The 138,070-nt window shown below is 50.5% G+C and overlaps 7 protein-coding genes across 8 annotated transcripts; 4 read left to right on the top strand and 3 right to left on the bottom strand.

The window, feature by feature from the left end:
• The first annotated feature begins 289 nt into the window (after positions 1 to 289).
• YWHAB (tyrosine 3-monooxygenase/tryptophan 5-monooxygenase activation protein beta) lies at positions 290 to 12,965 on the top strand. The gene is made up of 6 exons (XM_088523607.1): positions 290 to 406; positions 8,021 to 8,321; positions 9,085 to 9,208; positions 10,001 to 10,164; positions 10,453 to 10,548; positions 11,049 to 12,965. Exons 2-6 carry the CDS (start codon positions 8,028 to 8,030, stop codon positions 11,103 to 11,105), a joined length of 735 nt encoding a protein of 244 aa, XP_088379733.1. The 5' UTR covers positions 290 to 406; positions 8,021 to 8,027; the 3' UTR covers positions 11,106 to 12,965.
• Positions 12,966 to 16,106: 3,141 nt separating this feature from the next.
• On the top strand, positions 16,107 to 25,389 carry PABPC1L (poly(A) binding protein cytoplasmic 1 like). The gene is made up of 15 exons (XM_088523608.1): positions 16,107 to 16,326; positions 16,904 to 17,097; positions 17,325 to 17,440; positions 17,956 to 18,095; positions 18,857 to 18,951; positions 19,162 to 19,299; positions 19,812 to 19,907; positions 20,483 to 20,749; positions 21,031 to 21,121; positions 21,430 to 21,558; positions 22,490 to 22,629; positions 23,069 to 23,162; positions 24,111 to 24,241; positions 24,680 to 24,768; positions 25,327 to 25,389. Exons 1-14 carry the CDS (start codon positions 16,134 to 16,136, stop codon positions 24,761 to 24,763), a joined length of 1,908 nt encoding a protein of 635 aa, XP_088379734.1. The 5' UTR covers positions 16,107 to 16,133; the 3' UTR covers positions 24,764 to 24,768; positions 25,327 to 25,389.
• Positions 25,390 to 29,243: 3,854 nt separating this feature from the next.
• Positions 29,244 to 69,562, top strand: STK4 (serine/threonine kinase 4). 2 transcript variants are annotated; one of them, XM_088523609.1, is made up of 12 exons: positions 29,244 to 29,333; positions 31,682 to 31,762; positions 32,157 to 32,285; positions 33,840 to 33,954; positions 34,534 to 34,698; positions 35,161 to 35,328; positions 35,888 to 36,025; positions 37,074 to 37,202; positions 37,736 to 37,789; positions 39,581 to 39,767; positions 49,581 to 49,738; positions 68,490 to 69,562. In XM_088523609.1, exons 1-12 carry the CDS (start codon positions 29,302 to 29,304, stop codon positions 68,646 to 68,648), a joined length of 1,515 nt encoding a protein of 504 aa, XP_088379735.1. In that variant the 5' UTR covers positions 29,244 to 29,301; the 3' UTR covers positions 68,649 to 69,562. The 2 variants fall into 2 exon arrangements, with proteins under 2 accessions (XP_088379735.1, XP_088379737.1); XM_088523611.1 differs by lacking the exon at positions 37,736 to 37,789.
• A 7,637-nt stretch (positions 69,563 to 77,199) lies between these two features.
• On the bottom strand, positions 77,200 to 86,966 carry KCNS1 (potassium voltage-gated channel modifier subfamily S member 1). Its single transcript, XM_088523614.1, has 3 exons — positions 86,911 to 86,966; positions 82,575 to 83,567; positions 77,200 to 77,652 (listed from the first exon to the last, which is right to left on the bottom strand). The coding sequence occupies exons 2-3, from the start codon at positions 83,538 to 83,540 to the stop codon at positions 77,200 to 77,202; spliced, it is 1,419 nt and encodes a 472-aa protein (XP_088379740.1). The 5' UTR covers positions 83,541 to 83,567; positions 86,911 to 86,966.
• An 11,250-nt stretch (positions 86,967 to 98,216) lies between these two features.
• Positions 98,217 to 99,422, bottom strand: LOC104567600 (caltrin-like protein 2). Its single transcript, XM_010214440.2, has 3 exons — positions 99,322 to 99,422; positions 98,622 to 98,783; positions 98,217 to 98,494 (listed from the first exon to the last, which is right to left on the bottom strand). Exons 1-3 carry the CDS (start codon positions 99,383 to 99,385, stop codon positions 98,490 to 98,492), a joined length of 231 nt encoding a protein of 76 aa, XP_010212742.2. The 5' UTR covers positions 99,386 to 99,422; the 3' UTR covers positions 98,217 to 98,489.
• A 3,564-nt stretch (positions 99,423 to 102,986) lies between these two features.
• On the bottom strand, positions 102,987 to 120,301 carry MATN4 (matrilin 4). The gene is made up of 11 exons (XM_088523671.1): positions 120,242 to 120,301; positions 109,086 to 109,203; positions 107,759 to 108,328; positions 107,372 to 107,494; positions 106,698 to 106,820; positions 106,279 to 106,401; positions 105,767 to 105,889; positions 104,887 to 105,300; positions 104,524 to 104,676; positions 103,601 to 103,705; positions 102,987 to 103,177 (listed from the first exon to the last, which is right to left on the bottom strand). The coding sequence occupies exons 2-11, from the start codon at positions 109,156 to 109,158 to the stop codon at positions 103,119 to 103,121; spliced, it is 1,866 nt and encodes a 621-aa protein (XP_088379797.1). The 5' UTR covers positions 109,159 to 109,203; positions 120,242 to 120,301; the 3' UTR covers positions 102,987 to 103,118.
• Positions 112,608 to 129,640, top strand: RBPJL (recombination signal binding protein for immunoglobulin kappa J region like). Its single transcript, XM_088523670.1, has 12 exons — positions 112,608 to 112,629; positions 120,210 to 120,285; positions 123,538 to 123,663; positions 125,373 to 125,443; positions 125,578 to 125,693; positions 127,156 to 127,330; positions 127,720 to 127,857; positions 127,981 to 128,090; positions 128,189 to 128,329; positions 128,603 to 128,758; positions 128,866 to 128,969; positions 129,345 to 129,640. The coding sequence occupies exons 1-12, from the start codon at positions 112,608 to 112,610 to the stop codon at positions 129,616 to 129,618; spliced, it is 1,509 nt and encodes a 502-aa protein (XP_088379796.1). The 3' UTR covers positions 129,619 to 129,640.
• Positions 129,641 to 138,070: the final 8,430 nt, after the last annotated feature.

Below are 138,070 nucleotides of genomic sequence, written 5' to 3' on the forward strand. Positions count from 1 at the left end.
GCCGCTGCTCTCTGCCCAGCCTCGGGGAACCGGGAACCGCGGAGAGAGGGAGGACGGAGCCGCCGGGGCGGGAAGCGCCGCGCCGCGCCGCCCCTCAGAGCGCGGAGGCGGCTGCGCATGCGCGGGAGGGGCGCGCGCCGAGCAGCTGCGCACGCGCAGGGCGCCAACCCCCGCGGGGGGGGCGGAGCACCCGGCGTTGCTATGGCAGCGCCGCGCGCGCACGGCGCCCGCCGGCCCAATGGGGAAGACGGGAGGAGGGCGAGGGAGCGGCGGGCGCCGCGCCGGAAGGGGCGTGTCGGCGGCGCCGGAAGCGGAGCCGCAGCGCCGCAGGGTGTGCGCGCCGGGGGTGCCTGCGCGACGCGGCCGCGCGCTCCGAGTTGCCTCAGCCGCCGCGAGGCCGCGCCAGGTGAGCGGGGCCCGCGCCCGCCGCGCCGGGCCGCACAACAGCGCTCCCTGCGCCCGCCCGCGCGGGGCCCGGCCCGGCCCGGCCCTGCTTCCCCGCCCCGCTACCTTCCACCTCCTCCTCCGGGGCGCCTCAGGCAGTTGGGGGGGGGGCGAGCGGGAGGTGGCGGCCCCGTCCCCTGCGGGCACCGCGTTACCGGCCCGAGCGGCCGGGTCCCCCACCCCGTGCCCGCCTGGCCCCACCCAGCCTGAGTCACTCGGTGTCCGGGGCGCGGCCGCGCGCACCTGTGCGGGGCCCCGAGCGGGCGGAACCGACCCCCCGCCCCGCACCGTCGCTCTCCGAGTCCCCTCCCGCCCAGCCGTGACCCCCCACCCGCGGGGTGGGCACAGACGTGGGGGCCTCTCTCAGCTCTCGCAGAACCGGGAGCCCTCCCAGCGCTGAGGGGGAGCTGCTGTTTCCATGGCACTCGGCGCCTCCCTTCTCGTGCGGTGCCGTGAGCACGGAAGGGCCTTCAGCAGTCACCACGGGAGCAGCGTGGTTTTATCACTTATTTCACCCTAATTTTATCACTCGCTTTAAAATTCTGATTATTCATCCCCGTTTATTACTAGAGGTGAGTTTAGGCAAGGCAGCAGAGGGGAAGAAGGTCGCTTGAACTCAGTGCTAACGTATAAGAAGGCTGGGCAATAATCCAGGACTAACAGCTGTAGGTTTTACTTGAGGTATGTATCATCTGCAAATATTAATTGGGATGAGTGAAATACGAATGGCAGGTAATCGCTGCATTGGCAACAGAGAGCAAAAAATGCAGTGCAAAGATCACAGTATAAATTGGTTGTTTCCATTATATTTGTTCACTTAAAATAGCTTTTCTAGTGATTGGGAACATTGCATGTCGTGTAGGATTTTAGGAGCTGAATTGCTCTATACAAAAATCAGAGAGCTTAAAGATATTATAAGGCTTGTTGGAAACTTCTCACATTCTCTGCTGCAGGACACCAGTCTGAAAATTGGAGTTTCTCTTTATTAAACCTTGCTCTTAATTTTAAATGATTTGGTACTGTATATTAGCCCAAAAGTGAGAAAAGTTACAATGCTGATACCTTGTTCACTCTTGATACTAAATGGTTGCACATAATAAGATGGACTATGAGATGTGTTTATATTTTTAATATTTCCTTTATCAAAATGGTATCAATAAAGTGTTAGCACAGATGGGCTTAGTGCAGTTTTCTCAACCTAGTTATGTCAGTACTGCGTGTTGTGATCTTTGCTACTCTGATGACGAACCTTTCCTTAAAGGAGGCTTTGCCAGGTTGCAGCTTTTAGGGATGTATGTGAACAAACTCAGATGAGGATGAGTCAAGTAAATAATAATTTGAATAATTATGTAAAAAGCAAGTACTCTCATCCAGTATCCTAAGCCATCCCACTAAAACAAGCTATCACAGTAGTGTGCTTTTTATATGGTCACACTTTTTGCCCCTCCTTGCAATACGTTTGTTATTAACAAAAATGATTGACCTGTGATGTGAATAATTGGCTTAGCAAGAATTTTACACCTGGGGGAAGACTTTTTGGGATAACTCACTATTTCCACTTGGACTCTGGCCAAAACAACTATATAGTTGGAACAAGAAGGTGTAACCATGTAAGTATCCTGTACTTTGGAACCAAGCCCTTGTCTCCACCTGCCTGTCTCATGTGTGGAGCTCCATGGCTGTGCATAGTGCCCTCCTTGCTGGCCTGCACTGCCTCTTTGATGTAAAATTAAGAGGAACAATTCTCCAGTCACTAGATTCAAGCTGTTCCTGCAATATCTTTACACATATCAGTACCTCTGACAGAAAAAAATTAATTGTCTATAAAGCTTGAAAGTCCTTGAATGATATTTTAGAAAACCAACGTTGGCAGCTTTAAGTGGCCGCCAGTAATGATGGCTGAAGGGGGCTAGAGCAAGTGTAGGCAACCGTTTGTAGAATGATGGTTAATTTTATTTTAATGTTAGCATATAGATTTGGGCTGAAGACCAGGCTATCTGTTTTATCAGAAGATGCAGAGGAGGCTAAAGTAGTGTGATATTTGGGGAGAATATCACAAGTATGATGTCATTTTGCTTTTCCCTCATTAAATCTCCAGTAAATTTTACAGGTTTTGTTGTTACACCAGATTCTTGACAGTGATAGAGGAGCTATCCACCTTTTGTTGTTCAGATCTTCTTGGACACATTCATTTTCTGATAAGTTATTTAACAATATGTGGTAGCATTTAAGGGAATGTTCCACATTCACGTGCTTGAGATGATGGCGCAGGGTTTATTTGCAGTGAGAAAATGTATGAGAATGATGATGTCAGTGAGTAACCTATATGTAGTTTCTAGCATTCCCACACCATACCTGGGGCCTAAAATCGCAATAGTGAAATACAGCTAAGGGAGTGAAAAGTCTAATATTAATCTTAAGAGAAGGTTCCTTGCACTGCATTTAAAGAAGTTGATTCCTTCCTGAAAAGAATCACTGCTGGGAGCAGTGCCTGATGACACTGTCACCGACATCCTGCATGCTGCCAACACTGCAGCTCTTGTGTCAGCGTGTATGTACCTGAATTATGGGGGAATATTTTTCCGTTTGTTTTAGAAATAGCTTCTACCTATGCCAAGGCTCTTGCTCTTTGTAATTATAGAGCTGTGTTTTGAATTACCGCTTACCTCATGTGAATGTTTAATTTTGGAATGAGTTGCCCATGCAGAAATCAAATAAGGTATGTCCACATGTTGGTGATAGATTGAACTATAAATTCTGTTCCAGTCTGCTGCTTTTCCAGTCATAACTTACACAGACTCACAAAGTCTGTAAGGGAGAAAGAGTTGTGTCATGTTTGACCATATCTGGTTTTACACTCATTTCTCAGTGAGACATTAGCCTGTTAATCTGCATCTCGACCTGACCCGTTAATGACCTGTTTGTCAATCCAGTAATGGCACTGCTTTCTCCCCAGATTTTTATAAAGTGAAAGTGTTTGTCGGATAGCTTCTCATGATTGCTATAAAGAGAAAAACAATACAAGAAAAATCAATGACTTAATTAGCATCAGAGGAACAGGTCATTGAAAGCAGCAGACTTCAGGCCAACGTAGGCTTATTGGTATTGTCCTTCCAGTTCGATACATTATATAAGCCAGACTTTTTTTTTCAGTAACAGTTTTCATCTGATTTCTGCAGACTTTAACTGCAGTTACATCTGATCTGCTTTGACTTTGTTCTAAACAGCTCATAAAGACTGGAAATAAAGCTACCAAGCAGGTGTAGTCACTGCTGAGTAGTTCTCCTCAAGCTCTTGTGATCTTCTGAGGAGCAGCTGTCTACACGTTTTACTCCTCAACTGTCAGAGACCTAAGCCTCCAATTCTGTGTATTTGTTCTCTTTTGACAAGTCTATATTCATGCTCTGACTTTAGCTGCTGTTTCCAGGATGCTCACACCATCCCTGCCTTCTTTCACTGAAAGCAACAAGGTAGTTTTAATGTGTTCTGTAGCTTTGGACATCTGCCTCTGATGTGTTATCATATATTAGAACCTTGTCTACATAGTTAAAAAAGCTCTTGGGGGTGGGAAGTAAGCAGTTGTAACTTTTAGTATCAGTATGGATGCTATTCTACGCTTTAACTGAGGGTGAGAGAGTTTAGGCTGTATGGGGGAGAGATTTTTTTTCCTCTATGCTGAGTGTAGGAAGAAGGATGATTCCAGTTTCTGGCAGCTGAGTGATATTGGCTCCAACTGCTGGCTAGTGGTTGGCATTTCTTACTGTAAAGCTTCCAGCCCAGTTTCAGGACTACTAATCTGCAGTTTGATAGCTTCTTAAGCTAAGAAGGTAGAGAATTTGAAATGTGTACCAGTACATTTGAGACCTGTATTGAGAATGATGCAGTTAATACATCTGATATGGGAATCTTCTGCATAGGATGAGCAGTTTTCGGGACTCCTCTGTGGCTGCGATTTGCCCATCTCCACTCCTTCCATCTTCCCTCCTTCCCCTTGCCAGCGTGGCCTGGTTCATTAGTGCTAGAACAAACCCTTCCTTTTGGCCTCCTGTTCGTCACCTTTGTGTTTTGCTCCTAGCTGCAGGTAACCCCTGTTAGGTGCCTGCTGTTTGTGGCCTCGGACTATTTTCAGCTCTCAGCTTTGCTTGTTGCCACTGATCTGTTGTTAGAACGTGGCTTTCATCTCCCTCAGGGGAGAGCACAGTTATAACTGATAGTTGCTTCTTTGCCTTTTCAAACATCACTCCTTTCCTTGTATCTCTTTTTCCTTCTGGCAAACACTTCCCTCTTTTGGAGCTCAAGCCAGCATAGCTCTGCAAAGCTCTTCTCCGAGCTTCTAACAAGGTAAGCAATGGAGAATAAAATAAGGATTTTAACAGTGTTCCTTTATGCAGCACCCTGTGAATAGAATACTGGTAGGCTTGCTGTCAGGTGACAGACTTTTTGATGTGGAGCAATAACTTTTTCTTTAACTGCATGGAAGTTACATTGAATGCATTGTGCCAGAGGGCATTTTATGGTTTCATAGAAACCTGCTAATGGTGCAGATATTAAGATAAATTAACTAAATAAATCAGGCCCCATACACTGTTTTTTTTTTTTATATACATAGCAAAAGTAAATACTTCAAGTTCTGTAGAACTTAAATTTCAGTGTTCACTTTGAGTAAAATTTAAGATATACATAATTACTGAATTACTGAGGAAAGTTGTTTGAAGAAAAAGAGCATTTGGGTGCTTTGTGCTAGTGTTTGGGCTGTGTAGTCGATGTGCTAAACTGGTTTCTAGATTTCAGCTTTTACCCAATAGCTCTTTCTGCCTTTGCACTTCCCTCTGTGATTTCCTTAATTTATCCTTATATGAACTCATTGACTGCCAGGAACTGACTTATATTTAAAGATAAATATGTCAGTGAACTTGATAAAAGAAACTCCACGCCATTTCTAAACTAAACTCTATGCTGTTTGTAAACAGAATTCTACACAGATGACTTGTCTACAAGTTAGACCACTATTGGCAAAGTCCAGATCAAAGATAATACTGACCTTTCAATGGCAAAATGTAAACTATATTGGAGCTACGAGCCTCCGGACTTCAGCAAGCAGCCTCTTCTACAAAATAATTGCATTCCATAGGAGCAAGAGGAGATGATGATTGCGATAGAAATGCTTCAAGAAGCTATGGATGCAGTGAGGCAAAAAGAACTTTTTTTTTTTTTTTTGTTAGATGTCTTGTTATTCAAAATTGTTATTTAAAATGGGCTCTTGTTATTTAAAAAAAAGCATTATTTGAGTGTAGCTTGTTCATACTGAGATTATGGTGAGTGGATAAAGGGATGCAACCACAAAGTAGTCCCTAGCACATAATCTAACTGCTGAATGAAGGGTTTTGATAGACAATTTTGATAGACACAGTGATTAAAAATGTCTTCTGTCAATGGTAAATGATCTGGTGCTGATTTCCTTAGGCCTCTCATATGCTCTTGGTATGATAGGCTTCAAAATAGGAAAAAGACATTACATCACAAACTGCACTCCTCCCTTTCCATGCTCAGTAACTTGTCTTTTTGGTAGTGTGCAGCAGCCAGTGGTAACACGGCGTGTCCCTGTGGTAAAACCCTCCTGAGGAAAAGAAAGCCAAATTAATCATGCGTTGCCAGCTAACTTGTGATGCTGCTACCCACAGTCAGTCTGTCTTGTTGAGGGCTTCAATCTCCAAATCCGCATGTCACCTCTTAATAAGTGCCAGAATCTACGGAATTAAAAGAAGTGTTTGGAATGGAACTGATCTGCTGAATCACTGACAAGTCTGCCAAGGGCTCTCTGCTCCAGAAGGCTGGTTTTAGTTTTACCTTCCCCATTTGGGGGGTGCTCTGGGCTACCTCCACACAGGAGCTTAGGCTACAAGGAGGAGTGAGCCTGACTGGCACACATGTAGTAGGGGGGACGTTTGGTTGCTCGTTCTGCTTCAGCTTTCATGTGAAATGACATGGCTTGACTTTACATATTTGGTATTTTATTTGCTAATGCAGCTTAAGCTAGAGGGATTTAATATCCTCAAATAAGCTGGTAGCTGTGACTCTGGCCTTGGAAGCAGGAAACAGAGCTGCGGAGCCCTTCCCAAACAGATTCTGGTTGAAGATTTGGTGTACAACTTTTCCAGTATAGTAGGGTGGCAGGTGATACTGATCTTAGTCACATATTACTGGGCAATATGTGTGAGGCACTGGTGGTGAGGGCCTGTCAATCGTGTCCCTTGGAGAGCCATGAAAACCCTGGAGCAGTGGCTTTCGGTCTGCAGAGAGCCCCAGACCCTCGTGTGATGGACATAAGTCTATGATAAACTTACTGTTCTTGTTTACTTTTTTCTTCTTCTGTTAGGAGTTTTCTTTAGGCTGTTAGATCTCAGGTTGGAAACTTTGGATCCAGAAGCTGGGAATCATAATTGGGCTTTAGGGAAAACTGCTCAGTACTAATAAGAATGACATTTCTGGGCCTATGTAAAAACGGATGTTTACGTACTTGGAGAAATTTTACTGATAAATCTGGGGCGTCTGGGAGTTACGTAAGATATTGAGGTCCACTGTCTGTGATTAAAACAACTAAACTTCTTTTGTTTCTTCTGTCAACCTGGGCCTAGGTGACTATATAGACTTGCTTGCTCCATGTTGGCTCTGTCTGGTGGACGTAAGCAACGCTCAGCTTCCTCACTGCCACGTATTTTGCTAACTTACTTTTTCATTGCTTAAGTACTTCAGTCTACACTTAGCCAGGGGCTTTGTGGTGATGTGGGGTGTTTTTCTTGGCTTCAATTGCTAAACGTGCAGTATGAGAGATGATAAAACAAGTTGCTTCCATATAAGCAATTGGTTTAGTAGCAGTGACTATCATGTGGACAATCTCCCATGCAGTTTTTCTGAATGTCAGGGGCTGCAGGGGTTCCTGCTGCGTAGGACTGTCCCTTACATACATGTCAATGCATGTCTAAAGAAATAAATCTGGCAGAACAGTGTATGGTGTGTGGCTGCCACCAGTTACAGCTTTACAATGTGTGGTTTATTGGAACCCACAGAAAAACCTTTTGTAATGTTAAAGCTTCAGTGTCAGAAGATGCTGTCCAGTGAGTCGATGCTCTTAAACTGCTGCGGTTGTAGAATAATGTGAAGAGAGGGGGAACAAGAAAAACAACAGCTCTTGGGTGACACTGCAGTGTGTCCCAGGCTTACCCTTATGGGTGGTATAGAAATGGAGAGACATCTACATAGGGAACTTACTGACATGCTTAACCTAAGGTCAATATCAAGGACATATAAGGTCCATATCAAGGTCAATATCAATTTTGTTGTGTTTTAAAAATAACACTTACATGCTGATTGTGCATAACATCTATGTGCGAAGGATCACTTGCAAAAACAATTAAATATAAAGAAGTACAACAAACTAAATACAAAAAATAAATTATTTTACTAGAGTTGATAAACTCTAGTCACTTAGTAGTGACTTTGCTTCAAGCTTCAGCAGTCACTTCTGTGATGCAGGCAGTCAGGAGACGTTTTCTCTCTCCTTCCTCCCCAATTCCAGGGTAGCCATGGACAAAAGCGAGTTGGTGCAGAAGGCCAAACTGGCTGAGCAGGCCGAGCGTTACGATGACATGGCTGCTGCCATGAAGGCCGTCACCGAGCAGGGACACGAACTGTCCAACGAAGAAAGGAATCTGCTCTCGGTCGCCTACAAGAACGTCGTCGGCGCCCGTCGCTCCTCGTGGCGTGTGATTTCCAGCATCGAACAGAAAACAGAGAGGAATGAGAAGAAACAGCAGATGGGAAAAGAGTATCGTGAGAAAATTGAGGCTGAATTGCAGGATATCTGCAATGATGTTCTGGTAATAATCCAACAGCAAAAATAACAGTAGTTAGTACTGCAGTATCCTTAAGAGAGGCTTAAGGAATTCTAGCAGTAGACATTGCAGCAGCTTGCAGGGAAATAATTTTGTATAGCCACGTAAGTCCTGTTCGGGCTCCTAATTCACTTAGTTTTTCTTGTGTAATTTACTGGATTCTCACTTGTTACAAAGTTGCTTTTTTTTTTTTTTTTTCCTTCCCCATTTTAAATTGCCATGTGGAAGACCCCTAACTCCTGGCTAGTGATAATCATAAAAAGAAATTCAGAGCATGAGCCTCCTAAAAAGCCTGCCCCTTCCTTAAATCCTCTGGCATCCTGAGGCTTGCTTAGCATGCTTCTGGTATATAAGCTGTATGCTTCTTCTTCCAGATCAGATTCCTTGCTGCTTCCACTTAGAAGAGAGGTATCCTTTTTGTTGCTGTTCTATTTGTGAAAGATCTCGTTGAGAAAGAAGAGGTGCTGTTAGGATTCACAGCCTTTGTATTTTCTTCTTCTGAATGTACATGTGCTGACTTTGCTGCTACTCAGAGCTTTTCTTCTGGAGCTACAGATAAGATCATTGTGTTCTAGATAATTTCACTGTTCTTCACAGAACTTAAATCTGCGGGAGCAACGAGACTGGTGCTAATTTCATGCCTATGCCTAAGTCTTGGTTAATGGTTTAACAGTTCATATTTGCCATTGTAATCATGGCTGCTACAGACATCTTTCTGACTTAAGATATTTGGTGTTTGCTTTCTCAGGAACTCCTGGATAAATACCTTATTGTCAATGCCACGCAGCCAGAAAGCAAGGTCTTCTATTTGAAAATGAAAGGCGATTACTACAGATACCTTTCAGAGGTGGCATCTGGGGACAATAAGCAAAGTAGGTAGAAATCTCTCAATCTGCTGTGGCCTGAACAAAACAAAGTATAAAAATACTCACTTTTTTCCCTAGTTTGAAGTATGTTTCTTCTTTCACTACTGCTCTGTAGTATTAAAGACATGCACAGTGTCAGTCACTTGTAGAAAACTAGACTCTAGTGAAACTAACACAAGTGGTTGACAGAAGTTGATCAAATCAGGCAAATTCTTCTTGCAGCCTCCAGCATTGCAACTGTTTTTAGCATGTTTGAAAGTGTAACGTCTTTTTCTTGATGCAAGGAATAGGAGAATGAGTTTTTGTTTGTTTTCCTGGACACATGGGTTGCCTTATTGCTATGTCTCCCTGTTTGCTATTGTCTCCCATTTAGACTATGGTTTTAGCTCACAAGTCTTTGCTGTTTGCAAGCTTTCTGCATTCAAAAGTGGCATCTTGATTTACTAGAGTCTCAAATCATTAATCCTGAACTGTTAAAGCAATGTTGAACTGTGCCTGACTTCCCAGTAAGTGGCTAATGTGGTCTGCAGCTCACTGTTTTAGCTGGCCATTGCTCCAGAGCTTGTTGTCACACCACCCAAAGTCAAAGCTTTGTCCAAATAAAATAATTCTTCCTTAACACTCCATTCATTGGTAGCTTTTAAACTTAAAATCACCGGCAGAAGCTTCTGTGCATATGTAAGTGTATGAATATCTGGTCACAGGAATTGTTTCATAAATAGTGTAGACCAAGTATATAATAGCTTGACCATTAAAATATAATGATGAGCTGTGCCTTGATGTGATTGCTTCTTGCAGCAACCGTAGCAAACTCTCAGCAAGCTTACCAGGAGGCTTTTGAAATTAGCAAGAAGGAGATGCAACCAACGCACCCCATTCGACTCGGTTTGGCTCTCAATTTCTCTGTCTTCTATTACGAGATACTAAATTCTCCTGAAAAAGCCTGTAATCTGGCAAAGACGGTAAGAACATTCTTCGTCTGCCAGTCTTGTGGAAGCCAGGGAGATAACTACAATATTGTGTATACATACAGCTGTAGATACAATAGTATTTGAGGATGGATGTTCTTTCTTAAACTGAATTCCTTAAAAATGTTGGCATCTTTAGACTGTTGTGGCTTTGTTGATCTCTAGTGGAACATGCCTGATTTTCTGGCAGTGAATAGTAACACAGCAAACTTATAAGATCTACTTAAGATGACATGAATTGAGAGAATGGGAAGCCAAGTGCTTTGTCTTGCATGTTTTTAGGCATTTGATGAGGCGATAGCAGAGCTGGACACGCTGAATGAAGAGTCCTACAAAGACAGTACTCTCATCATGCAGCTGCTTAGGGACAACCTCACTGTAAGTATCAGAGCAAACTGCTGCACTGTGCTGTTAATTCTTGAGGCTACTGGACTCCACTAAGTGGAATTTGACATCTGAAGATTTATGTAGTTCTGCACAATTAAAAATGTCTTATTCTGAGTCACTGACTCTACTGTCTTAACTGCTTCTGTGAATTGCATTTTGTTAGACTTGCTTGTTTAAATTAGAAATCGCTTGTTAACCAGTTCAAACAAGCTCAGCTCTTCAGTAACTCAGAGTGCAGTTTGTGTTTCTCAGCAGCCTTTGAGAAACAGCAACTCTCAACAGCAGCTTGAACTTGCTTTTTACTCATAGTTGTCTACCCATTTTTGTTTTTAAAAAGCCAATGATATCCTTAAAAAGCTGTTTAACACCTTTCCTGTTAATTTAGGTGAGAAATTGGCACAGCTACTGCTAATCATGCTGTCTTTCCTTTCCTGGAAGTTGTAACTGCCTGTGTACTTTCAGCATAAACATGTGTTTCTGTTTTCTTACAGCTATGGACGTCGGAAAACCAGGGAGATGAAGGGGACGCCGGGGAGGGGGAGAACTAATGGCTGTCACGCTTCACTATATGTTCAATGTCACCCTGTATCCTACACATATATCCCTTTGTGCGACAAGCAAAAAGAATAGTACATCGACTTTCACAACCTCAGCGTAGCAGAAACTGTCTGTGGGGTAAAAACGGTTGGTTGGTGTTTTGTGTACTTATAATGGAGGTCGGTTATTAGAATGGCATTCTGAACTTTCCTATTATGAACATTTGCAGTTATGATTACCGTGTTTATATTTTTAACTGAACACTGTGATTATGGGTTTTGTGATTGCCATTGACTTTACAAAACTCTTATTGGTAGAAAAGTAGACATCAATTATGTAACTCTGGCAAGCTTAATTTGGCACTAAAACAGTCGAAGTACAATTCTGTTGTAAAGTTGTACAGAAAGTTATAGAGATTCTATTGTGACACTGGGGCATGGAAGGAAAACAATCCAATGTTTGGCATTCCAGTTAGGCACACTGCTATGAATGAGTTTACCAGGCACACTCTGTAGACATTTTTAACCACCTCTGAGACACCGCTTTCAGTCAAAAGCTCACTTTGTCAATCGTATCTTTTGGGGGATTGGGTTTATTTGGGGTAGAAGGGTAATGGGGGGAGTTAGCAGCTTGATTTCCAAACTCTTTATGCTGGCAGATAACTGGGATTTGAGTTTTAAAAATGATTTCATGCTCATACAATGTGCATGACTAAGCCCCTGCCCACAGCAATAAGTTACCTAATTATACCTTAAATGATCTTCAGTAGTAAGACTTCTTGGTTCACTACCATGGACTTTGCAATAGGAGAAGATTCAATTTTTTGAATGGCCTTATTAGTTCGGATGATACCATAAAATGATACGCCACCCTTGCATTACTTTCTTCTTAGATGAATTGAAATCTCCATGGTAATCCCATTTTGAATTTACTCTGAAAACCTCTCAATATTCCACTGAGCCATCTTTAAGATTGCTTTATAGATTTTTTTTCTCCCATTGAAGTGTTTATCCTCAACCCTGTCACCTGTTTAAACTTCATTAAAGCAACTTCAGACTCCCACATAATGCTTCATCTTTTTTCTCATTTCATTTTTGTTTTAATATGGCTGATGTCAGGATGGAGGAGGGGAGACCTGAGTCTGCTAGTGGACAGGTTTCTTCCTCGGATGTTTGAGAGCTGCCAGTGCTGTTGCAGCCTTGGGCTCTTTCTCTCTGCCACTTAGAGACAGTTCCCGAATCCAGCTCAAATATTCCGGATTTCCCATTTATTGTACTGGAATGCAGACCTTATACATTTGCAATGCTTGTAACTTGTAATATTTGAGCTCCAAGTATCCTCACCTGCTTACATTCTCAAACATGTCCCATTAAATACACCTAAGAAGAGTTGTGTGAACAAGGCAGTGAAAAAGATTAGGAATAGTCACCTGTCAGCCTCACGGTATCATCCCTGTACCTTAACATTCCACTTAGGATAGGATCCATCTGTTTGTCTGTCCATCTGTCTGCTGAAGAGAGAATTTCATGCACTGATTTTAAAGACTCCCCTCTACTAGCTGAACAAATTGTGCAGTTAATACTTGGCGCTTGATAAATGCAGTAGTGAATGTGGAACCGAGCCTGTCTGTATATCTGGTAGCTCTTTTCGCTTTGTTTTTACTGACCAGTATTCTGCCTAAAGTTTGCTTCTGTGATGGTTATATTGCCTAGCACACACGTGGTTGTGAGAATAGTATAGCAAAAAGAAATACCTGGTTATTGATGTACTAGATTTGTGTATGTCTTTTAAACAGTTCTAGTTTCACCTTACACAAAATAATCAGGAAAGTGTAAAAGAATTCAAAAGTGAATAAAAAAAATTTTATCATTTTTTGTGTCTGCTATGTTTGCCATATTTGTGGCAAAAAAGTGTGGTAGTAGAATCACCCCTTTTATTAAATGCTCAGATCTTGCATTGTTTGAATTGATTCATGGTTTCTAAAGGTACTAATAATTACTCATTCATCTTTCAAAGAATTTCTCACCCACCTTCCTGAATTTGTAGTAGAGAACACTGCTTCTCTCCTTTCCTGTGCTAGGGTCATGCTTATAAATATATTGTTGTTGCGGCAGTTGAAAGAAATACAACTATAAATATCTTCCTTCAAGTTGCTGTGAGCCATTGCCTCTGGGAGCGCACTGCACACGGACAGGGTCTGTTCCAGCACTTGCTGCTTTTGGCTATTGACACATAATGCTTTTTTTCCTCGGGGAAACCTTGGAACGCTGAGCTCTTCAGCCAGGTCTCTACCCTTTGCACACCCAGTTGCACTTGTGGATTGTAACCTGCACACACTGTAGCAAACCCCACTCTTGTCAGCTGCCCTAGAGAGCAGCCTGTGGGTGCAAAGGCACATTTAAATGCAGGTATTTTCCTGGAGAAACAGTGTTAGGAGGTGAAGAGCAGTAGTCAGAGTATTGATTTTGGCCTAAAATTGCCAAGCAGGTTCTCTGAGGCCAAAACACGTCCTTTTGTTCCGAGTGCCTCTTTCCCTCCTGCAGTGACGCTCCACAGACCTGTGCTTTGCAGATGCTCTTGCCTCCTGCAGAGACGTTACGCAGAAACCTGCCTAACTAGCTGCTGAGCAAGCCGAATCTGTCATTTCAAGCCATGGTAAAGAATTGTCTCCATTTCTATCTGTAGTTATTGGTGCTTTATCACTGCCTACCTTAATAAACATATCTGCTCCCAAATAATTTTAGTGTACGCTAACTCCCAATCTTTCTCTGTTAATGACATAGCTCCAAAAAGAGTGACCCCCAGGGATTGCCAGCTGGTCCTGTGCAGCAGAGCACTTGCCCTGCCTCAGGTCTTCCAGATACCATCTTCCATCCTCACTTTCCCCCTTGAGGGGAGAGGGAAAGGCGAGAGCTGTGGGGAGGTGAAAGGGGGCAAAGAAGCCAAAGAGGAAGTGATCTTAATTCTTCAAGTGACCACTGCATCCATCCCCTTGGGAAAGGGCGCTCCTACGCTGCAGACGTGGTAGAGGAGGATGTGGTGTGCGCATGGGTGTAACCTGTAACGGATCCAGGTTGGTGCTGCCGCTCACCGGAGCTCCGCGTGGGCCAGGTCAGCGCGGAAGCACCGGGAGCCGTTTGCCAAGGTGAGTTTTCTCCTGGTTTGCTCCTCAGCTGGCCCGGCGGGTCTCCAGGGCGCACGTGGGGATGAGGTGGAGCAGGGCGAGCAGGGCTGGCTGAGGGCTCGAGGAGCAGAGGCTCCTCTGAACCGCTTTGCAGCTCCAGTGCAGGAGCTGCCGTTTTAATGACAGCCAGCAGGTCTCAGGTGACCGCAGACGTGTGACATCCCCCCTTGCTTCCCTCTCCCCCTTCCAAGTGCAGAAGCAGAGGCTACAAGGACAGGGTCTGGCCGCAACACGGAGCCAGGCACCTTCAAGGCCCGGCAGCCCCCAAACGCTGCTCCGTGCTCAGGGGCTCCCAAGGCCGCTTCCAGCTGCACCGCGAGCCGCGGACCGACAAGTCCCCCCTCCCGCTCACAAGTGTCCGCGCTGAGCACGGCTGGGGGTGCTGAGCCCCGTCTCCCGGTTCGGGTACCGGTTGGCTGCGGTACCGGCCAAGGGCAGCGCTGGGCCCGGCGGCGGGCGAGGCCGTTCGCTGTCGAGCTCGGGAGCGGCCTCGGGCCCCGGCTCCTGCGTGGGAGCCCGCGGGGAAACGAACGGGCTCGGGGGGCCGGGCCGGGCCGGGCTTGGGGCGGGCGCAGGCGCAGATGGGCCCGGACCGCCCCGACCCACCCCGGAACCGCCCCGGACCGCCCCGGACCGCCCCAGACCGCCCCGACCCGCCCCAGACCGCCCCGGACCGCCGCGCCAAGAGGCGGCGCCGCGGGCAGCCGCGGGCAGTGGAGGTGCCGGAGCGCTCGGCGTGAGTGCGGGTCCGTGCGGCGGCGGCGGCGGCTGCTGCTGCTCCCGGCGGGGGTGGAGGCGCTGGGGCCGCTTATTTACCGGCCCGGGGCCGGGAGAGGTTCGGCCGCCCGGTGCTCCCGGCTGCGCCGCGCTCGGACCTTTCTGCCGCTCGAAGCCGGGCCGCGCTGCCGGGTCGGGTTTGTGCCTCGTTCTCCCCGCTCTGCCTTTCTCCTCCCCTTCCTTAAACCTCCGTGTCCGGGCTCTCCCCAGGGCTGCAGGGGCAGAGCCGTGTCCTGCTCTGCTGTTGCCGCTTGCACGGGGACCTGGAGGCCGTGCGGGGCAGCGGTGCTTGAGCCTCAGAGCCCGGTCCCTTTGCCAGGGCTGTCACCTTCTGAGCGAGGAAGCGCCGGCTGCACCACTCCGTGCACCCGTGTTGATCTGGAGCTTTGCTGGGGTGTCCTGGTGGTGCACGGGGGCTCAGAGCCTCGAGCTGAGAGCTCCAAGGGTGGGCTTGTCCCAAGTGGTGATGGCATCTTCGTGTGCTTGATACCCAATTCATGCTAACGAGAGACCGAGCATCACTTTACCTGCACTTGTGTCCTTGCTAGCGAGCTGAGAGGCCGGGATGCAGCTCGAAGAGGCCCTGGGCACAGACGTGTCTGTCCCTTGCTGGATGGGTGCAGGGAACTTTGTTGGCCTCAGCCGTCCTGCAGCCTCGGGGCTTGCCCTGAGGAAAACGGGTTCCCCAGCAGGGGAAGGGCTCTTTGCTTCCGAAGGATTGGAACTCCCTTTATTTCGCTGTCCGTCTCAGTGCTTGGGTGTTGAAAGGAAGGAGCTGTGTGTGCAGAGCACACGTTGTTCCCCTGGATGTAGGGGCTTTGTGTCTTGTGCACGTCCCTATGGCTGGGCTTTTGCACTGCTATTGAAATGTCCCTAGAAAATTTGACCTGTAGAGTCCCTGGGACGTTCCTGGTCCTGACTTCTGTGGGAAATCCGCGTTCCAGTTGCTGTAGCATGACCAGCTCTGGCTCAGCAGCAGGCAGGGATCAGCTCTAGCAGCCTGCGCTTGCCCTGCGCCGTGCGCTGCCGCCCAGTGAGCGGACCCGTGTTCCCTCCCAGATAAGCTCTGCAGGCCACCATGAACGCCAGCGGTCCCGGATACCCGCTGGCCTCTCTCTACGTGGGAGACCTGCACCCGGACGTGACCGAGGCCATGCTCTACGAGAAGTTCTCGCCCGCCGGGCCCATCATGTCCATCCGGGTGTGTCGGGACGTTGCGACGCGCCGCTCGCTGGGCTACGCCTACATAAACTTCCAGCAGCCCGCGGACGGTGAGCAGCGCAGGCCGCGTCTCCCCACGGGCACTTGGGGCGATGCCGCGGTGGCAAACGGAGCTCACGACTCCTGTGGGTGTTGGTGAGGCCACTCTTCAACGCTGGCGGCAGGGGCTGTTCTTGCACTTAACTGCAGTGATGCCAAAATGACGGCGCAAACCTGGAAGCTGCTGTAGCGTAGACCAGGCAGCAGCGAGGGAGGGTCTGAGCCCGCTGCCCTGGGACCAACCTCTGTCCCTGGCACAGCCTGACACTGCAGTGCAACGAAGGGGCCCGCAGCAGCCTCACGTGCCTGCAGCACTGTCATCCAGAAAGATGAGAAGGAAAAAGAGGCTGGGGCTGGGGGTGAGGAGAGCAGACCCACCCCGGTATCACAGCTGGCGTTTCCGCAATGGGCAGTGCTGGGTTTGTCCCATCGCATTGCTGGATTCACTTAAACTTCTGCCCGGCAGCATCCCTGAACTGCGTGTCCATCCCGGCAGCTACGAGCCATGGGCAGGGAGGTGTCCGTGCTGTGCTCCCCTCCCACTTGTGTTTACTCTTATGCTATCATCTGTGTGTGTCTTTCTGCCAGCCGAGCGAGCCCTGGACACCATGAACTTCGAGGTGATCAAAGGCCGGCCCATCCGAATCATGTGGTCCCAGCGAGACCCCGGGCTCAGGAAGTCGGGGGTTGGAAACGTCTTCATCAAGAACCTGGATGACTCCATTGATAACAAAGCCCTGTACGACACGTTCTCTGCCTTCGGCAATATCCTGTCTTGCAAGGTGGGTATGGGGCGCGTGCCGCAGAACCCAGGTATCCCTATAGGAAAATCCTGAATATTCTGGGCAGCGTGTTCTAGCCAGTTCAAATTCATGTGTTCTGGTTTCCCTTCTTTAAATTCCCCCTATTTGCTTGAAGAGAAACCAAAAATTTCTGTGCCCAAGGTAGGGGAAGGCCGTGTGTGTGTGTGTGTCCATCTTCCTGTCAGTCTCCTTGCTCTGCTTTTTAGGTGGTGTGTGATGAAAACGGGTCCCGCGGTTATGGCTTTGTTCACTTTGAGACGCGTGAGGCAGCGACTCGAGCCATCGATACCATGAACGGGATGCTGCTCAATGACCGCAAGGTGTAAGTGAGGGACGGGGAGCGCGACCATGCGGCTGCCCTTGGCGCTGATCTCCTCACTGGGTCTAGTCGCTTGGGAGGAGCTCGGGGGCAAACACCTTTTGTGAAGGTTGCTGCTTGCCCTGTGTCTTTCTGCGTCTCCCCGCTTCCCTGTCCCTTCCGTGCTCTTCCTTTGGCTCCTGTGCTCTCCAGCACACCGAGTCATTCACGGCTAATGTCGCTGTGGGTGTAAGAGAGGTTTGGAGCCCATCCTGGCTGGGAGGAAGGAATCCAAGTTGGGCTGAAGCAGCAGCACTATCGGGGTCAGATAATCCGGGGAAGGGAGAGCATCTGACTTTCTTCAGCCCTCTGCTTGCATTACTTCAGCTTTGATTTTTGTGGGATGCTTCAGTTAGTCTCCCCATCTGCAAATGCAAGGGGCTACCAAAGGGACTGGCCTGTACTGAGATGGATGCCCTGTCACTGTCCTCCTTCAGAGGCTGGGGAGGGTTTTGTGTTCCTGTGCTTGCTTGTTGCAGATTTGTTGGCCACTTTAAATCCCGCAAGGAGCGTGAGGCGGAGATTGGGGCTAAGGCAATGGAATTCACCAATGTCTACATCAAAAACTTCGGGGATGACATGGATGATGACAGACTGCGGGAAATATTCTCCAAGTTTGGTAAGTTACCTTGGTGGAGCAAAACACCCTGCTGCCTGGAAAGCTGGAGCTGGGGCAACCACAAAGACAGACGAAGGAGAGGGGTAGATTCAATGCAGTGCCCCCTGTCTCAGCTGTGTGTCCTGGTGTGCTTAAAAGCCACGTAGCCAAAGCACTGCAGAGACTTAAACCGTCAGGACACTACGTGCCCTTTCATGTCATGGTGGGGGATAGCTGGTGTTGGGTGCCATCCCTAAGCAAGTTCCTACCTTGTGGGTAAGAAAAGCTGCTTGAACCTTTGCTGAAACCCAGCTGCGGTCTGGTTATAGGAGCCCTAGGATGGAAAGTTGCCAAGCCTGAATTCAAAGCAAAAGTTGCTTTTTCAGTTTGGACTTCTGGTGGTGAATGCCTCTTAGGACAGGGCTTAGCAATGTGCCACTGTACAGACCTCACTCGCTCTGGTATCGGCTCAGCTGCACTGGGTTCACCTGAGGCACTTGCAGGTTGTGTTCATGTGTTCACACATCAAGGACATGCATGTGGGCTGGCATATTAGCCACAGAAACGGAAATGCCAAAACGTAGTCAATATGAGGTTTATAACCTTAAAGAAGGAGCACAGGCCTTTCATTTCAGTGTCCCCTGCAAGAGGGCTTCTAAGCAGCAGCTGTCGTCCCTCCTCTGGTGACTCTGGTTCTTTCTGGAGCTTTGCACCCGTGCAGGCTCAGCGCGTCCCCTCTCTGGGCACGCTCCTCCAGACTGATGCCTTCCTTGGTGTTGCAGGGAAGACGCTCAGCGTCAAAGTCATGATGGACAACGCTGGCCGCTCCAAGGGCTTTGGATTTGTCAACTTTGAGAAGCACGAGGAAGCCCAGAAGGCAAGAGGCCCCTTGCTATGGGTTGGCAGCTCCCATGCCCGACTGCGCTGTCCTGGCAGAGCATCCCCAAGCCTGTCACCTGCTTAGATGCCACTGCCCACCGGTGTCCTAGGGTGGAAAGTCCTCTGGCTTCTTTCCCGTGTGGGTTATGGGTGAGGGTGCCGGGCTGGCCAGAGCCTGCAGCGCTCAGAGCTCCTGCCCTGCTCGCAGGCCGTGGCTGACATGAACGGCAAGGAGATCAACGGGCGCCTGGTGTACGTGGGCCGGGCCCAGAAGCGGCTGGAGCGCCAGAGCGAGCTGAAGCGCAAGTTTGAGCAGATGAAGCAGGAGCGAGTGAGCAGGTACCAGGTGAGGGCCGGGGGGCAGAGCCGCTCCGTCCCGCAGCGCTTCTGCTCGGCCATGGTGAAAAGTGCAGCTTCAGGCCGGCTCGGGGCTGTCCTGAGCAGAGCTGTGCACTGGGGCATTTATATAATAAGACTAGTCAATCTATATGGAAGTAGTATTGGATAAAGACCTCTAAACCCAGATGATACTGGCTGGCAAACAAGTGGATCTTCTTTTTTTTTTTTTTTTTTTTTTTTCTAGAAATTTAAAATGTTGCTCCAGAGATTAGGAGGCTTCCTGTGGTCCTGGAGCAGTTTTATTGAAGCAGCCTGAGCCTGCCTGTTAGTGAAGCATGTGTGCAGTCCTGGCTCCTTTTCCACTAGTCAGTGATTCCCTGCAGCTCTGGAGAGGGATCTTGTAGGTTGTTCCAGCTGCAGGCTAAGCTGCTGATACATCAACTTCAAAAGCGACTGTAGACTCTAGGAGCTTGTTGTACTTTTCTGGGGAAGCTAATCTGCTTTTCTGCCTCTTTGCAGGGGGTCAACTTGTATGTGAAGAACCTGGATGATGGCATAGATGATGAGAGGCTGAGGAAGGAGTTCTCCCCCTATGGCACCATCACCAGCGCAAAGGTGAGACCTGCACTGTCACACGAGATCCTGGGCTAAGCACAACACTTAGGGAACCCCCTTCACACTGCCCTTTAAAAGGGATCATGGTTATCATCCTGCTCAGTTATAATCCCCCACTTGTACCCCAAGAGAAGCTTCTCTCTTGTTTGTACCCCAAAGCCTAGAACAAAGGATCATGTGTTGCTTGTACCCAACAAAAGCTCTGTAAATTATCCCAGCCCTGATGAGCTGCAAGATATGGAGTCTCAAAGCTGCCTTATCTGATTGTTGCACACCTTCTTGTGTGGTTTGGGGGCAAGGTGACAGCTCTGTACAAACGGGAGCCCCTGCCTGCCTCATGCAGCCAGGCTAGGAGCGAGCTCCAGCACAGCCCCACATCGAGCCGTCCCCTCTGGGTCACAGCAGATGCAATCGGGTACCTGTCACTTGTGTCCTGGCTTGGCCATTCTGCTGCCAGCCTGGCACGGGGGAGCCTGGTGCCCTCTCGTGCTGCGCGTCCCCCTGACCGCTCGGTGACTCGCGGGTGGCGTGTGGTGATCTGTGCACTTAGCTGTGTTGTTCTAATCCAATTTTAGGTGATGACAGAGGGTGGACACAGCAAAGGGTTTGGGTTTGTATGTTTTTCCTCCCCAGAAGAGGCTACCAAGGCCGTGACAGAGATGAATGGGCGGATCGTCAGCACCAAGCCTCTCTACGTTGCACTGGCCCAAAGAAAAGAAGAGCGGAAAGCAATTCTTACCAACCAGTACATGCAGAGACTAGCCACCATGAGGGCCCTTCCCGGCCCTCTGCTTGGCTCTTTCCAGCCCCCCGCAGGCTACTTCCTACCCCCCATCCCTCAGGTGAGTCCCTGCTTCTGTTCCCAAGTGGCAGAGGTGTGTGGAAGGGCAGGGAAGAGACCGAGATGAAGCCTCAGCAAGGAGGAGGGTTATAGAGGTGCAGAAACCCATGGGGAGGAGATAAGTGGACTCGGTGGAAGGAGTGAGTCCGGGCAGCAGGACGGGAGGTGGATCTTAGCCCTGCGCTGGAGTGTGCTCCCAGCTCGCCTTCAGGGACACTCCTCATTGGCCCTGATGTGCTTCTGCTCACAAGTCACCTTGGATAACGTGTTCTCCTTTTGTAGCCACAAACCAGAGCTACTTTCTACAGCCCCAGCCCGGTTGTCCCAGTCCGCCCTGCCACTCGCTGGAGTGCGCAGCCCTCCAGGCCGCCCTGTGAGTCCGCTCTCCCTGGGTGTGCGGAGCAGAGCTGCTCCACCCTGGTTTCTCTCTGGTTCTCTGGTGCTCAGCTAGCTCAGGGATTGAGGTGACCAGCACAAAACATGCAGGTGTGGGAAGTCTGGAGAATCGTCACACATCTTGCAGCATGGTCACTGGTGACGGGCACGGGGAGGAAGAGCAGTTCGGGTTCACCAGAGATGAGGCCATCCCTTGTTTTCCTCCACCCAAGAGGCGCTTCCCAGCACGTTTCTTTGGGTGCCTGTGTCGCGGGGCGCTCTGCTAACTGCGCTCTGTCCCCACAGCGGCGTATCCTGCAGCTACCCCGCTCCTGAGGGCTGCCGCGCCGCCCCGGCGCCTGTTCTCCAACATCAGCACCATGAGACAGGCGTCCACGCAGGTGCCACGTGTGCCCCCCCAGGCCCAGCGAGTGGGTGAGTGGAAGGACGTGGCTCGGGCTTGGCTCTAGCAGATGCACGTTGGCAAGGGGGGTTGCTGCAAGCTTGTGTCTGCCTCCAAAGGTGGATGGGCTTGTGTAGCTGTTTGTGGAGGAGTCCACATGCCAGGGGGCTGGAGCAGTGTCTGTAGTAAATTTGGGGGAGGGTTGTAGTCTGGTAATCAAACGGGTCTCTGATGAGTAGACTGGCCTCGTTTGATGCTGCTCCTTATGTGCGTTAATTAACGATGACGGAGTAGCCATGGCGGCATAGACGGTGCTTGGGCTAAGGCTGATAGACAAACAGTGAAAAGACCTCATGAATTAAAGCAAAGGCTCTTATGTGCTGAGCTTGTGAGGCCCTGCTAAAACGTGGTCATGGTAGAGGTGTCTGGGGCTATGGACTGAAAAAAAAACAGACCCTGCTGACATCCCTCACCCTGAGGCCCGTGGAAGAACTTCAATCCCTTGTCCATCCCTTTCCTTTTCTTCCACTTGTGTTAGCCTGAGTGATGAGGGGGCTTGTTGAGCCGTGGAGGCCCAGACATGTGCAAGGAGGTCGCTGCTGTTCCCATCTCCCCTGCAGGCCAGGTTTGAGCAGGGGCACAGATACTGTGGGCTGGAGGCCATGCATGTGGTGAGCAGGTAAAGCCTGAGGTCCCCCGCAGGTGGGACCAGCTGGTAGGGCTGCGTTACTAACAGCCCTCCCAGTTCTGTGCAATTTTAGCCCAGCTTCTCTCCTTGGCTTTGAGCCTTATGCCGCATTGCAGGCAGGGTGGGCACCAGAGAGGATTTCCTCCTGCCAGGGTCCCTGCTGGCAGAGGGGGGCACGGGGCTTTCCCTGGTCACTTGGGCATTGCCTGGTTGCAGACGTGTGTCCCGCCGACCCCCCCCCCCCCCACTTACGAGCGCTCCTGTCCTCGTTGCAGCCAACATCGGGACGCAGACGGTGAGCGCCCGGGTGCCGTCGTCGCCCACGCTGGCGCGGGGCGCTCCGCAGTACAAGTACTCCGGGGCCGTGAGGAACATCCAGCCCCTGCAGACCGTGGCGGCCGGGCCGGCGCAGCAGGTAGCGGCTTCACCTTCCCTGCAGCCACTGAGCCGTGGGGGAAGTGCTGGTCCCGCTGCTGGGAGCCGGGTGGATTTCGACCTCTGCACTGGCCCTGGGGACCCTGCGGCTCTGGTCACCCTTGGTGCCATGGGGACATTCCCTGGGGCTGCCTGCGTAGCTAGGCTTAAACATCTGGCTGCTGTGGCTGTGTGACAACAGTGCTCTGCTCTGGCATTCCTGGGATTTGGAACCTGGATGCGAAAAGGCAGAGGCTGCATTCAGGAGGCAAAGTGCCCCATTCTGCGCCATTCCCGTAGAGTGCTCGATGTGAGGATAACGCAGCAGCTCTGCTCTGCCTCCCTCCTGGCTTTCACCAATAGGTCGTGATAACCCCAGTGCATGCCCGGTAGCTGGCACGTTGCTTCCAGCCTTTCTGAGTCCTGTGTTTTGTCTCCAGGTTGGAGAGCCCGCTGTGCACGTGCAGGGGCAGGAGCCGCTGACCGCGTCCATGCTCGCAGCAGCCCCTCCTCAGGAGCAGAAGCAAATGATAGGTGGGTGCTGCTGCTGCCCTGCTTTGGGTGGCCCTGGGCATAGCCAGCTGCCCGAGTGTGGGGCTGCGCAATACACAGGCTTGAGTGCACCAGGGAAAACTGAGCTGCTGGGAGAGGCTGTCAGCCTTTGTGGGACTGCTCTGATGTGGTGCTGCATTTAAAAAGAAGAAATCCAGGCTAAGGAGGGAGGAATGGGGAAAAGGCAGCCAGCTCCCCGGCAGCGTTAGCCCCCCAGCAGTGAGGCAGCATCTGCTGAGCTCTGGAGAAGAGCTCTGCCCTGCCAGTGCTGCCAGGTGCCAGGAATATCTGAAAGTCTTTGAAGCCCTGGGCCATGCTGCCTTGCTGCTGTCCTGAGCTGATGAACAAGTGGGTCTCGCGGCCGTCTGTGGGCTCTAGGGGTGGCTGCCTCCCTGCCGACGGAGCAGCCGGTGCCCACGGCCTGGGAGCTGGAGCGCTCATGTTGGACAGCAAGGAGGCCTCCCTGCAGCATCTTCTGTGGGCATTTGCGCAGGCAAAGAGAGCAGGTCGTGAACCTCTTCTCTGGGAACCTTTGCACCTGCCAAAACTGGCCCTCTTGGCTGCATCCTGGCAGGCACGGACCACGCTGGCCGTGTGGCTCTGGCCTTCAAGGGTGGCCCCATGTCCTGTTGCTCTGCTCCTGCTGCTACCCGCTTCCCTGCAGCAGCTTCCACCTTTGCGGACACTCTCTGCACCAGACAAGCCGAAACACCGGCCACATCTGCTCAGGAGAGGCCTGGGAATAGAGCAATTAGGTGGGAGAGGAGGCTGGGCAATGCCAGGACACCTGGGCCCCATGCAGAGCCGCGTGGGGTAGGGAAAGCTGCAGGGAGAGCCTGGGAGTTGGGTCTGGCCTTGCAGGGGGACAGTTTGACACCGCTGGGAGCTCTTGCACAGTGTTCACTGATGTCCTTGTGGTGTCTGGAGCAGGTGAGCGCCTCTACCCTCTGATCCAGGCCATGCACGCCTCGCTGGCCGGCAAGATCACCGGCATGCTGCTGGAGATAGACAACTCGGAGCTGCTGCTTCTCCTGGAGTCCCCGGATTCCCTGCGCTCCAAGGTACGAGGCACTCAGCACCCTAACAAATTACATCCCAAAAGACAAAGTATGTGGTGCTGTGAGCAGCAAACAAGAGTGGTGTTTTTGGAGAGACGATGGCCACTAGAGTTTTTTTGGAGAGATGATGGAGAGACATTTGTGGCCTTTAAAAGGGCAGCTGCTGCTCTTTCTAAAGCAAAAGATGAAGAGCAAAAATGAACCCAGCTTGATGCACCACATGTAGGCATGCCTGCCCTTCAGCAAAAGGAGGTGCTTGGAGCAGCCCTCCAAAAATATGGGACTTGGAGAGCAGCTGGGAGGCGGATAGGAATAGGAATTGAGGAGGAAGGGTGGGGTGAGGCCACAGCAGCAGGAAGCTGCAACGCGGTGTTTCTTGGGCAGTGCACCCCTGTGTTAGACAGCGAGGCCTTGTCCCCGACGTGTGCTCTGCTTTGACAGATCGAGGAGGCTGTTGCTGTCCTGCAAGCGCACCAGGCCACCGAGGCGTCGCACAAGAGCAGCGCTGCCGCCTTCCTGCAGTGACCGTGGTGGGTCTACTGGGACCTTGTTGCTGCCTCTGGGTTTCATGTCCAGACCAAGTGAGGCTTGAAGGGCTATTTATTTTGGGCTGCAATGTTCTGCTTAAGTCACTTAATTCTCCATTTCCTGTAATCATGCTAAAAAGTCATGGTGGGGTGGGGGGGAAAACCCAAACCCTCATGTAGGACTATGGAGACAAGCTGTGACCCCAGGGAAGCAAGATAAGGAAAGGCTGCTGCTTGTTTCTTAGTTCTAGCGGGGACTCACAACACTAGGGAAATCCTCAAAGAGGCTGTTGCAGGATTTTGTCACTTGGTGTCATTGTAGAGGTTGGAGCTCCCTTGTGAGCCTGAATCTGTCCCTCCAGCAGAAGTCAGCTCTGCTGGTCAGTAATGCGTGATTCGGGCTCCATGCTCCTCTTGCAGAGAACATGTTCTTGATTTGTGGTCTCCAGGAAACTGTGTTAATGCAAGTGCACAGCTGACCTGTGGAGTAGGGTTAGACTGTTGCTTTAACAGTGGAAAATTGTTTGTGTTAGTTGGGTTTTGCTTGTTTGTTTTGTGTAGACTGGAGGAATGAGAGCGCCTCAACCACTGCCTTTGAAGAGAAACAGCAGCAGCCTCGCCGCGTTTGTTGGAATGATGTCCACACTGTTTCCCTGGTCTTCAATCCCCCGTCCCACTTTTGTGTGTCTGCACATTATAAACCTCACAAAATTGCTCCCTCACTGTGGAAGAATTATGCCTCTGAGAACCCCCGAGTTAATTCTCCCTTTGGCACCGAGACCAGTTTAGGAAATGCGATGTGGAACCCAGCCTGGTTCAGTTGTCCAGGAAATGACAAGTGTTGATGACTCACCACTTTTAGTGAATTTATTGGGTTCTGTAATTTTATTTGTTCCTGTAGCTGACACTAATAAAGAACTGATACATCCACCCCGATGTATGTGGCTTTGTTTCTTCTGCCGAAGACGACTGCCTTGTGTCTCCCGTGCAGGTGGAGAGAAGGTCTTAGGACAGGCTGCTGCCGCGGCGGTGGCCACAGTCCTGCGAGCGGGGCCAGGTGTTGGGAAGGATGTGTAGGATCAAATGAACAAGCCACCCAACTAACAGCTTCTCCAAATCTCCTTTAAAAAGCATCACCTTTATGTAGTCTTCCTTCTGTAATAGCTACCTCGTGTGATCAAAAGACACCACGCTGAGATGCGATGCGATACAGCCAACGTGGAGGCCCGTCAGGGACTTCATGAAGTGACTAGCCAGGGAACACTCACAGGAGAAAGTTTAAATTACAGCTACTTCAGATTCAGACTCAAACTTGGTCTCACATGGGAGAGCCCCGCCTAGGCCTGCACAGCGCCCTGGCCAGAAAAGCCCTGGTCTCAACACTCCTGCAGGTATGAAATGTCTAAGATATTAGTGCTGTTTTCTACCCTCAGCCTCTCCCCAGGCCTGTCGCTATCATGGAGCTTGCCTTAATGCTCTGCTCTTCCCAGCTAGGAATGGAATTTCAGCCCCTAGTGTCCGTAAGTACTTGCTGCTGGCAACATACTGATCTTATTTGACTGCTGCCTTTAGCTTATACCTCCGGTGCACAACCCTCCTTCTTTCTGTTCAGCTTGTTCAATACTGCTGCCTTGCTCGCTCCCCCTTCAGCTGCTGTATGTGAATCTCACTCCAACTCACTCCTGAGTAATTCCTCCTACCTCTTGTTTTCCTTCCAGCACTTTTAACAGCACCACACACTTGTCCTTGCATTGTCTGTTTTGCCCAAGTGGGATTCTGGGGTTGTTCATGTATGTGTTGGTGAGGCTTGTATGGTTTTGTTTTCTTGTCTTTACTCTGCCTTATAAAATATTCCCTTTCCTCATAAAGGATGCTTCAGCATGAACTGCATGCTGTTTAAATAGCTTATAAACTAGTTAACTAGGAGCAAGGTCCTGCGTCTTTACTTTTTCCTAGTGTGTAACTGGAAATTTCTATGCTTGGGTTCTGGAAGGAAAAAGAAGTGTAACTGGGGATGAGTAATGCATCAGAAGAGCTGGAGCAGAGCTGTCCAGGCAAGCTGCAGTCTGCTGTCTCCTAGGCTGAGTCTGCAACTCTTTTTTCCCTGCCACCTGGGTGTAACAGACTAGTCCAAATGTGCCTGTGCCACTGCCTACAGTGTTAGATGTCCTGGATCGGGAAGCCCGAGCAGAGCAGGGGCTAGGGAAGCCACAGCCATGGGAATGGCCTAAGAAAGGACATGAGCTGACATGAACCTCTTGAAATTACAAAATGGAGGGCACTAAAAAGCCCTGGATTAGCTCTGTGGTTTCACCTCCTCAGGGAAGTCTGAGGCTTCAGCAAGTCTGGGCAGGAGCAGCAATGCAAGCCGAAGGTGAACGCAGTGCCCCACGCAGCGCAGACAGCAGCGCCAGCGTGGGACAGACGGGAGACGTGATTCCTGCCTCCTACTGCACCTTGGTGCTGTACCTGAGCTGCATCTCCCTGGTGGTGGTGGCACCTCTCTGGAGAAAGGCAAGAGAAAGCCCCCCAAAAAGCATTCTTTTCCTTAAAGGGGCAAAATACATCGTTATGATGTGCACTGGCCAGTCCTGATAAGAGTTATCCTTTTAACAGGCCTGCTGTTGACTAACTGAAGACAGTCAGTCTTTCTCGTGTCCTCTGAGACCTTCCTTTGCTTATCTGTGTGCTGCTGCCCTCTTCTTCCCCACCCTGAAATCCATCAGGCTTAGTTAGTTTCTCGGGGTCAGTCAGTATTTACTGGTTGCAGGATCAATGGAGCTCGCAGAACGAATGAAGCCATTTGTGTTCCTCTGGGAAAGGTGGTTTGGGGCCCTGGCACATCACAGAAGATAGAGTACAGCCCTGGGACCTACAAAAAGCTGCATAGTGTCAGGGTGAAATAAGAATTCTGTCTTGTGAGTGCTGCTTTAACGGCATTGGAGTGGTGCCTGCTTTCTAAGTGGAGTAGCTGGCAGGAACATGGACTGCTAGGAGATGTGGAAAAGCTGGGAAACGGATTATCACACCCACTGTGGGGTACAAGAGCTTGTCCATAGTCCTGGCTGGGAGGAATCGGTTGCAGGAGCTTTGGTTCTGAGCTGCAACTACTTCCCTGGTGCCCACGGGCATGGACATAGTGCTTTGAGTGCAGGGTTGAAAGAGGGTTGGAGAGCCTGTTGTCACTGATAACAAAGTGGCTTTCCAGGAGGAGCTGTGTGCAGCAGCCCTCAAACTCCTCTGACAAGGTGGGGACAGTATGAAGCATTCCATCAAGTACAAAATGCAGCTGTAGACTGAAAATAAACATCACTTTAATGTAAACTGGCTTCAACAGTCCTTAAAATAACTCTACATATCTCTTAATCTACCCTTTTAAACTAGTGCCATCAATAACCCATGAGAGGAGGAAAAAAAAGCCCACGCACACGATAACCATGCATGTGAATAATAAGCCAGGCCTGAGTGGGCTGCTACTGCATTCCCACCTCAGCAGCAACTGCTACAAAAGGCACGGGCAAGCTCAAGTTTCAAAAAAGCTGTAAAACTCCAACCAGAATTTTAAAGAAATAGTGCACAGTGTAGCAAGGCAGGTTTAAGTTAATTAATAAAGAAAAGCTGCTACTACAACTTTCTGCCCAGTCACACTAAGCAGCAGCAGTAAGATAAGGGTCTGCAGGAGAAGATAAATGTTACTACCGGGCAAGTAGCCTGGGCTCTGTATTAAGAACAGTGCACAGAGCAGTAGCACCTGCAATTGGTGTTTCTGCAGCAGTTTCACAGCTGTCTTATTTAACAGAAAGCAGCACAAATTCAGGAAAACTATGGCTCTTGTTTCCCTCTGTCACTTATATAAGGACTAAAATAACCTCAAGTTTGTGGCTTTTCAAGGGAACAGCCCCTTCACCTGCATCCCAGACACCACGGAGTCCCTGCAGCCAGTCTTTACAGGCAAGCTGAATCAGGAGAAGCTTCCCTTGAGCCAGTTAAGTTAGTCCTTTAATGCCTCTCCAAGAGGGGCATTACAGCCCTGCATGGTCTTACAGGCAAGTAAGTGTGTGATGGAGACGGTCCTGCCTGCAGATCCCTCCAGGGCTCCCCTGGCCCCTCCAACCCCCTGCCCTCCCCTCAGAGCCCCGAGGGCCTCCCCGAGCCCCTCAGCACCACTGCCCGCCCCCTCGAGCCCCCCTAGATACCCCAACCCCACCGCCCTCCCCCGGCCTCCCTGCCGCCCCCTCGGCGCCCCGCGGCCGCCGCCCCCGGCGCCGTCGCTCGCGCGGAGGCCGCAGGGGGTGAGGGCTGGCGAGCGGGGAGCGACGGCACCGCGGGCAGCGCCCCCGGCCCCCCGCGCGCCACCGGCGCCTCGAGCAGCGCCCGCCCGCGCAGCGCAGCGGCCCGCGACACCGCCCGGGCGCCGCTCGCATGGCGCCGCCCCGCTCCTCCCCGCCGCCGCCTTCCTGCGGCGGGCGGAAGCGGCGCGGCGGGCGGCTGGTCACGATGGAGCAGTGAGCGGCCGCGCCGCCCGCCCGCCGCGCCATGGAGAGCGTCCAGCTGCGCCACCCGCGCCGGTGAGTGCGCGCGAGCCGCCCCCGCCGCTTCCTCCCTCCCTCCCCGGGGCCGCCCCGCGCTCGCGGCGGCCGCGTCCCGCGTCCCCCCTCGGCGCCGCAGCCCGGCCGGTGGCTGCGAGCCCCGGGGCCGCCCCGCGGAGCCTCCCGCCGCCCCGGCGCGTTCAACGAGCGGGGCCCGGGCAGCGGCTCCCCGGGCGCCGCGGAGCCTCGGCCCAAGCGGCGGCAGCGGCTGCCGCAGCCCGCGGCTCCTCTCGCCGGCTCGGGCTGCTGGAAGCCTCCGGTCAGCGCGTTGCCGGCGCCTTTTTCCCCATTTCCTCGATACTTCAGGCCTCATTTTAACCGCGGCACAAAACTGTCTACCTCTCTAATCACCAATTCTTGCCCTCTTTGGAAATGGCAGCTACAGTGGTCAGTTCTCTCTATATATACACATTTTTTTTTGTTTCCTTTTCTGTTCTTCCTGCCCCCTCGTTGTTCTCGTGGGGCCGAGTAGCGGCTGTGGGTTCGTGCTTATCTGCGCGGGGAGCCGCGGCTGCGCTCAGCGTTTCGCCACTTCCTGAGTCTGCTTCTTCACGCGCTTCCTTCGCCTCAGGAAGCCGTTGGGCGGCCTCCATGGGCGCCCCGCAATGAACCTGGCAGCGGGGCGGCCAGGGGGTTCTGCGCCTGAGGGAGGCGGGGGGAAAAAGTGACGAGTTTAGGGTCAGAACTGCGGGGTTTGTGGAGTTTATAGGGGCAATAAAAACTTCTGTTAGTTCTTCCTAGTGGCAGCCGTGAATTAACGTTGCTTTAATGTAAAGCTAAAGACATCTGGGAAAAGTGTCTTAGTGTGTCCTCTGCAAACTGATGTGAGCTGGTTTGAGGTCTTCTTTTGAAGCTTTTTTTTTTTCCCCTCCCCTTATTCATATATTTCCACCTGTTTGGGGATTGTTGGATAGTTAGTAAAGTGGTTGGTTTGGGGAACTTTTGCCCCTGCCTCTCCTTTTTCTTAATATAGTCAATAGCTCTAAAGTCTGGTATAAATTATCTGGGAAAAAAACACGTTTCTTCTTGCTTTGTGTATGGAATTTCTCTTGAAGCTGTGTTAACTGCAGCATCATGGTGCATAGAGTTGTACACCTGCATGTTTGTTTTTTTCCATGGGAAGTTATTTCAGCTGATTCTTATTAGCTTTTGCACAATATACTTTATTGCAGATCGAAAGTTCTTGCTTTTACCAGAGTTTGTATGGAGTTTTATTTTCCTCTCAAACTACACAACATCTAAAAATTAACATCTTTCAGAATATGAGCAGCATGAAATAATAATGAGGAAGCCTTGGTTTGGGTGTATATCACAAGCTGAATGAAGAGTCTTAGGGAATATTAAGAATCAGAACTTTTCAAATGAATTTTTAAATCATCAAATATAATTTCATTGCTGTGGTCTAAATTCCTATGAAATTTTATAGGGCTTAAAAATAATTATACCAGAATCCGCTTAATTGCTAGACAAGCTTCCAGGTTTAATCTCCCTCAAATTCTATAACTCCTCCTACCAAAAGGGGTTAACAGCATGACCCAAATGGTAATCTTTACAAACAAAGTATACAACAATTAATATATTAGAAAAAAAAGGCTCTTGAGAATAATCTTCATTGCACAAGCTCCTAATTCCCATGTGGGTGACCAGTTATCGGGTTATGTTCAGGAGTGCTGGGGAGGGAGGGTCCACATTTCCCATGTGTCGGATGCTCAGATGATTTTGGCGAGTCTAACACCAGAACAGTCCCACTGATTGGCAGAAGTGACCATAAAATGCTCTCTGAGCAACCTAAAGAGGAGTTCGTAGTCTAATAGTTCATTCCAGACTCCTGCTTTATGTGATCCTAAGGGACAATCCCATACTTTTTTTCTGGCACACCAGAAGGTTGTTCTGCCGTTCAGGGACCTCGTCAGGCTGGAGACACCTCTCCAGATGTCTCCAGGTGGCAGATAGGAGCCTGATAAAGGGAAGTGCAGAGCCCTTCACCCAAGGAGGAATAACCAGTACAGGCCTGGGGCTCATCTGCTGGAAGGCAGCTCTGTGGAGAGGTTCCAGTGGGTCCCTGTGGACAAGGTGGCCATGAAGCAATGCGCTCGCGTGGTCAGGACAGCCAGTGGTAGCTAGGAAGAGCATTGCCTGTGGGTAGAGAGATGATCCTCTCCCTCTGCCAAGCCCTGGTGAGGCCACATCTGCAGTCCTGTTTATTCCCCTACCCCTTAGTCTTTTGCTGGCTTATGTAGATTAAGTAGATTTTTAAAAAATTATGCTTTTGTTTCAATGCAGTCCAAATTGCCATAAAATTAAATGCTGTGTTCTTACATACGCAGGCAGCTGAAGAAGTTAGATGAAGACAGTTTGACCAAACAACCTGAAGAAGTATTTGATGTATTGGAGAAGCTTGGAGAAGGGTACGTGTTCTCTCTTAGTGTCTGTTTTCTATGGTCTCTGATTTTTCACTTTTTGTCTCCGAAAATACAGCATATTTGATGGATTTGTTGTGCAAAATGCAATTGTAATTACAGACCTCAAATACTTTGAAGCTCTGTGATTCTATGATTCCAACTCCACAGGCAGTGTAGCAGTGGTTGGCTGCTTTGCGTCTCAGTGTGTGGTTATTTGTATTATTGTAGTGATTCCAAACTAGTGGAATGGTTATTTAAATTAAATTACAAAATATTTTTAGCAGAAGAGTAGTTAATTTTTTTTCTCCAACATTTGCACTTGCAGAAAGTTAAGCTGCAACATTTGAATTTTTAAATATTGTCCTTCTTTTCAGTGTTTGTTTGTTGTTTTGTTTCATAGTTCCTATGGCAGTGTGTTCAAAGCTATTCATAAAGAAACGGGTCAAGTTGTTGCGATTAAACAAGTTCCTGTGGAATCTGACCTGCAGGAGATAATAAAGGAAATATCCATAATGCAGCAATGTGACAGGTAAATACATGCTTTGAAATTCATCTTCAGTATATGAAGAAAAGTATGTTGTGATCTGACATTTAATCACATGGAAGCCATGATGTTGCCTTAAATGTTTTTTAAAAGGCTGAATTTGCATGATCAAGTTACCTCCTATCAACTGAGTCGTGTTAACTGACCATTTGGGTAGTGTGAATGCAAGCAAAGGTGAGACTAATTTAGCTTGCAGTGACAGAGCATTGAGCTGAGTTAAATAACCTTGCACTTGCTGCCAGCAAAGAGCCAAGTGTTTGGGCAGTTATTGCTCAGTTGAAAACTCATAACCTGACTACACGGTAGGGCAGCGCTGCCTGTGTCCAAAGGAGGTGATGAATTATAAGCAAACATCAGTATGAACGTAGAAAACTGCTAAGAGGACAGATTTTATTTCCAAGGGCAAGCAGATGAGAGCCACTAACGCGTGGCTGCTCTTGCACGTGCTGTGTGCTGTCCTCTGCCCGGGTGGCAGAGGTGACCTTCCCAGAGCCCCTGTGCAGGTTACAGCATCACAGTAACTCCTGCCTGCAGCTCTGCAGGCTTGTGGCTCTCACGTCTCCTGTTCTTCACTTTGCATCTTTCCTATGGGAAGGGGTGTTACCCTGACCTGGCTAGTGAAGAGCTTGTCCTGTTTAAAGCTATTTTTTAATGGAAATGATTTGCTAGAAGCCAGCAAAAGAAAACTTTTCAATAATTTGCTCATGAAAAATCTTGCTGTGTTGTCTCAAACTGTTAGTAGGTTAATGCAAGACTTAAAATGAATTGTTTAGAGTTGTGAACAGCAGAGGGAGTGAATCCCTAGAGACTTGTATTTTCTGCACAGGTATTAAGGGATACAGTGCAGAATAACTTTATTTTTTGTTGGTCTGACATTTTCCTTTGGAAAATATTCACTGGAGATCAGCTTAGTTGCACTTTTTGCTATTTAAGTTTGTACCAACAAAATCAGGAAGATGGTTATTGTCGTTATGATATGCTGTATAAGCTGGTCTCCTTTTATGGCAGGCAGACAGCTGAGTGTGAAAGTGTTATGCTAGATTGTGCTGGATTCATCATACTTTTTTTTTTTTTTTTGGTTGTACAAACAAGGAGATGCATGTGGGAAGATTCCTGTTAATAAAACAGTAACTATTCTCCAGCATTTTTTTAACATTATATTTTAATTTTGATTGGAAACGCTTTATCAGAGACTGACATGGCTTCTGCTTGCCACAGCACTGAGCCTGTTGCAATCCTGTTTGGAAAGATAACCCAGGTGAAGGTTAATCGCTCCTTATTTTTGCAGGATTTATTTTCAGTTAGTCCAGCTCCCCAAAGGGGCTTGTGGACAGGTCAGATGGCCAGCAGTGCTAGGAGGAGATTCAGCAGGACTACAGGAGCCCTGTGCAAGTTCAGACCATTTTGGAACACTTGCAATTAGGGTTTCAATGTCGCTTTGACTCTGATTTTCTAAAATATGTTCTCTGAGGCTTTGCTTGTGCTTATTCAGAAATATCAGTGAATGGTGTTTGACTCTTTGCTGTCTTCTTTTTGCAGTCCTCACGTGGTGAAATATTACGGCAGCTATTTTAAGAACACAGACCTGTGGATAGTCATGGAATACTGCGGTGCTGGATCAGTGTCTGATATTATTCGATTACGAAATAAAACTGTACGTCCTCCTTCCTTTGAATGCTGTAAACACGAACATGGGTGTGCAGCAGCTTGCAGAAACAGAATAGTTTGTGCACTAGTTTCCAAGCATAACTCTCCCGAGTGTTCATTGTCTAACACTGACGTTGGCTGCAACATGAGATGCAGGTCATTTGTTCCCCTAAAAATGAAGAAGCCAGTTACCTTAACTAAATAACAGAATTTGATTAATTTAGTCAGTTGAGCTGATTTTGCATAAGATGGGCTGTTAGCTTACTGGGAAATGTAGTTGATTCTGAATAGCAAATTCTGCTCTGCCTTAACTTGACTGTTGCAGAGTAAGAATAGATAGCTGTGAAAGGGTTATGGCACATGAAACATGGTGTGCCTGTGTATGCAAGCTGGCTGCAGTCTAATTCTACTACATAACGCTGTAAGCTGTTAACTGAAAATATATCTAATTTTCCATTAGTCATTATGGCAACCTTTAGTGAAGGTAATTAAATAGCAATTAGTGAATCTCAGACACACAGACTATTACATGATAGCATTAGATCTCAGCAACTGATAGCTTGGCTGTAACTCTTCTTTTCTTTAGCTCACTGAAGATGAAATTGCTACAATAGTGCAATCAACACTCAAGGGACTAGAGTACCTGCATTTTATGAGGAAAATACACAGGGATATCAAAGCTGGAAATATATTGCTAAATACAGAAGGACATGCCAAGCTCGCAGATTTTGGAGTGGCAGGACAACTTACAGTGAGTAAAAACATCATTTTTGGTTGTGTACATTACAGTTCCTGTTTTGAACCTGCATCCAAGGTTCACCTTAAGGTTAACCTCATTATACTTCTAGTGCATAATTGAACAAACTTTGAACAGTTCCAACCAACTTGTCTTTAGCATTTTATATCAACGTAATAAGATGTTGTAACAGCAACAGATTAGAGCAGCAGGACTTCCTCTTTGAAAGCACCTACACCTGGACAATTGTTTGCAGTAGCATTTGCTGTTTTCTCCAGGATATTTGAAAGTTCTGTAAGCATTTTTCAAATACTCTTTGTAGCCCTCTTGCTGAATCTAATAATGTATGTAAGTAATGGAATGCTAGTAAGAGATAATTAGTAGCAATAGTTCATTAATGAATGCTTGTGTCTAGTACAGGAATAAATAGCTGTTGTGTGGCTCTTTATCCTGGTCCTTTTTTTTTTTTTTTTTTAGGATACAATGGCAAAACGGAACACAGTTATAGGGACCCCATTTTGGATGGCTCCAGAAGTGATCCAAGAAATTGGGTACAATTGTGTTGCAGACATCTGGTCTCTGGGAATCACTGCAATAGAAATGGCTGAAGGGAAACCACCATATGCCGATATCCATCCTATGAGGGTGAGAACTGTGGCCTTCTAAAAGGTGTTACTGGCTGGAAGTTATTTGTCGTTATCGCTGGCCAAATGATCATGTGATGCCATCTTGCTTTTAACTTAAAGAAAATGATTTCTCATCTGTCAATTCTTTGCATTGTGGATTAAATTAGGAAAAAAAAAGGATGTCCATAATGATCTTTTATCAAGACATAGCTGTATGTCACAATGTTGGACATGAGAAGACATGTTTTCATCAGTATATTTTCTAAAATGTTTTTTTTTAAAGTGATTCTATTATTTTATTTGCAGAAAAACCCAAATTCTAAGCCTTAAAAATAGCAAGTTCGTTCCTCCCGGGACATATAATGACTTAGAAGCTTGAGCACCTAGTAGGAAGGGTCTGATTTTTTTGCTACTTGATCCTTCTGAGTGAATTTATATTAAAAACAAGCTCTTAAGAAGCACCTGTCTCAAAATGTGTGTCATTGTTTAGCACTCATATATATTTCTGCATGCTTATCTTGTATTCTGAGGAGGCTTTAAACCCTATTTGGAAAACTGAGATGTTCTTCTGTTCTCAGGCAATTTTCATGATTCCCACCAATCCGCCTCCGACGTTTCGGAAACCAGAGCTCTGGTCAGACAATTTCACAGACTTTGTCAAACAGTGTCTTGTTAAGAGCCCTGAGCAACGTGCCACTGCCACGCAGCTTCTGCAGGTCAGCCTTTCGTTATTATATATTTATTTTTTTACCAAATTTAAAAACCTCGCACTCAACTTCAGCTTTTCAGTTCTTCCCTGTGAACAAGGCAGCACTCCAGCTTCCTATGTCTGTTTTCTGGGGATTGTTTCTTTGCATGTTAAAATTCTTATCAGCACTTTGTGCTAATGTTTTATGCTGTTTTTGAGTTGCCATAGCACATCTCGTAGGGACTATGGGGTTCCCTTCTCCCAGCTGTCCCTCCTTTGGAAGTTTCCGCTCCTGCAGTTCTTAAAGCAGTTGCAAGTTACTCCTTGATGTAGTAATGAAAATATTGTTGTCTATAGCAAGGGAAGGCATTTCTGAGTAGAGTGGAAGGCAGAAGTGGGAACCACCATATCAGTCCCAACATAAGCTGTTCCAGCTTGAGCCACAGCTCATAGGTTAGCAAGGAGCATCTTTGGTGTTATTGTTATACCACAAACGTCTCCGTTTGCCCGTGAGCTTTACATGTAGTAGTATCATCCACAGAAATTTAAAAGCAGAATTTTGTCAAAGAGCAGAGGACAACCTGCATTTTTCTCAGATTAGTATTATTTTTAAAAAACCGTGGCTTTTTATTCTTTTTTTTTTTTTTTTAATTCGCTTTCCTGTGTTGTCTTTGTATTTTTGTGACCCGTGAGGGGAGCATTTGAGTTTGTGTTGTGCTCTTAAGAGACTGTCTCCTAAAGCACAAACAAAGGGTCAGGCAAGTGAAAGTGTTGATTAGAGGAGTGCAAAATTGGTGATAACCCGTGTAACTGGTTTTATGCAGCTGGGCTGTTAAGTAAAGAAAGTCTGTGGGAGGGGAGTAAACCCCGGGTGTCACTGCAGTAAAGCCTTTGGAGTATGATCTTGTTGAGGGAGGGGGTTATCCCCGATGCTGTAGGAAAGGGTTGAATTGCCATTTTTAAAATTTGGTATTTGGTGTTGTGTATTTTGATTGGTGGTAGGCCATAGCAGCAATGTTTTATTGTTACATCTTGATTCAGATGCAGTGTTGATTTGTTTTTAATATACTTCACAGCACCCATTTGTTAAAAGTGCCAAAGGGGTGTCAATCCTGCGAGATTTGATTAACGAAGCCATGGACATCAAGCTGAAGCGTCAGGAAGCACAACAGCGTGAACTAGATCAAGATGATGAAGAAAACTCGGTGAGGATTTATGAAAAAAATGCAAAAGTGCCACCGAAAGCCTTGTGTGTATACACAGATATCTATACAAGGGGAATGTCTTTCGCATACCATTCTAAAACAGACTTCACCTGTTGCACAAAGTGCCAACTCCTGCTACGTTCATATGACTTGGCTTATTTTTTGTTTTGTTTTTTCATTGTTCTTTGCAATAATTGCCCATGGATTTGACTTCTCTTGAGTTTTCTACTTTATGGTTGCTTAACCCAATGCTTAATCCCTGCTTCATCTTTATATTCAGGTGAGGCAGCATGAATGGCTTACTAGCTTATTAGTTCACAGTATAGCTAAAGACCTGTGACTGAAGGGAACTGCATAATTATGTGTGAAAATGGCTGTTAACTCATTTTCCCAACTGCGTTATGTTCTTCATACAGTAGTGAGTTGTTTTTTTTCTTAATTGAGGATTCAGGTCTTAGACTGCTCTCTTAGTACAAAATAATTTCTGCATTACACTGAGTATGATAAATTGTTTTGCTGTTGTTGTGCTTTAGAATTCCCCTTATAGAAACTTTCTACTACACAGGAGCAAGCAACAGAAACTGGAGGTGAGGGCATGTGCAGTGTTCAGGGGATTGCTGTGAATTTGAGTTCTGGGCTCTATGTTTGAGCATGTGGACATGGAAAGCATGCTGAAAGCTGTCTTGATTTGAGCCTCTGTCCGTTTCGACCTGAATAAATGAAATGGGCACTAAAAAGCATTGTATGGCACTGTCCTTTTCAGATTGTTAGACCTGAATAGCATGTTCCACAGTGAAAACTAGAGCTGTGCTGAATACATTGTTCATCCAACTTTCCAGTTTATGACCACCGATTTATTCAGTGTGGAAGTAATTGTGTTGGTCGTGTTGCCATGATGTTGATGCTGATGGATTATTCCTCACTTGTGTCCTTCATTTCTGGCTGACTGAGAGCTGGTGTCACTGTAGTGGAGTTGAGTAGTCTCCATTAGTTTGTGTGCTTTCCTGAAACTTCTTTACTCCATATCTGCTAGCAGAAAAATACGAGCACTTTCCAACTGCGGTGACATTTCTGCTATCATTCTTTCTTGAATGATGTGCAGTTTAAAAAATAAATATGTATTATTTTTCTCGCCTACCCATCTCCACATAAAATATACATTTTCTCCATTAATTTCTCCATTAACATCCTGTGTAGTTTTTCTTCCTGCTACACGTTTTAAGGTTTAAGAGGTTGGTGAGTTACATAGACGTCCTAGGCAGAACAAAGAAAATGCATGGAACGTCCGAGTGTTGAAGGATGGGCTTCCTCCTGCTCATGTCAGGTGGAGCGTTGTAGTTGGATGTGGCAGACCTGGGTTTTCCCTTTAGTACTAATTCCAATGAATAAGCCCATGGTCACACACTGATTAAGGAACTGGGGACTTTCTCCTTGCAACAAAGCTAGATCTGTTAATATTTAGCTCTTAGATGAGATGCATAGAAACTCATTTTACTAAATTCAGGAACTGGTCTAAATTTAGGAAGTGATCGTTGTTGTGATTAGGCACCAGGTGCATATTTTCAAGAAACTAAATAGATTGTGGAAATTTTGGCCATGCTCTTTTTGAAACCTTACTCAGGATAGATACTCCCTGGGGAAAGTGTCTCCGGAGAACCCTTCCTACCCGCTTGTGTTCATCCGGACTGTTAATCCCTTGAGCCTTGCCACCATTAACTCAAAACTTCCATTTGATTCCTGAGTATTAATATTATAGGAAGGTAAGAAAGAAACAGTTTTGATCTGAAAAAAAGTTTCATTTATTTAAATTCTCTTTAAGGATAAGCAAATTCAATTTGTTTTTGCTTCATTACTTCTGAAGTTTATAGCAAGTAAGACTACATAAATCTTAAAGGCAGACTTCAAAAACGAGGCTGATATTTTTTTCTGTCATGCACCTGTGCAGTCCATACTCGGAACTTTTGCTGCCTAACGACTTTCTCTAATGACTCTTCAGTGAATGATATCATTTTTAGGTCTACTATTGTAACTAGCAGTCTGAATAGAAATGCTAATGACTGAATGAATACTGTAATCTGCTCTTAGGGACAAGTTACCAGATCAGGAATGAGATCTCAGTTGTGTTGAGAAGCTTCTGGTGACTTTTATGCCTGTGTCCTTTTCATGCTGTCAAAAAAATGTGAAGACCTTCCCTTATCTCCTTGGAGATGACAGGGAGAGTAACTGTGTGCATAAAGCAAAGCGTTCCATCTTGTTGACTTCCATGTATATTTGTAAAACCATTTGAATTTGTAAGACTTGTTGGTATCCTTGGGTACAATCACTCTTCTTAGGACTTCCACCATCAGTAAAAATGTATCCATGGCTTCTTTGTACAGGAAGAAGATGAGACTGATTCAGGCACCATGGTGAGAGCAAGCGGTGATGCAACCAGCACCATACGAGCTGTCAGTACGTTGGGTGGCGGGGCCAACACCATGATAGAGCACGACGGCACCCTGGAATCCCAGCTGGGTACCATGGTGATAAACACGGAAGAGGAGGAGGAAGAGGGCACCATGAAAAGTAAGAAAACATCTTGAACAAAATCCCTTGGGGGGCTAACATCACTAACAGGTGTGTTGTAGTACATTGGAGGGAAAGCAATGCTAAGTATATGCTAAAAGGTGTCGAGCAAAAGCATTCAGTTAAAGGGAGACGGATACGTAAAGCTAAAGATGTCTAATTAGTAATGAACTGCATGCTGAAAATTCTTAGTCATCACATTCTTCAGGGCAGCCTGAATTTTACTGCAGCTATAGCCTAGCTCATTCTGATAATGTGTTGCTCTATCCTATGACCTAATTCACAACCAGCTTTGATAATTTTGGTAGCTTATTGTGGTGTTTTTTTGTTGTAGAGAGTGAAAACTTTCAGGCAAGTATCCCTTAGCAGTAGAGAGGAGGTGCCTTTTTTTGGTACAATTCTTACTTAAGCCCTTTTTGTTGTTGTTTTTTATTTTGTTTTGGTTTTGTGCATTACAATTCTGAGATATTCCAGTAGAAATCTGTGTTGTCCTAAAATAGAAAAGTTTACTAAAAAGAAAAGTTTACGGTCTCAGTAAGTTTTACAACTATGTATGTTCTTTTGATCCCTGCTGGTCCCTGGAACCTCTCACAGTTTGACTTGGAAAACAGTTTAAAATGTTTCCTTGGTTAAAGAGAGGGCAAGAAGAGCCTTACTTGGAAAATCATGACTAGAGGGAAAAAAAAAAAAAAAGGATTCCTAGAGAAATCCATTCCTGCAGAGTTGAGGATCTCAGCGGTGTTGAGGCAGAGGTGGATGTGGACACCTCACTGACCATCATGGCTGTTTGCTGGAGTGTGAAGGAAAATGCTGAGTGAGGCTTGGCAGTGCAAAACCAAGACCCTAATAGGCAAGACTTGTTCTTTCAGCTTTATGCACTTCCAGAGCCTCCCTTGGTCATCTGATTTTAGAGCTCTGGCTCTTATGGGAGAGGAAAAACGTCCGGTGGAGAGTTTGGAAATACTCTTTTCATGGGAAATATCCTCCTGTGTTGAAAGCTCTTCCCATGTGGGAGCCCTCTAGAGTTAGTGGAAAAATATTGCCCGAGTAACAGAAGGTGGGGAGTGTGAAATTTTACTAGTTCCACTTGAAAGAATTTTGCAAACCTTGGCAAACACTTATTCTGCATGTTTGAAAAGTGAAGGCAACGGCCCCTGTAGCAGAGTGTGGCAAGAAAGGCAATGCAGTAATCCTGTTGGATTTACACTTCAACATTGCCCTTTTTGTGGAACAAGGGAACTCCAGCAAGGAGAGAAATGGGAAAATCAGGTATGTGTGGACATTTATGGTAACTCAGAGGTCACCCCGAAAGAGTGGGGCGTGTTAATAACCTTGACTAAATCAAATGAAGTTGCTGTTTCATTATGAAGAACAAGTGTCGTTAGTTTTTCATTACAGATGGGTAGTGCTCCGTTTCCTAACAGGTTTTATGGTCTCTTGTGCTGCTCCTGCACTGGCTACCAAAGGTGCAAAAGTAACTTGCATCTTCAGTTTATCTTCCTGTGTTTAAAAGGTATTTACCTTCTCCCTGTCTCCAAGGCCACTGTTCTCGTAACTCAGATGCATTTCATGCTCTCCTCAAAACTCTGCCCACCGCAGGTTTTTAGGATACTGTGAGTCTGCCCTTTGCAAGGATGTGCACAATTTGTTTTGAGTAGCACTGGTTGTGAGTATTGCCATTTTTTAATTATATTATAGCATTTCACCTCAAGAGGGAGCTCCACAACAAGCTCTAAGAGATGCACATCTGTGTGGCTGGAGAGGGTTTCTTATTTAGAGAGCAAAACAGATCACGAAACCTCCAGAGTTCAGATTTCTTAACAACTTTGTGGTCTTCCCCTGCTGCTGTGTAGCGGTGGCCAAGGAGGGAAGTGCCTGAGCAGCCCTGCATCCAGGGGAGGCATCTTGAGATCCTGGTGCTACCCGTGTCCCACCCCGGGACCACTTTGTGTTGACAAGTTCAGCACAGAATTAGCAAGACCTAGCGAAGCCCAAATGCACTCGGTACTTTCTGTGCTGCAAACTGTGCTGCATTTTAACTTGTAACTTGATTCCAAGAAGCTTGTTGTTAATGAAAATGGCTCGGTGAGATTAAAATTTAACTTTTTTTTTTGACACCTCATTCCCCCTTTTTAGCCAGTAGCACAATCCTGCAGTCCTTGCTTTTGCACACAGAGGTTCTGCAGTTGCTTCTTGAGGGAATGACCATGTGTTGCCTTCTGGCACCTTGCAAATACCCTTCCTAGGAGCTGCTTGTGATTCTGTTTCTTGGCTTATTTGCATATTCATATTATCCTAACATTAAGTTGTTTTAAGTGTAAAGCTCATAAACCTGCTGCAGAACCCACCGAAACAAATAGTTTTTTATAATCTTAAGTATAAAGATGATAAAGCTATTTAGAAACCACCACATTTGAGGAAGCTTCATAGATTCATATTTTCGAAGTCTGCAGTTCACTTGGCAATTTGTGTTATGACTCACAACAAAACCTGTTTTAAGTCAATAAAGAAGCTCTCATTTTTCTTGCGTTGCGTTACTAGAAGAATTTAGCTTTCTGGGGCTATCGAACTGCAAGCTTTTAGCTGATGATCTAGCCCTTCCTCCTGATGAAAAAGAAAAAAGTCTCCACCAGTGTATATGGGACACTGAAATGTGGTGTTTTAGACAGGGCTGTCATATATCTTTACTCAACGACTTTTCTCAGTAGCCCTGAAAGTTTATATTCCATCTGTAATGGAATATAGGACTTCCTAAAGGTGACTTGCATAAATCAACTCATGACTTTTCAGTCTCGGAATACAAGTTTTCTTTAATTCCAATATTTTACATTTTAGGGGAAGTTTTGTTAATCTTGCAGTCAGTCGAGCTGTTTGCTTAAATTTTCATTTGCTTGTGTGTTTTTTGGTTTTACCTGGACCCCCAATATAAATATGCAGGCCGCATTTAAAACTGCCCCCCGTTATGCGTTTTGAAAGCACTCGAGTGACTGAAACTACAGATACTAAGTTGCACAATGATTCACTTTACTTATAAATCAATCATTAACTGACAAGATGTGGATTTAAGTTTAGCAGTTCCAGAAAAACTTTAGAAGTAGCTGGAGGACTAGAGATGAACAGTTATTTGTAATAACCAACATTTTCATTGTGCTTGGGAGCTGGAGTAATGTTCAGACTATGAATATGTCTGAATTCCTGCTTTTTTTCTTGTAATTATTCTATATTGGTAGACCCTGTAGCCTTTTGGTCTTAATCTGCTTTCTCAACTTTTATTACTCACTCTAAGGATTTAGGTAATGGAAACTTGATATGAGTTTGTCTCAGACTTAGAGAATGGAACATAATTTTATAGCAGATAAATGTATTGCTTTTCTTGGACTGAAATGTGATCAGATCCAAGTAAAATAGGATCTACTCTTTCTAGTGCTTGAATCTGACTTATTTTCTGTGTTAAAGTGCTTCTTACTTGTTTAGGCACCAAATGAAACAATAGTTGGGAATGTAGGACTGGGTTAATGCAAGTTGGGCCCTCCGTTTCTTGGTTTCCGATGAAGCAAGGATGTGAAAAAGAGAGAAAAATGAGTTTCTGTCCATGTGGCACATGCTCTTCAGCAGAATATCCAGTGCAGAGGAAGACCAGATGCTGAAGTGATGTTGTCACCTCTACCTTGGTGATGCAGTGTGCAGGTGGATATGCTTAATAGTCTGTAAATTATTAAAATGAGATTTTCTGACAGTTTTGGGGTGGTTTTGGTGTTCTAGATTTTATCATGTCCAGGCTGGTAAAAGTTGTGTCCTTTTAAAAAGGTGTTTTCTTGTTCAAAATTGTTTGGATAACGCACAGCTACACATAAAATGCTATAGAAAATAGCTGTACATTTTGTCAACATTTGTCACATGTTCATCACAAATGCTGGCTGTGTCTTTTCTGTCTTTCTTAGATGATAATTCTTGATAGCAGCCTCTACTACCCCACTACTTAGCCATGTTAATGTGCTGCACTGCAGCTTTGTGCTTAAAATAAATTGGTCAATTTGGGCATAATTAGATCATAAAACTGCAAGTGTTCAGCATTTAAATAACAATCTGGCTTTAGAAACCCCTGCATTGCTTGAATTCTTCTGCTACTGTGAGGAATATTACGTTGCCGCCCTTGAGGTGTTGAGAACATAAACATTTTCAGGCAGGTCTTCACTTTTATTAGGTGCATCTCTGTCCCCAAATACTGCAAATCCATGTGCACACAGACTGCGACCTACCAGTCTCTTCCAAGAATGAACTTGCTTCCTCCTGGATCCCAACAAACCATGGAGAAAGCTCTGCTTAGGAGCGGAAAGAATCCCTCTCTAAAATCTTAAATTTCTTAGTTTCTAAAACAGAGAAACAAATTCTTTTCCCAGTAGTTTTTCAAGCCTCGGGGGAAAAAAACCTACATTGCCATGTTGCCTTCAGGCCTCTCTGTTTGAAGGAGAAGGTGCTGGCAGATCCTTTCTTGGCTCTGTGCTGGTTTGGGAGCCTCAGCTGTTGCCCACAGGGTGCTGGACCTGCTGGTTGTGCCCTGTCCATGAGGTTGTTTCTCATGGAGACAGATGAGAACCTGACCTAGGTGATGCAGGGGATGAAATGTCGTTCCCTTATTTCTTGATGCACCTTCGCATCTCCCTGCTTAGGTCACTTCGTGTAGTTGTTGAAGTAAATCAGTAAATAAAGCAAATGAGTTGAAAAACAGAGATCTGTTGCAAATTTGTGGTAGGGGAAGAAGAATTCTTTGTGCTTATCATCTTTTTCTGAGTTCTTGTATACAAGAAACACTTCCAAAGGGCAGGTTACCTGGTGCCTTTCATTACTGTGAGAGCTTTTTCTTCCTCAGGAAGGAATCCTCCATTTTATATCCACAGCTTTGGGTAAATGTTGGTGCCTTACATGACTCTGATGCTTTATATTTGTTACAAAAGATGAGATAAAATAGCCAGAATTGCTGCTGAATTTAGGAGCTCCCCCTGGATAGAAGGGTCTGTCAGTCAAGTTCTGCTTCAGTTTAATTTGAGGTGGGCCACGATCATGGGAAAACTTGTCCTCATAAGACTCAATGGGTATGAAATGTTGTGTAGGCTGCAATTAATGAGGGGAAATTTCAACTTATGCTGCCATGGGATGAATTCATTAATGGTAGAGCGCTTTTGCTCTGGTTGAATAAGTTGGCATTTCTCTTTTCTGCTGCATAAAATGCCTCAGTCCTGTTAATATTGTACAAATTACGTTGTCCAGCTGCTAAAGTTCATTTGTGATTCTCTTAAGAAGCAGCCTGAAGCAAAGAAAACTACAGTTCTGTCTGAAATTTTAATATTAATGAGGTGTTGCTTGCACATCATCATCAGACATGGCTCTGTGCGTCCAAAATCCCCAAGCAGCTTAAGCCGTAAAGTTATATAACTCAAACTAAAGCAGGCAGAGGGAAGCTTCCCAAGATTGTTCAAAATGTTTGCCATGAGGTCCTCCTGGTTGTTCCCAGCCACAACTCTGACTCCAGGTTGTTTTGAGAGAAGAGAGGAAAGCTCTACCCATGGCTTCAGGAACAGGTCTTTTAGTAACACTGTATTAACTGTCTTGAATAAAAAACACACAAAATGTGCTCCTGAGGTTATGAATATCTCTCATGACAAGCTTTGTGACTGCAGAATTCACCCTAGATGTGTGATAGCAATTGCTTTGAAAAGGAATGCGTAACAAAACAAAGGTTTTTCTGTTGCTGTCAAGACTGAGAAGAGAAGAATAATTTTGGAGAAAGCTGAAATTCTAGATTCTTTACTCAGCAATCTTATGCAGATAAACCGAAGGACATTGTAAATCCCACTTCCCCTTGGAGAGTTTCCTTTGAAGCTGGGGAGCTGCTGAAACCCTTCGCTTGTGAGAGCCAATTTGGCAGAATTAACAAAGGGATTGCTCTGCTGCCTGGGATTAGATTATACAGAGCTCTGGTTTCACTGACACTGCTGCAAAATCCAAGTCCACTGCTCGTTTACCTGCTGGTGCCTCTCTCTGCAGCGCTGCGTGGGAGCAGCCAAGTCCTGCTTTCCGGGCTCCTCGCGCCTCCTGTTCCGTTTCTCCCTTGGAATGGGCTGGCTGATGTGGTTGTCCAGTAAGACCAACCACTTCCATGCCCTCATTATCCAGACAGGTGACACGTTTGGAGGAAGGACATTCCGAAAAAGAAACTCTGTAAAATCCCACTGTTATTTTCACTTTGGTGCCCTCTTTAACACTTGTCCCTGCTGTAGCTTAGCACCAGAAGGGATTAATGATGCTGAGGCTGCTGGCAGGTGCCCGGTGTTGGCTCCCTGCAGTGTCCTGCCTGTATCTGGAAGGCTAGTGGGTGTCCAGGCTGTTTGGGGTGAGGACTGTCCCACCTGGCACGGTGCCTCATGCAGCTGGCCCTCAAGGAACACCGAAATCCTCAATTAACTTAGCCTGGTACTCCTATTAAAAAGCAGAGTATCGCAGGATAAGGGGGCGTTTATTGATAACATTTTATAACACTCTCCACCCTTGGACCTGCCTGCTTTTCCCAAAACTGTTGTTTTTTGTAGACTTTTCCAAACAAGAATTTGTACGAGGCAACGCTTCAGAGCTTTCTGCAAAGGGCCTCTGTTCTCCATCCTAAGATGGGCCCAGCGGAGGGGCAGCTGAATGGGCAGTTCTGCAGCCTGGACCGGCTCCAGCGAGCTGAGCTCTTCCATTTGTGTAATTAATACAGCTCTTAAACAGATGACTGCATATTTAAATGGTAGCCATTAATGGCTCCAGGGAGCTCTCGTGGCCCATCCCTATGGGCAGCTCTTCAGGTTCCGAAATAACCGCATGGAGAAGCCGTTCTTGTCCCCGCAGGGTGACCTTCTAATAAAAGGCTCTTCGCTTGCACAGTTGTGATCTCCCATTCTGTCAAAGATTCATATTCTAGTCAAATCCTCTAAACCCAGGGAATTGAATGCTTTTTTGGCACACACACACATTTAGTGCAGTGTCATCTTTCAGCAGCATCTGATGCTGCAAATAGCAATGGTCGGTCTTGGTCGTCAGCTGCCTGTTATCAAAATCGTGATGTAGCAGTGTGATCCTCGTGTTGAATTAATGGCAGATCATCTTTAGGAAGCTGACACTGCTGCAAGTGCCAGGATTAGCAAGGAGGGCTCCATTCCTGCTGGGATGATGCTACCTGAGCTGGTGTAAGGTCTGCAGGAGCGTTTTCATCAGTCTTGCTGCATAAACACCCGGAGGGAGATCACAACAGCAGTTAATATTTCAGTCACTCTGCAACGGTATTCTGGATAGTTCTTATTTTAGACTATTTTTTTTTCTCTTCCTTGTTTGTCAGTTGGTAAATCTGTCTTTTAATCAGTTTTTGAGAAATTATTGGGTGGGGATGTGACATTAGTTGTTGACCTGCAAAAATGTACTAAGATTGGTGACAGTTGACTTGGTCATTGCAGTGACTTGAGGGTGAGCAGTGTCTGACCCAGTGCATGAATCACAGGGCAGTTCAGGCTGGAAGGGGCCTCTGGAGGTCGCCGAGCCCAGTGCCCTGACCAAGGCAGGCCAAGTTTGGAGCTGGATCAGGTTCTTGAGGGCCTCGTGCAGTTGCTCTGGGCCCCTTTTCCATTGCAAAACCGTCCTTGTTGTGCAAACCTCATCCCTCCAAGCGTTCGGGCGGATGCGGCAGTTTGTGCTCGGCGCTGCCCTGCTCCGCTGGGCCCGCTGCTCCGGCCCCTCTCCGTCGGCAGCCGCGTCCCCTCCTGCCTCCTCCCCGTCCCCTCCTGCCCCGCCAAGGTCCGAGCGGCCTTTTCCAGCATCCGCTCCAGCTCCTCAGCCTCTTCTGGGGATGGGGCCAAAATCAGGCACCGTGTCCCAGCTGCAGCCTCCCAGTTATAAGCCCCAGTGCTTCATTTGCTTCCCTTCTGCCCTGTTTCCACTTCACTTTGTGGAAACACAAGGTGATTCAATAAAGCTGGTTTTTGCATGTGTCCCTTTTTTTGATCCTGCGAAGATGCAACAGGTTGTCTCGTCGATGTGGCTAGTTATAGTTACAAATAACTACAGTCACTGGTAGAATAGGAGATGTGGGGAGGCAGGGCGATTGCTATAAGGGATTTTCTGAGTTGGTCTCTGGTAGGAGTCTTAGTGTCTTAAAGAAAATGAGAAATCCAGTGTCACCTGAGTGAAACGCTTTTAAATGCTCCTGGGCAAACAGTTATTTTCAAATCATGCAGTGCAAGCTGTCTTCAGATGCGTGGATTTAGTTTTTCTTTTCTCCCTGAATTATTTGAGACCTAGGCTAGCTCGTGATAAGCAATGTGCAGGTTCATTTGTGGATATGAAATCACCTCTTTTTACAAAATTTGCCTCTTAAACGCTGTCATTGTTGAGCACAGCATTAATAACTTAGCTCCTTGGACTGCAACAGGATGCAAGTGATCTGTTTACTTTATTCTAAATAAACGTTTTATCACTTAGCAGTAATTGGATTGCTATTGTATTGCTGTAATTATTCCCAATAGCAAATCTGTTCTCCACTTCGCAGACGCGTTTCCTGACTGACCTTCATGCAGTTGTCTGAAGATGTCTTTCTTGATCTAATTCTGTGCAATGTTTTTTATTTATTTATTTTTAGGGAACTACTGCCAGAGGTAGAATAATTTGTCTTTGCTTCTGCTGTTGTCATGGTGCAACGTGTAAGCACTTCAGTTCATGCTGGAGCTTGTAGCTAGCCCTGGGAAGGCAGGATGATGCAGTGCCTTGTTCAAGATTGCTCTTGACATTTCAGACCGTCTAAACCACACTTCCCCCAGTATCACAAGTCGAGTATCCTGTCAAGATATCTTAGACTTGGCAAAAATTTGCTCTCCCTAACGTGTCTGTAGACGAATAATGTTTTTGAGTATCTTATAGCTGAGCTGAGATTTCAAACCCCGTCTGATGAGGGGAGAGAATCTGCCAATTCTGGAGCCCTGGGTTGGTGGTTTAATGCTTCAGAATATTATTTTATGTAAGAATATTATTGTTTAAGTCTTAATGGGTTTCCAGAGTAACTAATACTCTTCGAAGCTCTGCTGAACATCTGTAAGTTTTTGAGAGCTGCTTTGAGCTTTTGCCTGCTCTGACAGTTTAGATCTGCTTCAACCGTATGGAGCTTGACAGGGAACTTCTTGCCCTGGTCCAGAATTAGGTGCATATTTGGCTATTTGATGAATGCCTCTCTGTGTTGATACTAGAACAGCTCTCGTGTGAGATTTCCCTCCTGGTGAGTGCTGATATTCTCATGGAAACAGCCTTCCCCCAGCCACCTTCTGGGAATTAGCATTTCTGCATTTTAAACATAAAACATTTTCAACATTAAAGCATATGTTTTCAGCAGCACTGTATAAAGCTGTTTAGTTTTAGAAATGTGCATATTTTGTAACACATGCAACCCAAGTGGTAGGGAAGGAGCCCTCCTTTAGCAGTCGCTCGCAGCATTCAGGGCATGAAGCTTCGGTACCTGGCGCCTTCGATGCCCTGATTGCAGGCTCGGGCAAGGTCTCCAGGATTGCAATGATTTGTGTGGTGAACTTCAAGCTTCCCGTCCCCACTCTCCTCACTTTGCAGTCAGAAATAGTTTTATATGCAAAAAGCTGCTGCAAAATACTCCATTAGCGGTACTACGTGATTTAGTGTGCTAAAAAGATAAAGTTCCTGTTGGGCATGATGTAAGGCAGTATAATCAAAAGTGCATTTTTCAAGAATGACTCTTTTTTTTTTCTTTTTATGATATGTTTCCAGGGAGGGATGAAACAATGCAGCCAGCCAAACCATCATTCCTTGAATATTTTGAGCAGAAGGAGAAGGAGAATCAAATCAATAGCTTTGGGAAGAATGTGTCTGGCCAGACAAAAAATTCATCTGATTGGAAAGTACCACAGGATGGAGACTACGAATTTGTAAGTCTATACTTTGAAATTCAATCAATGTGACAATCTTTAAGAGTTTTCGTTGCAGCTGCCTTAAGATTATTTCTTATTTTGACAGACTAATGGAAACTTGAGGAGATTCTAACTGCTAATGCATTCTGATGGAGCATTTTGAAACCTCATTTTCTTTAGTTATTTCTGGGTTATCATAATTGGCTGTTATCTGTATACTTTTCTTACAGAAATCCTGAGGACGTTACAGAGAATCTTTTGTTGCTTTATTTCACTCTTACACATTTAAAATCAAAAACAAAATTCCAGATGGCAGTTAGAAAAAGCTGATCTTTAATGTGGATTGTTTAACAAAAACAGTGTTACAACCAGTGCGTTTTCTCATTTTTTTGGTTTTCTTTTTCCTAGAGCTTCAGCACCAGGGTTTATGTTACTATGTGAATACTGACCTTCATACCTTTTTCAAATCTTCGGTCCCCCTTTTTTTAGTTAAGGTTCCTCTGTTGAGAATTTTCAGAAAGCAAAAGAGAACACGGGTTCTGTGTGTGATTAATCAAAAAAAAAAACGATTTAAGTCTTTCTGTGGGCATGGAAGACCTCTCTCGAGGTCACAGTGCCAGAAGGTGCAGGCTCTGCTCGACGCTTGTTTCCTCTGCTGCTTTTTCGGTCGATGCCACTTCGGTGTGAGCAGTTCTCGCGTTCGCCGCCGCTTCGGTGCCTGTTCGTGTTCCCCCCGGTGCAGGTTGTCACGTTGCAGTCGCTGCTCGTCGAGGTCGACTCCTTCATGTAGCAGTGCAGAAAGCAAAACCCCTCTGCCAGTCACGACCCAGGGCTGCCGAGGAGAGCTGCTTTGCTCGGAGCTTGGAATGATAGCGGGAGCCTTTCACCCCCCTTGGACAGATTGTTATCGACTGCTACATAAATCTGGTAGCTTTGTTGCTGCATTTCAGGGTTTCCTATTTAGGCTGAGAAGGATAACTAGTAGAAAGGACCTGCTGCACATTGTCTCTTGGCTTCCTTTGCACTATGTTACATTTAGCCTGAGGACTTAAAGTCACTGCATAAATATGTGTTGCTAAAATAGCTGCATTATTCCAGTCCTAGTCAGATGCCCAGTTTATCTTGTTCATCCTGGATGCATGCAATAATTTAATGATACATAATTATTTTTCAATGTGTCATATTTCCAAGGAAAAAGAGGCTGCTTTGGCAGCTGTCTACCATCCTCTGTGGTCTGCAGAAGATGGGGAAATTTGCAGCAACTCTGTTTCTAATTGGTTCATATGGAGCTCAACTCACCCTTTTTCCCCCTAAATAGGATGTTTGCCCCTAGTGTACAGTGGGCTGGAGGTGCAGGCAGCACCCAGCAACACACGCAGTGCGGATGACAGAAGGAGAGATCCGTGCAGTTCTAGCAAACAGACCCTACAAGTATTTTTAGATTTGTGCAAAGCGACTGTTTGACACGCGTGTGACCTTGTTTACTGATTTCCATTAGTACTGAATATTGCCATGTGCATAGATTACCAGCGTGCTGGAAGCAATGAAAGCAAGCAATAATAGCTAGCAATAAATGGGGCTTTGGGTCACCTTCATGTAGTAATTTGTAGGAATTTCTCTTCCCAGTTGCATATACTTCTCTAGTTCAACCATGAACATGCTGGCCTGTCTTGCATGTAAATTCAGTAATAGAGCTGACTTATCACCTGTAATAGAGCTGACTTATTGCCTAATTACATTCTTTTTTTTGTAGCAAGGAAAAATACTAGAAAGCAACTTTAATGCATACGCAAGAATATTTGTGCAGCCCTTAACCAAGGGTTGGTTACAGTAACTTCATGCCATGTAATCAGTTTGAAGACTTAAAACTCTGCATTTTTTTCTGTTTTATTTTAAGGATGGTCCAAGTGGATTTGTTGGCTAGCCACAGGTAAAAGTCACGTTTATTAATGCTGAATAATTGAAAGTGTCAATTCAATAAACTGTGTGGAATACAGGAAAAAATAATAGATTCAGTAGTTGTTAAAACATGTCTGTATTGTAACCCGGTTCTGCACCATTCAGGTAGATAGATTTGAGCAGGGTTTGCCTGTAGAGTTTGCAGGATTGCAAGCAGAGATCAGGTCGGTTGGGTGTTAGGTAAATACTAGTTCTTCCTGAGCCTTTAGAAACCATGAAAATGTCTGGTTTGTGCTTTTGCAGACGAGCTGTTTATTGCTTCCCTTTTATTCTGTATTCCTCTGCCTCCAATATGACTGGCACCTGGAGTCTCCCATCTTCCAAAAAAAAAAAAAAAAAAAAAAAAAGGAGAGGTGGGAAATGGGAATATTATTATATTAAAAAATATTTTTGCTCTTTACCCCTGTGGCAAAGCCATTTGACCTTTTCTTGACTAAAATTATTCCTCCAAAGCAGGCAAATAAGCTATTAATATCTCAATGGCCATGTCATGTTAGGGTTTTTTTTTTTTTTTTTTCCCCTAGCTGTTCTAGGCAAGATATCAAGTCATCCCCATCCACTGCAGAAAACCCAAAGATCCTGCTATAAAAGGTGGTGAGCTCCATTCCTCTAAAACGCCACGTCCAGCTGTGCCCGGGTTGTGGATGGCACAAACTCAGTGCAATTTCAGCCTTCCAAGGCCAAGGAAGGAGTTGTTATTAACTGATAAGTCAGTGCCTGATGGTATTAACGTTTATCTCCGCATGTTTCAGCAAGGATCTCTAAAGATTTAAGCCCTGTTTGATTACAAGTCTTCTTTTTTTTTTTTTTTTTTTACAAGAACATTATGATTTATTTAACATGAAAAGAACACCAAATTATGCGCAATAATTCCTCTTAAAAGGAGGAATGTAACAAACTTTAATAAGAAAATGCTGCAGGGTTAGTACGCTAACGGGCAGGATGCATTGTATGTAGAATTTATAATTGCTGTAATCAGATCTCAAAATTTTTGTAGTTGAATTTAATTTTGCCAGGGAACATTAGTCACATAGTGTTACACAGACTTAAATTAATAATGCTAGAAGAATTGTTTAGGCAATGTTTTACATTTTTCATTTTATTTTTTCAGGAGTACTGAAATATACAGCAAAATTAATTTGGCAGTGCTTCCTGCTCTTTTAAACTTGAACAAAACCATTGTTTGTTGCTTTTTTTAAAAAGCCTTTTTAATTGCTGTGGTAGGGAGTAGTCTAGTATCATTTGTGGCTACACTTGGACTTTATTTTTCCCCCCTTTTCCTTCAGGCTCTGCTTGAAGGGCCTTCCGTGTGGCCAAACTTTGGATCATGGAGTCATGAATGTTGTGTATCGTATCACTAAGAATTTGATTATTAGCAGATTGCCAGGAGTTCATGCTTTATAATAATAGCCATTATAATACTGTAAGCTTTTCAGTTCCATTTCTCAAAGGTGGTTTCACTGGGGAAAATAGGCATCAATTTATGCTCTCCTGTCAGTCTTGAATTTTGATATCATGATATAACTTTTGGTGTTAATACCTGTATCGCTGAGCACAGATTTTGTGGTAGTTTTAATTCATATGATTTTTTTCATATCTTTCTTAACTCTAACCAAATAAAATATCCTAATGGATTTTTGTAGGTAGGTAGGCACTACAGCTCTTAAACCAGACTGAGTCCTGCTTGACATCAAATCATTCTGCAGACATTGCACACCAAGCAAGGACCAAGCTTTTTCTCCAAGACTGAGGTGGTGTTATACTGTTTGGAGGTGTAAGTTAGTCTGATAGCATATTCCTGCCCTTCTGCCAACCTTCCATGGCGTGTTAACGTGGCATTTTTTCCATTTGGCTACAGGATCTGTGTAACTTCCATTCCTCGGTGTGAGGGAGCCTGTCAGGAGTTTAATCAGTGCAGGGACTTTATGTTGCATTTAGCTGCTGTCGCTGCCTTTGCTTCGCGGGAAGGAGACCAGGTGATGGGTGGATTTTTGAGGGCCAGCGTTGCCGTCACCTGCTGAACCTCCGTGGAGAACTGCAGCCATCAGCACTCATTTTCCGCACTGGTAACCTGCGTCCTGCTGCTGCAGCTCTTCAGAAACAAGATTTATGTCTCTCCTCTTAAAGTATCCCTCTTCCTCTGGGAAGACCTTGATTTGCCAGCTGCTGCTAAGTCTTGGTTAATCAGAGCTTTCCTCTTCATGTAATGATTAGAAATTGATAGTTTTATGGCGTTTTTATCCTTTTTACTGCTTGACTTAAGAGGAGCAGCCTGACTCACTGAAGCAGAAAAGCTCCGCCGCAACATTTTTTCCCTTGCAAACATAAAAATGATAAACCTGCCATATATCCCCCTTGCAAAAATAAAAATGATAAACCTGTCATATATCCTTGAGGCTGTCCGGGTTTACCGAAGCAGCAGGTGTAGAGAAGACAGGACAAATCCCTCAGCTTCTCGTGGAAGGGCTGCGGGAGACAGATGTTGTGATGGCCTCTGCTCACGCATTCGCTGGGCTCAGGTCTTGTTGTTTCCATGCAGGGACTGCTCTTCTCTATAGTAGTTAATCTTTAGCTCCCTTTGAGAAGTGTCTTGTGCTATTGATGGAGTTTGCTTTGGACAGGAACATTGGTGTGATCTTCCCCAGGGGCTTCTTGGACGGCGTCCTGCTCGCTGCTGCTCTGAGCAGGAGGCTGCCGAGGCTGCCCGAGTGGTCAAGCTGGTACTAGAGAGGGTTGAACAGTAAAAGAAGTTTCACACTTCGGGTTTTAATCCGTTTAGATGACAAAGCAGTAATAAGGACAACACTGGGGAAACACACGTGTTGAATAATGTGCATTTCTTAAAAAAAAGATATTCAGATCCTCTGGAGTTCTTGAGTTCTCACTCTCCGAGCTGGGATCACAACTGCAGCCTCTTTTAAAAACCTTTGTAGGCGTGAGTGTTTGAATGGGGCCCTTTCTGTAAGGGGATAGTAGCAATTTTCTTAGGTTTAGAAGGCATCATGTCCATTTATATTTACCTGATAGAAACTATAATTGTGTGTGTGTGAATGCATGCATGCACATAAATACCTGCAAGCTGGTTCTAGCCCAGCTTTTACCAGCTATTGCTTAGATCTTTCTTTTCTACAAGTATGATGTAAAATAAAGCAAACCACCTTTTTACTTGAATGGCAAGGTAATTCTTTCTCCTAAAGTAGTACATGAAAAATACAATTTTCTAGTTATTGAGATATTTTATTGCACTGCTAAAATCTGTGTCAGGCCTTTTTTTTTTTTTTAACCTAACACTCTTATTTCTGTTCTTTTACTTAATAGTTTGAAACAGTAAGCTGGAAAGATGCTTTAAAAAAAAAAAAAAAAAAAAAAGAAAAGTTCCAGGATCTCTACAGTGGTGAGGGAAGCACATTAGTTTAGCAGTGCCTGCAGCATTCCAGGTGGAAAGGTGGCTGCTGGTTTGTTGTGGATGTGAATGCCTTTCCTTCCAGTTTGGAAGAATTGGCTACTGCTGCACAGGGAGAGCTCGAGGCGCTCGCAGGGAAGCGGCTGCCCCTCCGCAGCGCTGCGGTCGCAGCTGAAAACGGAGATCCCGGGGGGTGAGAAACCCTCGTGGCGCTGAGGTCTGCGGGGAGGGCGGGCTGTGTGCTGGGACCAGCTGTTTCTGTCATTGCAGGTGATTTATAAGGAGGAACTGCTAGAGGGTAAGTGATAGATTGCTTATCAATAACTGTAAACACGCTGTGCTTCACAATGACCCGCGTCTCCAACGCGTTGTACTCTGTCAGGGAAGGTGCCATTTGTCTTGCAAACAGTGTGACGTCTGCCCGTTCCTGGAACATTCTCTGTCTCTGGTTGCTCTGAATGCTGCTTTGGATAGCATTTATTAGCAATCTAATATTGATGCTCTATGGCTTCACTGCCTTTCGTCTGCCCTTCTAAAAGTTCAGTTGATTAAAAGCTCGGGAATATTTTCTACGTATTTGCAGATTTGAAGGCAGTAGCAGCCTAAATGAGAGGGGCTCTCACTTGGTGGGAGCTGCTCTCTGGGTCCTTCCTAGCAGCAGGAAAAAAGCATCCTGAGGGTAGATGGATAGAGCAGATGCTGGAAGGGAAGTTGCATTACACGGTAAGCTGCTGTTTATCAGTTTATCACTTCATGATGTTTCCTGCCTCTAATGTGATCCTCTGAGCTTCAGCTGCTTTGTACTTACGTCTCTCCCGAAGCAGTTTGATGAAGGTGCGAGATGCAGGCCCCTAAACTAATCTTGCTGTTCTGCCTTTTCCCCATGCAGACTACTCGAGTGAATAATCTGAGCCCTTTTACTAAAGCACCAGACAGTCTATGCACTTGGACAGGAGCAAAAAAAAAAATCCATATTAGATCTACAAATCTATATTTGCAGATCATTTAAATGTGGTTATACAAGAGTTCTACTGAGTTATTATGGAAGAGTTCAATATATCCTTTTTCTTCTCAGAAAGCAAGTTTTTCTTACTCTTCTGCAATGAATGGAGATTGGTTATTCTAAAAAGATCATCTGAATATCTGTAGATTTGTGTAGAATAGAAAGAAGGTTCCATTATATTTTTTTTCCCCAAGAATGCTTAGTTTTTTGAGACTAGACCAAACACTTTGGGTGAATCTGCAGGGATTTCTCTATCCAAAAGCTTTTCCTCTTCATCTATCATGTATTCCCCTTTGCCCCAGCGGTGGCTGGAATAAAAATTACCTCTCCGGCATTGATTTCTTCAAACAGGCTTACTCTGATCATAAAGCGAACTTATTTGATAGAGCATTCGTCAGTTTTAGAGACAAAGACAGATCTGGAGTGAGTGATAGATGTTCCTATCCGGGTGCTATATAACTTTGGCTGATTCCTATCTGAGAAACAAGCACGTTTTAGATATTTGCTCCTGCTGAATCCAAAATGATGGGAAGGTGTTATCAGTATCAATAACAGAGCGTTATTGAAAGGAGCAGGCTCGAGGAAAAATACCTATTTTCTGAAAACAGAAGGCAGTCTAGAAGAGGCCACTAGCAACTTCCAAAACTGCTACCAGACCCCAGTGGTATCTCTTGCTAATTGAAGAAGATGTTGCAGTAAAGCGTATTACCTAGACGTCATCTCCCCTGTGAAGCATGATTTATAAAAAGACAGGTTACTGTCATGTTTTATTCATTGCTTTTAAATGTCACCTGCCTTGATTCATAACACCGTCCCTCAAATGGGTTTCCTTTCTCTCCTCCAGCCATCTGCCAAGAGTTTATAAAGCACTGCTAATTGTTTGTGCTTCTCTTAAGTGTTATATTTTCATGTTTAGTATGTTCTTCCCAGCAAATACTTTTAACTAGTGGCATTTTTATTAAGGAAAAGTGGTTCATTTAGCCATCTTGTAGTCAAACATACAGACATGTTAAAAATAAGCCTTGGAACAGCTTGCTTATCATCTTCTATGGGTTGTGCAGTGATTTCGAATCTTTTGTAACGTTTGCGTGGGGAAGGCGCTTTTCGAACCTTCCCGCAAACCTCATCAAACTGGTGGCTGCTTCAAGCCACTGATCTGATTTACAGCAAGTTCCATGTGTGTAAGTTTTATAAACCACTTTAAATTCCCATTTCAACTTGGAGCGTGTGGGGGGAAGAAACATATTTGGATTTAAAATTTATCCAAAAAACTTAGAACAAGATAATTCCGTGACTTTGTTACAATATGTGCTGTGCAAGGGAATAGCTTCCTGTCCTTTTCCATTTGAAAACAGGGTCATTGTTCACCACCTGCTTTCACTTTGCTACGTACAGGAATTGCAAACACTGCTACAGCTTGCTGTCGAGTTCTCCTTTTTGCTGTATTTCTGTATATAGCAGGCCTTCTGTGACACCAGGCTTTTAAATGAAACTTGCAGGGAGTGGGAGGTAAAGCGAGTTGTTGTTTGTGTGGAATTGCTGAGGTCATAGTCCTTAATGGAAATAGGGGTAATGTAAGCTAAAAGCAGCATTATATAAAAGTATTTCGACTTGTAAATCCAACATTGTGGACTGTCTCTGAGTCCCCTTTCCTGCCTGCAGCATTTCGTTGGCTGGGACAAGGACTGCAAGTTTTGTGGCTGGATTCAGACGGGCTCTTTGATCGCTGGGTTTGTTTCACTGCTGCCCTGTGTTTAGGGTCACGCTGCAACGTGCCTCTCTGCCCTCGGGAGAGGGGATTTAGTAATTGAAGGTGTGAAGTTGGGAACATCTCTGAGCATGCTGAATTCCTTGGGGAACTTGTTTGAGTCGTGTTGTGCCTCGAGATGGGTGTTGCCGGGGCCGGCTGCGTCCTTGGCACCACGTCTCCCCTAAAAGAGGAGCAGTGCTGCTCCAGTGAGATCTATTTGAAGTGTTTCTAACGTCTTCTTGCAGCTCATCTGTCAGCACTGATGTTTGTAGGGAGAAATGTAGCTTAACAAGACAAGCTTGCCGAGGCTCCTTCTCTGTGTGCTGCAAAAGGAGCTCCTTTTGGGGACTCTGGGCATCAGAAGCCTCCTGAAGCCCCTCTGGGTTGCCTCTTGGAGCACTGCGTCTCTGGACCATAACAGAAAAGCCTCGGGATGAACGCTGGATTTACCCTTTGTGGGTATTTTCCAGTGGCCCTGGTGCAGTGCCTGAAACTCTGTGCCATGGAGGAGCATCTCCACGTGCACCACTGGAGCCGGTGGGGTTCCCTGTCCTGTTCTGCTGTAAAGCCTGCAGGAAAATCCAGGTGTTGCTCATTGGCAGTGGTGTTTGGTGTGTTTATTTACTGGCTCACTCCCCACTTGTCTCCCTGGAGGACCCAATTCCTTCTTGGTTTGTGCCCTGCCGTAGTGCATGTAAGTGAAAGGGGTCATTATAAATAGATGGCCAAATAATAGGAAGCATTTGGGGAAGCCTTGCATAGCCAGGCGTGCAGGATAGTATGGCACGATTTTGTGGGGACAATACCCAAAAAATGTTTGTCTCGAGGCTGGGCTCCTCATTTAACCACAGCGTGGTTCAACCACCCGCGTTTGTGCAGCTATTCATTTTTAAATGCCCTTGAAACGTGTATCCTCAGTCTTTCCTCACAAAATCTTGAAATCTCTCAATATTTCTGGCATTCAAGTTGCTGGATCTTGTTTTCATTCCCTTCATGAAGGGAGGGAGGCAGGACGGTGCCACTCTGGTGTTTTGTGCCCAGCCTCCCTTTTGGGCACAGGAGGTGGTGGAGTGATGTGGTCTCCCCAGGGAGAAAGAGGGGAGAAAAGAAAAGGCTTTTAAGCAGCTCTCCTAAAGTAGAAAATAAATTAAAAGACTGAGACTTAACCTTTCTTCAACAACTGCTTTAAATTTAATACTCTTAAGTGCTAAGACAGCTTTAAACAACTCAGCCTATTTATAATGGCTATATACTATGGATAATTTAGTCTTAAACCTTTGAGGATAAGGCTGAGACTGCTTGAGTCTTTGTTGTGCATTGCAGTTATAGGCGACTGAAGTCTTCGGATAGATTAATGATGCTAATATATTAACTTAATGTGCTGCTTTTTACTAAGACAGATTCATGAGTTCTGGAGAAGTGGAGAATTTCAACCTGGAGGTACACAGAGCTATTGGATTCGTTCTTGTGGCCTTCCCTCTTTTCCTGTTAACTTTTACTTGGCATTTGTGAACCTTTTTTTTTTTTTTTTCTCCTGGCTTCCAGTAACGGGGATCTCACTCCCTGGCATTAATATTGGCTTTATTCACTTACTGATTTTAGTGCTAATATTAACTGGTTACCACCTGAGTGAGGTTTATCTTTCACAGTAAGGAACACGGTGGGATTTGAGCAATAGTGCACTGAAGGAGCAACTTTTCCTTTAGGTGTTAAATGAGAGCTGCAGTTTTGTGTATGTGTAATCTTAATTTAGTGTGATTTCCTTAACTTCCCCTTCTTTTCCATGTTTCTTTTCTTTTTCTTTATTTTATTGCAAGGGAAACCCCTCACCACTGAGTGCTGCAGTAAGGGCTGCAAGTGGGGGCCACTCTGTGGACTCGAGCAGTGGCTCTTCTGTGTTAATAGTCACAAGAAGCATCCCTAGAGTTGAATCTTCTGGGATGAGGGATCCTCAGCAATTAAATTAATTGCTAATAAATAAGTGAACAGCCCTCCTTGGGGTAAGGGGTAGAAGATGAAAGTGCGGGTCTGATGAGGAAGGAAATTCCATTACAGACCCAAGACCTTTCAGAATAAAGCTTTGTTCAACCTCTCATATCTAGTAAATTTTATTTGGTTTAGAGGAGTCGGCATTTTCTGACAGATCATTTTTCTTAAAAAAATAAAGAAACATGGCCAGCTGTGTACTTAGCAGCTGATTTGTACAGCTAGCAGGACCTTCAGAGCCCAGTCAAATGTTTTGTTTTAACATGTCCAGAGTTATTTTGGTGCTCTTACTTAAGAAAATTAAAGCATAACCACTTAAAAAAAAAAAAAAAAAAACTTCTTTGTGGATTTTTTTTTTCTTTAGTCCAATCTCTGGCAAGTAAATGCCAGAGAAGCCATCTTTTTTCAATTTTTATTTTTATTTTTGCTTGTCCAGACAGGCTGGCTTTTAGCATGGTTTGTAATTCAGTTATTTACAAAAGTAAAAAAAAAAAGCAGTGAAATATCTTGTCTTTGTGGTTACAGGATTAGTCAGCTGCTTTCTAAGCCCCTAAAGAATTTAAGGTTTGGACTTGAAGTTTAGCACTGCAAAACAAAACTCACACAATTTGTCATTTCCTTTGTTTAGTGCAGTGCTTGAGATGTTTTCGGAAATGAGGAGGTTATTCACACTGATATTTGATGCGAAAGCTAAAAATGGAAATTTAGTCTTGAAGCTCAGAAATTGAAGTGCATTGCTCTTTTAATAAAAACTTTGTTTTTTATGACCAGTTGTGTCGATGAGCAGTGTTTTGGATAGCTTCTCTTCCTTAATATAACTTCTGTACATTACTGAGGATGATAGCAGTATGCTGAGGTCATATGGTTGTGCTGGCAGGAGCACCAAAACTTTCTCAAGCCTTTTAGGGGTTATAATCAGGAATGACAAGTTGGTTTTTTGCCTCAGAGGCTGCCAAGGCTGCTGCTGCAGCCTGTGGTGTTCCCACAGCCGCGCGGCCCTCGCTGCTCCGTGGGTAACTCAACAGCCTCAGGGCTGCTTGGCCGCGTCGCAGGAGCCAGAGCGCTGCGTGTTCACTGTAATCCTCAGAAAAGTGGTTCAGTGTTTGCAATTTTCTGGTATCTCTCTACCAGCAGAGATCTCTCCTAGCTCCACAGTCCTTTAAGGAAATGAGGGGGGGTTGGAATCTCCAAGCTGCAAAAGGGAAGGATGAGAAAGCTAAGGAAAGATTCCTCATAGCAGCTGAACAAACTTTTTTTTTAAGCCTTCCTGCACCTGCCTCTTCAGTAGTTAGTTTTTATTGCTGTTATCAAAAACGGTCTTTAAGAAGGTCCTTGCTGAACCAGCAGGATCAAGGTTATAGATGCAAATATATCCTGAAATAAGAGGTAGTTAAATAATAAATGCTATTCCATGGCATCTATTGTGCTGTGGAATGCACCAGTCCTGAGCATGGAGTGGTACTTAACACCCCGTTTCCCTTCTAGTCCCTCCAGATCACCCCGAATTGGAAGATCTCAGGTATCAGTGTAGTGACAGCCAAGGAATGAGAGGTGACTGTAGTAGTAGCTTCCCAGGGAGGAAATCCCGGGTATTCCCAGCCTCCTTAGGAGAGCAAAGCAAGGCCGGGTGGCAGCCTCCCCAGAAGCGTGTCAGGCCATGCTGCTGTGGTGGCCTCAGCCAAGAGAAGCCAGATGCCAGGCTGGAAAGAGAGGCCTTGCAGGAGGCTTCCCTGCAGGCACAGGGAATATCCCAGGGTCCCACTTCACAGCGCGAACGGGCAGAGAGCAGGCAGAAAGGGGCGACCCTTTTGCCTTCCAATAATTCTGCAGGAGTGTAACAGATACACAGGCCGTGGGTCATACACCTCATTTTAATCCACCAGTGCTCCACAAAAATAACTGGAATCCTTACCATGCTGGTAAGTTCTTTCACTTTCAGTAGCCATAAAACTCTACAGATGACAAAAGTAAGGTAAAAATAGCCCAAACACATCATTTGGGAAGGCCTGGGTTTGTGCTGTGATTGCACTCAACTGTTTCAGCTGGTTGATGGGCCTTGACTGAAGTTCACTTCACCTCTAAAGCATGTTATGAGCTACTGAAATTTGAGCATTATTTGTGTTGTGGGAAGTCATCTGCTGCCCGAATAAGGTGGCCTGAAACCCTGTGCACAGATTTGTACAGATGACACCTCTCTGCGCTCCCCTTTCTTCAGGAAATTCTAGCTGCAGTACTTTGGACTTGTGCTGGGTGCGTTTTGCCAGCGCATTGCCTAAATAATTAAGATGCATTAAAAGCAGAAGCTTGTGCTGCTGAGACGTATTTTTCAAATCCTTTGAAAGATTAATATCTGTATTTTTAATCTTGCATGAAATCCCACAGTGTGTGCATTTCATCCACAGTGAGAAACTTCACTGACATGCTAATGCTTAAAGCAGGGCAGGAATCAAGATAATTAATGTTTGTTTAGGCACAGGGATTTGTTCTGATTTACTGTAGCATCTTTAAAGGCTTCTTGACAGGTTTATGAAGTTATGGGGACCTGAGAATCATGATGATGAGTGTGCAGTCGCTGTCTATAGATAAACCTACAGATTCTTGGGTTCTCGTGTCGCTTGCACTGGACAACTTGCAGTCGATAAATAGTTAATGCCTGCTCATATGTTACATCAAGGCCTCCTTGTGCTAGAAACATAAATGAGAACACAACACTTAAAATTAAGATCAGTGATTGAAAGTACACCAAGTGGTACTGAGCCAACATTTCAGCAAAAATGGTACCAAAAAGAAAAGGCATGCTATTGCAACACCGATTTATATCACCATTTCCAAGGCATAAATTGTGGAACACCGCTTAGCATGAGAAACCATCCCCTGCATTTAATTTTGGTCAGAGAAATTGGATGCTTTTTAGTAGTGCCCTGTTTTCCAGAAGTGTCTGATATGAGCACTTAATTGATAGCATATTTAAACAGTCTTGCACGTTACAGCAGCCTAATTCCAGAATAATCCGAATTGGAAGTTGTAAGACTAAACAAATCTTGAGATTTGACACCACTCCTTAGCTTGTGCTCTTCTCCAGCATCCATGCACACTTGCATGCTGCAGGCTGAATTGTGCTCCAAGGTGGTGGCTACAAATTGTCCCAGCAAGTACATGGTCATTGCATTCAAAAAATAAAACTCTATTTGAGAAGGCAATAGCGGAAATGTTGGGTGGATATGCATGGGTGATCTGTGTGATCCTGAAAAGGTAGTTTAAGTGAGGCTTTAATATTGTAAAAGGGAAGCATCTTGGTAGCCTTGTTGACAGCTCTCTGGAAGCAAGGTCAAGTGGAACACAAGTTTAATTAGTCTCTTCCGTGAAAAGCCTCCTTTCCCAAAGGACATCTCAACACTTAATACACTATTTCAGTGGTGGTAGGATTAGCCTTTTTTTAACTGATCCTCTGGCACGCAACCGCATCTGGCATTGAATGATACCTTTGTGATCAATAGCCTCATGTGAGGGGCTCAGGTGCTCTTCCATACACTTCTAATCATGGTTGGTTGGGGTGTATGAAGTTGTTTGTTTTTGTTGTTTCCTTTCCTCCTCTAAGATAACTTGGTACTGAAGGTCTAAAGCTTGTTACAAAACCTATGAACATCAAACTGGTGGTCTTGGTGAGTGGATTTGCACGTCCATCTGCAGCACGATTTGCTTCATGCCACGAGGGACAGGGTGGGCTGAGCCCGGCTGAGTCCGTCAGGTACCTACTTGGAGCTGTGATTCTGGCTGTGCTGGTGGGGACCCTGACAGCAGTGGGGCCAAGACCCTCAGTTACAATTCTGAGCACTAGGCCAGATGCTTCTTCTCAGGTGAGCTCTGAAATGAGGGCTACCTCACATCCCAGGCAGTCATCTTCATGTCTTCTCCCTTCCTTGCTCCTTTTTCCTTCCCAATCTTCCTGCTAAATAATTTCACTATATTCCAGTACAAGCAGCTCTTAAGCGGCTCGATGTTGTCAGGGTGGCTGTTATTCTTGCTTACCTCTTGTCTAATTTGGGGGGTATTCAGCTTTTGATTACTTAGTCTTGATTTCCAGCTCCTCTGAAAATTGGAACCTTGCTGATATTTAACTATTTTGGCACCCAAAAGCAGGAGTAAACAAAATCATTAGATTCTCCACGTTTTCATCAGAGGAGCTAATTCCATGTCCCTTACGTGTGTGCATGGGCTTGCACTGTGTTTTTTTTCCTGTTTCTGTTTCTATAAAATGTGTTTTGACCTGAAAGTTCTAATTCTGAGGTCTGTTATTACAATGGTAATATTTTTCATTATCTCTAGTAGCAAATTCTTGTTTAGCATTTAATGTTTGGCATAGCTTGGATAACTTTGGTTGGATAAAAACTGTCCTAAAACCACATCTACATTTCTCATGTCTAAATACACACAAACAACTAATGAGTTATGCTCTCTGCTAATTCAATCCATGATGTTCCAGGTTCCTCTGGGTGCATCGACCGGTGGCCGGCAGTCAAGAATTGTTAAATTTAACAGTGAAACTAGGCAGAAGAGGAAAATATAGCAATAAAGTGTCTTCAGAACAGACGATGAATTTGTTTTCTCTTTGATTTCCATCTAGCTCATATTTTTTCCACTAACAATTTATTTCCCTGTGTAGTGTGGGAAGCTGCAATTTTATTACTTCTGTATTTTAGACTTCAGATTCCTACCGCCCCTTATGAAGTGCTAATTGCTAAAGCCAGTTTTTCTAAAGACTATTTAAAACTCTAAAGTTTGACATGAAGTTTGTTGATCAGTAAATGCCATATGAAGTATTTGGGCAAAAGGCAGACTGATCAGTTCCACTGGGTGTTGCTGTTGGTGGTAAACTAGGAGGATATTCAGGAATGCTCTGGGTGTGTGGAAAACAAGTGGTCAGTCTGCTAGAAATTAAGATAGTGCTCGAGGATTAAGGAAGGACGGAAAAGAGCGTTCTACCTCTTTAGGAATCCATGACGGTTCTCTTAGAAGTGCTCTAGATTTTAACAAAAATAAGGTTGGAAGAATGTATTTTTTCACCTGCTCTAGGAAGTGTTTTGTGCCCCTCGTGCAGCTGGCCTGACCTCAGCTGGAAGCTGCAGTGAGTTACTGCTCTGTGGGAACCATTTGCTGGGGAGAAAAGTGTGCAAGCTGCGGGGAAGCGGCTCGTTTCTGGATGATGATGATAATCCGTGTAGCAAAAGGGTTCTGTTAGCAGTGTGTTTTGGAGAGGAACAAATAGGAGCTGGAGTTACTGGGGTATTGCTGAAAGGCAAAGAGCCTCCTGCATTGATGGTGCGGATCGGTGGTGACCTTGGGCTGTTGGATGGCTGTTGAGCCAGGTCTCCAATGGATATGGGATAAATGGGATAAACGGTGTTGGCAGCAGCTCTCCTGTCCTGTGGAGATGAGAGCCACCTTCCTGCATCCCTCAGGAGACAGCAGGAGGCTTCCCCTCTAGACCAAGCTACACAGGTCTGGTTTGCTGATTTCCTTTGGTCACTGGGAAGGGGCTAAGGTGTTTGCCAAAGCTCTAGGCTTTGTGTATTACTATAGACCCTATGTGAAATATAAACCTGGCATTGTCTGAAATATGGTAGCAGTTATTGGATTGGTTTTAGCTGCAGTCAGAATTGCATAGGTATAAACTGCAGATCATGATGCCCTTGGATATCTAATCTGTGCCTAACTTGTCTGATGAGTGTCTTTATTCTCTTTTAGCTGCTTCGTTTCCCTTTTGTTCATTAGGATAGCACGTTCCAGGGACACTTTACCTGACTGGAAGAAATGCAAATGTTTTTAAAATATGTTCACATCGCTGATTTGAGAGGAAGGTAAAGCAGCAAAGTAGTTTACTGAGGCGGATGTTCTACATCAGAGTAGTTACTTGCAAGTCTGTCCAAGATGCTTTCAAAGGGGTGTCTTAGATACCCTGAGAGCCTTCTCCTCGGGGAAGGAAATCTTATATCAAATGATCTGTTCTCTATTTGTCCATCATTACTGTGTCTGCATGGAAAGGCTGTAGGTTGTTTCCTTCTGAAGGGCATAATTGTAGTATGTGATACAGTAAAGCAAGTCCATCTGCAGCTGGGCATTACTGCAGGGGGTTAAAAACTGTCTCAATATCTTGGGAGGAAAAATACCTATTAATTAAGCAGTTAAAATTTTGTTTTCTGCGCAGGTGACTTTGCTTCAACATTTTCACAGCTCTGCTGCCTTTCCTTGCTGATTGATCTATTTGTCCTATCTTAGATCAAACATTTTCGCTCAGTCTTTACATATGAAATGAAATTATTTCCTTTGAAAGGTTGTAAAGGCTCTTTGGTCACTGTGTCCAAAATAGATAACCGCATATAAGGACTCTTAAATTTCTTTCAACATAAAAATCGTTGCGAAGTGAGAAGGGGATGGGACTGAGCCCTACGGCTAAAACAAGCTCTAATTGCAGCTTCCCAGCTCCGAGACTTCGCCCTCAGTATCTGTCTGTCATGAGATGCTCTGTCCTTGTCCTTCTTATTTTGCTTCTGGCATTTCTCTAAGAGAATAATGTCAGGATCTCAGGAGTCTTACACTGCAGAGACTGATGTGCTGGAGTTTAAAACTTCATTTGCAGGAGAAGATCCGTCCATGGTAATGGCTTATAGCGAAGTGCCACCCAGCAAAGCAGAACGGAGAATGAGGGCTGTGTGTGCCCGGCTCCTCGGCGGGTGCCAGTGCTCAGCAGACCTGCCTAAAACATTGACAACCATCGTCTGTGCCAGGAAGGATTGTCTGAAAATTGTCTCCTATCTGCTCTGCCCTCCAGTCCCCTCATTCTGGGGGTTGTTCCCAGTGTCCCCAGCAGAGCAGGGCAGCGCTCGGGGACAGCTGGGGACCGTGGCAGCCCCAGGACCATCCGTGGCTTCTAGCAGCTGGCTTAAGCCACGAGCATTTTAGGTGTTTTAGATCCCTCCTAAAGCTCTCCGTGCTCCAGCGCTGCGTGTTGTGTGGAGAGCTGCCAGCCATTTAAAGATTTCATCTGATACAACCATTTAATAAAATTGCTCAGTGCTTGAATTAATATTTTCCTCCGTTTTTTGCATTTTGATTTGACTGCTCTGTTCCCTTGACTCTGAGGAAGTGCAATGTTGAGTAATTACCTGCTCCATAATAAATTAGTGTGAAAAGGCAACGAGTGCCATGCATCTGCTTAAACTGCTGTCTGGTAAAGTTGCATTAATGCGTATAAATAATGTATATTTTTGCGGAGGAAGTGCTTTGTCTTTCTAACGAACGCCTGGCTGATTGGAGAGGCAGAAAGACCTATACCCTTGCTAAGAAGGTTTTGTTTCGCTTATGCCTAGATTATTGGAGTAGATTGATGATCCTGTAGTTGTGAGTAGGAAATACCTCATTTTGCAGAGTTACGCTAAAGGATTTTGAAAGACCTTGTGCTGAATCAGCCAACAGATGACTTTGTGGTTTGGCAGCTGATCCCTCTGCCACCTCAGGAAGAAAGATCAGCATTTTCTTTAATATTTTTGAATGTTTTAAGGACTGATGCAAACCATACAGTTGCCATTAGGCAGCCAGCTATTCAATTATTCCCTTGTAATAGGAAGCAAGCATTTCGCTGTATGTTTTGGTTGGAAAACGGCTCAAGGAATAACAGTGATTGCTGACTAATTAGCAATTAAACCAAGGCGGAAGTGATACTGGCACTTAAATGCACTCAAGTCATTCAATTCAGACATTTATTAAAGCTCTAAAAAGGACCGTTCCTTTGTACACACAGGCCCCAAATTATTTTGCCTGTCCTTACTTCCCACGCAGGTGGCTGCTGAAAGCAGGTGGTGCAACCAGTCGCTCCCATTTTTGCTTGAGGAATCTGTAAAACAGCATTTCCAGGGTGTTTGGTGGGAGTCTCCTGGCCAGGAGAGGAAATGGGCTGGTGCTGAGGTGAATAGTTGAGGCCCTTGCAGCTCCCTTATGCTTTAGCCTTATCCTAGAGTCTTGCCTATGGGTTGTAATATTTCATAAAGGGCATGACTGTGGATAATCCAGAGTGTCCCAGGGCAAAAGTGCCTCATTAACAGGGTAAAGCTCCTCTCTGCCCGGCCTCACCAGGCCGGCGAGCTCCGGAGACCCAGTTAAACAGGGCAGGCGGAGAGGGAATTCCAGGCTGGAGAATAAATACTTTTTTTTAATTATTATTATTTTATGGAGCTCTTGTCAGTGGTTATTTTCTTTTTTGCTTGTTATTTCCTTTTGTCCCCTTTTGTCAAGCAGAAGGAGATTTAGTTGTAAGAAAGAGGAGGGGAAGGGAGCTTTGTTTCTGTGCCACTGCAGTCTGGTCTTTCTTTCCTAAACCTGCAAGGTGAAATGTGAGAGCAACACCTGGGCTCCGTGGGGGAAAGGCTCGCTGCTTGTTGCACCCTGTCCTTCTGGCTAAGCAGAGCGTGGACTGTAAAACTAGCCACAGCATCCAGGAGCCAGTAATTCCTGAGTCCCATCCAGAGAAGAGTCCAGCAGCCGGGAGCAGAGCTGACCCTCCTTTTCCTACTGAAAAATGTGACTTTCAGCTTCCTCCACTCTCATCCCCGTGAATTCGGGGATGCTTTCTGTGCTGATGCCAATATCTGTTCTTCTTTCATCTCCCTGCTAGCTGAAGACCTGGAGTGTAGATGAACTTCAGAGGAGGCTCACAGCCCTGGACCCCATGATGGAGCAGGAGATTGAGGAAATCCGCCAGAAGTATCAGTCGAAGCGGCAGCCGATCCTCGATGCCATCGAAGCCAAGAAGCGGCGGCAGCAGAACTTCTGAGAGCCGCCGGCAGCACCTTCTTCCCTCCCTAAACAATCAGCTCCTCGCTTTTGTGACTACTAAACAGATTGATTTCTATTGAAATATGTTAGCAAAATAGAGGGCAATACTTCTGCTCATTTATTTTTCCATAGCACCTTTGTGAACTCAGGAATGCCATAGAGTGGAAAGTCCTGACGGAGTATTTTATGTTAGACAAATATTTAAAACATTGTTTTGAAGGAGTTGTTTTTTTACTGTTTTTAGGTGGATTGTTTTTAAAACAGAGGAACAGCAAGGAATAGACTGGTGAAAGTTGGCTCGCTGTCTTTTCAACAGAACTTTCAGTAGTCCATTCCCTTTTATTTTAAGTTAATATGAACTGTGGTATTTAATGGTTTCATCTCTTGTGGTTTTTTATATTTTTTGAGAATGCACTCAAATTCAAGATTCAATTTCAAGCTGTTAACTCTATCTTTCTACTGTTAAGGTACTGATAAGTTTTAGGTCACTGAAGAAAGTAGGTGAGAACATGTGCAAACTGTTCCTGCCTTTGAAAGAAACGTAAATCTTTTGTTTTTTCGTTAAAGCCTGTAATAAGCCCCATGCCTTACACCATGCGCTTTAAGCAAGTGTGGTTTCTTCCAGACCTCAGTTTTGTCCTCTTTTTTGTGTGTATAGTTTATAAATTAATACTAGCACATAAACTATGTTGTGCCTCCATCAGAAATTCTATTCTGTGATTTAAAATTCACATTTACTTAAAACCAAAAGCCAATGGGTGATCTTATCTAGTACAAAGCAGATTCCTTGCCCTCTGTCTCTTTGGAAATGGCCTTCAGTGAGACCCTACTGACAGTGGAGTATGGAATAAGTACTGCAGTATTACAAGGGGTGGAAGTTCTGTGACCCTCTCTCAGGAATTAGGTACTTCTGCTCTGTGTACCAGAGGACTTGAACAGAAAATCTCCACATTTAGTGAAATCGTTTGTAGACTTCATCATTTCAAATTTACATCATTAGGTGCTTGAATACAAATATAGTTTCTCAATCTGTTACATTTCAACAAGGTTTAGCACATCAGAAAAGTTAAAATGAAGGTCATTTCTGAGGTCAAAGGTTTGCGTTTGGGGGTGGAACGAATGTGGAGTGAATCTGGAGCAAAGGCAGCTGCCATCCCCATTCTCACCTGCTAGAAAAGGGAAGTTCAGCCTCTCCCCCTTTCCCTGGGTGCTCCCTGTGTTCTTCCTCTGTGAAACTCCTGCCGTTTCTGCACCGTACGGCTGAGCTGGGAGTGGATGTGCGGCTGGCGGAGGCTGGCGCCGTCACCGCGCGCGGGCAGGAGGCAGAGCCGAGCGGGCTGAGCTGCAGGGCAGCGCGACCAGGTGCTGCCTCGGCTCGGTGGGCTGCAGCAGCAGCTTCACCCACTGCTGAGCTGGGATTTTTTATGTGCCGAGTGCATGATTAAATATTTGGCAAGAGCAAATACTGCTACTGCTTATTTTCATTTGCTCTGATAGAGGGAACAGTTTCCATGTCACTGCTGCAGTGGACCATGCTATGTCAGCCAGGTGATTAAGCTAAATAGCAGCATCACCTGATTCAAATGGTGCTAGAGAAGAAGAGGGTTCGTTTCTCACCTCTGTAGTTTCTTGACTGCTGTTAACAGGTATACTCCACTGATGTGAAAGGAACCAAGCCATTTTTATCACCTTTGAGGATCTGATTGCGTGAGTTTGTCCGTGGTGTGCAGAGCTAACACATCCATTCCATAGATAGCAAACCAGCTGTCCCTAAAGGAAAGGGAAGCAGCAAGTGGTGAGTGTGTGTAGGGGACTGAGGTAAGAATACATCCTGGGATAATCAGCTATTTGGTAGCCTCAAGTAGTGGGAATGCTTTAGAAGCACTTAGTGTCATACTGCAAGCCAAATAATTATAAACTTTCATTATTAGAGGACTAAAATCCCTTAGCCATGAGCATCCAGCAGCTAAATGTGGAGTCCAGCAAATTGCTGCGTGAGCAACAGGGCCCATACAGCACTTGCTTGCAGTGTGCTTGGCCCTAAGTGTTTGTTGATAATGAGCAATATTTCTAAGAGCCCTTTGCACCAGAGACCCGCAGAACTTAGAAGGGAGTTTTCCGTTCAGGTAGTGGATCATGGATTAGTCACTTGGATGGGTCTCGCCCCACATGGTTGGATCCCACTCTGGAGTGGGGCTCTGCTTGGTGGAGAGACCAGCACAAGGCCAGACAACTCGTGCCAGGCCGGATGAGTCCCAGCCTTTAGAGTGAACGTGTTTTTATACCCCCAGTGTGACAAATGTGTGCCTATGGCTGTGTGCTGCTCCCACATCACGCGGATCAAGCAGGTTCTGCCAGGAGTAGTTTTACCTCTGCACCGTGCAGGTAACTTTGTAGTGATCAGAGGGCATTAGTAAACCCAAGTTTTAAGTAAAACACCACAGGGTGGTGTGTATTTCTGGAATATGCAACCTGTGACTGCTGTAACTGAATGTAAGCCCTGCTGAAATACTCTGCTTTGCTGAAGTGATTGTCTTAAAACAGCAAATGAACCAAAATAAGTAACACTGGTCCAATGGCTTAATTGTCTTTGAACCTTTCTTAAACGCTTGCAATAGTTGAGACTTGATGAGAGTTGTGACACTCGGAGCTCTGATGCAGAGGAGTTTTTCTCCTTCACTGACTTGCAATTTCAGCTAGAGAAAAGGATTCCCTTTTTGGTCCCTTTGTAGCCTAGCTGGGAGCACAGGACCTTCTCGGAGCCCTCCAGACTAAGACCAAGGCTCTTTGGACTGTGTTTAAGCTGAATGCTGTTCAATTATGAAGCTGCATCTGTGTGTTCCTCGAGTCCATCTGCGTTGCTGATGGACAAAGCGTTACCTTTGCTTCGATAGCCCAGAGATACTGATGATGTCAGTCATGTGAGACTTAATAATGTGAAGTTTGTAGCTTTACCTTTTTTTGTAACAAAGAAATTCGCAACACTGGCATAAAGTGCTGACTTGAAATGCTATTTTGTAAGATCTGGCTGTTTGTATATACTACTGTTGGGTCATTAGTTTGTATATGTATGAAATAGTAACTTTTATTGCATTCCTCTCAGTTTGATACAGGAGATGGTTTGATCTTTCTCAAATACCTTGCCTTATTTGTTCCAAAGGGCAAATAAACTGTCCTTACTGAAAGCATCAGTGTCAAGACTAATACTTGTATATGAATATTATTGTTCACGAGGACAACTTTTGTCATGGGGACCTTATAATCAACTAGTTTTATGCAAGACTCCAGGAGAGTATTACAAGCATTAATAAACACAAGCAGTCAGAATGGGAAGAAAAGTGTCGAAATATGTTTTTCAACAGGGAATTCTCTAGCCTTAAAGCATTATAGATCCTACACCTCCAGGGCAGGTGGGTAGTTTGTCTGCTGGGTTCAGGGGCATGTCTACATGTTGCTGGTTCTGGCAAGACAAGGTGGAGGTTGGGGATGTTTTCCCAATGGTGACGAGCATTGGCAGCAATTCCTCATGCAGGAGGTTCACTCGCTCCAAGAGGGGCTCTGGCAGATGGCAACAGGGAACTTTGCTGGTGACATTTGCTACCCCTGCTCTGTAACTTCACACTGCAGGAACTCTGTGAGCCCGCAATGGGTTTAGGGATTAGGCAGATAATCAGTTTATCCACCTTCCTACACACACCAGGTGAGGCTCGAGTCTGTCTCTGCTAATTCTGGCTGACTTGCTGCACTTTCAGCTTTCTATCTTGGAGGAACACGAAGCTGACAGCGAGTGGGTGCTGCCTTCCCATGGTGAACTGTTGCCTTCAACGTGGTTTCCCTGAACAGTTGCTAAATCTGTCCTGAAGGGATGACTAACCGAAGCAGAGACAGAACTTCATTGAGGAGTCAGCTCTGGTTCGCAAGCCTGAAGGAAACAAAACGAGCTCCGAAATGCTAGGAGGAAGGTGGGATTCAAAGACAGGCAGACTATAACGGCATTTCCAGTAGCCAGGGAAGCCTGGAGCACGCACCTTTCCCCACAACATTACCAGGACACGGTGGAGCACGGGCACCAGGCGCTGCTGCTGCCGCAGTCACGCCGCGTTGTCACCCGCGAACCGCAGCGCGTGTGCTGCAGAAACGCTAACTGCGTATAAATAACTAAGAGCCAACAGCTGACAAGTGGCCACGAGTTGGGGCTAGCAGTTAGCTGGGCTTTTCCAGCATGATTTTTGACTCCAACGGCCAAAAATAAACAAACTCACCTCCCCAAGGAGACATAGGCGCTTATGTCCTCCTCCCCTATTAGCTGCCAGTGCTGAGGTCCAAGCATTGCTGTGCAGATGTCCTTTGTGCCCAGCCACTTTCTCACACCCTCGTTTTGTCCCATTTCCTGCTGTCTACAGGCCAAAAGAGCCTGAGCAGGCACTTAGATAAATGCCTTGGATGTTGGCTGACAGCCCTGACTTGAGAGTTGACGATTTTTCTTTGCATCAATCACACTGGCAAAATTTTAAGAGAGTCAAACCAGGAAACACCCATCAGCTGTTTCCAGACTGTAAGTGACTTAATTGCCCTTTAATTTAAGAGCCCAGGAAGGCAGCCAACTTGTTTGAAAACTTTAACACCATTCAAGTCCATGTACGAAGCGCAGGCTGCTCCGCTCCCCTCTGGGGTGCTGTTAAATTCCATAGAGCCCTGGGGCTGAAGGGAGCCCCGAATCCCCGCGCCGCCCTCGGGGCGCTCACGGCAGCCCCCTCCTGAGCCCACCCCTGTGTCACCCTTGCAGGACAGAGCTGCAGGGGGTCCCAGGGCTTTCTCACTACCAGAGGAAGGGAGGAAAATGTTACTACAATGTAAAAATACCTAAATTAGGGCACTGTGCCTTTATTGGTGTCCATGCACAATTCAGACACAGGAAATGCAAACTTCACCGATTTAATGTGTACATTCTCAGGCAGCCAGCTCTGACTTTTGTCTCCCTAAGTTCACTTGAAATCAGCAGGCCTGTGAAGGTCTGCAGATAGCAGACACCAAAAGCAATGTCAGTGAAGAGTCCTTCATTCCTACAGGTCAAGTCTTTGAAGATCTCTCCGTTTTCCGATAACCAACAGAGTGCACAGCCCTGATTTCACTGCCCACAGGAGAGAGCTGGCAAAGGAAAAAAGTTTTAGACAAAAACAGTAAAGTTTACTTTGCCTGTGTAATCAGGGATGTCTAATTCTCAGCTGCATTAAATAACTTAATAAGGTCACTCCTTAATCATCATCCCCTGGAGGCAAAAAAAGTCACTCTTTCATCAATCATTTTTGAGTGTGGCGAGCAGCTTTTGTAGAAATAACCTGATAAAGTGCTTAATTGACTTACCCACTATACAAAATGAAAACACGGTCCCTCTCAGGAAAACTGATAAGGGATTAGCGAAGGAACATGAATTTCTTGCTTGCCTCACGAACGGCAAGGCAGGCCGTGCTGGCAGCCCGTGCGCGCACGGAAGCGCCTTGGGAACAGCGGCGTGGGATGTGATCAGCTCCCACTTCGATGCTGGGCACCCAGACCTTCCCGCACTGATTTCTCCTCGGCAGAGCTCTGATGCTGCTAGATATATCTGCATGGTAGTGGGAGGATTTTCCTAGTATGGTTACTCATAGCAATACAAATCCTAATGTCTTGACAGAGAGCAGGAGGCTAAAAAAAGAAAATATCCTTCACAGTCTTCCCCAACCTCAACCTGGAGCTCTTCACAAATCAAGCCCCTCTCAAAGCCAGCAGCTGCTTGGAGCAGCTATAGCAGCTCTCCCAGGAGGGCCCGGCTTTCTCTTAACCCTGAAGTCAGGATGGATTTTTGCTTAGGAAGACTAATACAAAATGATTTTTTTTAATTAACAAACTCCCAAAGGAACAAGGATTAATCTCTATTTTTAATCTTCCTCTCCTATTGCATCTAGCTCCAGGATGCTCATCACAGTGAGAGCAGCAGGAAGCCTTTCTCTTCTTACCTGCAAATCCTGCGGAGAGGCAGCCTCGAGACCCAAACCCCTCTGCTCAGAACACCCTAGGGAGCACTTCAGCTAGCAGGGGTTAGCTCAGCCTTTCACACTGCTTCCCGGAAAGAGGATGAACCCCACACAGCACACAAATTACATAGGAAAAGCCCTGCTTGTGGAACAGGAACCACTGTCTTTAAGTAGCTGGTGGTGGGAAGGCAGCTGGGGAGAGACCTATAAAAGGGAGAGCCCCTTCCCCAGGGGGACATTTGGGGACTTGCTGTGGGAGCTCTATGGCATAGGCTAGTCAGGACAGCCCTGAGCAGGCTGAAAGCCCCTGTTATCTGCAGGGTTGTTTCTTTAGGCAGCCTGGTGCTACATGAGGGTTTCCATGGGGCTCCTCTAAGCCTGCTGGCAGGAAGGGCTGCTGACACCTCTGCCCGGGTTTCAGAGCCGCGTTAGCTGGAGCCAGGCTGTGATAACGCAGCAATAGCGCCCGTCCCAGCTCAGCTGGACTTGCCTTCACGGTAAGGAGAGCAGCTGCAGCCATGTGTGAGCAGAGCCGTGAAGCCAAGGGGATGTTGTCCAGGATGGGACAGGCAGCCACCCCAATGGGCACAACCCCCTGTCCCGGCCACCCCAATGGGCACAGTGGAGTGAGGTAAAACTGCCTTTTCTGGCCTTCCACACTGCCATGTCCCTTCCAGAGGGGGTGAAACCGTGGTCTGCAGCGCCCCACGGCTTTCCCACACCGTTCAGCCGCGCTCCCGCTTCCCAATAGCCACCTCCCGCCGGAGGGACCCAGGGCGGATTCGGAGCCCTGGTGCAGGAATCGCTCTGCAGAGAGCCAGCCTGCCCCAAGCCAGCCAGGGCACCGTGTGAGCCCCAACGCGCCAAGCTGCTGTGCACAGAAAACCAGCTTCCAAAGTGGGTCACCGAGATCTTTAATAAAATATACAGTATGCATCCCATGCATAGATAGAAAATTAATTTACATGCTCTTTTAATTCTTTGCATAATACTTTTAATTAATACATGTAGTTTAGTTTTCACATTTGAATACATTTTGCTACTGGAATATTTATGGAGAGAAGGGGAAATTCCTTCCTTTATTCAAGTAACAGTGCAGCAGGAGCTGGTCCAGCACAGATGAGGAGAGCTCGCTGGGCACAGCTCTCAGTAAGAGTGAGTGCAGGTTGGACCGCAAGACGTTGATATTGGAAGACTCGGTGATGCCAGGAGTGTGAGCACCGTCCCTTCGCACACTGCTGTACCCTGGGACCTCCTCGTTGTGTCATCCTTGGGTTTGATAATGCTGGGCCTGTGCTGCCCTTGGCTCATCTTTTCCTCCCTGTGGCCAGCAGATTACTATGGGCAGAGCCCTGACTTGCCACTCGTGCAGGCCCCACACTGTGCCCAGACAGACAGACAGCCAGAACAACCAGTTGCAAATGTAACAGTCCAGGTGACTGGGGCCATCTAGTAACCACCAAAATATTTTCAAGCTCATTAAGTAACTGCAGGATGCACATTTGTTCTAGTAAAACAGGTATCGCTTGATGTACCTCACTGTGCAGAGAGAGAACCAGGGATCGAGGAGAAGGTCCATAATGGAATGAACATGGTGCTGGGAGCAGCTCAAGTGCGCTCAGCCCCGATGCGGATCTGCCTGGGAACGGGCAGGAGCCCTGGCTGCCATCCGAAGGGCGCTGGGCGAGCTCCCTACCCACGAGGTGCTTGGGCATCTCGGTGCCAGGACCCGCAGCGCGGCCGGCGCAGGGAGCACCGTGCTCCACGGCAGAGCTGCCCTGTCCCGCTCGCCAGCAGACACTGGAGAGGGATGAGGCAGCAGAGCCAACCTGGGCCAGCTCTGCGGCAAGGGGGACCAGGGCACACACCAAATCTGCCTGTGTTTGTTCACAGGCCATAACTTTTTCCCATTGCCTACCAGGGAGCCAAACTGCCTGATCCTTGGCCAGTTTGTGGGGTGGAAGAGGTTGGGGCTGGAGTTTGCAGCCAGCAAGGTGTGAGGAATTGTGTCACCCTTCCCGCTTCGGAAACCTCCGTTGGAGCAGGAGATGCCTGCGAGGGGGACTGAGTGGGAGGAGGGTTTAACTTTACCCAAGATGTTGTGACACATTCAGGACAGAGGAAACACTCCCTTCCCTCAGTCCAGGTAGCGTCTGACTCAGAGACGCTGAGACCATTGGTCAGAATGGGCACTGGGCCCCGGGTGTCAGAAACAACTAGCGCCTGATGGACATCTCCTTCAACCCCTTCTGTCCTTGGCATGGGGTTGGATTAAGCTGGATACAGTGTAGTGGGCTAAAGAGGCAAGACGGCCATCGGGAGAACCTGGCCACCCCGGCCTGCTCTTGTGTGAGCTGGTGGCTTCTCAGGGTGGTCCCTGTGCACGAGCGGGGTTGTGTGCGAGTGCCACCGGGGCCACTGCTCTCGCTGCGCTCGCAGTGAGCAAGCCGGCCAGGAGAGAGGGGCCGGAGCACGTGGAGCGAGTCCTCGGCGCTCCCCAGGGCCGTGCTGCCGCCGTGGGCTCCGCGCGGGCCCTCAGGGAGCAGGGAGGATGCTCCGCGTCAGGCTGCGGCGGTCCGGGCTGCCTCTGCCCAGCGACGTTTCGCTCAGGGCCTCCGAATCCTGGTTCTGGCTGGAGATTTCCAGCTCCTCAGGGTCCTTCTTCTCGCTGTTCCTCACGGCAGCCTCCAGGGCCTTCTGCTTGCGGTAGAAGTGGGAAAACTTGTTGAAGATGATGGTGATGGGCAAGGCCACGACCAGGATCCCACCCAAAATGCAGCCCGAGGCTGCCAGCTTGCCGGCCACGGTGACGGGCACCACATCGCCGTAGCCCACGGTCGTCATGCTGACCGTCCCCCACCACCAGCAGGCCGGGATGGTGTCGAAGCCGACGTCCTCCTCCTTCTCAGCAGTGTAGGCCACGCCGGAGAAGACGGACACCCCCACAGCCAAGTAGAGCAGCAGGATCCCCACTTCCCTGTAGCTGTGCTGAAAGGCAAAGCAGAGGGACAGTCAGTGGGGCCAATGCCACCATCGGGGCAGGAAACGGGTGCGTAAAGCAGCCCCCCAACGCTGGGGCCCTGCCTTTGGCATTGGTGCTCCCAGCCCGGCATGTGCTCACGGGACACTGGGCATGGAGACCCCCCTGCACCCATGGGACAGCCCTGGCAATCAGCCTTTCCCTCTGCCTCCTCCTAGCAGCCCTTTCTCCACCCTCTTAATGCAGCCTGCGAGGAGGAGATTCCCAGGAGGGAAAGGAGCCCTGGGCTTCCCAGCAAAGCTTCCCAACACCAGCGCCTTTCCCCAGGACTCCAGCACTGCCTCTAGCTCCATCTTGGCTAATAACGTTCAAACACATTTTTGCTTTGCCTTGGCAGGTCCTCAGGAATCATCTAACAGGCAGCCTCGAAGCAAAGTGGTTGTGTTTTCTCGAGCCACGAGCGATGTGTGAGCACGGAGAGGATGTGTGTCCTTGCTGCAGGCTTGGCTCAAGCTGTAACCTGTGCTTTAGCCCGCAGTCCCCTGCGGTCCCCATGAGCCCCAGCTCGGTTGCTAAGGGTTGCCTGGCTCCTGCAGGAGCTCCCACCCGTGCTCTGTGCAGAAGGCAGCCAGGTGTCCTGGTCCCTCCTGCACTGGGACACCGTCTACCAGTCCAGAGACCCCCTGAGCTGTGCCAGGTCGCCTTGAATGCAGCTCCCTGCCCTCCTCTGTACACAGGATGCTCTTCAGACGTGCTCTTTCCTGGCTTGCACAGCCCCCCATGTCATGGTTTCTGTGCCGTTTTTCTGCATTCGGGCAGCATGTGGGCTTTTAATTGCTGGCATTTCTCTGTTAGCTTTAGCAAGGGGCTGAGCACACATGTTGCTGGGGTCATTGGTCCACCAGGCTGCTTGAGGGCTTCCTTCCCTTGCAGGGAGATGGGAGGACACACAGCTCAGCCCTACCTGCTCCTCTTACCCCCTCGAGCACCCTGCTGCCCACGTGCAAATTCCAAATTTCCTTTTCCTCCTCATTCGTGTGCCAAGGAGAGGTGCTGCTGTGGCCCAGCTCACGTGTGTCCAACGCGCACAGAGCAGGTGCAGCAACAGCCCCAAAACACCGTGCACTTCATCCTGGTCCCCATCGATCGATGGGGACAACACCATCGATCCACAATGATGGATGAGCAAGCAGGGGGTGGTTCTTTGGGGGAAAGTGTGTTTTTTTTTTTTTTTCCTAGAGAAACCACTCTGTCTGAGACAATTACATTTCCCTTCAGGTTTTGTTGCTTCTCTGTGGGATACTCCAAGCAATCGAAGCAGCCCCGACCATCAAATCAGCCTGCGATGCTTTGGTTTGGGACCCGTTAAAGAGCTCGGGGCTGCTGAGCTGCACTGGGGCCTCAGCCCCCATCTCCACTGGCTGCTACGTGCCCTGGGCTCATGGCTGTGCACCCGCTCCAAAGGGATCAAAGTGTGTTGCAAAGCTCCTCGAGGAGTCCCTGGATCCCATTTTCAAACTGAAATATATTCATTGCAACTTTTCTTTGATATTTTTTAATTTTTGAGCAAAATATAAGCACATGCTGGAAGACTGAGGGGGGAAAAAAAAAAAAAGTGGGCAAGTGGGGCCGGCAGCAGGTGAAGCTGGGAAGGTGACTGAGGGAGGACAAGCTGTGACTGGTCAGACCGTCATGGACCAGCTGTGGTGATGGAGCTAAATTAGCCCCAAATTCTGTCCCTGCCATGTGTCATACAAGATGTGTGCTAAGAGCTCTCAGTGCAGCAGAGATGGACATGGGGTAAAATCCAAATGATACCAAAATGGTGAATGGACTGGTGATTTCAGAGCCCAAAATATTCAGAGAGATGGAGATGCAGGGGAAGCAGAGAGGAAGCCAAAGGAGATGACCCTGAAGGAGAAGCCCTCCCCTGCTGAAGGCTTTATGGGAGACCTTATTATGACTAAAGAAAATGTTTGAGAAAAGCAAACAGCAAAAGATGTGGGGAAAGGAATTTCCATGGTCAAGACAAGAAATAAAGGAGGTGAATTTGCAGCAAGGAGTAAGAAATTATCTCATCCTGCTTCGCCACTATCACTGGTGTCTGCAAATGCCTGGTAGCAATTTCAGGTGAGGTCCTCGAGGAGGAGAGACAGTTCAAAGTCACTGAGTTTCAAGTATGTATCAGCTGGCCATGAAACAAGGACATCTATAGGTCCCAGACTGGGAGCAGCAGTCAGATTACCTTATGCATTTTTAAAGAGTATCCGTTTCGTCCCCGGGATGTGTTGGAGGGCAGAGGGGAGGGGAAATTCAAGCAGTTCGATAGCTGCTACTGCTCTGATTTACAAGCAGGGGCAGGGCCAGGGCTTGCGGCACACAGGCGGCTCCAGGAAGCTCCTGGCTGATCTTCAGACTGTGTTTGCTGCCTCTTAGCAGCCGTTTGTCCCCGAAACATGTGGTTTTCTCGTTGATGGAGACAAGCAGCCGCAGCTCTGCTTTCGGGGTGCGTTGGCCCAGCGAGCAGCCGGCTGCAGGGGCAGCAACCCCGGCCAAGCCCCGGTGAAACGGCCTCCCCAGTAGTCCCGACGTGCTTGGGGCTCACCCCACGTGAGGTCTAGGGCTGCTTTGTGGCCTCCCAGTTAATCAGAGTCTTTAAATTGGGAGCTTGGATAGTCAAACACAGGCTCCTTCCCCACCTTAGAGTGTGCCAGGCTTTTTCCTCCAACGCAACAGAAGCAAAATGCAGTGAAAGGGGCCCCGCTGGAGCCCTAGGGAGCTGGCCAGGGATAACAGAGTGGGGGCCAGCAGACCCCACTCTGGGGTGGCCACTGCTGATGCAATGAGGGCAGGGTGGCTTATTTGCTCTCTGGGGATGAGCAGCTCCTGCTCTGCTGATTTATTTGTGTGTTTAAGCCCGATGGGGGCAGATAGCAACTTCTGCAGATCTCAGTGAGGGGCTAAGTTGCTCGGTGCCTAACACTTATTGCCTGCCAGTGGGAGACAGGCATTAAACCTGAAGCTGGGAGGTCGAATAGCTATAACAGATGCCAGCACCCAGCAGGGAGGAGGAAGGGAGCGCAGCGCCGCACGGGCAGCCCCGCGGGGCTCAGAGCCGGCAGGAGCGGAGGCCGAAGAGCAACAGCCCCTGTCTGGGAAGCAGCTGGATGTGGCTTGCAGCAAATCCGTCCCCAGGGCTGCTCGTCCCCCGACAAGACCGCAAGGATGTGGGGGAAGCCTCTCATCGAATTAAATAGACCCTGGATCAAGCCCCCGGCAAGTGGAAGACCATTCCAAGTTTACGATGCACAAATGGCAGAAATCCCTCTGCTGTCTCCGTGGCAGGGGAGCGATTACGCCGCTCGCCACAGACCTCACTCCCACTTCCTGGCTGTTAACGGGTTTTATTCCTCCACTGCTGCTTTATGCACTTGCAGTAGGAAGTAAATTATGATTAACAAGATGTGGTAATTTATGTGCCCAGTAAATCACAACGCCAAGCTGCTGCGTCAGCTTCGTGTCTTCGCTCGTCCCCGTTTGCGGCTGGCTCTGGAGTCCCCGAGAAGCGACGCTTCCTATCGCGTCACTCGGTGAATCAGCGGCTCAGCAAAGGCCCAGAGCCAGGACACTCCTGGGTCCCGGATCTTGTTTGCTGCTTAATAACTTGCAAATGAGCCCAAGAGTCCCTGCCCTGCTGCACTGTGTCATCACCCTTAAATGGAGCATTGGGAGGGTGCAGGGAGCACTTCCCATGTGTACAATTTTATTTAAATTCTTCAGGCTGGTTTAAATGGGTCTAAGTGCTCTTTCCAAGGTGAATTTTCGGAAAGGAATCAGGTGCAGAAAGGACTTAAGGCTTCTTTCTTTTCAAACAGTGTCCCCAAGCCCACACTTGCAGCAGGCTTTAAGGATTTGGGCCCTTTCCCAGCTTTTCTGATGCCCTGTGGGACCTCCAGGGTAAATGCTGGCCTGAGAAGGTCCCGCTTCCCAGCAGGAGTCAGCAGAAGCCCTTTCCTGCTGCTCGTCCATGCCCCAGCCTGTCCCCGCGGCTCCTCTTTGCTGCCCGCTGTCCAGGCACACACAGTGTGTGAGTGCGGTGAGTTCTGGGGGACAGGGGGGAGCTCACAGCCCAGGTAGGGGCTGGCCTGTTTCTGGTGGGCAAACACCATCCACCCTGGGCACGAAGAGCCTGCCCAGCGCCCGCCTGCCGTGACCAGGGAGGGCTGCTTGGGTCCCTGGTGGCACAAGGCCTGGGTGAGGCGAGTCCCCGCGCAGGGCTGTGAATTCCTGTTCGCTCCGAGTCGGAGCATAACCCGGAGCACAGCCCTCATGAGGAGTGGTTGGGGTTATTTAGTCTGCAGAAGAGGAGGCTCAGGGAGACCTTATCGCTCTCTACACACACCTGAAAGGAGGTTGTAGTGAGGTGGGGTTCGGTCTCTTCTCCAAAATAACTGTGGATAGGGCAAGAGGAAATGGCCTCAAGTTGCACCAGAAGTTTGGGTTAGATATTAGGAAAAATTCTGCATGGAAAGAATAGTCAAGCACTGGAAGAGGCTGCTCTAGGAAGGGGTGGAGTCCCCATCTCTGGCAGTGTTCAAGAAACGAGTAGCTGAGCCACTTAGGGACATGGTTTAGCAGGCTCTTGGGGACATGGTTTAGCAGACATGGTGTTGAAGGGCTTACGGTTGGGCTCCATGATCCCGAAGGACTTTTCCAGCCATAATGATTCTCTAAGGAAGGCCGACGCAGTGCTCCTCAAGCTAGATTGGCTTAGCACATGCAAACCACCAGCCCAGCCCAGCACCCCGTCAAGCTGGTCAGACACCACCCAGGGCTTGTGGCTCCGCGACAACGTCCCCTTGCCAACCAAGAAATCCCTTTCTTGCCCAGCCACTAAGGGAGTAGGTAAGGACATTGACAGCTAATTTACCTTCAAGGTGGCCCCCAGCGACCTGAGTCCAGTGGAGTGCCGAGCCAGCTTCAGCACCCGGAATATCCGCATGAGCCGAAACACCTGCACAACCTTGCCCAGGTTGCCCAGCTCCGAGTCACTGCCCATGGTGACGTCCACCAAGAGGGTGAAGTAGAAGGGCAGCACGGAGACAATGTCAATCAGGTTCAGCGGGTGCTTGAAGAACTTCCTGGGGTTGGGTGAGAGCAGGAGGCGGGAAGACACCTCGAAGGTGAACCAGGAGATGCAGAAGTACTCCAGTTTGTGCAGGACGGGTTCATCTAGCACATTGCCGTTCTCGTCCACCTCCTGGTACTCGGGCATGCTGTGGATGCACATGGTCGCTATGGAAACCAGCACCACGCTGATGGACACGAAGCTGAAGAGTTTGCTGGGGATGGAGTAGCCGGGGTTCTCCATGGTGAGCCAGAGGCGCTTGCGCACGTTGCCGCAGCGCAGCGTGCTGTAGCGCAGCAGGTCGTGGTTGATGTCGGATATCTCATCAGGAGAGGTGTCCACGCTGCTGACCTCGCTCTCCTCATCCCAGTTGTGGTGGCGGCTCTCCAGCTTGCGCTCGTGGTAGCGGTAGCTGCAGCAAGAATCGAGGAAGAACTCGTTGATGCCCCAGTACTCAATCTCCTGGCAGAAGGAGAAGACGCACAGCTCCTCCATGACATGCAGCTTCCCCGTCTGGTAGAAGTGCAGCACGTAGAGGAAGAAGCCCGGGTTTCGGTCGAAGTAGAACTCCCTGGCGCTCACGTCGTAGTCATCGCAGAGCTGCAGGATGGACTCCTCCGAGTCACAGGAGAGCAAGCGGCCCAGGCGGGTGTCGGGGAACTTGGAGAGGGCGCTGGAGCTCAGCCTTCTCCTCAGACCCCCCACATTGATGTTGATAACGTCCTCCTCAAAGGCGGGACTCCAGTAATTTAAGGTCTTGTTGACCATGATCAGCAGAGCGGGTGTCAGTTCCACCTGCAGACAACACAGAGCAGAGCTGGAGGGACCGGCCCCTCTGGTGCCCCCCAGACACAGCCGCGCTACTGGGGAGCCACAGCCAAAAGACCCCGTGGTTTGGCCAAATCAAAGTGTTTTCGTGGAAGGTGCCAGTTGTGGGGGGAATTTCAGAGGGAGAAGCATCAAAACACTTCACCTGGCTGCTCTGTTTCATCCTGTGTGTTCTAGCATGTGAAACATTAGGATTATTTTTACAATATTGAAGCATGACAACAATGTGATTCAGAATCATTGGTGACTGAATTAAAAAATTGTACATTAGTAATGAAGAAAATAAATCAAAATTTTGATTTCTTGCCCGTTTCGGGTTCTTAAAAGTATCAGCACACTGGAGCTGCCTGTGCAGCTCAGGCTGCTTTTGCCAATGTAAAATGATCAGAGCATCAAGAAAACTATTCTCCCCCTTGAAGCATATTTACCCATTTCAGCTGGAGATTCAAAATAAAAAGGCAAATGCTCTATTTGTGATCTTTTACCGGACTTCTTTACCTCTCGTGTTTGCTAGGGTGAGTATTAGGACATAAGTGCCCTGTCGCTGCTCACCAAGGCTCCCTTGGAGCTTTCAACACGCCGGCTTCTGACCAGGGAAACCCTTCCCCTCTCCCTCTTGGGTCACCTGCTGGAGTTTTCCACCTTTCAGACAACAGAGGCAGAAGGAATAGGGAGAAGAGGCTGCAAGAACCACAGTGGCCGTGCTGGGATGATGCCAGAGGTCGATCCCAGTGACAGAGACAGGCTTCCCACTGCATATCCTGCTGCTTGGAAAAGCTCTGATTCCCGCAGGTACCCACTGCTCCTGGGGAGCAGAACCCTGCGTGGCCCTGTGACACAAAGGGTGAAGGGGGAAGATCCTGCGGATTCCCCTGGAGTCTGGGAATGCTGCTCAAAGCAGCAGCCTGGGCGCTACAGAGCTGGAGGAGGGACGGGCCCTGGGAGAAGCCTCCGAGCTTTAGGGGCTCCTCGTCTCTCTGCTCAAAAAGACTCAACTTTCCCAATGCTGGAGACAAAAGCCTAGGAGCGAGGGAGGCAGGGAACGCTCTGTTTCAGGGAGAGATGGGAATTGCTGCGACAGAGGAGCTTTTCCAGGGAAGACGTGCCTGCAGATGGGCTGGGATGACTAATCCAGGTTCCTTCCAGAAAGAGCTCGTGCGTGGGGGATGCGTGGGGGATCCCGCGTGACCCTGTGCGTCTGTCCTCAGCGCTCCCGAGCCTTCGTCGGGACAACGGGCAAAACACCACCAACATCCCACCAAACGGCTTGGAAACGGGTGGGCGAGTTTAGGGAACCACAACCGGGGAGCAGCAGGAGCCAGGGTGGAACCTCAGGAAACGGCACCGCTCGGACCTTCCCCGTCCTGCCGCGCGGAGCTGCCCGTGTCCCGCGGGATTCGCGGGTGGGTGTCGGAGCCCCGGGAATCCCTCCCCACGGCGCAGTGTGAGGGAAGGGCTGCGCTCCCTCCGGGGCTCCCTCTGATGCTCCTGCTTGATCAGAGAAATGATTTCTGCCCACAAACGCCTTTCATCTGCGAGCCTCGAGCAGCGGGTAACAGCGTGATCGCTCTTCCTTCGACTACTCGTGACAGGATGAGCTAAACTCACCCTTAAAACAAAGCCAAGGTGTAAACCAAACCTGGCACTATCTATCTCCACCGCCGGGTATCAAAGCATGTCCCTGACCTACGCCTGCAGGGAAATCCGGTGGAAAACAGAAGCTCACTCTGGGAAGGTTGCCTTTTTAAAAAAAAATCACCAATGGATAGAGAATACTAATGTGTCTGACTGAAGCAATGTGAATTTGCAAAAATTCTCTTTAGTTCAAAAAAAAAAAAAATCCTTCCTTTAGACATCCGAATCTTCGACTTCTTGGCTTCCAAAAATCTCCATAAAATATTGGGAAAAAAAGAAAACATAGATAGTGCTAGTCTGATAATTCTTGACATGTAATGTAAGCTGTTTTAAGGAAATACCCATCAGAATTACACAAGTTCAGCGTGAATGAAGCACTGGGTTTTCAAATGAATATGTATCTCATGGAGAAAAAAATCTCTGATCTATGCATCTGTGACAGTAAAAAATATATATAAATCCCAATCAAGCGTATTTGTAAGAAATGCTGGAAGAGTTTCCCTTGACAACGCATTTTTTTTCTTAAAGGCTTTCAAATGGAAGTTATGTATATTTATTCTTGCTGGCAGAGGGGACCCAGGGGAGTAGGAAGGAAGATGCTAATAGACATTCAAGGGAGGATGCAGCGAGTGCAGGGAGCAATGCACACGGGGGCTTTTCCGATCAGATACAATGGATTTAGATTAACAGCCCGAATAAAGAGCCCTGTACTTACAGCTCAGCGAGGCTTCCCAGTCCTGCGACTTCTCTCGAAGGAGCCGCTGGGAATGGGGAGGTAAGGAGGAAGCGCTTCCCCCGCTGCCCCAACCCCTTGTTGCGCTGGGGGGAAAGTCCTGCCGGGGGTGCCCGGGGGCTGGGGGGCGGACAAGGTCCCCAGGAGGGGACCAGGGGCTGGCTGAGGTCCCAGCTCCTGCGGGAGGTGACGTCCCCGCCGGGGTGGCGGGAGCAGGACTGGGGCTTTGCTGCCACACCAAAGCGCCGCTGCAGCGTCGCGTCCCCATCGCTGTGCGCCCCTGAGCCAGGCTGCCTGCAGGCAGCGGGATGTTCAGCACCCAGCCCTTCCCGGGGAGTTCCCTGGCCGGGGATTTCCCTGCTGGGAGCCGGGAAGGGGTCTTCCCGCCTCCACCGTTCTCCGCAGCAGGAGCATCGCTGCTGCCGCGCAGGGAAGCCCCGCAGCGCCCAGGGCTGGCAGCGCAGGGCCGGGGCTCCCCGCTCCCGCCGGGGGCACCCTGGGGTGCTGCCAGCTGCTCGGGAGTCTGCTCCGATCGGGCAGCTTCGCAAATGCAGCGGACGATGCGCTGCCCTGTGCCAGCCTCCCGCTCCCCGGTACACACAGGGGATACAGAGCCCTCCGGAGGGGACTCGCCACCCCCCGCCCTGCCACTGGCGGCTGCCGGGGCAGGAGCAGAGCGGGGATTCCTCAAGCCGCCCGCAGAGAGCTCGCCAAGAGCCTTCCTTGTCCCCGTTCACCCGGGCTGCCGCTGCCCCAGTCACGGCTCAGCCCCGCACGCTGCCGCTCCAGTCCCTGCTCCCCCAGGGTCCCTGGTCCCCGGTCCCCGCAGTGCCCGGGGTGCCGGTGCCCGGCCCTTTGGGATCCGGGCTGTGCCTGGGGATGCCGCTGCCCGCGCCCCGCAGCGCCGGTGCCGCCGCCGGTGCCCCCGGTGCCGCCGCTCACCTGCCTCGGCGCCGCCCCCGCCGCAGCGCGCGGAGCCTGCGGGAGCGGCGGCCTCCCCGGCTCGGAGCTCCCGCCCCGCAGGCAGCGCCGGGGCCGGGCGGCCGGGGCGGCTCGCGGGGCGGCGGGGGCGGCCGGGCCCCGGGGCCGCCCCCCGGCGCTGCCTCCCTCTCCCGCGGCGCCCCCCGCCCGCCCCCGCCGCGGGCGGCCCCGGGGCTCCGTGCGGGAGAAGCCCCGGGAAAGCCCATCCCGCCTGCCGGGAATCCCGGGCTCGGCCTCCGCTTCCGCACGGGATGCGACACAAGGACCGGTTCTGGGCTGGGCGGCCCCACAGATCCGCAGAGGCACCGATATTCCCGGCTGGAGCCCACTCTGCACTCCCGGGCGGACCCCTTGTCTTACCTGCTCGAAGCACCCTGAGCAGCCGCAGGGCTGGTGGGGGCAAAGGGAGGATGCAGGATGCTCCTGATGGGTGCTGGTCCCTCCGCTGCTGCCCTGAGCTCTGGGGCTGCACGGGACACGGGTCACGTTGCTCTTCGGGATGGTGGGGACCTCATTCTGCGCATCCGGGCTCAGCGGGACCCCAGTGTCAGCCCTCCTGTGGGCTGTGCAAGCCGTGTGCCACTGCCCTCATGCTCGCCATCCACGCAGCCCTGCTCCATCCGCCTCCTCGGGACGGCACCTTCACAAGGCAGTGGGGCCAAGCCCGGCCCAAGGGCATCCCTGCCCCTGGGAGCTCCCCGCTGCCACCTCAGAGGCTCCTCGGGAGAGGAGAGGCGGCCGAGTGTCCTGGCCGGGCGCGCGCTGCATTTCAGGTCAGTAGGTTGTCGCTGTCGCTCAGGGCCCTCCCTGCGCGGCCCGCGGACAAGTGCTCAAACTCTGCCACGAGACCAGGAGCAGTGTGAAGAGATGACAAAGGGAAAACCCGCGTGGGTGCAGACCGGAGCTGCATGTCAGCGCAGCAGCTGCTCATTGCTCCAGCAGCCAGCACGGAGCAGCTGGCGCCGGGCGCCGCTTCACGCCGGGCGCCGGGTTTCATCCGTCTCCTTCATTATCCCAGCGTGCGCGACCCGTCCCTGCAGGCGCTCACCCTCCTCCAAGGCTGCGCGTCGCCTTCTCCCAGCTCCGGCGGAGAGGAGCATCACGGCGCCCGCCTCCCGCCGCGCTGCGCGGGCACCGCGGGCCTCCATGTGCGCGGGGTGGTGCCGGGCGCTTGTTTACGCGGGCAGGAGAGCACGGAGGCAGGGGGGAGGGAAGCCTTGGAGCGAGGCCTCTGGAAAGGAAAACGCACCAGCAGGGAAAAAAAAGAACCAACTGAGGGAAATTCCTCCGCTCTGTGATGTGAAGCAAAAAAGGGCTTTTATTTTTACGGCAATTAGGGATGGAAGAGCATCCTTGGGAATGGCCAAATAAACAGATGCAGCTTTGTCTGAGCCGAGCGCTTTGCATGAGAGACGCGACGGCAGCTCCGTGCGGGGCTGAGCCCCGGCGGCGGGAGGCCGGCTGGCAGCGGGGCTGGCTCCCCAAAGCTGCTGTCGCTGACGTGCTGCGATCAGGGCACGTTTCGTATCGCCGTCTGCAAGCAGTTTTCTGCCAGCCATTTCAGCGGGCAGGAGGCTTGCCCTGGGATGCAGTGTGCAGGGGGGTGCTCTGCACCGAACGCTTTCCTTTCCGCTGTTTGCAGTGGGAAGTGAGGCCAGGAGTGTTGGGAAGTTGCATGGAGAGCAGGATTTCACCCTGAGCCGCTGCCCATCAGGCCTCCCATCTGCCACAGCTCATCTCCCAGCCGGAAAAGGAGACAGGGACTCATGTGGGACAGTTCCCGGAGGATCCTTGCATCCCTCCGTGTTTCCCTGCTGCAGCAGACGCTGCTGGGAAGCGGCGACGGGGAGGTTGGCTCATCCCCTGCACAGTGCTTGTTCTCACCAGCATCCTCCGAGAGGGGACTTCACTGCAGCACAAATGGTGCCTGCTGCGACTTTCCCCTTTACTGCACAGAGATGCAGAGAGGTAGATTCACCCTTCAGTCTATCAGAGCTTTTTGGCCCAGCTCCTCATATACCCCCCATGCCGGGGCAGGAGAGGAGACTCCCAGGCCAAGGTTGTTTCAGGGCAGAGCGCGGGACAAGGGCCATGGCAGCGCCGGCCGCTCTGCGCAGCCTCCCTCGTGCGCTCACTCACAGTGATGGGGAGGTGGGAGCAGGCAGAAAATGAGGTCAGCTGCAAATGCCATCTCTTCCTTTCATGACATCCCCTCTGCTCTGGTGCTGGCAGAAGGTCCCTCTCCTCCTCCCGGGGATGATGCCGGTGCCACGCGCAGCTCCACGCGCGGGGACGAGGGAAGGCGCCTCCGGGCTCCAGCAGCCTGGGAGCGATGGCAGGGCGAGTCTGAAGCCAGCAGCCATTTCAGCAACGCAGTGAGTCATCCGCCAAGCGCAGGCTCCTGTCGGCTCTGCTCCCTTCTTCTTTGGGCTTTTCTTTTTTTTTAATAGCTGATGGAGCAATAAATTAAAAAAGAGGGGAAGATATAAATGAATAGAGCATGTCTGCAGAGCTCCTTTAATTAAAAGAAAAAAATCTTAAAGTGCTTTTCAGACCCTTGGACATGTGTTTTGAAAGGCCAGAGCTGCTGGTATCTACCACGAGGGAGGTCAGGAGAGAATAGTCAGCACCAACGTGCTGGGAAGGCAGGGAACAGCCAACTGCGGCTGGTGTCTGCTGGATGCCGGGGCATGAACACAAAGAATTTATAGATATTTCTTTCTGGATGGAAAGCACTCAAAGCCCATCAGCTTCCAGCCTCCCTCAGCCAAGGCCCGTTCACCTGTGTGGGCACGGGACATGTTTTTGGGATGCTATCTGGAAGATGCAGCTCTCACCGCCAGGCACCTCTTGTGCCTGAAGTTTTCCTGAGAGCCAGGAAAGATAAATGAAGCTTCCTCCAGCTCGCTGGGGATTTTGGCTCACAGCTCAGCCCAGAAGCTGTAACAAGAAACATGAGAAAATCTGGAGAGTCTTAACACAGCGGTGGCTGTTTTTTATAGGCGTGAGGAACCTCTGGAGAAGGAGCAGGCAGATATTGCTGTGTGAAGGTGTAGTAAGCTGTCCAGCCTGTTTATTTCTAAGCACTGAATTCCTGCCCAGAGGGCATCTACGTCCCTGGAGGACACGCTCTGCCTTTGCAGGTCAAGCTTGTGCTGGCTTCAGCCTTGTGTTCTCCAGCCTCCTGCAGCCTCCCATGAGCTGTGTCCCCTCCGCCTGCTCCGTCCTGTCCCCGATGGGACCGAGCTCTGCTCCTCGACCCTCCGCACACAGCACATTCCGCACACTGGCTCCAGAGGCAGGTGACGAGGTCCGACAAGTTAGCAGAGAGCACTCGTCCTGTTCCCTGCCATCTGGCTTTGGTGCCGGAGCTATCCCAGGCACATTTAATTTACTAGTATAGACATAGCCACAGAGACTAATCGACTTACCCAAGCTCACACAGGCAGCCTGTCTCTGAATCTGGCTTCCTACCCCAGCATGGGCTCGCTATTTGCAGTCTCCTATAGGACAGAAATAGGTTAAGATGGAGGCAGAAATTTTATTGTTATTAAATCTTGCAATATTGCCATCAAATCATGCAAATAACCAAGGGCTCAGCCTGGCCTTTGTCTCTGCCCAGGCTCTGACAGCAGAAACTCCTCACTTTTCCCTTTACAAGCATGCACATCTGTGACAATGTTTGGAGGGAGTGTGTGGAGGTCCAGGACCCAGTTACAGGATGTTTGTCTGTGGTTGTTGCTAGACCCAATGTCCCTGGCACTGTCCTCTCCTCCTGCACCTCCCACCCCCAGGCTGGCTGCAGGTGGCAGAACCACAGAGAGAGCTCAAGAACCACCACATTTTTTGCTAATTTTTATTTTTCCCCTCACCGTTGGCCTCCCTTGTCCCCAAGGACTCGCCTCCCACCTCCAGGCTGTCCGCCCACGTTTGGCTGAGCTGTCAGCTTTGATCCATCTGGGAATTACCCTTGGCTTCCCGGCTCCCTAGGAGGACCCGAAGCAGGGCCAGTGGGCTGGAGCCCTAGAACCTCCTGAAAGGAGCCCATCCTGTGGCCACCCCTGCCCTTCGCAGGGCAGCCAGGTGCCACGTCCCTTCAGTGCCTTCCTCCCTTGCACCGGGGCAGCCTCCCCGTTCGCACCAACCTTCTCCACCTCTCCCTGCGGAGCGGTCCCCCTTGGTGGGTGCCTCAGGGCCACGTGCCCCGGCCCAGCGCTGCCCGCCACCCCAGGCAGCTCACACCAGGATCCCACCATGGGTCCGGGGCCACGCAGGGGCTCAGGCTGCTGCATCTCCGGGTGCAAACGATGAGCTGGGCTGAACTGGCTGTGGCTTTGCCGCTCTGCACAGAGAGAACAGCCGGGACGAGGGGCATGGGAGACCCACAGACACACGGGGAGACACACGGACGTGCTGACCCCCGAGGAGTGGCGCTGAGTCACGAGGCCCACACTGGCGTGGGACCCACTCGCCAGAAGGGTCCTTAGCAGAGAATGAGTCTGTCGTGATTCAGGGCTTGGTGACTCACTCCCCACACTGGGAAGGCTGCGGAGCTGGTGCTGAGCAAAACAGGGATGTTTAACAGCTTTTAGGCCTCTTCTTTCATATGCCTCCGCTACTGGATGGAGAATCGTTGGTGTTATCATTTCAAAGCCCAGAACTTACCGCGCCAGCTGGGGATTTTTCCTTTCTGTACAGCTGGCCGGGATGCTTGTTGCATATGTTGTTGTTCTAGTTCTTTACCAGGAGTCTTTGTTCTGAACAAGCTGCAAAGCGGCAGCTCAGGATGCTGAGACAGACCTAAGGGTGAGAGGTGGGTGACCGAGTCTGGCTGTTTGTGACAGTTCCAGACGCTTGTGCACAAGCTGCAGCCCCTGGGCTGCTCTACTGCCTTCTCCCACACAAGTCACCTGCTGAGGGCAGCCCTCCTGCTGCCTGACGTGGGGATCCGAGGCTGGTGCTGGGGCACAAGGAGGTGACACATCCACTCACCTCCTCTCTGAAGGCTTGGGACAAAGAAAGAGGCATTTGCATCCCAAAGAACTGTCTGGATTTGGGCAGTGGCATCTAGGTAGAAGCCCGATTTGACCTGCACCTGGGAGGAAGCTCACAGTGACATTTCAGAGAAACATTTTTCTATTTTTAGTGGTCACATTGCACAGAACCAAGTCATTAGCCAAGTCCCAGGCTGTCGCCCATTGGCCCAGCACAGTGCTGGAGATCAGGGCTAATGTGAAAAGCAGTTGTGCATTTCTGAGGATGCTCAGAGCAGCAGTGCAAGCCAGGCTTGTTAATACGATTGAATCACAGGAACTCCTGAAGCAGAAAGGTATTTGGGCAACAGCCCATTGCCTGCATTTGGGCTCTACTCATCCAGATTCTGACTACGTTGGGACTGGGATGTTTCTCTGATTTGCACCATATCTCTAGTTGTTGCTGTGTAGGTCCAAGCCTCATTTCTCCATTTGGGAGAGAACAGAGTACAATAGTCTGTAATGTGGTTCTGCTTTAGCCCATCTCTCCCTGATTAATGTGAGTCCCAGTTTAATGAATCATTCACAATGCTTTATTTAGTATAACGATTTCTGACATCCAGTGCTTGGGAATAGCATTTTGGGACGGACCATTTGCGACCAGTGAACTCCAGAAATAAAGAAGTGACGTTTGCCCGTCTGCGCCAGGAATGTGCAGAGCAGGAGGGAGATGGGAAAAGCACGAATGCCTCCATCGGAGGGAATCACAGGTTGCTCTCTAATTAGCTGAATGTGTAAAAGCTAAATATTGACATAGCTTTGTGGTTCCCTGTGTCTTGCCATCACATTGCATGTTATTAACCTACATAATTGCCAGGGAAAGGAGCATCTGTGTGTGCTTTGGCACAGCTAGGTCTGAAGAGAAAGGATCCCCCCTGTGCGATACAGCTGGCACTGATGGGGAATGGATGACTGCTGGGGAAGGGCCTTGCCCAAAGGAAGGGGAAACGACTTCCCCACTGCAGCTAGGTCCAGGCACCAGAAAGATCCAATCTCCTTCATGCTGGCTGTGTTCTTCTCCCACAAGTAGAGCCCTCCGGTCCCTTCCAGGGCTGTATGCTGCAGTGTGGCCCTGGGCTTAGGGACCTGGGGTGGGCAGGCACCCTGGTGCAGGTGATTTGTGGTGGTGGTTGGTTTGTGACCCTGGGTTTGCACAGAAGATCTGCCTGGATTGTGGATGGGGACATTGCTCAAATTTGGTGTATGAAGAGAGGCTGTTGCAAGGCATGAACCTCTGGGAGATGCTTGGCTTGCTGCTTTCCTTTCTGCAAGCTGCTTGATGTGAAAGCGTGCAAGCGGTCTGCAAGCCTTTGCCAATGTTGTTATCTGCATAAGGGCTGGGGTGCCTGGTTGCTTGGCTGAGCACATACATCAGCCTGTGGAGGGGCTGTGAGTCAGACCCGAGAGGAGCAGGGGGAGGCAGGGAGAATGTGTGGGCCAAGAGTGGGCAACCAGAGTCCCCAGCTTGAGTGCCACCAGCTTGGATGCAGAGGTTTTGCTTCTGGGCTTTGGTATCCACATTAAACCCCCTACGGTTTGAATTTTGCTGTGTTAGAGACTTGAAAGGGCTGAGCCTTGAAAGGAGATGGAGAACTCAGTGCTGCTTTCACAAACAAGCTGTCACCCGGCTGTGTGCAGCAGGCCAAGCTACAGGGCTCTGCTACAGAGACAGAGGCAAGTGCTGCCTGTGCTCCTGCTTCAGGGCAAGGCTCACCCCTTATTAGACCTCAGAGAAGCCACCCCGGGATTCATCCTGATTCCAGAGCTCCCCAGGAATCCTACACTCGCAGCTCAGGAGCATCCCAGTACTCCAAGCTTCCTTGTTTGCCGCTCTGCTGGTCCAGCAGATGAGAGTCAGGGAGGATTCCTGGTGGGATTGATGAGGGAGATGGAGCCAAGACCTGCAGCAAGGCACAGCTCTGCCTCCCCTTGCCACGAGCGTGGCCATCCCTGGGCATGCGGTGCCACTTCTGTGCCAGACCCAAGGGCTTTGTCGTGAGCTGCTTCTGAGCCCTGGCAGTGCTTCAGAGAGGAGGATAATCATGGTAGATTCCTCCAGCGATGTCCTGCAAAGTAGCTTTGGAGATGCAGCCCTGTCCCCTGCCAATCCTGCTGTCTTGGGCTCTCTGCCAAGCATGGGGACGTGCAGCTGGGGCAAGGTGCCAGCACCAGGCCCAGGAACAGCCCCCGCCACGGCGCTCTCCAAGGCTTCCTGTTGCTCTAATCCAGACCCTGCCTCCTGTTGCCAGCACTGGCATTCCTTGTCATTCCAGCGGGAGCTCTGCCTGGAACTCGCAGTGTCCTGGCTGTGTTTGGGGAGATGGGTGGTGGCTTTTGCACATGCTGTTCCTGGTTATTCCGTGTACTGTCCCTGCAGCAGCAGCAGCTCCCCTGGCTTCCACCCTGCCGAGTGCCAGCAGTGCAAAACTCTGTTCTCACCTGGGCCAGCACAGAGGGCAGCAGGCAGAGCATGAGCAAAGGCTCCTGTCACAACCTGCCATGCGGTGACAAGGGAGCATCGCTGTGTCCAAAAGCAAGGAAATGTCTTGCACCAGCTGAGGCTCTCTGGCAGCTCTGGTCTGGCTGTGACCACCCTCCTCCCCCAGCTGTGATGTGACTGTTCAGGAGAGGAGTCAGTTTTGTATGAGCCATCCCACACTGGAAGTGCAGGGTGAATTCATACATACATTGACCTTCAGCAGAGACAATGGTTCCTCTTTTTACAGGGGTATATCTATTTTATGATGAGGCCAGAGCAATATTGTCTTCTTTTCCCTTCTGAAATATTGCAGCTTCTCTGTGTGGAGGAGACCAGGGCTGTCCTTAGCATCCCAGCCAAGGAATCAGGACACTGGCTTTGACTGCCATAGGGATGCTCTCAGCCTGGGGATTTTTCTTTCTCCTCCGCATTTGATGTGATTGCTGCATCCTGTTGGAATGACAGGTTCCCACTTCTGGGCTGGGCTAGTTAAATAACCCTCCTTCTTCAAAGGTTTTGAAACCTATTAGTAATTCCTATCAGAATGGCTTGAATCCTCTCCTGAAAAGGTCTCACATCACTCCTGGGCAACAAACTGCTCTGCATTCAAGTCCTAATCTCCTGAGTCAGAGAATAAAATATGCAGGGAGAAAGCTTCAAGAAAGCCTCATACAGATGAGCAGGTAGGTGTGGGTATGCTGTGGGTGAGACCCCCTTTCTCAATCCTGTGCCCTGCTTCTCTCTCTTGGACTCAAGCACATTTTTCCATAGGGAACATGGATGCCGATGTCCTCCCCTCATGGAGGGGCAGAGTACAGAGCTGGGCTGAGTCTCCTCCATGCTTGCTGTGTTGGAGGCAGCTCTAGGCAAGTTAAACATCTCTTCTCAAGCCTTTCTTTCCCTATGAGGTCAATTCTGGCTTGTGCTAGGGCAGTTCTCAAATCACTAGATGTCCTGCTGCTCTTGCCCAGTGTCATCATGTGTTTGTGGTCTCTGCACTGTGGTAGCGAGACATGGAGGTGCCTCCCCAGGAGGAGATGGAGCCACTGACCTTTGGACACTTCCTTCGGCATCGCAGCTGGTGTCAGTCCAAGGGAAACTGGCCCCAAAACCTCCCAGATTGAGGTGAATAAGCTTGACCTGTTATGTGCATGCAAAAGAAATGCCAAAAGCACAGAGGCACCCTGCTCTGCAGCAGTGACATTGCAGTGACATGCCACGATGGGCATGTATTTATTGCCCTTGAGCTAGTCCTGGAGTGCAGCCTTCAACTATGTTCCAGCTTCAGACCTGGTGGTCTCTTCTCAGGGAAAAGTTCACTTATGGGAACTGTAAGGCCCACAGCATGGTGAAGCTCTTCTGTTTTTAGGTTGCTCTAGCCCTGTGGAGGTAGATGATGTGAGGAGGACTAGCATGGAAATGTCACATATTTGGCCCAGGACTTGCTACTCTTCCTGCTGTCTCCCTGCCATGTGCTTAGGAAGCAGAGAGGAGTTCCCTTCCCCATCAGCAACCCAGATAAAAGGGTTTTCAGTCAAGACATGCTGCTAGGAAGCCCATCTTGATGATGACGGCTACCTCCCTGGACCCACTGGAATATTGCCCTTATCTTTTTCATAGGAGGCAAAATGCCCACGTGGGTGTTAGCTGCAAGTGAGGGTACAGGCAAGTCTCATCCCTGTGAGCTGCAGCAAACAGGCCAGGTGCTGCTGAAGACCTACTGAATAGTGGTAGGGACTTGGGCACTGGAGAGAGGGTTTGTCAAGACAGCTCCAAAAAGCTATATGTGGCCAGTGCAGCACACACTTGCCATGGGCAAAGCTGGGCCATCTCCTGGCAGGAGGAAGCACTTCCCAAACCGTCTCCAGGGTCTCACTGAGATCCCAAGTCCTCAGACACAGATTTGCAGATGCTGCTGCCTTGCCCTTGTCCCCACAGAGGAGCTGCAGCGCTGGATGCAACCATCATCTGGCTGGGCTCTTTGGTGCCTTCAGTGCTACCAGCTGAGACGTGCCCTGTGCCTGCAGTTCTGTGCTTAATCAACCCAATTAGCAATTTAATCTTGTTAACAAACCAGGGTAATTGCAGCATTATTAAATCAACCAGCAGAATGGAAATGCCTGCTTAATAGCTGATAAGAGTGTGCCCTGACGGGGAGGAGGCAATGCTGTGATCTGCAGGACATGTAAGCAGGTTTGTCAGCCCTCAGCCTCCCCGCAAGCCTGCGCTACCAGAGGGACCGTGCAGACCCTGGGAGCTGCCCTGGGGCTGTGTTTTACATAGCATTTCTCGGGCAGTTTTGATGTGAGGAGACATCCCCTTGGTCACCATGGTGCTCGGAGGTGGTACCTGGCTGTGTGCTGGAACTTGGCAGAGCAGCTCCCACCCCATGTTCTTGCTGCATTTCCTTCCTCTGCTGCCACTGCAGAGCACTGCAAGTTGCCTCTTGGCCTCTTTCGGACTAAGCTAAATAGAGGGGTGGCCTCTCGTTTGTCTTGGTCACTGAATGGCTTCTGTGTGTCTTTGTTTGCTCTCCCCTGTTCCTCCAGCCTGGGGTGACCATGGATGATGTTGTTTGGGCCCATTGGCTCTCCCCAGCCTCTGGCAGGGAGGTTTCTGCATATGCCTTGGAGCAGATGAGATGCCATAGGCTTTAATCTGCTGCATCTCCAGGTGGTTTAAATATCTGACCAGTTTCAGCTAAAATGCAGTCAGGCTAGAAGGCAGGGGGTGTCCATTACCTCAGTGTAAAAACATCTTTCACCAGCTGCCTTTTAGTTAAACAGGCTGTTTCTGTGGGTTTCCCACTCCATAGGGGACACTATTTTCACTCGTAGCTTTTGTGGGCATTGCAGAAGTATGCAGAAAGGGCAGGGTTTGTCACCAAAATGGGGGAAACAGTAGAACAGCTCCATGCAGCATCTTAGCGTGAGGGATGCAGAAGGTCTCTTCCTTCCCGGGGACAGAAGCCAGCTGACCTGGGGAGCTTCCAAAACCGGTGATGCTCCTCCCTGCATTGCTGCTCCCTGCGAGTGCTTCATCCCCGCAGGGATGCCCAGCACAGGGCTCTGCTCAGCACCTCCCTGGCATGGGCCGAGGCAGCTGCTCGCACCCCGGCAGCACCAAGCTGATGTTGCGGTAGGATAAGCGACCGCCTCCCTGTTTCCTGCAGCTCGGGGGTCTCTCTCACTGCTCCCTGCCCCATCCTGATCCTGGGCGGGAGCACCAGCCCGTGTGCAGGGTTTCCTGGGCTGGACTCCCAGGAGGTGGGAGCTCTCAGGTCCCTTGGGAAGTACAGCTCCTCCCTGCATCTCACCCAGGGGGTGGACTTTGAGAGCTATGAACTGAAGCAGATGGAAGTTCCCAAGCAAAGACTCCTGCCCGGTGAGCCACCCAAATACTCATTTTCCCTGGTTATCCAAAGATCACTAGTTTTCCTCCTTGCTCTCCCCATGCTTTGAGCTAATAAGCCAGACCTCTCTCCCACCCTGGGCTGGATTTGCCTCCTCCCTTAGAGAAGACTATGATGAAGGGCCACACAAAGCTGTCACCAGCCTGCACGCTGCAGGGGACAGTCAGGAGGCCAGCAAGGAGCTGCAGGGCGCAGTTGGCTGCACGTCGGCACTGCCATGGTGCCAGTGACCAGCTCAGGAGCAGTAAATGATGAGAGATATTTGGCATGGGGATCTGTGCAACCCTCTCTTCTGCCCTCCAAAGCAGGGTGAGGAGGAGTAAAATAGCCACATGCCACATAATTGTGGAACAAGTTCCTTTATTAGTTATAGCAGCTGGGAGGGAGCCAGGGGAAAGGGCTTGGAGATGAGAAAGCAGCGCACGGCAGGCAGCAGCGGGGCAGTGCAGGAGCCAGGACAGGCACACAGTGTCACAGAGGGGGGCTAGCAGTGTCCCCCTGCCCCTGGGACCTGATACGGGCAGGGCAGTACTTGGTGGAGCTCTGTGCAGACAGCTGGTGCCAGCCACGGCACAGGATGCTGCAGGCACCCTCGGATCATCCTGGGAGCTGGATTTCACACTGGAGAAAGGAAGAGAAAACAGTGGTTTGTCTGGTGCCGGAGCAACCCCAAACCCAGGCATCTGGCTGGGTACAGCTCTGTGCAGAACCATGTCGCCTGAGCTGTCCCCGTCCACCTCGCCTGTACCGTAGTAGACGGGGACAGCAGGCGGGCGAGAGCGGCATCTCCTCCCGCAGAACGACATGCAGCACTTCTGGCCCCGGGGGCAATGCTGGTCCACGTAGCACCGGTTCGGGGGGTTGGCCATCGCGCAGGTAATCCGCACAACTGGGCAGGACCACGCGCTGCCTGCAAGAGGAAGGGGCTGTTTGCTCCAGGCTGACTCTGTCCCCAGGGAAACGTCGCTCCTGTGTCTGTCCCCGCCTTCCCTCTGCCCTCCTGGACCAGGAGCCCTTTAAATCACATCCCGGGGAGCGTGCGAAGGAGCTGCCCCTGCACAGCCCCTGGCTCTACGCAGCCCCCAGCCCCTGCACTCACAGCAGGACCAGCACCCCGACATCCCCAGGCTCCTGCAGCAGCGGGTGGCTCTGGGGGGACCCCTTGCTGGTGGGAGGGAAGCTCAGCCCTGCAGAGAGGAGGGATCCCTGTCCCCCAGGGCAGTGAGATGTCCAAGGCATCCAGAGGTTCCCCTTCAGACATCCCCTCCTCCATTTCTCCTTCACCTTCCTTGCCATGTGTGATGCCTTGGCTGCATCCTCTCGTCCTTTGGCTTTTACATCTGGGAGCCTCTCTCAGCCTCACTGCAGACTCCAAGGGCAGCTCCTTCCCTTCCCCTCCGCCCTTTTGGGCTTTTCCTCCCTGCACCTTATTCAAGGAGGTACCGTACCTGCTGGCAGCTCCGTCCAGAGGACAAGCATCCCCACGAGGAGGAGGGCAGCCACAGTCTTCATGTCGTTGTGCCCCCTGTGAAGTCTGCTTGTGAAGAGCTGGGGACAGTGACATTTAAACTCTTTGGGTGAGCATGGGGGTTGGGGAAGAGGGCTGGACAAGTGACAATGTTTATACCTTTTTCTTCAGCCATTGCATGTATTTTCCGGGATTTTTTTGCACAAGACAAACATGCAATTGTTCAATTGCTCAAAAAAAAAAAAAAAAAAAAAAAAGAGAAATTATCTCATTGCACAATGGCCCCATGTAGCCATGCTTGGAGAGGTGAGGGATAAGCCAAGGCAAGATGGTCTGGGGCATTTTCCCCTGAACCAAACGGCAGGGCTAGGACTTCTAGCTCGCGGGGAGCTGCATGTCTCATGCGGGTATCACAGGGACCCTGCTGGGGTCTGTTGATCAGGATTCTCTCCGAATCTGCACCCACTGCATCTGCAAGCCAGACCCTGCAGCGTATTCTGGATTAGTGACAGTCGAGAGCAACAGGCTGCCTGAGCCCCCCTGGGCACCACTGCCTTGGACAGCTTCCCAGAGGCCACTGGCACGTCAGAGGGGAACAGCTCGTGCAAACTCGTAGGGACATAACCTAATGAGAGAAAGCAAGAGAGGCTTTCCCGGGCTTCAGGAGGGTCTCTCCAAACCAAGGGTCTCGTGTGGGGGGCCTGGTGGCACGTGGGAAGCTGCTCTGTGCTGGCAGAAAGCTGTGGGACCCACCAGCATGGGAGCTTTGCCTCTATCACCAAACATCTCCAGGTAGACAAGGAGAGTGCGACCGCCTGCTGCCCTCGGTAGCGTTGGGGTGAGGGGCTTGAATCCTCACTTGGACAGTCTGTCGCTCTTGCTTGGCAAAACTGTCATCTTTAGAGACTCTTGGGTAATGGGAAATTGCTCCATTTCCCACCAGTGGGTCAATACCTCACTTGTCTGGTGTAACAGGTTCCTAAAATGCCATCCTCGGGATTTCTGGTACAGGTGGAAATTGGGGCTGGGCAGGGAAACAGACACAGGGAATGTCCCAGAGGGAAATGCCCGGCACAGCCCAAGGCACCGGAGCTCGGCTGCCAGGAGCTCCTGCCTGGGCAGCCCCCGGTTTCTCAATGGGGCAGCAGAATTGGCTGCTGTGGGACAAGGCCGGGCACCCTGCCAGAGCCAGCCCCATTCCCGGAGCTCCCGCTGGGATCCTGCTGCTGACCCACACGCGCCGTGTCGCGCTTCCTTCTCTGTGCTTGACACTGATGTATTAACCCAGCTCAAGCCCATTCATTTCCTGCGTATTAGTTAATGATTGCCTATTTTCCCTAATGATCCTGCAGCTGAAAGTTTATTTATTTATTTTTTGTTAAGTCCATTATTAGAGTCCACTTTTAGCCAAGACAAATAGGCATTCTCTGCCTCACACCAATAATTCAGCACTTCTAAGGATCAGATTCATTTTTAAGACACTTTTTGATGTCAGTTGCTCCTGGGATGTGGCAGGACAGTATTATGAGCTCAGCTGCTGCCAGGATCCGCAATTGCCCAATGCTGAGGCCTTTCAAACACATAGCACAAATTATCTTCTGACCTTGCCCTGAGAGGAGGACCCAGGTGAGACTCCCACGGGGCAGGGGGTAACATTTGGAGAGGTAGCTCTGAGGATAAACCCACCCCAAGGGTTTTGAGATAGGCATATCGCACATCCTGCTGGTACTATTTCATCCATGAAAAGGGGAGATTTAAACATCTGAGTCTGCAACGCTGGAGTTGGCTAGTTAGATTTGTCAATCTCCAGGGCTATTGGGAAAATAATCCCTCCATGTGATCCCGTGGCAAGGATGACTAGGTGAAAAATCAAAGAGCGTGGCTGCTGCTTGCAGCTCCTGAAGCCCATGGGGAAGAAAAAAAAAAAAAAGACATTTTTGAACACTGAAGCACATCCCTTAGGGGATTTTTGCTAGGGCTTTCTCCATGGCAAGTTCTGTCATAGGGAAAAGCATTAAGCCTGAGTGCAAACACCCACAGAATAACACAGATGCTGACATTTCTGGCTACAGAGTTGCTGCCTGGACTTTTTGCAGCCCCCACGTGGCACTCTGCTCTGGGAGAAGCAGTTTTCCCGTGTGTGCCACTCTCCATGTGCAGGGCCGGGGTCCTGCAAGGACATCCCCATCGCTCAGCACCCTGCCCTGCATGAGGAGCTCCCTGGCAGGCCCTGCTTTGGGCAACACGGGATGTTGTTGGCGGATGCTGCAATTTCCTGGCCAGGGCGATGCTCCAGTTTGTTCCTCCTCGGGTATGGATGGAGGAAAATGAGCTGCTCAGCTCCCCTCGCCTTGCAGCTCTGCCCCAGCAAAGCCTGGCCAGGCTCCTCCTGTGGCTGGAGGAGCTTCCTGGAGGTGCAGAGATGGGTTGTGCTGCTGTCGGTTCATGCCTTGTCCTCTCCTGCATGGATGGGATGCAGGGTGACAGAGTTTCGGTGGCCCAGACTGGCAGTGTCCCCGGTGTCTCCGTGGGGATGCAGGAGGCCACGCGCAGCCGATGCTGCCTCAAGCTGCAGATTCCACCCCCAGGTTCCCCCAGGACCCACGCCAAGGTGGCAGCGCGGGTCACACCGCCATCAGGCTGCAGAAAGCCCCAAGAAGAGGCCACCTAGCCCCAGCGACTCCAATTAGTGCTGGCGTCTGGTGCCACCTAGTGAAAAGCCACTAATGAGGCTCTGCAGGCCAGGAAGGTGCTGCCCCACGCCACGGAAGCCCCTCACCAGGGCATCCCCTCTGCTCCGGCCTCTCCTTGCCCCGAGGATGCTCTCCCTGACATCCCCCCTGCCTGGGTCTGAGCCCTGTTGCCCTCTCCCCAGTTCCCATGGGCATAACCAGACCCAGCATCACCCATCCAGCACCTTTACTTGCTCCAGGCGAGCCCAGCTTGGGACGTTTGGGTTTTGCCGGTGCCCCAGGCACCGCTTGGATGCAGCCGCTCCCCTGCTTTGCTCCAGCAGCTGAGTGAAAAGGAGAGAAGTGACATAGAAATCTTCCACGTTTTTATTGTCAGGATAGAAATTTATATATATAAAAGAAGTGTTTAAAAATAGTACTACCCTGCTCTCAAAAACGAAATATATATATACACACACATAGATATTTATAGAAAGAATTATTATCATTTGCTATTTGGTAAAAATCAAAGGGGATAAGGACTGATTCTGATGCAATTCTGCTGAAAGGGGGGTGATAGGCAGTTCTGCAGGGACCCTGTGCCCTGCCAGGGCCCTTTCCCTGCTCCGAACAGATGAGCGGCACAGCGGGAACTTCCCGCACGCTCCGGCTTCCCGCCGACCCAGCTTCGCAGCAGCTGCGAAGGCCACAGAGATTCCCAGGACAAGCATCCCCTTTTCCTCTTGCAGAGCAGCGGGAAGAGCGATGTGGGGGCCTTGGCGGTCGGGTTGGTGCCAGCAGGTCGTCCCTGGATCCTCTCCCCTCTCTGATGGTCCAAACTGACCACACAGTCACATCCCCCCTGTCCCCACCTCCCACCCAAATGCCAGTTGGGAAGAACAAGGGAATAGCAAAGATTGGACCCAGCTGCTTTGCAACAGGGGTTGGCTTGACTTTTGAGGGTTTTTTTTTTTTTATACACTGAGTCCCCTTGGGATTTTGTGATACAAGAACAAAGAATGATGGTTTACAAAAATCTAGCAACAGCAATGCCACATGGCTCCCGCCCTGCTCCCATCTGAGCTCTTCTGGCCTCCTGAGAGGATCAGTTCTTGTTGGCAACCTGCTTTTCCAAGGCTTCGAGTCTAGCCGACATCTGAGCAAGTGAGCGTGTTAAGGAAACCTGTGTAAGCCAGGACAGGTCCAGGAGTCACCTTGGGCTTAATCTGCCCAACTCAGAGCAGCTTGAGCCTCACTCTTGCCCGCTCGCACACAGAGATGTCCTCACCTCGAGGTACCACACAAACTCTGAGGGGACTTGGTGTCCATGCTAGCACATTAGACACCACGCCAGGGCTTTTTATTTTCCCAGAAAGAGCCCAAATCCTCCTTGATCTCATTTATCCCTTTGTCTAACTCCAAGGAGACTTCTGGGTAGACGCGGCTCTGCCAGCACCACTAGCCAGGACAGACCTCAGTGATCACATCTGTTTCCCACCCGCTGCCACCCCTGCGCCTCCCAGACCGCCTGGCGATGATGAACCTGCTCTGTCCTGCTGCGAGCTCACGCATCGCCCCAAAGGATATTTCTCTCGGTCAGGCTCTCCAGGATGGCCACAGTGTTGGTCTGGAACTGCACCAGCGCCTCGCACTCGCAGGGGCTGCGGATCTCCATCTCCCCCTTGCCCTCCTCTGGAAGGGCAGCTGCTGTCAGAGACACGTTCCCAGCGCCCGGCATCCCGGGCACCCCGCGCCGGGCTCTCCCCCTCCCTCTCACACTCATCAATTTCCCTTTTCTCCCTCTTTTTAAGGTGTTACTAAATGGTTTGTGTTCCTCAGGCTGGATCCCTGCTTAGCTAACAAAATCCCAGCCAGCTCAGGCACTGATGCCCAGCCAGCAAGTCCCCCACATGGGCATTCCCCCTGCAGCTCCATTTGCTGCAGGCTGCAGGGACACCGAACATCTCAACAGCCCCAGGAGCTGCCGGGCACATCACACTGTGGGCCTGTCCCCATGGCCACTGCTGTTGCTCCTGCACCATCTCTTTGGGATTAAGCACCTCCTGGCTCTACATTCTCCTCTTTCAGGTTTTTCCAAGATCCACCTCTCTATGGCCACAATGGCCTTAAGGATCCAGAGAGGGAAACTCTAGGATTGCACTAGTCCAGCTTCAAAAATTTGCCCTGCCTGATGACCCTCATGTCCTGCATCTTCAGTAGGCGAAGGGTGGCCTAATGATCAGAGCAAAAGTCTGGCAGCCAGTGCTGGTCTCCTTACTGTGCCACAGGTGTCCTGTATGTCCTGGGTGAGCTCTCTAGTGTCAGAGTTAGTGGCACTGCTTGTTCCTTTGACACTAGTATGAGTGTAAGAATATTAATGGATGGGACACAGGCTGGTTACAGCCACGCAAGCTGCCAGGGGAGGAAGAAGGGGTTGGGAATGCCTTACTTCAACTTAGGGCTGGGCTAGCCTGGTGCAGCTGGGATGGGAGCCATGGGCCTGCACCCACCTGGGCAGATGTTCAGCTTGAAGTTCTCCACGAGATGGGTCATGGTGGTGAAATCTGCTGAGTAGGAGAAGTGCTGCTCCACGGGCTCGGAGGCGATTGCTCGTAGCTCCTCTTCCACGGCCTTGCCAACGCCAACGGCAAACATGACGATCCCTGTGCAGGAGGATGGGATGGTTCCTCAGCACAGTGCGGACCCGCTGGCCCTGTCCCCAAGCAATCCCATGCCAGCCAGAAGGAGCAACGTGGAGCAGCTCTCATGAGGGATGTGGGGTTCCCCAGGGAGCTCAGGCCCAGGCCATCCCCTTTAACACAGTGGGGTTTTGGGGAAGAGGCAGTTTCCTCAGCCCTCTGTCCCTGCCATACCTGATTCCTTTGCTCTCCTGGCCCATTCAGAGATATCATCCTGGGAACGCCCGTCCGTGAAGACCAGCCCAATTCTGGGCACATTGTGGGAAAGAGGCCGGGCGCCTTCCAGCTCGGAGAAGCTGTGCTCCACCATGTGCTTGAGGGCAAGGCCTGTCATGGTGCCTTTCTCCATATACTCCACGTTCATCACTGCCTTCTTGATCTCGTCTGCCGTCGCGTACTTGTTGAGAGGGAACTCGGTGCGCACACGGCTGGAATACTGCACCAGCCCCACCTGCGTGCCATGAGGGGACACGTCCAGCAGATCCACGATGCGGTTCACAAACTGCTTCACCAGTTCAAAGTTCTGGGGCCGGACACTCTTGGAACCATCGATGACCATGACCAGGTCGACGTGTCCAGCCCCACACTCTGCAAGCACAGGAAAAGGCTGAGCAAGACCCAGAGGACACTGCCAAGGATGGACAGGGCTGGGGCAGGCCTGCTGGGCCACTGTATGGATGTGTCCCCTGGATTTGCTGCTAGGTTGAAGCTGGGAATCAGGACAGTGTCTAGATATCTCAGCCTGAAGACTTCCTCTCCAACATCAGCATCTGCTGAAAGTCTCTGTCCCATGTCCCCCTGGTCCTGAAACTTTCCCAAAACCTCCCATTCCATCTGGGCCTCACCTGTCCGTGTAGTGCCCCTTACAGCCCCCACCCAGCAGCCAGGGCTCTCCACCAAGCCCAGCAGGTTCTCTGCCTCTTTCCAACACAGCTCAAATTCCCACTTAGATGCAGTCCAGTTCACACTCCAGCCCTGCCTCTGCTGGGTGCCTAATAGTCGTGTGCCGAAGGTTGGACACTGAGGATGCCACACGCTGCGTCCCTGTACTCACTGTTACATGTCTTGCCGTCAGCTTGGAGCTGCTGTCCCTCGGGGCAAATGCAGTGGTAGGAGCCCTCAGCGCTCACGCACTTAAACTCACAGCCGTGGTCCACCCCATTGCAGAGGTCATTGGCTGAAATAACAAGCCCGAGGAGGGTGGTTATCTGCATCTGACAGCACAGCCTGGGAAAAGCCTGCAGAAACCTCTCCCTCCCGGGCACCCTGGCAAGGCTGGGAAGACCGCGGTGATCCCACCGCAGGCAGCGCTCCCCTTTTCTGGGAGTGGGGCTGGCCTGATCCATGGACAACCCTCGCTCCGCTGCCCGGAGAACAGCCAGGGAGATCAGATCCCAGCAGCCCGGATGAGGGGAGCAGGAAGGCTCAACACTAGGGTCCAGCTGGAGGAAGAGCATCCCACAATATGTCTAATGTGTGTCAGCCCTTTCCCCTGTCCCCAGGGCTCCAGGGGGACATAAATGTATCTGCTGAGCGCTGTCACCATGATGCTGAGACGGGACTCACCCCTGCACGACTTGCTGTCGGCCTGCAGCGTGAAGCCGCTGCGGCAGCGGCAGTGGTGCCCGTTGGGGACACTCACGCACTCGTGCTGGCAGCTGTGGTTTCCGAAGCTGCAGTAATCAATCACTGGTGGGAGAAGAAGACGCATGGTCAGGGGCTGCTCTGTATCCCGAGCTCGTGGACTTTGGCATCACCGGTGGACCGGCCATTGCGTGGGGTCAGAGCGCTCGGGAGCAGCACTCATGATCACTCCTAGCACCACACCAAAACCCAGACACCTCCTAGCCCTTGCTTTCTGCACAGCCAAGGGCCAGAGAAGGTCTTAAAGCCAGGAAGTGAAGGGTTGAGATGAGAGAAACGGAGGAAAAGTGAGTAGAGGATGAAGAAGGGCAGAAGCAGCAGGAAGGGAGGCAGCCGCTTACTCGTGCAGGTCGTCTTGTCCTGGTTGAGGTAGTACCCAGCGCGGCAGCGGCACGAGTAGACCCCATGAGCACTGATGCACTGGTGCTCACAGCCGTGCCTCCCATCCGCACACGCGTCGATGGCTGCAGGGGGAAGCAGACACCCCATCAGACTCCCTGCTCGGCCCCCGATGCCACCAGCCCCGGAGGAGGCAAATCGGCCACCGGCACCTGGGGCAAACCCGGCCCCGGGGTAGCCACAGCAGGGACTGCTCAGCTTTGCACACAAAGCTGTGGGGCCAAAACATGGTGTCCTTCAGTGGCTGGGATATTTGTTCTCCAGGACACAGTGCCAGGAGTAACCTCATATCACAGACAGCATTTCATATCCATGCAAGTCCCCAGTGTCCCAGCACAGGGAAGTGACCAGGATTTGGCAGGGCAGTAGCCCGCTCTGCAGGTCTTTCCCACTGCTGTCAGCAAAGGCTCCTACAGCACAGCTGAACCAGCAGGCAAAAAGCACAAAACTCATTAGTGCAGAGCACTGTTTTCAGCAGTTGCACAAATGAGAGGCTGAGACACCCAGGGAACAGAGCACCTCAGGTTGTCACTGGCCTTGCGAGGTCTTTGCTCAATTTCACGAGACCTGCAAGTGCAAGTCCTCCCTAGGAGCGGGAATAGAAGAGGGTTTTTACGAGAGCACGTCTTCCCGTCCGTGTCAAGCCGGTATCCCGGGTTGCACTCGCAGTAGAAAGAGCCGGGGATGCTCACGCAGCTGTGCTGGCAGCCGTGGTCCCGCTCCATGCACAGGTCCGCCCCTGGAAGACACAAGGACATTGCAGTGTCTGTGGGCACGCTGGCTGCCTCTGGATGTGCCCTGTCTCCGCAACCCAAGCATTGAAGCTCCAGTGTCTCCTGGCAGTGCCAGTGCCCCTCCGGGAAAGAAATACTTGGTTGCCTACATAAACACCTGTCCAGAAATCATTTTTTCAGCCCTGTTGCTGTGCCAGGCTCCAGAGGCAAGCAGCAGGCACAGCGAGTGTCCATCCCTCCTCCCCATGGCCATGCCAGGCCTCTCTTACCACAGAGCTTGTCCTGGAACTGCTTGCCAAACTGCTGGATGAGCTCGAAGGACTCCACCAGGAAGACGTGCTCCTCCAGCGGTGGCGAGGCCATGGCCCGCAGCGAGCTCATGTCCGCCCGCTGGATGCCCACGGCGTAGATCTCAATGCCAGCGGCGCGAGCCTGAGCGGCCACTTCACTGACACGGTCCTGGGGCCGTCCGTCTGTCACGATGATGGCGACGCGGGGGATCTTCTTGTGCGGTGGGCGCGCGCCCTCCGCCGTGCTGAAGGCCACGTTCATGGCGTACTGGATGGCCAGTCCTGTCATGGTGCCCTGGGCCAGCGGCACAATGTTGTTGATGGCCTTCTCCATATCCGCCCGCTTGAAGAAGGTCTTGAGGGAGAAGATGTTCTGCACCTGGCTGGAGTACTGGATCACCCCCACGCGCGTGGCGTTGGGTCCCACGTCCAGGCTGCCGATGATATCGATCATGAAGCGCCGCATGGTCTCGAATTCGAAGGGACGCACGCTACGGGAGCTGTCGATCACGAAGACGATGTCCAGGGGCCCCGTCTTGCACTTGAGGGCTGGGTGGGAGCAAAGAGGCGATTCAAGCACCCAAACATCCCGTGCCACTGCAGGGAGGAGGACTGGGAGCAGAGCCATGGGGCAGCTCGAGGGCTGCTCCAAGGCTGCAAGGGGCATGGAGAGGATGGGCTTGGGTAGCCCCAAGTATAAACCAGCCAGGTGCCCCGTGCTGTGCTCTGCAACGTGCTCCTGAGAGAGCCCCCAGCCCCTGCACTTTGTGGGCTCCCAAGCTTGTAGGAGCCAAGCAGAAAAATACGAGTTCAGGCAACTTTTGTATTCCTCCTGCAACTCCTGTGTCACCTGGATTTTACTGCATTTTGTCCACTGCTGTCTAAAAGCAGAGCCTTTAATTCAACGGTACAGTGCAAAGCACAGCTAAGGGCATGCACATGGAGAAGCTTCATCCAAAGAGCCTCTCTTGGATGTAACTCCCAGTGCGAGCCAGGAGTGTGTTAGCAAGTGCAGTGCCAATGACTATATTTTGATTGGCTTATCTGTACCCAAGCCTTGGCCCTAACTGTAAGCAAACACTTTGGGTCCCCATGGGAATATGTCCAGGAAAGGCCATAATCACAGTTGCTCCAGAGGTGTCCAAGACATACCCGACTCCTTCCTCCATTCAGTGCCGTCATGGAGAGTGAACATTGGGTCTCCCACCTCATACAACAAGCTGTTCTCCAAGGGTTTTATTATCCCATTTCTATCACCCCACCAAGCAATTCCGACCCCATTCCCACTGCCTTGGTCTGGGCTCACCTGCAGGTTTTGGCCTGGCTTCCAGTGTTGTTAGGACCAGCAGGAGGAGAGGAGCAATAGGTAGGAGCTTCATCGTTGCTATCCAAGACCACACAGCTTCTGGGATTTGGGAAACTTGCTGTGGGGAGAAGACAGTGAAGTCAGGGCTGATGGCGACCACTGCCCGCCAGCACTCACTTTGTGATTGAAGGAGTGGAAATGGGGTGGACAAGTCAGCAATCCACTTCTTCCCTAAGAAAAAACCTAACAAGGAGCATTCCCATGGGTGACACAAGTCCCCCAGGGCTCAGACTCCCATTCGCAGCTCCTCCAGGTGAAAACCCACATGTGGTGCCCCCGGGCAGGGCTGAAAACCTGGGCCAGCAGCAGCAGCAGAGCAGCAGTTTAGCTCCCCAAACGTCTCAGTGCCCACGTGAAACTTTTCCCGCTCAAGGACTGGCAGTCTCAGCAGAGCTAAATTTCATTAGAAAAGCTGGTTTGCCAAGAAAAAAAAAAAAAAAAAAAAAACCTTGGTCTGATTTTCTGCTCTGGGTGGAGCTGGCCAGCAGACAAACCTTATTTTCACTTGCAAACCAGGCGGATCTGATGTCCGGCCAAGCTCTTTAACTGGCTGCACGGCTGCTCTCTTCTGCCAGAGGATGAGTGGGAAAGCTGCACCCGGAACAGGGAGCGCCGGCTCCCAATGCTCCCGATGCTCGGCAGGCCGCAGGGGTGCCAGCCGGCTACTGGGTAGGGAAGCCCCCATACTAACCCCAGCATAGGCAAAAGTTGCTCAGAAGTCCTTTGAAAGTCACTGGAAAAAAAAAAATCCAAAGAACTCTATGAATTTAAACTCTGTTTTTTTTTCCTGCAATCTGCCTTTGGAGAGTTGAAGGCAAAAGCCTCCACAAGCACAGGGCACACAAACGTTTCCTCTTCAGAGGAAGCAGGACCTTGAGCCAACCCACCAGTCTTTGCCAGCGTTCTGCAGTGCTTTCCTTTTGGGTGGCTTTTCTGAGGTATGTTCTGTACCTGGGTGATTAGTTCACATGTGTGAAGCTGGTGCCCAGATTTGGGGGTTAAGTTACTGACACTGGTTACCCAAACCCTCAGCATGTCACTGCCCTCCCTCTCTGCCCATCTCTGCCTTCCTGCCTTGGCTCTCACCACCCTGGCCTGGCTCCTGGAGGGACACGAGTTATTGGGGATGGTGGGGGGAAGTGCTATGACCCGGGACTGAGCAGGTGCCAGCGCTCCTGCAACATCCGAGCCTAGAAAAAGAAGGGAGAAACAGCACAAGCGGCTAAACAATAAGGCCTTGGTGTGATGAGAGCCAAAGCAGGAGCCGTTATCTAGGCACCTCCGGAATAACCTGATCCACCGCGAAACCCAAGCGCAGCCCTGGCCCCGCTGCCCTGCGCGCACAGAGCGCGCTGTGTGCTCGCGCCGGCCTCGCGGCGAGCCCGCCGGCTCCCGAGGAGCCCGGGGGCAGCTTGGGTGCTGTGCAGCCCCCGCCGAAGACACAGCCAGGGGTGCTGCAGCCCCAAGAGCACCGCAGCACCCGGCACACAGCTAGGAAGAGCAGGAGGCAGCTCCAGGGACACATAACCTGAGGAGCTGGAATGAGGCGCAAAGGAACCAGTGCGCCCAAGGTCACTGTCCCAGTGCAAAGAATGGCACCGAGAGCTTGGCAGCACCCTCAGCCCTGCTCTGCTCACACCCAGGAAAAGTTCCTTGCTAAGCAGTCACTCTCAGAGGGGGACAGTCAGGTTAAACGGGCATCTTGCCCCCTTAAGAGAAGGTCTCTAGAGACACTGGTCTGTGCGCAAGCCTGGTGATGAACTAGCTGGGAATAGATTGCTTCCCTACAGTCAAGGGAGATGATTGCAGCTCTGTTCCCATCAGAAATCTCGGACGCTGCAGGGAAATTCCACAGTGAGCACAGCTTCCCCCGGGAGACACGCAGCACCGTGCCCGGGAGCAGGCAGCAGAGCAGCGCTGTTAAGAAGTACATTGGAAATTTGTTTTATCGGTAGTTATCAGCCAATGTTTGCTTAGCCCCGGGAGGTCTCAGCTGTAATTCATCACCCGGGTTTCCATTTAATTGCCAAGTGATAATGTGCAGCCCTGAGCAGAATGCATTTGATAGCAGGGATGCTGATAAGAGATTTCACAGCTGCATCTTAAAATTGTCTCCAGCTTCAGTGTTCAGCCCTGAGAAGTGACACTGAAGAATTCAGATGGACAGAAAGTCAGAAAAGGGCTACAGGAAGGAATCAGGATCCACAGTATCACTACCCACATGCAAGGCTCAACACCTATCTTTAACTTAGCCAGCGGAAGGTTAAGAACCTACTCACACCCTGTCATGTAGCTTGTCCACAGACAAGGTTCCTGGCAGCTGAAAGCCAGCAGGAAAAGTCCAAATAAAAGCAATGGTTGAAGCCAAAGCCAGATAGTCCTCCTGTATGGAGGAGCAGTGTTCTTGGTGCCGGTGTCACTCTTGATTTGCTGTCCCCAGCAGCGGCCTAGAGAACTTGGGTGCCTTCATTCTCACAGCTGTGCAAAAGGAAAAGCAGAGAACCCCCATGCCTTTCCCTCATTGTTTTCCCCATTGTTTTTTAACAGATTCTTTTTCCAGCAATCCTGTTTTCAGAAGAAAGCACTCGCTAACCACTAAATATTTTGGGGGCAGTCATGCCATCTCAAACATTTCTGCAGATCTCCGCTCTCCAAGCCTCGCTGCAATAGCAGGCTGGAACGGAGCCCGCATCTCGCAGCATCCGGAGAGCCTCAAAGCCAGCCCGGAGAGAGGAATGAGCTCCCAGGCCAGGAGCCGAGCGGGAGAAAAGCAGTTCACAACTGATCTATTTTTAACTTTGGAAGATGCCTTCGCACTCCCCGTGGCTAAGGGGAGCCACATTGCCTAGAGAGAGGATGCCACAATGGCTCTGTCACGCAGGCTGTGCTGCTCATGGCAGCAGAACCTGGGCTAGGAAATGGCCCTGGCTTTGACGGGGTGTCCATGCAAGAGCAGGCAACGCGATGGAGCCTGGTGAGAGGCTGAAGGCCCAGGGCCATCCCTTCCTCCATCCTCTGCTTGGTGGCTTCCTCCAGAGTATCCAGGCTGCTGCCTGCTCCCCAGGGCAGCCCCTGCCACGAGCTGCAGGGAGCGGGGTGGGAAGCAAGCGGCTGGCGGGCAGGTGCTGCAGCGCAAGGCAAACACGGCGCCCGCCCGAGCGCCGGCAGACCTTGAGATAAAGCGGGGCTATAAAGCGGGAGAGGTTCAGCTGGGGTGAGCACAGATGTGGCCATGGGCTCAGCCCGGAGCCGCTGACACGGGGTTCCAGCGCAGAGAGGCGCCTTGGACCATTCCCTGCCCTTCCTAAGCAACACAGGGGAAGGGCAGCGTGTTGCTTTTCACTGCTGGAAGTGGTTGGTACTTGAGGCAAAGAGGATGACAAAGAGCCACAATTACAGGACAGAAAGGTCAGCAACGACCCCCGCCACCTCCCAGTGATCCTAGACAAGGAGGACTTGGAGATGAATCTCCCGAGGCAAGCGGGTAAGTCAGCCTGCCCTCCCCGGTGCCCCCTTCCCCATGCACGTCCCCTAGGGCTGCCCCCCGGCTCGCTCACCTCCCTCTCTGCTCCTCCGTATGTCTGTCTGGATTCTCTGCCAAGTGCTGAGGCTCAGCAAAAACACCCGCTTTGGGTTTCAGCGCAGCCTCCTTGGCAGTTCTCTCCTGGCTACAGGTTAATAGAAATGTTCTGAATATTCCCCTTGTGACTCAGCCGCGCAGGTCGGGAACCCGGGTCTTCTCCTAGAGACGGCCCAAAACAGAAGCTCATGGCAGGGAGCAGGGGACAGGGCTCATCAGGATGGGATGCCCATCTGCTCTGGGTTCTCCTTCTGGACTTACTATTTTGAATGAGGGAGGGGATAAAGTAGCTGCAGAAAGAGAAGGCAGAAGGTTCAGGAGACAGCAGTGCATTTGCAAACCTAGCAAATACCCCGACTGTAGTGTCACAAGGAGAAAAGCAGATTTCGGACCATGGTTTTGGAATCAGATGCAACCTGGTTTGCGATCCTGTACAGCTGGGTACCTCTGCTGTTAGCCAAGAGTTTTATAAAAGGCAAAAAGTAGCCTGACTTCAGCCCTTTGGTTGGGAAATTGCAAACTGGAAGCACATTGCAGGAGCAGCAGCATTAGCTCAGAGCATGCAAGAAGCCAGGTCAAGGACTCACTGTGCATTGCAGGGAGCACGATACAGCCAGGACAGCTCTGACCGATCGCACTGCTAACCCGGCGTGGCCTGGAGCACTGAGCTTGCAGAGCATGAGCAGACCTAGAGCACAGACACATGTGGATGCCAGGGCACCCTGCACCACGGGCCAGCACGGCAGGGACACGCAGCGCTGGGGCGACGTGTGCTGGGAGCTAATAGCACGTATTTCTGTCCTGAAAATCTCGGCCAGCAGTGGAGCTGCCCTAGACACGCTGTTCCTGTGACTCACGCAGCCTGTCCAGCTCTGCAGACCCTGCTTTTCTCTACACCCCACTGCAGGGCTTCTCTTTGCAGAGGGCCAACCGGGCAGGTTGTGCAGGCCCCAGCGCACCACCCGAGTGCTATTCAAGAGCAATGCCAAAAAACTCTGAAATGGACTTGCAACCTGGACACCAACTGCCCTGCTCAAAACCAAGCTCGTGTTCAAAACCTGCCAAGATGGCAGAAGGACAGCAAGACCCAGGCTGTAGGACAGAGGCACATCTGCATTTGTCCTTGATGAGACAGCAAGTGATCCTTCAGATCCATGCCCAAGAGAAATGGTCTTCCCAAAAAGCACGTATAGGATCAAGAAAGGCTAACAGAAGTGAGTTACTCCAGTCTTGTGGATCAGCGAGGATCAGCGCAAATTATGCCTAGCTGGAGGCATCTGCTGATGTCAGGTTTTGCTGTGGAAACCCCAGGAGACCTCTGGCACATTGCAGAGACATTTGGAAGATGCTCAGCTCGCAAGTTGGGTAAATGACCTAGGATTGTCCCAGAAGAGGAACAGTGATGCAATCCAGGCTAACCATCCTGCTGTCCACAAGCACCCAATCCACCTGTGGGAGCATCCTTGGGACCATTTTACAGGCAGCACTGACGCTGCAATCAATCAAGCACTGGTGTCTCAAGACTGGACCTCCAGATTATCTGGGTGACAAGCTGCAGATCATGAGAATAAGGACAGCTGTGCAGTTTTTGGAGCAGGAAAGCTTCAGGGAATGCAAACAAGCATGCCAAGGCCAGAGAAACGGAGTGAGCTTCCAGCCCAAGGGCAAGGCAGAGGATAAAACTACCTCCCTCCGTTTCTTTTAGGGGCTGGTCTTCGTTCTTCCAAAACACACGTGTGGGAGAACAAGAGCAGACTATTTCCAGGACATCGCAGTACTCTCCGATTACAACTCTGCAGTAGCTTTTCTGGGCCAAGAGCCACCTGGAAGGACACTCTGTTTAAAGCAAAGGCTGCATTCTCGAACAGCACATAAGGGCTTCAAATCCAGTGAGCAGCAGGACCGTAGCAGGAAAACTTTGCTGGATGCTAAAGGGACTTTTCGCTTCTCCACCCGCTCCCCTGCAAAAGGCCAATTCCCTGGTTTATGCAGCTTGTTTCGGTGCATGAGCATTTTTCTGCACTGCACAGGTTGCCTGAGAAGGGAAGATGGCAGAAAAACAAGTTTCTGTCCAGTTTCAGGGTGAATGACAAAAGCCAGTCTCATAGCATATTTTAAATTTACTTTGTTCATTAATTTGTATCTGTCCTAACAGGCTTATACTATGAGATGACATAGGAAATCCTCTTGGAGGGGAAATGCTAGGTGGAATGATAGAACATTCCCTTTTAGAGGTTTTCCATGTTACCACTTGGGGTCTTTGCTTCTGATCTATTCCTAAAATATCTCTCAGTGCTCTGCAACATAATAGGACAAAAACCTCTTGTCTCGCCAGCCTCTACACCAAAACAGACTCTACCTGGGCTACCAACACAATAGCTGATAAGAATAAATTTCCCAAACACTTGCACATTACAAGGTGGAAAAGATATAGTGAAGAAGAAAATACTACATGGTCAAGTAATGTCTGCATGGTCAGGGGACTGCCCCCATATAAGAATATAGCATCACTCTTCCTTTTCCATTCCTCTCCATCTCGGTGGAGACTTTATGCTGCACTTTTCCCCTAAACTAGAGAAGAGGCAAATTGAGCCCTGATTTCACCTGCTCTGATCAGGTCTGGGTTGCTGGGGCAGAAAGGACCACATGGACATGCAGGAACATAGTTGTTGTGGGAGAGCATCAGAAATTGCAGGGGAAGACAAGATAAGAGAGCTTGTGGATTTTCTTTAAGCTCAAACACCAGTCACTGACTTCAGTTAGGCTTCCTGGCTGTTTTTAGCAGTAACTTCTGCAGACATGGGATATATCCAAGAACGTGCTCACTCTGTTGTCAGGTGCTCCCTGAACCTCCCAAGAGGCCATTGACTGACCCTTTGCAAATGCTCAGGGGATGGTGAGCACCAACCTCACCCCAAGAAAACCACCACAAAAAGGAATTGTGACCCTATGTGAAATTCTGACACAAGTGTGGTTTTCACTCCATACCGCAACAACAAGTTCGGAATTTCTAATAATTTTCCCTCCCTGTGGAAAGGGAAAATTATATTAGAAGCATCAAACTACTTTGCTGATGTAACAAGACATCATGTTGTTTCTATGCTGTTAAAATATTCTGTTTTGATAGTGTCAAAACAAAGACAATAGAACAGAACCTAACATAAGCACCAGCATGCCACAAGAACAGGTGAAAAAAGGGATAAATTAGATAAGAGGTAAATGAAACAACTTCATCTTAATAAAGCAGCTTTCCTGAATGAAATTACAATTTTCAAACAATTTGATCTCAGTGCCTTCTATCCAATATTTTAACACAACTGTGTAGATTTTGATCACCCGTCATAAAAATTCAAAAGAAATTCAAGAGGAGGAAGAATCCACTTTACTGACTCTCTTTAAAAAGCAAGTGCCCATCTACAAAGGAGCCCATGAAGGAGCCAAGGCTTCTGGGCCAAGAAACTCCAAGTTTTGGAGTAAAAGAGCTCTGGGCCACCCAGAAGCTGAGACAACAATCCATGGCCTAAGTTCTTGATTTGGGAGGAAGGTGTTAGAGTGCATTTTCCCCGTTCCCTGCAAAAAATATGCACGTTCAGCCACAAAGGGCAAATGACCCAGATCAGTTCCTAGGTTGGTGCAGTTTGTCAGTTGAGCTCCTGATGCAGCAGATCCTGTTTCTCCAAGAAGCAATGAGATTGATAGCCACTTGCAGAACATCCTTCTCCTGAATCCACTTGAGCCAATATCCCCAGCTGACCTTGAGCAAGCTTGCACAGCACAACCACAGAAAGTGCCTGCTAATTTAGCCCCACAATCATAAATTTGCTGCCTGACCTCCTTCTCCAAATCTTTATATCATATTTCTCACTCAGCAGACGTGACTCAAAGTGTTGGCATAAGGATATATGCCAGCAGAATATTCTTGTGCCTCCCCCCTTTACCTACACATCCTGCTAAGAGTATAATTGAAATAGCAGAAAATGAGCACTTGACTGCTGCAGAAAAGCACGCAGAAACTTTACAGGCCACTTCAAGGCAAAAAAACAGACTGAATTCTTTTTCTAGATAGTTTTCAGATGGAGAATCCCAAAGGCAGCAAGGGAAACGGTTCTCACATAACCAGAATGTAGGTGTGGTGGTCCCCAGTTTCTAGCAGTGTCAATGACTAAAGGCTCACCACTTTGGGGGTCTGTTCATCTGCAACTGCTGGTCTTGAAGACTCCACCACAACCTTCTGGCAAGAGCATCCCTGGAGAGCTGCTGTCCCAGGGGCAGGAAGCCCTCAGCCCCCAGGAGAAGGGCCATCTTATCAGCACCATAGCAGACTGACCTTGCTTCCGGGCATGAAGAGCACGTGTCTTGGGCAACCTTGCACCTCAACAGCAAAATGTCACCCTGGCCTCTTCAGCACACACATGGATGCCCCATGGAAACCTCCTCCCATGGTCTCTCCAGGGCCTCGAAGCAGCACTTGAGGCCCATAGTTGAGGGCCATTGTTGCACGTGTGCAATTAGCCCTTTTAGTCAATCTGCGTAAGTAGCTGAACTCATCTAATTACGTTGTGTTCACCCAGTCCTCGTTAAAGCCAGCTACAAGCTCTTCACTTCCAGGAGAAATCAGGGGTTGTTTCACACAGTCTTTTAGGTCCCATAAGGCTCTTCAAGAAGAGTCCCCACAGTGTGGGATGAGGAACCAGAAGCTAAGAGAGTCAAAGCAACTTGCTCAAGACCACAGGAAGCCTGCGACAGAACTGGGACCTAAGCTGGTCCCATCTGCATCTCAGGAGGAGGCCATGTATCTACCTAGGTGGGAGAAAATATAGAAGAACAAAATGGAGGGACAGGAATGAGACTTCTTCTGTGCATTTGAAGGCAGTTTCATGTTTTGTGTCACTCCTAGCTGGTACTACTAAAACTAAAACAAAATTCTTTAAAAGGGAAGAACAAGGGGGATGTTTAGTATGGCACTGTGGGGAAGCCACCTGAATGCAGCTTCAAGTGTAGGAGTTGTGAATATCCAAGGGGAAGATTCTTTCCTTTTTCTGGTTTGTGAACCCTGATAATTCTCCAGCTGAGAGTCTCGGTGTAGTGGGTTAATTCTGCTGACACTAGACCTGCCTCTGCTGATTCCTTTTGAAAACCATGGACTCCGAGGGGTCCACAGACTACAAACCGAGGACTCTCATTCTTATATCTAGGCAGTCAGTAAGCAAAGCAGCATCATGCAGGTAAATGATGGGAAGACTGAAGTTTGGAGAGAAACCAAGTTACTGCCACCTCTCTGCAACGGGCTAGAGCTGGTCCTTATGGATTTTCCTCTGATGTACAGCAGAGGGACCAGGTTAGTGACAGACTCCTGTATGTAAGCAAGGGCTTGCAAGGCAAAGAAGCAGTCTGGGCAGAAGAGGGACATGGGCAAAGATGGATTTTGCCAGGGAAGAAGGATGCTGCCTCCAGAAAAAAAGTGCTGGGAAGGATGGAGCCGCCCAAGATCCAGGAAAGCTTCGTGCCCGGGCCCAGACGGAGCAGCCGGCAGGGTGCCCTGGGGGAAGCTCTGCCGCAGCTGTGCAAGAGCTTCTGCAGAGCCTCCCGAGCACACGCCTACACCCTTCTCTTCAAGGGAGCTATTTTTAAACCCTCCTCATTCGGCCAAGGCAGGAGAGGGAACAGAACCCTTCTAACAGCTATAAGTGTTACTCGATACTTAAAGCTGCGTCTGTGCTGCCAGGATCTATAGCGGGGCAGCTCCTGCCAGCCCGCAGCGCGCAGGGGAACGCGCCAGCGCGGCTTCCCGCGCCCGACCTCTCAATGGAGCCCTTGTGGCAGCTCGGACTACGGGTGCTCCAGCTCCGTTACAGCCAACCGAACCCAAGCGACCCGTTTGGTCCCAAAGCGGAGAAAACACAATTGCTCTTAACAACTAATCCTAGGAGCTACTGAGACTCCCGGCGTGGCTGGAGGAGACACGTGCGTGACATCTGGCACCAAAGGGACCGTTTCCTTGGCAAACGCTCATTTCTCATAAGTAGCTCTATGAGTACAACTCAATCATTTTTCTGTCGCGCTTTCTTTTCCAGGTCCCATTTACTCACTCCCGGTGGAGTTCATCTGTAATTCACATGTGTACGTGGATGCACACACTGCATACCTCTCTCTCCCCACATGTTTCAGCCCTATTCATTGAGCGTTGGTAAATGGCATTTTATGAGCGCTGATTTTTAACAAGGCAGGCGCACTGCTCGGCAGGCTAACAAAGGGGCCCCTATTGGAAACTTTAAAATGCTCAAACGAAAGCGTCTCCTGAAAACCTTTAACCCCTACTGCCAACCTCACAGGAAATACTGTGTTTTGAGCAATCAGAGCCCAAACATCTTCTGCGACCGCAAATTGCCTACAATAGGCTGACTTGTTGGCTAAGTGCTTGCTGCCGGCAAAGGTAGCTCCTGAGCCCATCTGAGCACTGATCCCATGCAAGTCTTTGTAATTCTTCAGGAAAAAATGCAGCTCCCACAAAAATGAACAACAGCTTTTTCCAGTTGGATGCAGTAATATCCCGCCTGCTTAGATGCAAAGTGTCGTTTGGCTATAAATACCAAGATCGCTTGCTTGCCTTCCAGATGGGAATTTGTATTTCAGCTGAGGCCAAATTTCTCCCTGGAGTTAACTCAGCTGTTCATATTGCCATGTCCTGGTGGCAAGTATCACAGGCGAGATGCAGGGGGGAGTCCTCGTGCCAGCCAGCAGGCGAGGGGAAAGCAGCAGCAGAGCACACACCATCACAGCAAGTATCTGCTTAACTCCAGCTGGGGTGGCTGCATGTTAGCACAAACGCGATGGGCGCAGAATAGTCTGACTTTCCAAACAAGTTTCCCGCATAATATTGTGTGTGCCAAATGTGCCCACAGCTATTTCTTTTCCTGTGAAATGCTTAGGATTATAAGCCAAAGGTGGGCGATTGCTTATGCAAACATATTTATGAGTATGCACAGACCCAATTTTCCAGTAGTGCAGAGATAGCACATAACAGACTTAAGACACAGTCTAAGCTTATCACCTCACACAATCTAGACTTTGTAGGGCTCACTGTGCTTCACCCAAGAGCATCAGACCTTATTCTCCTCTGCTAAAACAGCTGCTCGATTATATTGGTAGGAACTTGTCCGAGAGCTGACCGGGAATGACCACGCAGGTTGCAAGCGGGGCCGTTGCAGCAGCTGGAAAGGGCTGGCAGCCTCCTTGAAGGCTCAATGCTGTCCCGTGGGGCTGCGCGTTTCCACTGGGGACCGCGGCGCCCAGGGTGACAGCGATGGCCCCGCAATCCTGATCTGAGATGAGGGACACATCAAGGGGAAGGAGCCCACACCCTCGGGGCAAACCCGTGGGCCAAAAGCTGCACGTTCCCTCCCTGCCGTCGCTTTCTGCGCTCGCGGGTGCCGGGGAACCCCAGCGCGGGGGCTGCCCCCTCTCACCTCCCTCCCGTCCCGCAGGTGCGACGGCGCCCGCCGAGCCCCTCACTCACCCGGGCCGCCCGCGGAGCCGCTCCCCGCCGCGCTGCTGGGCCAGGTAGGGCGGGCGCGGGGCTGTCGGGGGCCGCGGGGCTGCTCCGTAGCGCGGCCCCGGCGCCGCATTTAACGGGGCGGCGGGAGGCGGGAGGGGAGGAGGCGGCGCCGCGGGGCTCGCCCCGCCGCCACGGGGATGGGCGGCCCGCGCGGGGAGCGGGGCGGGGGGGCACCCTGGGTCGGTCCCCCCGCGCCGTGTCCGCGCCGGTGCCTCCGCGTGTCCGCGCGGGTGGCGGCTGCAGCCGCGGAAGGCGCCGCGCTCCGCAGGCGGGATAGTCCCGGCTCAAGCAGCCCGGGAGAGGCTTTGGGGGCTTTTCTCTTTTTTTCGCCTCTTTTTTCCCTCCCCATCAGCTGCTGGGGCAGAGCACTGGGAACCCTCTAACTCACCAGGTCCTGGGAAAGACAGTCTAAGCTCAGAGCATCCTTCAGTTTGAGCTACAGCAACCCGCGGGGTTCAGGAAACCTTAGAGGGAACGTCCACAAGAGCGTTTGGAGCAGTCACAGAGCAGAGTGTGAAGGGCTCCGGGGGCTGAGGGCTCCAGGGAATCAGCAATGGCCCCTGTGGGAGCCACAGGCGCCCAGTCACAGCTCCCGGACTCGGCCCAACAGACCGTCCCCCAGTCCGTGCTGGTGGCAGGAAGGACTTGTCTGCATTAGTCTCTCTTTCCTCCCACTTCACACTAACATCAGTGCTACACGAGGGATGTGGAAGGGAGATTGCAGAACACCACAGACTATGTTTGCATTTGTCCAGCAGTGAAGACAGTGCTGTGGTATCCGGCTTTTCCAAGAGTGCTGCTGGGGCGATCCAGGAGCAATAGGGAACATCCCCTGGGAAGAGCGAGCCCGGCTGGCCGGTGTTCCCTATGGAGCCCAGGGGGGCACATTTTTCGCACTTCCTGTCCCAGGCTGGTGTTTGCTGTTGGTGTGGTCGATAAATCCCCCGAGCTCAGCAAAGGCTGAATTTCACTTGTGTGTGCAGTGACAAAAATACAGGATTTATAAATACCCGTACATATACAAGAGCTTGTGGATTGGGTTGGTCTGGATTAAAGGAGGTATTGAAAAAGCAGGGAAGCCAGAAACTGCAGGCTGCTCATTTCTGTGATTTCTAATGGCTTTTCCTTTTGCATAAACATTGCAGTGACTCCATACCTGGGAGCACTGTGGGCATTCACTGCCCTGTGCCACACAAAACATCACTCAGGCCCCTAAAACGGGTATTCATGATGAGGCCGTTGGGTTTCCATAGGCAGGGAAGAACAATCCGCTCTGTGGCAGCAGGTCCCCGTTGAGCTGCAGGGCTTGAGAAACCCCAAAGGGGCTGCTTAGGTGGGGAGCAAAGGGTGGCAAGTGCCCGCAGGGTGCCCTGGTGCTGGGTGATGCTGTCACATCTCTGCCTTTGCGACAGAGCCACCCAGAAGCAGCAGCTCAGGCTGCCCTTGCACCCACTTCTGGATTGTATCTGAAAATACTGCACCAAAAGGCCCTTGGATGCAGCCACGGCAGCCTAAGGAGGGAGAAGGGGCTTGCAGGGATGGGCTAAACGCAGCGGTGAGGCCATGCCTCCCCCTGTCCCGCTCTCCTGCTTCGCTTCCACATAATACCTAACTTTGTGCAAAAGCATTTGAGTCCCACCCGAGACTCCGGCCTCTGAAAAGGAGGCTTTTAGCCCCAGCTCGGAGCGCCTGGCCCGGGCAGCGCTGCTAACACGACACTGAACTAACACTGCACTACAATCAAAGCATTTTAATAATTCAATATAATAAATGTCAGGAGGAGTGAATAATTCCCTGTAACTCCGAACAGCCTGTAGGTGCCAGAAGGAGCCAAGGAGGTATATTGAGCTCCTCTAGCAATAGTCCTTTGACTTTCTGGAGGTAAATTTAAACCAGATGACGGATGCTGGGTGGTCGCCTCCACAGTCAGAATGGTGAGCACTGTTCAGAAGTGCGTCACCGCGACAACTTAGCCCCTAAATTTGGAAAGTAATGGCTGTGGAGAAAGGACAGGGGGGAGAAAAAAAAAGTTTCTAAGTAGTCATTATAGTTAACCCATCTAAACATCACATCTGAAGCGCTAGGGTCTGTTTACCTGCCTCTGGCATGCACAGCCCAGCTTTAAGCAGCAAATAGCATGTGCATAATTGCTCCAGCGGGCTCCCCGGCGCGCTGTGCCCGGGCCTCTGGGGTTACGTCTGGCTGATAGCGCAGCGAGAGCCGCGCAAGCCCGGGCCGGCCTCGCGCCGGGGCCGCAATCCACAGGTTTTGGCTCTCTGCACCTGGACACTCCCTGCGCTGCCTCGCCTTGCTGCAAGGCTCTTCCCACCTGGCCCCGGCAATGGGGAAGGTTCCCAGGAGGAAGCCAAGCCGTGCGGACAGGCACCAGGAGCGCGCTGGGGCTCGAGGAAACGGGAGCCCATTGCTGAGCCCTCCCTTAGGGCCATGTGCTCGGGATGTGGCATGTGTCACCGCAGCAGAGAGGTGACAAGGACCTGAAGAGGTGCTCCTCGTTTTGCATGGACTCCTGCAAGATGAGACCCACCAGGGAAAGTCAGGCCTGCTCCTCCACTGCTGTTATGAAAAAGCATCAGATAATTTTCCTACTGGCTACCTGTGGCTGTGCAGGTTATAAACCATTAATAAAACAGATTGAAATTAAACTTTTCAGCAAGGTGAAGTAGCTGCCACTGCCTCGGTGGTGGGAAACAAGCTGGTGGCCACAAGCACCAAGCTGGGAAGCAGGCATCTCCCTGCCCCACAATGACAGATCAGAGGGAATAGATCCAACCTCAGCTTTCCAGGTGATCCTGGAGTGCCTCAGGCAGAATGGGCTGGTGGAGGCTCTGGTGCTGGGAGCAATGGAGCTGGGCACAGTTGCAATTCATGCTCTGCAGGTCATGGTCTCCGGTCAGAAACGGGCTTGCTGTCACCATAAAACATCCATTTTATCAGACGCAGAGCAGCAGGTAATGCTCTGGGTGACACTGGCACCAGCTGGAAACCCGGCTTTGGTGGAGCTCCGTCTCTGACGTGGCACACAAGGCAGAAATGGAGAGCCCCGTTACCAACAGGCAGCAAGACACAAGTGGCACAGAAAGGGTTGTCTCAAAGTTATCTTAATTTTTCTCTGGGTGTTATTCTTTATCTAGCTGCATGATTCAATGAGTAGTGTCCAGACTGCTCCTGTGACCTCGTTATCACGACGTGGAGCCCAGGGTTGATGTTACTAGTGCTACGGGACGGCTGTTTTTCAGATCCAACCCGTACCAAGCTGACCTGCTTCGGGACGGCGTGCGGAGGTACCTGCAGCTGCCGGCGGACCGGACGGTCCTGATACTGCATGCAAAAGTCGCACAGAAGTCGTATGGCAATGAGAAACGGTAGGAGACTCTGCAGCCTCTTAGGTAGCTCTGTGTTTAGAAGGCCACTTCCAAAAGCAAATACCTAATGTTCAATTTTCACCTCACTAGATTTCTCTAATCTAATCTGATAAGACAAATGACTTAACATAACCCCTTTCCATCTACCTGTGACCTCTTTGCATCCCAATCTGTCTTTCAGGCTGCATGAATTTAATAACGTATAACCTGACATAACATATAAACTCTCCCCTGCATTGATCCAAGTAAGGCTTTACCTGGGGTTAGAGTTCTCCCTTAAAGTACTTGAGAAGAGAGAGAAGATGAAGTAAAATAATAAAAGTGAAGAAAACATTAAAATATTATCCCTTAAGAATGGGATTATGAAGGCTCCGAAGAGGAAAGGCTAGTGTTACTACTGCTCTGGAAATCTTGTCTTAAAACCTGATAGACCACATCACTGGCTGGGACATTTCCATCAGCGTCCAGGGTCTCCAAAAAGCTATTTTTGAAAATACTTCCCAAAATTGCAAGAACACCTTGAGGTTCTTCTGGTCAATTCAAAGCTCGCAAATTACTATTCCTGGGCAGGAACGTCAGACCATGCCACTGCAATATAATTAATTCTCCATTAACCTTTGTGATAAAAATAACCTTCTGTTATTACTGAGTAGGGAGAAGTTAGGAGGAGATGAGCTCTACCTCTAGGGCTTAACTGCATCCAGATGCAAACACCCCCAGAAGGACAGCACTAAGCTGGCTCCAGTTATCCTCAAGGTCCATACTCACATCCAGCTTCCCTCCCAGTATGATGGGCACTGGGCAAAGATTTTATTTCAGACCCGGTCTCCCAGCCAGGAGGTTCTTGTCATCTCAGCGAAGGTTCCAGGTCCCCAAGGCTGGGAGACCCCCTGTCTTGGGTAGGACTTGGAGGATGAGCATGGAAAGCAGATGCCAAGTCTGAAAAAAAGAAGAGCAAATCAGCACAGGGGTCCTAGTTAACGCTTAAGGGCTCTGGGTCTCCTTCATGGTGGGGGTTGAGGTCCCAGGCCGTAGATAACTTGCTTAAAAGACCCCCTATGGCAGCTCTTTAAGGGCCCAGAAAAACCAAACCACCCTGCAGGGGTGTTTCCAGGGCTAGCACTTTACAGGGCATCACAAGACGATGAATTTGCACCATTCACACGAGTGCAAAGACAGTGGAAACCCAAATAAAACACAGAAAAATATGTTTCCAAAACGTTGGCTATAGATTTATTTGCACTGGGCTCCAGAGCTGGCCGTGAATGTGGCCTCTGTTCCCGGGCTGCCGAAGGCGCCACATTCCAGGCCGGAGCAGCAGCGGGGCCGGTTCCCGCTGCCGGGGAGGCCCTCGGCGCCGCTCGGGCTGGTGCGGGGCCGGGGCAGCCCCCGGGCTCCCCGCAGCCGCGGGCGCTGCAGCAAAGCGGCGTCGCTGGCGCTGCCCCTCCTGCGGCTGCTCCGCTCGCGCTGGCAGCCCGGGCCCGGCCGGGGCTCTCCCAGCTGCTTTAGTGGCACCTAAACACAAGCCGCTGGCTGGGCTGATATTTGCCCCCTAGTCCATGCATGGCCACATACCTGGGAGGGGGCAGCTTTGCTGCAGGTGGAGGTCTCTGGTCTCAGCACCGCTGGTCAATCCGTGCTGCCCCATCTCTAAAGCGCCTTCTCTGGGTTTTTAAGTACAGTCACAAACTGTCCTTGGGCTTTTCCAGGTTCTTCTGCCCCCCACCCTGTGTTTATCTGTCCGGGCCAGGATGGAAGTTAAAGCAGGAGCAGATCAAAGGTAGGTACTCGGTGGCAGCCTGGGCCCCTCCTCTGTCCCCCAGAGAAAGGATCTCAACCCTCCAAAGAGGAAAGTTAAGTGGTTATCCTGCTGCTTTGCTTTTCCTAATCCCATGTCCCCCCCGTTTCCAGTAGCCAGGGCCGTGGGAGAGGACGGCTCGCGGGTGTGCGGGTACATGGGGCTGGACAGCATGGGCAGCAGCCTGGCGGAGACGCAGAAACTCACCTTCGAGGAGCAGGCGGACGCGAGGGTAAGGCTGCCCCACGGCGCAGCTCTGTGTGCCGGTTCCCTTGTCCCCACCACAGCCTCACTCACCTTCCCGCTGCTCCCGTGTCTGGGCAGGAATGCTAGCTCCACGGAGCATCCTCGGCAGCAGCTCTTAGAAATGCCGCATTTTGGGGACCAACGCTGATGCGGGGAGGGACAGAGACAGCACCTGGAAGGGACGCAGGGCAGGACGACCGGCCAGTGCCATCCCCAGCCAGCCCCCGCAGCCAACTCTTATTGGGTGCATGAGTCACTCACCCTGGTGGGGACATCCGCAGTGAGGGCCACCCCGCTGCCTGAGCTGCTGCGGGGGTCGTGGCCCACTGCGACATGGACACAGCTCCCAGTGCTCGAGGGGCAGCGGGGGCAGCATCTTGGCTAATGTTGGCCAGACTCAGCAGATCCTAAGGACCCTGATTCCTGTGTCACCTGCAGTTACCCTGGGGTGGCTCTGCCCCAGCACCCACCTAGGGCACCCGTGATGGGCACCCACATCAGCTCCACTTGCTTGAAGCCCTCTGCGTATTTGTCCCTATCAGCTCCATACCAGAGGATGCTCTTGCTCCTCACTGTCCTCCTGGGGATGTTGGGTTTCTTCCCTGGCACAAACCCGTGGCACGTGGGGGCAGACGAGCCCCAGGCTGGCAAAGAAGCCCGTCTTTCTTCACCACCATCTTCTCAGGTCCGCAGCCCCCGTGGTGGGCGAGCGGCCAAAACCCACACAGCCTCCCCAGCCTGTCCCCTTCTCCCCGCAAACCGCGGGGCCGCTTATCGCAAAATGAAAGCTGCCCTTTCAGTGGCAGATAAACAGCTAAAGAAAACACCAACCCACCCCAACCTCCAAGAGTGGGAGCAGAGATTTGGCATCTTTTGATAGAGGAAAGAAATTAAAAAGCGTCGTCGCAGGGCTCTGAAGAGCGCGGGGGCTGAGCCGGGCCAGGAGCGCTGCAGAAAGGGCCTTTGTTTGCAGAGCCTCCGTTACCACTAGGGCAGCCCTCTCGCCCGCGAGAGCCGCGACGGCTGCGGAGCCGCAAGCCCAGGGCGACTTCTCATGTTCCGCGGGATAAATCACGTGTGAACATTCACTGCCGTGAGGAATTCTCTGCCCCCTGTGTAAATAAGGCCTCTGCCGATCCCCCAGCTCTTCCTCGCACCTGTAATAACAGCTCTGATGGTTTCCCCCTTCCCGTGAACCGGGGCCTTGTTGAATGAGAGCCATTATGTCCCCGCGGGGTGGCTCCGGCCGGCGGCTCCGCGCTGGCGGGACCTGCGGCCCCGCGGGACGCGCGCGGATCCCTCGCACCGTGCCGGGAGGAAGGTCATGGCTGCAGGTGGAAGATGAAGGTTTTCCTCAGCCGGCTCCTGCGCGCTGGGGACGCTCTGGGACAAGCTGAGCTCCTAGGCTGGGCGCCACGGCCTCCCTTCCCAAGGTTTCTCTGCTGCAGGGCTTCGGCTGCGCCAAGGCGCTCTACATCTCGGACACAGACAAGCGCAAGCATTTCCGCCTGGTCCTCAAGCTCTTCTTCAGCAACGGGCAGGAGATCGGCACCTTCCACAGCAAACTCATTAAAGTCATCTCCAAGCCCTCGCAGAAGAAGCAGTCACTGAAGAACACAGACCGTGCGTAGGGGCGGCCGGGCACGCGGGACAGTGCGCGGGTGCCGCTTATCCTTCCCGGGGTGCCTGTCTTCACGCTGGGTGGGATCTCGTGGGGCTGGATTTGAGCAATCCGAACTCCCTTGGAAGAACATGCATGGATGCACTGGTGTCTCTTCCCCCACCACGACGGATAAGGCCCCGACGGCCGCGCAGTCTCTCCCCCTCAGGCTTCACCTCCCGCCTGGCTGGCTCCTACGCGAGCAGAACCCGCTGGGGAAGCGCGAGTGCCTTTAGCGGTGGCTCTGCCCATAACGGTGACTTCTCCCCGGCACTCCACCGTGTGGGGCGCAGCGCAGGCCCCGCGCGAGCCGCCCCGGCACACGCTGACGCAGCCCTCCTGCCGCCCGCAGTGTGCATCTCCTCGGGCTCCAAAGTGTCGCTCTTCAACCGCCTGCGCTCCCAGACCGTCAGCACCCGCTACCTGTCCGTCGAGGGGGGAGCCTTCGTCGCCAGCGCCAGGCAGTGGGCAGCCTTCACCCTGCACCTGGGTAAGGAGCCTCGTGGGGCTGCTCCGTGCCGGCCCCGGGCCCGGAGCCGCCCTCAGCGCCCGCTGCGGAGCCGGCCCGGAGCCCCGGGCGCTAACGCGGCCTCTCTGCCCGCGACGGGCACAGCCGACGAGCGCTGCGCCCGCAGCGACTTCCCGCTCAGGGAGGGCTATGTGCGCTACGGCTCCGTGGTGCAGCTCATCTGCACGGCCAGCGGCGTCACGCTGCCTCCCCTGGTAAGCCCCGTGCTGCGGCCCCGTCCACGGCGGGATCCCCTCCGTTCCCGGAGAGGTCCCGCGGCGCTGCCGGTCCCGCTGAGCCGCCCGCCCGGCAGATCATCCGCAAGGTGAGCAAGCAGTGTGCCATGCTGGACGTGGACGAGCCCATCTCGCAGCTGCACAAGTGCGCCTTCCAGCTGCAGGGCTCCGACCGCATGTACCTGTGCCTCTCCACGGAGAAGGTGATCCAGTTCCAGGTATGGGCGCGCTCTGCTCCCCCTGCTCTCTGGCCAGCGTGTTTCCCAGAGGGAGGAGGTCTCCTGTAGAGAGAAATGGCCTCCAAATTAAGCTAAGAGCCACTGCAACCATCCATCAACCTCCACCCTCCCTGTTTCTGGGGGCGCTTTGCCACCGAGGAGCTCAGGGGGCTTGGCAAGAGTTACTGCTGCAAGCAAGGTGCCGGGGCAGGGCCCAGGCGTCCGGGCTGCCAGCTCTGCTGGCCCCACTGCAATCCGCTGGGGGCCCTGCAGGCCTCCCCCTGCCCCAAGGAAGCCAACCGGGAGCTGCTGAACGATGGCTCGTGCTGGACCATCATCGGCACCGAGACGGTAGAGTACACGTTCAGCGAGAGCCTGGCCTGCGCCCGCGAGCCCGTCAGCCCCGTCCCGCTCATCACCGCCCTGCAGGTAGGCAGGGACCACATCCCAGGGCATCCCAGGGCATCCCGGGAGCATCCTGGCGCCCCGGACCACAGGCCACGCGTGCCACCCCCGTGACGCTCTGCTGATCGCAGCTGACGGGCGGTGGGGACGTGGCCATGCTGGAGGTGCAGGGCGAGTATTTCCACACGCACCTGAAGGTCTGGTTTGGAGATGTGGAAGCAGAGACGATGTTCAGGTAAACTGGAAGCGGTGGCTGGAAAGCAGCCCATGAACCAAAGCCGGGTTTGGGGACAGGCTGGGGGTGGCAGCGCTTGCAGGCTGTGCTGGTGGCTCTGGGAGCGGGGGTTGCTCCTGGTGGGGACAGGCCTCCATAGAGCTGTGGTCACCAACAGTGGTGGCTGGAGGAGGCAGAGGGGCCTCAGAGGGTAGCAACTGGGTGAGCAACCAGCAGGGAAGACCAAAACACCAGGAAGGGGCTGAGACCAGCCAAGGGCTCCCCAAGCCCCAAAGCCAAGTCCAGGTGATGCACCAGACCTCGTTGCTGTGTGCAGGGCTGCATGGAGGCTCCTCCTAGATTAATGCTCATTCTCCTCCCCTGTGCCATTCCCAGGAGCCCCAAATCCCTGGTGTGCGTCGTCCCCGACGTCTCTGCCTTTGGCAGTGACTGGAGGTGGCTGCGATATCCCATCACCGTCCCGCTCCTGCTGATCAGGGACGATGGGCTCATCTACTCCAGCTCCTTCACATTCACCTACACCCCAGAGCAGAGCTTCCTCCCAGGGCAGCCGATCCTCTCAGATGTCCCACAGGACTCGGACAAGTTACTCGACAGCATCCACCAGGAGTTCACCAGGACCAACTTCCACCTCTTCATGCAGAGCTAGCGAGCGGCTGCCCCTGGCACAGGGCAGCCTGGGGAAGCGGAGAGGATCCCTGGATCCCCACGTGCTGCTCAGCAGGCTCAGGGGGGTCCCTGGTCCTCGCTGTTCATTGAGCACACGTTAGTCTAATTTGCTAATCGCCTGTTTTAATGACAGCAACTCTCGCCAGGGAAATCTCATGGTGGAGCATCAATAAACGATGCTTCAAGGACTCTCAGCTGACTCAAGTGCTTTTTACTACTCTTCAAGATTTGCTCTCGAGGTCCTTGGCCCAGATATTCAAAGTCCAGGAGGGACAGAGGAGATGAACAAATGTGGCTATTGATTTGTACCAGGAATCCCTGCCCCACTTCCCTTCTTTTCAGGAAGGAGGAGCTGATTTCCAGCAGCCAAACATCCAGCACTAGAGGGATTTTGTTTTGTTTTCTTTAGAGGCCCAAATGGGGTTATTTCAAAAAAAAATGAGAGAGAGAAACTTCAGTGTGAAACCTGGCCCATCCCTGGCTCTTGTGGCTCTGCTGACCTCAGTTATTCCTCACAGATACAGACACACTCTGCGATGCCTGCACCAGTATCAAGCGGGTGGTTTAAAGGTGCCATAAAAAGAAACTCGTTTTCTTGGAGCTGAACCCAAGCGCTCTGCAAAGTGGGTCTGGCAGAGCTATTTAGCACCTTCAGCCCTCCGGGGCATCAAAAGGGCCACAGTGTGCCTTGAAAACCGGCTGTTCTGGCATTTGGGAGGTCAATTTAGACACCACCAAGGTGCTGAAACCGCAGAGGTTTTTAAGCACTGCCGAGCCCCAGTGACAGGGGGGAGCATGGTGCCCCGCTCGCCTGCCCACCTGCATGTCCAACGACCACGTTGCATCCCCGGAGTCATAACCCAGGGCTTTCCTGGGAGACTCCGCTCCTCGGCTCCACCAGGCGCCCTGGGACTGGGCACCTTCCTGCCAAGCCCAGGAGCTGCAGCACAGGGTTCAAGGCATTGCCCGAGGCACCACATCCGCAGGGAGCTGCCGATCCTGGAGCTGCCGGCGGGGGGAAAAGATTAAAAACACCAGAACTGAAGTGATGCCCTTTGCACTGCGGCCCCTTGCCCATCTCCTCCAGGACTCAGTGGGGGACAGCGAAAGGACGGGGCCATCCTGCCAGGCTCCTCTCCCACCTCCTGCAGGAGGAGCGGCTGCCACAAGGCAGCTCCCGGAGCCGTTTCCCATCCCCTTGCTGCATAATTCACGTTATGAATGGAAGCACCTCCTGCTATATTTACCCGCAGCCCTTTCCCCAGGGCAGGAGCCGCATTTCGCAGCGGTCCGGGGCTCCAAACAAGGCCCTGTTGTTCTGCTGGCGGCGCAGCGCTCTGCCGGAGAGGCCGGGAAGCGCCGAGCGACTCGCTCGTTGGGCCCGGTGGACTGAGCAAACACGGGCAGTGACTCAAGCCACCTGGGACCTGGCCCCACGCAGGGCTGCCCCTCGCCCCTGCCCTCCCGCCTGCACTTGGGACTTCTGCTTCTCACAGCGGGACCCAAACGTAGAGGTGGCCTTCGGTGGCTCTCGCAGTGGGGCAGACACTCCGTGTCTTGGTAGATCCGCCAGCATCCTCAGAAACACCAACACCTGCATCCAGCAGCTCATCCCCTTCACACGCAGGGTTCGCCAGCCCAAGCTGCTGTTAGAACAGTGGGAGCACAGGAAATATCAGCAGGAAACACTTCCATCCATCTCGTTTCCTCTGTTTTTGAGTTACGCAGTGAGCATATTTCCCTTTCCCCAAGCAGGCTGGTCCCTGGGCCACATGGTGGCTGCCAGCTCTAGCAGCTCTGCATTGATAGCCACAAGGCACCGTGTCCTGCGGGGACGCGTGGCGGCTCTGTGAGCAGCTCCAGGAGCAGCTCCGTGAGCATGTCCAGCCCCACATCACTCTCCTCAGGGCTAAAACCCACTGGGTTCCCCAGAAGAGGGTGAAAATCCTACCGCAGCTCCCAAACAGGGGCACCCTGCAAATCCCAGCAGCTCCCAGCACCAGCAGCGCATGGAGGAGACCCTGGTCCCGCTCAGACCACGCGGCCCCGGCCTGGCCCTTGGCAGAACAGCTGCTGCCATCTAGTGAAGTGAGCGGAGAGAGGCTGTGGAGCCTCCTTCCCTGGAGATCTTCAAATCCTGCCTGGATGTGACTCTGTGCCCCATGCTCCAGGTGTCCCTGCTGGAGCAGGGGGGTTGGACTAGGTGATCTCTAGAGGTCTCTTCCAACCTCAACCATTGTGTGATTCTGTGAGAGCCTCCCTGCCCGCTGAGCACCGCCACGCTCGTCACACCACACAGCAGCCCAGAGGGGCTGGGCTGCACGGGGACCTGCTGGGGGAACGGCTGTCCCATCGTGCCAGGATCACCTGGGCATCGGGGAAAAAAACACGGGCTGGCTGGTCGCCTTCTCCATCAGGTCTATAAATAACTTGGCGACGGGATGCAAAGTGCTAAAATGAGTTGAGTTTGGGTGCTGAGGAATGACAGTCACCTGCTCCAGGGACACCAAGTGCATCAGGAGTTGCTCAGGCTCGGACACGGAGCTCATTGAGGTCGAGGAGAGCTGGAGACACCCACGAAGGCTGCAGGACCGTGGGGCACGATGCCAGCACGGGTATTAGGAGTGCAGACTATCAAGCAACAGAAACCATCCTGATGCTGTATGGGTGGCTGCAGCACTAGATCCTTCCAACGCAGCCAAAAACCCTGCGGAAAACAAAGGAGGGTTGTTGTGGGGTTTGTTTGTTTGTTTTTATGTAAAGCAAGAAAAACAGGCTTAAAACAAGCTCATTCCTGGCAAGCTCCGGCCTGGCCATGCCCCTGCAGTGACCGGCCCTGGGGAGCCGGTCGCTGCCGCCGGGGCCGCAGTCGGGGCTCAGCGGCAGCGCCGGGCGCCCCGGAGCCAGGCGGGCGGCGCGGACTGGGAGCCAGGCGGCAGGGAGCCCACCGCACGCCCCAGCCCCGCTGCAAAAGAAACCAGCTTAGCTTTTTCCCCAGGAAACTCGTGAGAGAGAGTGAATTTTTAAACAGTTTAGGCAAACAAGCAGGCATGAAAAATGCTGGCTTAATTTCCAGCACGATGTCTGTAATTATGCAATGCAAACAGAGTAAGTGACTAGAGCCTAGGAGTAGCCAGGATGGGTTGTGAGAAAGAAATTAGGCCTTCCAGTTCCTTCCCTGTGAGCCTGGCAAGGATTCGGCATCTGCGGAGCCACCGGGCGCCAGCGCTGCGACCGGGCTCAGCCGCAACGGGCCCCACGTGACAGTGAGACGAGGCGCATGGGACCAGGCAGCCAAACTCCAAAACTTGGATGTAGCCAAGGATACCTGAGCCCCCCCTTGTCACGTGGGGTTCCGGGACGGGACGTCCTTCCCCAGGCCATGGGCCATGGTGCTCCTCGAGCTGTGGCACACAGCGCTTGGGCTATACCCTTCCCAGGAGCATCTTGAGGACAGGGTGCAGGTGGGAATAGCACGGCACGGGCACCACCCGTTCTCTGCACCAGAAATGCTGCTCCAAAGAAAAATGAAAGAGGGAATGAGATTCCAAGCTTTGATGCGCGGAACAGAGCTCAGTGTCATGTAAGAGCATCCCCTGAGCATATTCCTTGTTTCCCTCCCATCTCCCTCCTGGAAGCTGCTCCAAGCAGAGCCCAACCACAGCAAGTCTTGTGCAACCTACATGGCCATTGCTCAGGTTGACACCAACACTCCCAGCCACTCAGCTACATCTATCTGCCTGCATCCATTCTGGCACAGCCCTGGCACTAATTCCACACGAGATGGAGGGATTCCCAGCCCAGCACACACTGAGGACAAGGTGGGAGCTCACGGGACCAAGAGATTCGCAGGTTCCCTCCCCAGGCTTGTTCCCCTGGGGTCAAACTTCTCATTCTCCCTGGATCGAGCAGACTTGCTTCCAAGGTGTAACTCTATGATATAAAACTTGGTACAATCCCAGGACAAAGGCATCTTTAGGGCTTTTTCCACCCCCACTTTCCCTAAGCCACCAATAGACCAGACCGAGCCAGCAGGAGGAATTCTGACCCTGCTGGGATGCTTTCCTCCACCAAGGCAGCCTGGCAGGAAGCTGCTTTGCAGCCCAGACATTTTTCCACCCTTTGGAGCCACGGCTGGACCTCCCAGCCACAAGTTCAATGCCAGGGCTGTGAAATACTGGGTCAAACAGGTCCTAGAGGGAAGGGACACCCTTCCCACTCACGATCTCACTGCACCTCCAGCTGAAGAGCCGTTTCCCCTCTTGCGTTGGGCGCCCCCAGGCTTCCTGCAGACCAAGGGTCTCGCAATGTGTGGCACCAGCAGGGAGCAAAAGTCCCTTAGGGGCTGGCCGGGTTTCCTCACAGCATCAGGGTGACTGCAATTACCCACCGCGCGCTGCCCGGCTCCCGCTCCAGTTGGGCACCAAGAGCTGCAATGACACCAAAGGAACCCTCAACCCGGAGCAGCTGCAAGGCCACGGGGCCCGAGCACACGGGGCCCTGACGCCACATGGTGCTGCCCACCCCAAAGGGGAGAGGGGACCCCAGGCAGCCCCTCGCCTGGGCCTGCGTGGGGTGAGGAGCGCGCCGGGCACAGGGTACAGGACAGTGGCCGTGCCGGGAGGGCTCTGCCCAGGAGATGGCAGCAGACAACGCGCGCAGGGAGCAGCAGCGCCCGCAGAGCGGTGCCAGGCCGTGGGGCCGGAGGCGCTGGGGGCCCCATCGCGCCGCAGGGCCCACTGGAGCCCCCGCGCTGCAGCCCCCTGCCCGGCCTCAGCACCCGCCTTCCCACCCGCCTTCCCGCTCTGCTGGGGGCTCTCGCCCGCCGCAGGGAAGGCCGGGGTCGCCTGCACGCTCCTCCCGGACCAGCTGTCCCCAGGACACAGAGCCCCGCGGACACCGCGCTGCACAGGGAGCACCCAGGCTGTCCTGTGTCCCTCTGGAAACCAAGGGGCTCGCGGACACCCGCAGTGTCTCTCAGCAGTGTCCCACGGGGGCTGTGGGCACCACCAGGCTCCCCCCTTCTCCAGGGGTGTCTCTGCTTGGCCCTGGGGACTGGCCGTGGCTGCTGCGTGTCTGGCAGGCCGGGGACACTCCCAGGAAACGTCTCTGCTCAGGGACGTGACTTCCCCTCCCAGTAAACAAACTCCTTCCACCAACGCGGTTCCACATCATCCCTGCTGGTGGCCCGAGACCTTCCCCACAACCCATCCCCATGCCCCTCCTTGGGCTTGGCCACAGCTCTGGCCTGGCCCGTGCCCAGCCCTGCGCCTTGCCCCGGGACCCACATGGCCCAGGTTTGGTTACACATCTGAACTCCCCCTCGGGCCCTCCTGAAAACCCTAATGGGACTGGAGACAGCCCTTATCCCAGCCCCTGCAGCTCGCGGCCTCCTGGGGCCAGGCAGCTCAACCTGGCTACCCAGGAGAGTTTGAGCTGTTTTCAACACAGACAGAGCAGGACCTCTGGGTTTTGCTTTTAAAAACAGAGCAGCAGTAGGCGGAAAAAAACAACCAAATGACAGCAGAGCGGAAGAACAAGGTTCTGCAAGGTGCAACTTGCCGTTCTGCTAACACCAGATCCGCCTCCCGAGCTGCACAGCAAGCCTGGAGAACAGGAGGACTCATGGAAGGGAAACAACCATGGTCCTCGTCTGACTACTGACGTCCTGCGAGCACGGGAAGGCAGCCAGGCTTGTGCCCCTGGGACCTGCAGAGCACATCCAGGCTGCTCTGCAAAAACACGGCTTTGGTGACAAGGGTGTTTTGGAAAGTGCATGGGATTCTGGTTGAAAGCTGAAATCCAGGCCAAAAAAAAAAAAAAAAAGGCAGAACACAAAACAAGGAAACAAATACTCACAACACTTTTTTTTTATCCAAGAAGCAATCCCAAGAAACTGTCCCAATCATAGTGAGACACACAAACACGAGCATATATCACTGACTGACCTGTCCAAACAGCACCTTGGGAGAGCTCAGCTGTTAACATCAGTCAGTAGCAGATTGCTTGGGTGATCTGAGATCTCCACAGCTGCAATGGACCAGGCAATGACAAGGAGCAGAAAAGGTATTCACTGCTCCCTCACCCCAAAGGACTCCTGTGCACAAGTCTTGATTTGTTTCCTCCATCTCCAATAACCCTAAATTTCCACTAGGGAGGAGGAAATTAGACCTTCACAGATGATAATCTATTTAAAGATAGCACTTCTTAGGAGACTCAGCAGTTTTCCAAGCCCATCCTCTCCCTTGTGTCCAGCGGAGAATATTCCCCTCCCTTGAGGATTCAAAGCCATGAGAGCAGAGGCTCAGAGCTAAACACCCTAGAAGAAGCTCCTGCTCTCTCACTTCTTGCTTATGGCAGAGCTGTTTTGACTTCAAGTGGTAGGAGGTCACCTACAACTTTGCTCCTAGAGCAGCTGATCTCAAGGGTGCTGGAACACACCTGAAAACTGGAATCAGTTGGGCCAGAAACTTGGCCAGGCAAGATTCCACACATGTTGCTCCCTTACATCTGAGGGCATTGGGGCATGCTGTTTGTCAGGAGATGGGCAAAAGCTCCTCTCTACTTCCTTCAGTTCCTCTGGTTGGGGACAGTGTTCTCAAAACCCCACCGCACACCTAATCAACAGATCAGCTGAGAAGAAATGGGTCCGAGGAAGCCGCACAAAAGCCCATTACGCTCCCCTGGTCCAGGACACACAGAAGCCCTTGGAAGCCTCATGAATGCCCAAAGGGCTCCCCCAGCCCACTGCATATGGAGGCCCCATGAAACCCCATAGGGGCCCTCCAGCTGAGTGCACACGGAGCCCCAGGAGGACGCACCAAAGACCGCAGAGACCCCTCAGTCCAGTGCACACGGAGACCCTGGGAGGCCGCACGAAAAGCCACAGGCCTCCCCCAGCCCCATGCACACATAGACTCCGAGAGGCCACATGAAATCCAACAGAGCTACCCCAGCCCCCTGTGCACGAAGGCCCCAGGAGGGCACATGAAAGTCTGTAGGGACCCCCGCTTGGACCCATGCATGAAGACCCTGTGAGGCACCACAAAAACCCATAGGGCCCCCTTGGACCAGTGTGCACAGAGGGCTTGGAGGCCATATGAAAGCCTGTAGGGCTCCCCTGGCCCAGCGAACACAGAGGCCCCAGGAGGCTCCACAAAAGCCCATAGAGACACCCCAGCCCAGTGCACATGGAGGTCCCCAGAGGACGCACAAAATCCCATAGGGCCCCCCCAAGCCCTGTGCACACAAAGGCCAGACCCACTTCGCAGAGCCATGCTCTGTCTACCTTATTTACCTGGAAACACTGGGAAGCTCTGGGAACCAGGTGATGCTCTTCCCAGATAAGTCATTTGTGTTCCAGACACCAAAGACAGCTTGAAAGCAGCTCACAAAGGCCCTGAGCCGCTAGCCAGTACCACACCAGTTCCCTGGTGGTAAGCCAAGAATGTACAAAAGCATGGGCTCCATGTTGCCCAGGTCCCAAAGGCCATCTCTGATCAAAAAAGAGTGAAAAGGCAGTTTTACAAAGTACCAGTTTATTTGAGCAACAAAAAATAAATTGGTAACAGTGGAAAATCCCCAAGAGCAATTACACAAGAGAATCTAAACATCCCAAGACGAGACACTGCTCCTGCCTTCCTGCTAGCACTGACCATGGGCATAAAAGTTCTCCCAGTCTACAGTGACCTCTAAACAGCTTTTTTTTTTTTTTGGCCTGTGTCCCATTGCCAGTCCTTTCCAGAACAAGCTTGTTCTGCAAGCAAGTCAGGGAGTCGGGCTGGAGGAAGAGCCTTGAGCCACATCCTCTTGAACTGACGATCCAGTACATCACTCCCTGGCATCCCCACTTCACTAGCCTGGAACTGACAGCACAGGGATTTTTTTTTGTTCTGGTGCCTCTAGACATTTGGTCCCCCAGCCTACAGCACAGGCTCTGTAAGAAGGCTTAAGGGGTTAGTCAGATTATTATTATTTATTTATTTAAATAATCTTCACAATCCTCTGGTTTGGTACTGCCTACAAGATCACTCCAGCTGAAGACTTCACACCCAGATCTCATCCTACTGGAGCAGCAACTACAGAAGGACAAGACTTGCACAAAGTCTTTCCTGAAACAGAGACCTAGGACACGCACATTACCCTGCCCTCTAGGAGCGTTTTGGGGAATTGGTCTAACGCGGAGGTAGGAGCTGTTTACACGAGATGCTGAAGGACCTGCAGGAGCTTCGAGGCAGCACTGTGCAAAAGCTCAGAGCTCCTGCAGGGCAGACACCACCCAGGCAGACTTCCAGCTGCAGGAACCAGCCTTCTGCAAGGGGCAGGAATTAGCCCAGTGCCATGGGGGACTGCGCACTGTGACACAGGGGACTTGGCCGTTCCACAAGCCGGAGAGCTCCTTCCTCAGCACTGCCAGCGCTTGCAAACGCAAC

This window comes from Tinamus guttatus, unplaced genomic scaffold (genome assembly GCF_059628265.1).
Source record: "Tinamus guttatus ecotype Peru unplaced genomic scaffold, ASM5962826v1 Tinamus_guttatus_pri_ptg000194l, whole genome shotgun sequence".
Classification (NCBI taxonomy): domain Eukaryota; kingdom Metazoa; phylum Chordata; class Aves; order Tinamiformes; family Tinamidae; genus Tinamus; species Tinamus guttatus.

Bases quoted from the DNA above. Each gene is read 5' to 3' on its own strand.
- YWHAB (XM_088523607.1), top strand. From the start codon at position 8,028: ATGGACAAAAGCGAGTTGGTGCAGAAGGCCAAACTGGCTGAGCAGGCC. The intron at 8,322-9,084 runs GTAATAATCCAA...TTGCTTTCTCAG, and splicing joins ATATCTGCAATGATGTTCTG to GAACTCCTGGATAAATACCT. The intron at 10,165-10,452 runs GTAAGAACATTC...GCATGTTTTTAG, and splicing joins CCTGTAATCTGGCAAAGACG to GCATTTGATGAGGCGATAGC.
- RBPJL (XM_088523670.1), top strand. From the start codon at position 112,608: ATGAATCTCCCGAGGCAAGCGG. The intron at 120,286-123,537 runs GTAGGGCGGGCG...GCTGTTTTTCAG, and splicing joins CCGCCGCGCTGCTGGGCCAG to ATCCAACCCGTACCAAGCTG. The intron at 125,444-125,577 runs GTAGGTACTCGG...CGTTTCCAGTAG, and splicing joins AAAGCAGGAGCAGATCAAAG to CCAGGGCCGTGGGAGAGGAC.
- STK4 (XM_088523609.1), top strand. From the start codon at position 29,302: ATGGAGAGCGTCCAGCTGCGCCACCCGCGCCG. The intron at 35,329-35,887 runs GTGAGAACTGTG...TTCTGTTCTCAG, and splicing joins CCGATATCCATCCTATGAGG to GCAATTTTCATGATTCCCAC. The intron at 37,790-39,580 runs GTGAGGGCATGT...TTCTTTGTACAG, and splicing joins GCAAGCAACAGAAACTGGAG to GAAGAAGATGAGACTGATTC.
- KCNS1 (XM_088523614.1), bottom strand. From the start codon at position 83,540: ATGGTCAACAAGACCTTAAATTACTGGAGTCCCGCCTTTGAGGAGGAC. The intron at 77,653-82,574 runs GTAAATTAGCTG...TTTGCCTTTCAG, and splicing joins CGCTGGGGGCCACCTTGAAG to CACAGCTACAGGGAAGTGGG.
- LOC104567600 (XM_010214440.2), bottom strand. From the start codon at position 99,385: ATGAAGACTGTGGCTGCCCTCCTCCTCGTGGGGATGCTTGTCCTCTGG. The intron at 98,784-99,321 runs GTACGGTACCTC...TTCCTCTTGCAG, and splicing joins CTGGACGGAGCTGCCAGCAG to GCAGCGCGTGGTCCTGCCCA.
- PABPC1L (XM_088523608.1), top strand. From the start codon at position 16,134: ATGAACGCCAGCGGTCCCGGATACCCGCTGGCCTCTCTCTACGTGGGA. The intron at 17,098-17,324 runs GTGGGTATGGGG...TCTGCTTTTTAG, and splicing joins GCAATATCCTGTCTTGCAAG to GTGGTGTGTGATGAAAACGG. The intron at 18,952-19,161 runs GCAAGAGGCCCC...CCCTGCTCGCAG, and splicing joins AGCACGAGGAAGCCCAGAAG to GCCGTGGCTGACATGAACGG.
- MATN4 (XM_088523671.1), bottom strand. From the start codon at position 109,158: ATGAAGCTCCTACCTATTGCTCCTCTCCTCCTGCTGGTCCTAACAACA. The intron at 106,821-107,371 runs GTAAAAACCCTC...TTCCCCCTGCAG, and splicing joins GGACGGGAAGACGTGCTCTC to CCATCGACGCGTGTGCGGAT. The intron at 105,890-106,278 runs GTGAGTCCCGTC...TTGTTATTTCAG, and splicing joins CGACAGCAAGTCGTGCAGGG to CCAATGACCTCTGCAATGGG.